Consider the following 144179-nt stretch of genomic DNA (forward strand, 5'->3'; position numbering starts at 1 on the left):
TCTCACTTCAAGGGGGTTTTATCGCATGAAAAATACTACGTGTAATACACCACTTTTGGAACATTCTTCAAAGTCAATTTCGCCCGTGGGTTTGAACCCAACAAAGCATTATTCAGTGTTGGCTGTTATTTTCCAACTACTCCTGCACATATAGGGTCATGGTACCAGTTATCGCACTAGTTAGAGCTGCATCGCCGTTGAATGATTATTTATGTATCAAATTTGACACAAAATGTATAACCGACGTGTTTTTCTGGTAAAACAAATAGTTTTTTTGAAGATTGAATACTAAAACTGTACAGTTTTCAAGTATTTGAACGCTTAAATTCAATTTCAAAATGTCATTGCCTTGCACCAGTTATGGCTATAGTGTTCCTTATTTCGCCATACATGTGTACCAGTTATGGATATAAAGATATTTTTCCCAAATTAATCAAAATTTTTAGTGGAAAATAATTTAGGCAATCAGTTTTAAAATATGACATATACCGTTGATAATCTTGGTGTAATTAAAATCGTATTATGATATTAAAATTTGAAGGTAAACTAAAAAAAAAGTTGTGTAAGTGTATTACTGATAGGCATCTGATATATTTCATAGACACCATTCATATATCGTCACGAAATTCTGAATCTTTCTGGATCTACGTTACAATTGGAACTGGACCTGTATTTCTTCAAGTTAGTGTTCTCTGAACAGTTCCATAGTTATTAATTAAGCTTACTTTGTCTGTCATTGAACGGTTTTGTATATTGTTTGACAAACACAGTGATAAACAATGTCCAACAAGAAGGCGAGAATATTTCAGACCCGATGGAATTTTAACCCATTGTCTCCGGATTGGCGATCCAACGCCTCATGCACTAGGATAACTGGAGACTGGTTGATTGGTGATTAAATAAGCAGTAAGCTATGATTGATAGCATATTTAATATATGCCATTATAACCCTTAGATCAAGTTTGAGTTATATGAAAAAATACTTACGTTCTAGTAATATATTTAGTTCGTTTCCGCACCAATATTGGAAAAGGGCGCAACTACATCTGAAAGCACTATGTACATTCTTACAAAACAGTGGATTATATTTTATCCCGCCCAGGTAATCCATCATTTTCACAAAACGTAGAACATCGCACACTAACAGTGCTACCATTGACCTTTTTCATTATGCAAGAAAATAAAATACTGAAGAGGTGTAGAGCTTTTTTATTTAAAATTCATAAAAACAATCGCTCAATCTTAGCAAAATTATCATTAAATCAAAAGTTTCGGTTGTTTTGCCCGTTTTCCTTTAGTCTTAGACTTAGTTAGTTCCTTTTTCTGTTCTTTTTTCTGTTCTCTTTCTATCTTCTTGCGTTCGCGTTCAGCTGCCTTAGCCTTTTTAAGATCTTCGCGTTGCTGTTTGATCATCTCACGATCCTTAGCTCTTTTTAGCTTGAGGTTTGCGATGGCCTGTTTTTCATCTTCCTTTTTCTGTATTTCGTCAAGTCGTTCCTTGGCTGTTAAAACCGGATAGAACTTCATTGAATATTTGCGATGCTTCGTACTGCGACGTGGAGTTGGTGGTAGCTTAAAAACTTCGGACAGTCTGCGCTTACACCCAGGTTTTGTTTTGTTGCTGGAATCCTTCAAAACAGTTTCTGGGAGTGGAGACAAATCTTGATCTTTTTCAAAGACATTCTCATTGCTTTTACGATGTTGTTCATCTTCGAAATCAACGAGACACATGGATTGATCTTCGCCCAAAGCGCTGTTTGCATCTGTGAATGAATATGAGTTTTATGTAGATAATATAAATTAAAAAAAAAATACCATACCTTTAGTATTCTCTGGACTGGAATCAGATGCATTGTTGAGTTGACAATAAATAACATTCTCTGTATCCCACGGTATGTCGAAAGACTGATTCGATGTATCACCTGGTACCTCAATGACAATAGGAGTATTTTCGTGGCGTAGATTCTCAATTGTGTCCAAAACCGGTTCTTTCCCATCATTGTTGCTTGTTTCCGCAATTGCGCACATGAGGATTTCATCATCCAACACTGCTAATTCTCCAACCGTAGACGGCGTCAGTGTGTTCGATGTTGTGTTGAGTGTGTTAACATCTTCACCACCCAACCTGTCGCAATTTGAGATGCTCACATATGGTTGTACAAATTCTTGATAAAAGAATCGGATGGTCCGTTCCTCTCGTGAGAGGAGGCCAACATCACCTTGTATCTTTGTCATCGTCTGAGGACCAATCATATCTACTGCTTGAATGATTTTATTGATGTGTATAGACACATGCTGCTCTTCTGTTTGAAGAGACACAGATGAAGAGTCAAGTGGACTAATCATTGAGGGATCTACAACAGTAGTCATGAGCAATTCCGGTTGTGATAGTTGCACAGGCTCGATTTCAGTCGGTGCCTGAGGAGCATCGTTTATCGATTGATCTCTGGAATCTCGGGAATTGTTGCACTTCCGCGCGATACACTTGCTGTAATCGACATTATCCGGATTGAATGGGAATAGTCCGCAAACTCGAAATCCATTTCGAATGCTGCTGGCTTTGATACCCTGCGCAACTGTTTTAGTCAGCACTTCACCGAAATGTGTTACTGTGAGAATTTCATCAGGATGTGCCAAACGCCAGTATTCGGCTTGTCGTCTATATTCGTCCTTAAGAGGCTTGAACACCGAAACGTCAGCGGGTTGAGTTATGTGAGTAGTGTTTGGATAAAGGGAAATAAGTATTATTCCCAAGGATTGACAAAGGTCTGCTACTTCCACGGATTTATGAGATGAGTGACCGTCGACGAAAAAAATGACTGGGAGCTCCACATTTTTTTCAACCAGATACGGATAGAAGATCTTCTCGACGTAATTACGGAAATTGTCCAAATCCATCCAACCCTTTTCACTCAGTCCTACTCCCCAGGCGCCCGGAAATCCTGCTACCACCTCTTTCCGAAGCCGTTTACCTGACAATATGACGTGGGGATGAACAACAGTCCCGGACGCACCGAAAGCAAACATAACCGTTACATTTTGCTTTGCCACTGCCTGCTCAACCTCGTAGACGTTCCTGGATCCGGTTCTTGCAATCACCTCTTTCGTCTTTGGGTGTAGATAGAAGGATGTCTCGTCTCCATTGAACACACGATCGGGGCAATCCAAAATGTGGAGCATATCGTTTTTCGCCAGCCATTCCTTGCTGAAACCAACCTCGGATGTCTTCTTCGCTAACTCGGGCACTTGCCGAAGATACAGTTTCTGGTGCCCGCAGCGAAAACCCTGGATTACGGCGCATAAATGCAGCAAACCACTTGCGTCCTAAAACGTTATTTTGTTACCTACAAGTTTTTACTTATGAGGCATGTTATACGAAACTTACCAGGGCGATTGTTTTTGAAAGGTGTCTCCCGAGGATCGGATGATAGGAACTCGGCAACCTTGAATCTCAGTGTGCTTCGCGTAACCGGAAATCCACGCTCCTGCATTCCAATTAGCCATATCACCATCTTCTGTTCCTCCTCCTGGGTAAGTACGGATCGAGGTCCAGAAACGTTCTTCTGTTTCCATCGGTCACTCATCCGATATCGCACGGTGGACATGGGAAGCTTCAGCATTTTGCAGGCTGCATACATGGATTTCTTTCCGGATCTCACGTACTAGATGCATTTTTGAATCGCCTCATCCGTATGCTTTTTTGCACTGATACTTGCCCGTCTCTTCGTGATTTTGCCCATCCTAGAGTGGGAATTGTTAGAATTTACTGAAAGAATATACTAAATTTGGCTTACCTTGAGCAGATTGTACGATCAAACCAGCAGAATTAATAAAAACAACACTCAGATTGTGACACGCAATGAAAATATCGACTGTTTACATTCGATGCGGCTTACTTCTGATGTTTTTTTTGTGCTCGCTTTGCACCACTTCGCATGTGGCGAAATAGGGAACACTGTGGCTTTATTTTATAGGTATGTAAAACGTTAACATAGCAGGGTTTTGGAAGATATTTGACTAAATTTACATTTTCCATGAATGATTATGCTTCTTAAGATGTCTTCGAGGAAAATTCATACAGTTCAAAAGTTTTCATCAGCTCAAATAGGTTAATGAAAAATGGTGTGTGCGTTAGCAAATCAGTATGGTATTATCCACCGCAATAGCCGAAGAAATAAAACAACTAATTAGGACTTGAAACAAACGTTATACCTGGAATATATCAATCATGAATGTAAAGTAAAGTCTGTTCCTTGATGTGTAATGTTCACATATCTATTAAATTGCTTGAAAGTTTTTATTTTCTGCAAATTCACATCTATATATCCATAACTGGTGCTATAGCGATAACTGGTACACCGTCCCTAGCGGAAATGCAACATCAAATTAGTCACCCGTGCATCAACCAGACCGGCCCCTCTAGGCAAAATCTTATTTTAATATTGCAGAGCAATACACGATTGAATAAGTCATTGCGAGACCAGAACATATGCTGCCTGCTCGTTCCATCATCGAATAATCAAACCTGCCGGACCGAATCGCGATCAACTACCTACTCAATGCATATGTGGAGATTCATGCTTGACGGGATCTGTAGCCGACGAAACTGCAGGAAATGTTATGGTCCGCTTGCAGACGCGTGGTTTGTCACGTTTTAACAACTTTCCGGGGAAAACCTGAATTGCTGAAGCAAGATGCTGCTCTCAACCGTCTACTTGTATCGGTCAAGGTCATGTGAAAACTGGAGATGCTGTATACAAATTTCCCCTGTATCAATCGATCCCATCGAAATACATAGTTTTCGATTATACATAGATACGAACTGTTTAATATTTTCATATGTATCAAATACCATTCACCTAAAAAGAGGAGTGCAACCAACCGAAAATGCAAACAAATCTTACATAATGCAAAAACAGTGACACACTACTGCGGTGGAGAAACACGCGTGCGTATGTTCAACTAGGCAGGGAGAAGAAATAATCGAACATGCTTAACTATATGAATCAGCAAAAACTCGTACTTTGTCTATTCAAGTTTGACATAATAACCATCACAAATAAGTACTGAAACATAGGCGGCTGTCCACTGTTGACAAAGTATTAACCTTATAATTAATCAAAATTTTCGATCATCCACACCGAATTGCATGTAATTAAACCGTATTTCACCATTCTCTATTTCAACCAGTACTCGAAGACCCTATCTAAAGAATATAAACACAGAGAAAAAGTTGTAAGTACCTTTCCGCACCTCTTGAGGTTGATTTGCCTGAAGCGATACTTTTTCTACCGGTGCGGTGTGTTGCGGTGTTTTGACAAATTCCATTGCAGTTAAGCGTGGTGCTGCTGCTGCAGCAGCAGTTCCTTGATCGAAGATATTCCACAAATAGCATCCAACACTTACCTACCGCAAACGAGGGCAATGTAGAAGTACAGAATTAGATAATTTGGGAACTTTCAACGCTCGCCTCCCTCCTCATCCTACCATTATTGCTGTTGTTGTTATGATGTTTTGGATACAGGTTCAGATATTTTGGGCGACTGTTGATAATTGGCAAAGAAATGTGCCGCATATTTATGACGTGATTCAATCGTGTAATAAGCAATTATAAGCATTGGCTGGTGCTGGCACGGTTGAGACTAATTGCCATTCCATTGACAAATGAATACAGGGCAGGGACATATCGGCAGTGGCCGCTACGGGTAAGGTGGGCCTGTTATAATATTATTACTAGACCAACATGTGAAAAGAGCGCAACAGCCATTGTGAATTTCTGCTTGTACTGTCTCTCCTAGGTGTATTCCCAATTAATAATGATTTTTTATAAGTAACAGGTCAATATGACTACCCTCTGGCTGTTAACGAGATATGTTTACATAAATAAATTGAAACACACCTAGGAGATATGGGAGAAGCTGTGTAATTCAAATCTAATGCACGGTTTTGAAAAGCCTCAAAGAAGGAGACCTATAAACTCGTAAGCACGAAAAAATAAATTATTTATAAATAAATAAATAAATAAATAAATAAATAAATATAGAGGTTCGACTGGGAAGTTGACTTATTTTTCGGGGATTTCGGCTTTCAGTCAAAGAAAAGCGTTGATTTTCTTATCTCATCGCCAACGTTTCGATCCAGATGTTGGGATCTTCTTCAGGGCTCGAAATTAATCAATTAGACAAAATTGATTAATTTCGAGCCCTGAAGAAGATCCCAATATCTGGATCGAAACGTTGGCGATGAGATAAGAAAATCAACGCTTTTCTTTGACTGAAAGCCGAAATCCCCGAAAAATAAATAAATAAATAAATATAAAAAAATAATAAATAAAGAATAAATAAATTAATTAATTAATTAATTAAAATTAAAACAAGAAGGAGGAAAATTATCTTCAAATGCAGCAAAAATTTCAGACGTAGATTCAACGGAGTGTGCCAAGTATCTGGGTAAATAAATTTTGGGAAAAATATAGGTCTGACCATGGGTCGACACACGGAAGGGATGTTAAAATCGGAACATCACTTTACTATAGGATAGTGTGGATGACCTTAATCGGATCTTTTCTTTTATAACAAGGGAGACACGAAAAAATCCGTGTTTTCGCTGAATCTAAAATTTTCTTTTTTCAACACTTTTTGTTCAAGTGATGGTTATAAATGAATATTCTCAGCGACGAGCGTGTGAGTATTCATCAAGAGGGTGACAGGTTCGATACCCGATTGGTCCAGGAAATTTTGTAAGTGGAAATTTCATTGACAACCTTGAGCATAGAATATCTTTGTGCCTGCTACACATACAAAATAAACATTGGCAGAGGTATCTCTCAGTTAATCGTAAAGTTCTCAAACTCAATCTTACTATCTAAGCTACTCATCGAAAAACATCAATGATAATAGAATACAATAAAGTAAACAGTGATCAAAGCAACGACAAGATGATGATTAACCTGGGCTTGTTAGTGGAATATCTGTAAGTAAAAAGAAAATCGCGTTAAGTACTGTTCCTTTGAATTCCTCTAAGAATTTGCATCCTTTGACAGATACGCATTTCGACCTCAACTGTAAGGTCGTCTTCAGTGTCTTGTACTTGACCCGACGTATCTGTCAAAGGATGCAAATTCTTAGTGGAATTCAACGACAAGAACCAACTCACTAATCAACTAACACCCTTACTAGCTCATCCACTTTCTGTGTGAAAAACAACATAGCATACACAGGTCCAAAAAAACTGTAAAATTATGACGGATCGAATGTAACAAAAGGACTTGAGCTCCGAGCGAGAATTGAACTCAGATCCTTGGGGTGTGAGTAGCACGCCCGAGCTCTCTCGGCTATCTCAGCCAATTGAATAACAGACAGTCAAAGTTAAACTGCTTCTACCATAATGCACGCATTCCCAACATGTTCCGGCTGTTGCAGAGAGCACTGAGAGAGACAACAGCGAAACCGCCACAGCTGCGAGCAGCCGTTCGTTTAGCTGATGACGGAGAGTGGCTGGCATGATTTATAGCAGATGCATGTAAATTTAAAGCGAATATGCTTTAAAATCTGTAAACAAGCCGTTTCACCAGCAGTGGGCTGCTCGGCTGACGTTAAATGCTGATGGTGATTTACATTTTTCTGCCGCAAATTTCAGTTGATCTTCAATTTACGTGCTGTTTAACTTTAATATTTTTTTTGCTGTGTGCCATCAGTATGCACTTTGTTTTTGACGCGTTCACCAACAGTCCGACCTTTGCTTCTTTGCGTTTCAGGCGGGTGTACAGCTCTGCCACCATTCCTAATGTTCTGGCGATAATGTCCAGGTCGTGCGCAAAACACACAAACTGACCGGATTTTGTGAAAATCGTTCCCCGGCCATTGAGCCCGGCTCGTCGCATCACACCTTCAAGAGCGATGTTGAAGAGTAGGCATGAGAGTCCGCCACCTTGTCGCAGTCCCCAGCGAGATTCGAATGAACTGGATAGTTCACCCGAAACCCTTACGCAGTTTTGCACACCGTCCATCATTCCTTCAATCAATCTAGTCAGCTTCCCAGGAAAGCCATTTTCGTCCCTGATTCTCCATAACTCTGCGCGGTCGATACTGTCGTATGTGTGCCACTTTGAAGTCGATGAACAGGTGATGCGTTGGGACCTGGTATTAACGGCATTTCTGAACGATTTTTCGTACGGTGAAGATCTGGTCCGGTGTCGACCGGCCGTCGATGAAGTCGGCTTGATAACTTCCCACGAACTTATTCATTTTAGGTGACAGACGACGGAAGATGATCTGGGATAGCACTTTGTAGACAGCATTCAAAATAGTAATCGCTCTGAAGTTTTCACATTCCAAATGGTCGCACTTCTTGTGAATGGGGCAGATTACCCCTTCCTTCCACTCCTCCGGTAGCTGTTCGGTTTCCCAGATCCTGACAATCAGCCGGTGCCCAACTTTTCTGGGCCCATCTTGATGAGTTCAGCTGCGATACCATACTTTCCAGCTGCTTTGTTGGTTTTGAACAGGTGAATAGTATCCTTAACTTCCCTCAGCGTGGGAGTTGGTTCATTTCTGTCCTCCGCTGCACTGGTGTCGTTATTTCCTCCATTACCGTGGTCTCCCATGCCTACGTTCTCCACGCCATTCAGGTGCTGATCAAAGTACTGCTTCCACCTTTCGATCACCTTACGTCCGTCCATCAAGAGGCCTCCGTCCTATCCCTGAATATTTCAGCTTGCGGCACGAAACCGTTGCGGGATGCGTTTAGCTTCTGATAGAACTTCCGTGTTTCTTGGGAACGGCACAGCAGTACCATTTCTTCGCACTCCGCTTCTTCCAGGCGGCGCTTTTTCTCCCGAAAGAGGCGGGTCTGCTGTTTCCGCCTCTGTTTGTAACGTTCCACGTTATGTCGGGTCCTTTGTTGCAGCATTACCGCCCTCGCTGCGTTCTTCTCGTCAAAAACCGTTCTGCACTCTTCGTCGAACCATACGTTCCATCGATTCCGTTCCACGTACCCGATGGTGCTCTCGGCTGCGTCGTTGATGGCTGCTTTCACTGTACTCCAGCAGTCCTCTAGAGGGGCCTCATCGAGCTCGCCCTCGTCTGGCAACGCGGCCTCGAGATTCTGCGCGTATGTTAAGGCGACAACCGGTTGTTTCAGTCGCTCTAGGTTGTACCGTGGCGGTCGCCGGTACCGTACATTGTTGATGACGGAGAGTTTTGGGCGCAGTTTGACCATCACCAGAGAGTGATCGGAGTCGATGTTAGCGCCACGATAGGTCCTGACGTCGATAATGTCGGAGAAGTGCCGTCCGTCAATCAGAACGTGGTCGATTTGAGATTCCATCTGCTGTTGTGATCTCCAGGTGGCTGTGTTTGCTAGAAAAAGGTGCTACGTAAGGCCATATTTTTGGAGGCAGTGAAATTAATGAGTCATAGGTCGTTTCCGTTCGTCTGCTGGTGGGCGCTGAACTTTCCAATCGTCGGTCTAAATTCCTCCTCCTGGCCTACCTGGGCGTTTAAATCTCCTATGATGATCTTGACGGCGTGGCTCCCAGGCCATTTTGGGGAAAAAACAACTATAAAATAAGTGAATCGTTCCCTAACAGAGACATCAAAATGTTAACGTCTCGAATTAAAACCCGAATGGTGGCATTTCGATTAGGATTTTTTTTCCTCCCCTGTTGGGGAAATTAAGCCACTGCGTCCAATAGGCTGAACTTTTGTGGCATGGTCCGTTAGGATTGGAAATTCCTAGACAAAACTCAAGCTATGAAAGCAACTAACGCTGTGAACAAATTGGCAACCTGGATTGACTGACGCACCAACAACATTTATGAAAACTTCGTCATCCTGTCATCGGTGATTGTTATCCAGTAGGCTGCCCATAACCGCATAACAATAACATTCGACAGAAGTAGGCATTGGAGAAGATGGGACCCAAAGTAGCAACTTTGAATAGTATGAAAATTAACCGAAATTGTAAACAATTTTCATTAATTCATAATCAACTATATAGCTATAAGATCTTCTACAGCACTTCTTGTATACTGGACCTATTGTCTGAAAATAAATCGGACCTAAGTATAATCGATGACACGCATTAAAACCAATCTATTTTCTCAGTGTGACTGTTATGCGGTCACATTGGTTAATGATGGTCAATGAGACAAAACGACTTGGTGTTTATTTCACACCTAGAACATAATTGAAAACTTTATTCAGGTAGTCGAAAGTACTTGTAATTTGATGATGATCCCCGATATTAACTCAATAACAGCAAAATATGCAAATGTTACAATTATGCGGTTATAGGCAGTAGGGTAACAGGGCAAAATATATGTTCTGTGTTGTGTATGTCCAATGTCCATTATTGTCCTTATTTATTACGCAATTGTAGTGTTCCATTACAATATGTTAAATCTATATATACAAAAATACAGTGGCATACGTGGGACCGCGCAGAACTTGCAAACGGATGGCCCGATTTCGGTCGTCTTAATTTTGTTCTGTTAGTTTTCACCCAAGGAAGGTTCATGAGGCCTAAAACATGGAAAAATTGAGAGTTTTTGAAAATCGATCTTCCATATATTTTGTGACCGGGGATTTGGTCCTGGCTAGAAACTTGAAACGTCAAAAAACGCAGTAGGCAAGACAAAGTTTGCCGGGTACAGCTAGTTTCGATATACATTTGTACTGCTTCATTATTTATTCATAATAATTCTGTCTTGGATTCCTCTCGATGCTCCTTCGAGAATTCCCTCAGGAGTTGTTTTACGAATACCTCCCTGAGTTTCTTCTGGCATTCCTAGAAAATTTTCCAAGATTGATCAGAAGTTGCTTCTGAGTTTTATCCAAGAGTTCCTTCAAAGATTCATCCTTCTGGGAATTTCAACCGTGGTTTCTTCCGGTATTTCTCTAGAAGTACCTTCCGGAATTCACTCCTTTCTTTTATGATTTATTAAAGAGCCTTCTGTCATTTTCAAGGAGTTTTCCAAGGTTCTGGGTAAATTCCAAAGTAGCTCTGGAAAATACCAACGTGATTTTATATGAGGTATTCAATTGATATTTTCCCAGATGTTTATCCAGGATTCCTTCAGAAGAATTTCCAATCGTGATAAAAGATTGAAAATCGGTCAATTGGTTCAAATGTTATAACGGTTAAAAAATATGAAAAAAAAAGAAATTTCGTTTTTTTTTTACCACTCTATTTTCAAAATGGTCACTTTAATGGCGGAAAACAAATTACGTGTCTAATTTTTTTCGGTAATGATCATTCCTACCGAATTTGAAGAATATCGGAGCACTTTTATTTCCCAGTCTATTCTTTTTTTCATGGAATGGCTGCATAAGTACAGCATAAGTAAATTTGAAACAATTTTGAAGTTCTTAAGATTACCGCATCCTTAAATTGTTCTTGAAGATCATTCAATATCTGGTACAATATCTGCCATACAAGCCAGCTTCGCAATTTTGCATGCAAGTTGAAAATAAAAACTAATAAAAAGTGCTCAACTAATGAGTATGATCAATAAAATCGCATTTTTCTCCATATAAAGGGTGATACGATTAAAATTTCGTCACACAATAATTGTTTTGATAACTTTAGACTGCGTACACCAAAACAGCTGAATTTTAGACCTGTAATGCTACATTATATGTACATATCTTGTACCATAAAATTTTCATCAAAATCGATTAAGTATTGGTTGATATATAGATAAAACCATCGACCTACCTTTTTAAAATTTTGTACAAAGTCACTCCATAGTAAATTTTCGGAAATTTAAGGTCAATAAAGCCGATTTTTATCAAAATTTTACAGTATAATACTATTATGAAAATATGTTCTTAGTAAAATTTTGAGCCATTTTGTATGGATACTTTCAAAGATGTAGCAGGTTGAATATGAAAACAACTGACCGGGTGCCACTTAAGCAAATATAACTTTGTAACGGCTGGATCAAATTGAATGTTTTTTACACAACATTTTGATATGCATACTTTACATACAGAAAAATTTTCATTGAAATCGGTTAAGTATCTCTGGCTCTATAAATAAAACAGTGAAAATGTGTTCTTATTTGTGCACAAAATTTTAAAATTGCAGATCTCAGGGATCAACAATATCTCCACAAATACTAGACCGATTTTGATGAAAATTTTATGGTACAAGCTAATATAATGTACCATTACTGATCCAAAAATCAGCTGTACGCAGTCTAAAGTTATGAAAAAAATTGTGTGACCAAAATATGACTTGACTTGACAAAATTTGACAAAATTTGACCACCTAAACCAAAAATTACATTGTAACGGCTGGATCAAATTGAATGAAATTTTTACACAACATTTTGATATGTATACTTTACATACAGAAATTTTTTTATTGAAATTGGTTCAGTATTTCTGGCTCTATAAATAAAAGAGTAAAAATGTGTTCTTATTTTTTTAATCCTCTTTGTACAAAATTTTAAAATTGCAGTTTTCAGGATTCACAATATCTCCGCAAATACTTAACCGATTTTGATGATTTTTTTATTTTGGTATAAGCTACATATAATGTACCATTACTGGTCCAAAAATCAGCTGTTTTGGTGTATGTAGTCTCAAGTTATGAAACAAATTGTGTGACCAAATTTTGACCGAATCACCCTTTAAATAGAAATATACAGTGTCGGACAAAACGATAAGACAACCCGTTCTATTTCAGGAATTTTGATTTGTAGCAAATTGATTGAGTTCTGGTCACTACTTCCAAAGTTACAGATATACGGTGTGACAAAACTCTAGCACCAGATTTTTATGATGGTTATTTGTGATCAATTCAATGAAAATGTCTCCAAGTTTAAATGACATCCTTAGTTTTAGTACTTGTTTATCAATCATCAAGTATCAGATACTCTCATATATCCTTTAATAATGGCAATCTGAAAGTGGTCCTATTATTTTGTCGTTTCGTATATGTATCTGTAATTTTTCAATATTTCTGCAAAATCGGTTCACTAGAAACTGAGCATCACATAGTCAAACTTGGCTGTTTTGTATGAAAAATGGCTGATGGTCTTATTGTTTTATCCGACAGTGTATCTCAAAACTGTAACATACAGGGGTGACCAAAATGTTGGGGATAGGCAACTTTTTTCTGTCTCACAAAAAAGTTCATCATGCTGTAACTTTTCATAGAGTGCATGAAAAAATCTCAAATTTTGACTGTTTGTCAACCTATTATATGTACATCATTGGTACGAATTTGAGCTCGATTGGTTAATCTTTCGTGAAGCTAGAAACGTTCTCGTAAAATACTATTTTTAACTAATTTTTTAAATATCATACCTCCGAAACCAGTGAACCGAATTGAATGAAATTTTGAACGTTTATCAACAATATAGTAATGCTATACAAATTAAATCGTAGGTACTTTTTGAACGTTGAAATAAGTTATGATGACACTTTCGGATCGTTCTCCACATTTAGTAATTTTTGTGTGTTATTATGAATTTCACTTTCCTCCATAGGGGTGAATATGTCAAACCGGTATAACTTTATTAGTCGTGAGAAAGTATAACATTTTATAACGTCGTATCAAGTATCAATATATTGTTGATAAACGTTAAAAATTTCATTTGATTCGGTTCACTAGTTTCCAAGATATGACAGTTGAAAAAATAGTTGTCTACAAAATAGTGTTTTATTAGAATGGTTCGAGCTTTGCGAAAGAGGAGCTGGAGGAATCGTAGAAGGAATTCCTGAAGGAACTTCCAGAGGGAGCTCCTGGAGGAATCTTGAAAACAAATTATAAAGAAATCTCTACAGAAATCCCGTAAGGAGTTGCTAGAGCAATTCAAGATGGAACTTTTAAACAAATTTAGAATAAGGAGCAATTTGTAGAGTCTTAAAAGGAACTTCTGATTCAATTTCTGAAGAAAACGCGGAAGAAATTTTTAAATTATCTGAGGAAATCCAGAAAATAACTTTTGGGGAATCCCGGAAGATATCCAGCTATCACTCCTGGTGAAATCTAAGAAAGGAAATCCTGGAGAAATTCCAGAACGAACCATAGGAGAGGAAGGATAGGGTTTCTGGAGGAGTCCTGGGAAAAAAGTCCTGGATAAATCCCAGAAGGAACTCCTCAGCAAATCCCAGTTGAAAATCCTAGAAGAATCCAGGGAGGAATTCCTGATGGAATCCCAGAAGCAACTCCAAGAGGGGTTTTGAAAGAATGTCGGAAAAAAATCTCGCAGAAATCTCAGAATGAATATCTGAGTGAATTCCGGAAGGAATTACTGAAGAAAGCCCTGAAGGAACTCCTGGAGGAATCCAGGAAGAAACTTCTATAGGAAACCCAGAATCAAGTACTGATGGAATCTCCAAAGAAAATCCGGTTAAAATCCCTGGAGAGAATTCCGAAGTAACTGCTGGGGGAAAAAAAACGTCGAAAGAACTCCTGAACTATGGATAAACTTATAGAAAAACTCCTGGAGAAAGCTCAGAAGGAAGTTTTGGAGGAATCTTAGAGGGAACTCCAGAAGGAATTCTTGGAGGGATCTTTGTAGGAACCCATTAAGGAATACAAGAAGGAGGAATTCTCAAACGGAATCAAGAGAATTCTTGGAGAAAGCTCAGAAGGAAGTGCTGGAAGAGTTCTCAAAAAATGGGAATCTCAAAAGGAGCTCCTTGAGGAATCCCAGAATTAATTTCAAAAGAAACTCCAGCATGCTCATCTAAATTTCATGATGAATTTAATTCAAATGAATCCAATTTGATAAAACATTGTCCAGTTAGAATCCGGACGCAAAGTAAAATTTATTGTAACGCTCTAAATGATCATAATTACCATTCTTTTGCAGCAGTCGTTCTTGCAACGAGTGAAAAGTTATTTCAGATTGAAGACAAGAGAAGGAAAAAAATCTTGCACAAACACGTTGAAAATTTAGCATGGCGAGGTCCGACAATCGCCAAAAATGTTAATATCTCCAAAACTATTATGTGTGATGTGCTCAGATGTTGTTAACCATGCCATGAGGAAGTGTCCCAGGAAGATTGAAGTTTGTGTTTGTGGATTAATATGCTTGGAATTGCAAGATTTGGCAGTAAACTCGAGCTCTGAGCATCGTTTTCTCACATCACGATAATGACACCAAGTGTGAGCAAGGATGATAGCCTCAATAATCGCGTGCGGCTTTTCAAAAATGCACACAAGACATCTGTAGAGAGTTGAGCTACTTTGGCGAGCTGTCACGACAGCCGGAGATGTTCAGTGGTAGCATCACGGATGGATAGTGGTTATTAACGAAAAAACACTCAAATTTCGCCTCATTGGAATTTACTGAATTGCCCTTAATTTCGCAAGAAGGGAAATGTATGGCAAAGTTTCTTTGGATTCCTAATCAGACTGGTGGAAGGTCTCAAGACACTACAGAGATGACCCGATTGTGAGTCAAATACGCAGAAGGGGTTGATACTAAAATTTACTACCATTGTGCAGATTTTTAAGGAAGTCAACATGGAAAAAATGAAAAAATGTATGAAAAATTAAATTAAATAATTTCAATGGTATTTTTCCATGAAACTAAAATAAATTATCTTTGTTTTGAGGGCTTCACCTTTTATGTTTGTTATTCCACCTCAGAGATACAAGTAATTATCTGCGTCCGGATTCTAAATGGACAATGCCTTATTCTCAACAGATTGAAAGGGCCCAGAATACCATCCACTCCCCAAGAAGCTCGGTACCCTATGCTTAGGTGCTATTGTTGGTTTTTCATAACATTCGTATAACATATCATGTGAAATTGAAATCAGAACTAAGTTTCGAGATTTTTTTGCTTCTTGACATGAAATTTTTGTTGAAGGAGGGGGTCATTTATAGGAGGGGGTAACCGAAATTGTGACGGAAAGCTACAAGAGGGAGGGGGTGTTAAAAATCGCTTGAAAAAGCTACGTCATTTATGGACGCTCCCTTGACAAACAGTCAAAATTTGAGAATATTTAATGCACTCTAGGAAAAGTTACAGCATGTTGAACTTTTTTGTGAGAGAAAAAAAAGTTGCCTATCCCTAACTTCCACCCCGCAAATCTTAACACAGATTCGGAATCAGCGGCCCCCGATTTGTCAGACACAAATAAGCTTGCTTTTGAGACAGACCGATTTTCAAATGTTTGTTTCGCTGTAATAACATGAAAATCAAATGTTCTGAGCAGAGTTTAATGTTCGTTATCTTAGATGAGTTGTTGAGTTGGAATGATGCAATATCAAATTCCCCGTTTAAAATTACACTCGCCGCTTAAACAAATTTATTAGGTCGATACAAATATTCAAAGCTTTTATTTTATACTTTATTTTTTTTTTATTTTGCTTTTTTTATTTGCAAAATTTTTCAACGGCTCTACCGTCTTCACTACAACCCTGCCGGCGCATAAAATGCAACAAGCATTCTGCACACGAAATCCAGAGCCCAAATTCATTCAGCTCGTGTTCTGCAAATACCAGGCGAGCATGATCTGCGGTTTTTCCATTCGCGATGTCATGCAGCTCCATAAAGGCAAAAAATCAATCCGAACAATATGCCTACATATAGAAATTACCCACTAGAGTAGTTCAGTTGGGCGCTGGGCCGCCGACGTCGACCGGAAACCGAAAGACCTGCTCAAGAGTGAAGCAAGAAACCTCCACGATCCGTCGTCATCGTCGTCGTTGCCTTCGTAGCATATTGCTGCAACTAGAGGTATTCGTCATAACAACAAGTGCGCTCTCGGCTGGGTCCAGCCAGCTCCAGCATGGTACCGCCGCCGCCGCCGTATGGGTCGAACGGACAGCGGGTAGATCAGTCTTGATCCAGCATTCGGTCAACAAACAGCGCGAAACTGTTTTCGGTTCCACTCCGAAAAAGACCCAACTGCCACACCGCCGTGGTGACAAAACGATATCATAGCATTACCTACCGACGGAGAAACAACGCGAGCGCGATCAAGTCGATCAGATCGCCGTCGTCGTAGTCGAATTATGTAAGGGAAGCGTCGTTTTTTTTTGCTTTTCAAGGAGACGACGTCGACGTGCGCGAAAATATTCAGCAATTGCTCAATACCCGAGCGGCGGGACATTGAAATCGAATTAAGCTGCGCGCGGCAACCATACCCTACCCCTTTGGAGGAGAGCAGCGAGGTTGCGTTGGCCCAATAGAGGGAGGCTCTCGGTGTCGATTGTTTTCTGAGGATAAACTAGTTTCGTTCCCGAGCGGTTCGTTCAGTGATAGCCAGTAGACCCAATCGAACGCGTGCTAGCTATCTATCCTAGCAACACCTATCTAGCGCTGTGAAGTGTTTCAATTGATTGGTAGTTCTGGTTATCTTGATAGAAAGTGAAAGTGATATCTAGAAACGAAAATGAAGGTTCTAAACGTCCTGCCTGCCGCGTATCTATTCTTAGTGGCACTTTTGTCCACAACGAGTTACAGTGGCACTTCAGTGAAAGCCCAGGAGCCCCTGTTTGAGCTGCCGGTACAGCTGATTGGATTCCCGGTCATCATCCTGTCCGTGAGATTGGCCAACTTTGCCAAGAAGCTCGCGTACTCGGTTAATCCAAGTGAGTAGATTCATTTTTTCTCAGTGTAATCATTGCAAATATTGTAGGTACTTGAACTGCTGCTGAAGAGTTCCATCCGTCCCGCACTAGGTCAAGGTGTGTTGACGAGCCCCTTCAGACATACAGTTGTCATCGTTCACGTGTCAAAATTTCACCTCTTAACCCAGTTTTTGCAACTGACTGACCGAGAGCGAATCCAACCGAAACTGAAAGCGCTCACCCGCACGCGTCAACCCCCAACGACCCAATGCCTGACTAAACCCAAAACTGACCTCGTGCCACTTCGGTGAGAAACGTGTAAACAAGTTTATGGCATCATCGACTGCGCTCACTGCTGGCGCAATCTGACTGCCTGCACCTTTATCCCGTGCGGTGACCGTGCCCACCGCGCGTCGCTCGCTTGTGGAGCTCTGCTCAATGTTAAACGCGATCTGCATTCAGCCATGCAGTTGGTATGCGATTGCCTTCTTTCTTCGCTCGGTGCACTTCTGATCTGTTATCTAACCATGCGCGCGGTCAAACTCTTTCGGTCAGGGCCGTAATAAGGGAAAGGGCTGAGGGAAAGTATTGACGCAATACTATGAATACCATTAAATGCGAGTACTTTTGATATAGCGAGTAACTTTTCTAGGACTGGAGGCTTTGCATATTTCACTACAACGTGCGAAAAGGGCGGATCAACCATTGCGAGTTTGAGCTCCTTCCGTTTTTGCAATTATTTCTTTTGATTTCTTAAAATTAGCAGGAAGGGTTGACTTCCCTGTATTTGTTACTGGAGCAAGTTTGCATGAAATGATGTACTCTGTGGTGCACAATTATTGATCGGACAAACGCCGATTTTCATACAGAATAGCCAACTTTGTCATGCTATAATCATGGTTTGGTTTGATAAATTGAGCTCAAACATTGACACATAAACTACAAATATGCTGAATTTTGCTGGTTTGAGCGTGGCAAGGCTTCAAAAATGTGCAAAATTGATGTGAGTCGGAACGTTGGGCAATAAACATCGTTTGATGTTAGTCGACAAAATTCAAGCACTTTGACCATTTGTTCCACTTCTAATGAATTTTGACTCGCCGAATCTGACTTCAAAATTCCTGTGCACATACAGTTTTTTTAGGAAAATAACGTTTATTCACAAAATTTCACATTTTTATAGAAAATAAACTATACATATATATATCCACTCATCATAACCAATGCTGATGCGAACCACAGAGAACAGACATCCAGGCTAGAACAAATTTCATCCGGAAAGTTGTGTAAGGATTTGAATCTTTACTTGAGTAAGGTTGCAAACCAATACACGATGACAACACTAACGCCACCAAACACCATATTGCCACAGTCAGTGGTGAATTGAAACATTTCAAGTGGTGAATTAAATTAGTATGGGAGATTAACCGATTGCAGCGCCACACTATTGCCACTTGTGTTGCCGATTTCAAATGGCCGTTAAATTCCTTACACAGTTTCGGAAATGGACTTGGATGTCTGTTCTCTGTGTGCGAACAGCAGCGAAGGGCACCGATCTTCCAGCAGAGCAATATTGATGAAAACGCGGCAGCCCAAGTAACCAGTAAGCATTTAAAATAGCATTCCTTCAGCATTATAGTAGCCTTTACGACAAGGCGTTTAATGCTAATTAGCCGTATATGCGCCTATAGTGCTACTTCACAGCAGGTTTTGGCAAAATAACGGGCTGTCTTAGTGCTATCCCTTCAGGAACGTCGTAACGAAATGTCAAAGAAGCGTAACGCCTCGTCGAGAAAAAAAAAACAAAAATAGATTGACGTCTGCCTCTCGTTCTCTGAGCGTGCTTCCCCGCTTCATCGTCCTTCCATATTCCAGCCGGTGCTAGGTGGTACTTTTTTTGCTGATTTTTGTAGTGATGTAGGTTTGAACCTACGATCCGGAGATTGATTGATCATATCTGCTTCGGATTCTGTTGCTCCTGATCCACGATGCTAAAGCTGTCCCGGTGGCGTGCGTTGATTTAATCGCCAATATAAAGAATGATTCGATAACAGCTTCAGATTCAACATCCAAAACTTGTTTTCATTGAGATATTTCATTGTGGTAGAGCATTACGATCCCTTCTTTTAAATATCTGTGGAATAAGATTGTTTCTTCTCTCTTTCAAACAATCCTATGATCCACCAAAGCATCCACCTATTCGGCACATATTTTCCGACGAAATGATAAATAATTAGTGATTTTTTGATGGACAAGTTCCCAATCCAATCCAGCTGCCGTAATGTTTTCTTTGGTGCTTTTGGATGAGTAGGGGAAAATGAAGAAACAAATAAGATACACAAATTTGTAAACAGAAGCATAGGCTCTGTAAGAGAGAGACAAAATGTGTTGCCAAATGCGTAACATATCTCCCAACCTTTTTGCTCCTAGCATTTAAAGAGCAGTTGAAAAGCATTCTGTATGCTCCCAAGTGAAAACACTTCAAGCAGTTGAAATGCTAATTACCAGCCGAAAGCTTTTGAGCAGCACAGCTTATGCTAACTCAAGGCAGCTATGCATTCGAACTGCTTATGTAGGGCAGCAAGCAGTTGAAATGCGTGATACGGGCTGATACACGGCTTATTCAAATGCTTAGTGGTTACCTGGGAGTTTATATTGCTTCATGCTATAAAACTGAAATTTATTGTTTTATCATATTAGAGTAATTATATACATACAATTAACTTATTATTAACTTAAATCTTCGGTGTTTTTGCAAGGAACGAGATTGGTTCTTGCACCCGTGCTGTTGCTTGTTCGCATTGTTTATTCTTATACAAGCATTTGACACAACCGAAGCAGAGCACAAAACACCGAAGATATATAGCATAACAAAACGAAGTCAGACAAAGTCCGACACATACTCCCGGGTTTAGCTCAGGGGTTCGCAATACCATTCTCACGTAACAAATGCATTTAAAAGATTTTGATGCACTGGTTCGGAATCTGACCTGAAAATTTCTGTAACACGTAGTTTTTTTTAGAAAAAAAAAAGGGTTAAGGGTTACTTCAGTATACATTTCGGTATATAATCCCTCAAACTTTAGCTTTTTAACATACAGGTTTAAAATAAAACTTTTAAACCTGTAGTCTAAAACCCAAATATGGAACGCAACTTTAGTAAAATAGGGAGAAAAGATTACACCCGATTCTATTTTTCCACGGCCGTTTAAAAAACAATCTATTAACCCTCGAGTGATCGCGCTGTTGTATTTTGTACAACACGTAGAAAAAATCTCGCTTTTTGTACTCAGCATTAGTGTGGTGCTGACACAGGTAGTCAACCGCGCGAGTTACGGAAGGTTAAAAAAAATCCACTTATGTCTTGTTTTTGCACGATTTCATGTGTTTCAATGGTGTTTCAATGAAGTTTTCTGGGACAGGAGAGTTCGGGGATCTAGGAGGTTTCAGGGAGTTTCAAATGCGTTTCGGGGCATTTCAAGGGAGTTTCAGGAGGATTTCAGTGCGGTTTCAGGAAGATTCAGGGGTTTCATAGGCATTTTCTGTATCTCCACTAAACCATCATTTTGAAGCGTTTTTGAGCTTCCCTCCCCCTTGAAGCTGAATATTCTGAAACCCCGGCCATGGCCTGACAGCTTATGGAAACTCCTTGAAACCCCCCGAAAACCTTCTGGAGCACCCCTGTAACCTTTCTGAATCATGTCCATGAAACCTCCTTGAAACCTCTTAAAACCTCTGAATCATCCGAAAACCCATTAAAACAGGGCTGCCCAACCTTTTTCGCTTGTTGCATACATCTTTGGTCCGTACGAGTGTAAAAATGGTCAGATATTAAACCTTTTAGCATCAAATGGAAGCCTGGTGTTAGGGCTAATGGATGCGTGTGTTGAAATTCAAATTTAACTTATCCACTTAGCTACCGTGGCAATTCAGTCAAAAAATCCATCCGGCCCGCGGGCCGGATTGTTTTTCGACTTCAAATGCACCGGTAGCTAAAAATTGACAACAAATTCTAACTTTTTCACTTGGATGAGTTAGGTGTAACACTAAGCTTTCATTTGATGCTAAAATATTCCATGTTTGACTTGTTTCGCGAAAGTACCGATTGAAAATGTCGGAAACATGTGAAAAAGGTTGGGCAGCCCTGCATTAAAATCACTCTGAAATGCCCCTGAAACGCATTGTAACCACGCCGAAATGCCCTTAAACCTCCTGAAACGCGCCTGAAGCCACTCTGGAACCCCTTGTTTGAACAAATGATTAAATAAAACAAAAAAATTGGCGTTAGCCAAGCTAACAAAGGTGAACCGTTAAAGTTATGCCAATGTTTAACATATGGGTCCTGAATACAAAATGAAAGTGTATAATAATTTAAATAATTATAAATTAAATAATTTAATAAAACATAAATGGAAAAGTAAGTTAGGGCCTGTCCATAAACTACGTAGGCTCTAAGGGGGGACGGGTAGGTCTGGCCAAAGTCTATGCTCCATACAAATTTCGAAAATTTTGTATGAACAAAAGTCTACGAGGGGGGAGGGGGGGGGTCTGAGATGACCGAAAAAAAGTCTACGTAGTTTATGGACAGCCCCTTAGAACAATGCAAAAGTGTAATAATGTCCTTCCAGATGTTGGAAATTCGTGATGACTTTGATATTTGTTTTCAGTTTTTCGGAAAAGCTTATTTCGTAACAGCAACATCTTAAAATGATTGGTACCGAGCAGAAAAGAATAGCAACTGAATAACATATCAAGGTATTAATCTTCAATACTATCATACCTCGATATGTCCTTCATTAGGTGGACATAAGAGTCAAAATATCAAAAACGAAAACCTTATTTTTGTATGAATAATGTCTAGAAAATAACAAGTAAAGTAATTTCAATAATAAATGCGTACCTAAAATTTTGAGTGCTGTATTTGATATCCAAAAGGTATTGAATAGCAAAGCAATAATATATTTTGCTATTAAACTGCGCATTTGTTCGTTGTCTCCATGATGTAATAGCAAAACATGTTCTTTAGTTTTTTCACTGCTTAATCGACAAATACCACAACAATACCAAACTCTGTTATTGTGTTGCTCTCATAACATTTTGCAGAACAATATTATGATAACAATTGTAGGTATTAGAGCACAGGTTGTTCTTTGTATGATATTTGTAAGGTATTCCCTTCCCAAGTAACAAAACTTGTTACAATATTGTACATATTACACGTTTAGAACAAACCTCCATATTTTGTTTCAAGTAGGGAAAACCTATTTTCGAATACTTATATCACCGAAAAAGCGCTAAAAAATGGAGGTTTATAAAACATCATTGATGTTATTAAAGATGTTTTTCAGTACATTCCTATAACATAAAATTATGTATTGAATATATTCTCGCCAACATCGTATATACTTAGTTATTGCTTTCAATTTAGCAAACGCACACTGTGCAAATAAATGTTACACCTATGTGTTCTTAGGTAATGGCTCAAAAAATGTCCAAGCCTTACATTTTATTAGTAACTAGCTGTCCCGGCAAACTTTGTCTTGCCAAGCTGTGGTGGTTTGACGTAACAGTGTTCATTGTAGCACGGCACTCTAGATCGGTTTTATTGCGATCGTGTTGATTTCCTTCCCAGCTCATGAACAATCAGGTTTTTATCAATTTTCTTACTTTTTTAGATGATTTTCACAATTTTTACTACTTATAAACACAGCCACCATGCACACGAATCGAACCATGCAAGAGTCATGCTGATCGGTTCATCCGTTCGTGAGTTATGTTGCCTCAAAGGAACTTAAAACTCATTTTTATATATATTTTTTTATATACACCTCGATGTTCGGTCCCTATGCCTTAATTTCATGTGCCATTTGAAATTTATGGTGAAATGAACTCTTTCACTTTGTATGAATTCATTCGCCTTACATCTGATGAAATATGAGAAGGGAGATTTTTGTTATCTCTTTGCATTTTGTGAAATTATCTAACAAAGTTTCAAATATTCAACATGGTAGCTTCTTGACACAGTACCGTCAGGAAGTTTTGGAATGCTAGTTTCAATTGTGTTGTATTTATGATCTTCTTTAAAACTGTTGAATTTGCATTCGTTATCAATAAGAAAACTATTGCTGATTTTTTAATTAAATATTTTGCCAAAGATTCAACTTGTTGTTTTTTTTCTACGCCAGCTCAGATTCATTGGTTGTGCTTTTTTGTTCCAATTGTTTTGAATATTGTTGCTCGATAAACAGGAGATAGACAGGCAAAACGTAAACAATTTAAAAAAAAACAAAGAGCTGTAACTTTTCATTAGGTGCATCAAAATTTGTCTAACTTTCACTGTGAGTTGATCATTCAAGAAATTTTTTTAGTCAATCACTTCGAACTTCTCCAGAACTTATTTTATATTTCCCCAAGAAGTTCCTTCTTGGATCCCTCTAGGTTATCATATACCATTCCACTTGATTATCTCTAGGTATTCGATGAGAATTTTTAGAAGAAAGGGTTTCTGATCCCTGAGATTTCTTCAGGAGTTTTTTTTCGGATTAATCCAAATGTTCCTTTTTAAATTCCTTTTGGAGTTTTTTCTTCCTGGAGCATTCTTTCAGGAATTCCACCAGGAATCGGAGTTCATCAAGAAAATCATTCTGGGTTTTAATCAAGACAACCTCTTGCAATTCCTCCAAGAGTTGCTTTTGAGATTCACCTAGATATTCCTTCCAAAAATCCTACAGAAGTTCCTCCGAATCTTCAAATTTTCCTATGGGAATTCATATTATCTATTATCTTATTATCTAGATTATTATTAGATCAATTAGCTTATATTATTTTCAGAAATTTCTCCAGAAATTCTTTCTGATATTTTTCCAAGAGTTCCTTCTGGGGTTTCTCAAGATTTTTTCCGTGGAATTCTTTTAACAAAGTATTTTTTAAGATTTTCTTTGAAAAGTTTCTTCTGGTATTTTTTCAGGAAAACCTTCTGGAACTCATCCAAAATTTCCTTCAAAAACTCTTTGTAGAATTTCTACCAAAGTTCTCCTTTCGTATTTGTGCAGCTTGTGTTCCTTCTGGAATTCTATCTTCATTCTTATTCGGAACTACTTTCGGAATTCTACAGGCGTTCTACTTGTTTTCTTTCTTACTTCTGGGAATCCTTCAAAAGTTTCTTCTGAAAATCCTAAAGAATTTCAATGATAGAATTCTTCAGAAATTCCTTCTAGGCATCCTGTAGGCTACTAGAATTCCTTGTGGGAAACTTTCAGGATTAATGGATTGTGAGAATCCTTCAGAATTCAGGAGAAATGCCAAGATCGAATTCCTGGATCCCAGTAAACTCCTGTTCGGATATCTGAAAATATTGAAAATATCCTCACCTTCTGAGATATCCGAGGATATATTAGAGAGTTCAAGCGGAAAGGGAGGAGTCAGCGTAACAAGGATAGGTTAGTGGGGGGTGGAGACAAGGGATGGTTGATGGGTTTTGGGGAGAAGAGTTCATAGTGGTTCCAAGTAAAGTTTCAGAGTATATTAAGGGTGTTGAGGACGGTTTAAACGGACGAAGACTGTCACGAAGTATTCAAGAAGATATTGGTCTGTGTTTGGGTGGGATCCACATACGTTAGAAATTGATTTTTGTTATCTTCCTTCTGATGCGCAACACTCAATAGGTCTATGAAACATGGTTCAGTAGATTAGTGCTGTCCAAAAATGTTGAAAGTCCTCCATAAATTCTCGCGAATACAGGCCTCAAGATCTACAAACGTAATCTATAGGCTGTTTTTACATACATGATGCTGTGCAGCATCCTACAGGTCCATAGAACTAGTAATAGAGAACTTTTTTTAGAAAATGTTGTAGGTCCTCTGCGATTGAAGGCCTTATACATACATTATCGATAGGATGTTACTACATTATTGGTGTGCTGCTCGGCAAGCCTCGTTGGATAAATGTACAACTCGTGATGAAAAAATCAACTTTTTGCAACTCGTTACATAAATAACTATTTTTCCATTCATTCAAAGTGATGTGAAACTCGTGATTACAGTACAGCTGCCAGTATGTTTATTGTGACTGATATTAATAAATTTAATTGTTAAATATTCATAAAACCAATTTTAAAGCATTACTCTGCTTGCTGCTCATGAGCTTGTTGATAAAAGATTTTGTGGGCATGTGTTGAATTATTAGGAATTATCTAGATAAGGCTATGTAAATATAAAAAGTCAATTCACATTAAAAAAGTCTCACCAAGCTACTTTCATATAATTCCATCTTGCACTGAAAACCACATTATAGTGCAACAATATAATACAGTGGGGACCCGATTTTGTCAGCCCCCGATTTTGTCTACCCCCGATTTTGTCTACCCCCGATTTTGTCAGCTTTTTGACCCGATTTTGTCAGCCTTTTTTGAAGTAAAAAAATAAATTTGTATTTCATTCAGAATTTCAATTTTATAATCATTATTAATGCAGCTGATGTCTTTAGGCGCCATAGAAAAATTACGCAATGAACAAAACTCGTGTAACTTTTGAAAACGACCAAACTTGTTTTGCAAACTACCACATTGAGGCAATTTCAGCACCAAACCCTCGCCAATGTTTTGAACCAATTATTGTTTTAAATTGCTAAAAGATTCCAGCTCTTTCTCTTCTTGGCGTAACGTTCCAACTGGGACACAGCCTGCTCTTCAGCTTATTTTACGAGAACTCTTAAAGCTTTTAACTGGGATCCCCCACAGCCAATGTTTATTTTACTTTTGTACATATATCGTGTGGTAGTCATGAAGATATTTTATACACAAGGTGGTTTAAGAAATGTCGATTATGAAATAGATTCTGAGCTAACCAGGAATCAAACTCCACACTCTCAACATGGTTTTGCACGTGCAATCAGCGCTTACCACATCGGCTATATTGGCTTAAAGACTAATCTTCTGAATTTACTTAGGAACAAAACAAACAATAAACGCTGCCTGTTCTGATTACAAGTCAATCCATTTACTTCTTTCCGGCATCTCTGGGATTCCTCTAGGTTTAATTGTTTAGATTGATCCAGATAGACTAACATTTGAAAAGGGCGCAACAACCATTTAGAATTTTCGCTTCTCCCTTCCTTCTGAGCACATGGCCCATTTTTCATGTAATCTCTGACCAGTAACAGATAGAGCAGACTACCCTCTATCTGATAACGGGATAAATTTGAACAAATAAATTGAAATACGCCTAGACGGGGTGGGAGAAGTTGAGAATGCAATGGTTGTTCTGCCCTTACATGTTGGTCTATATTTATGAGATTTGTATTTTAGATTTCCTGCTTGGATTGCTTCAAAAATTGCTGTCAGAATTGTATTCATTAGAAACCCTTAAGAAATTCGAGATGGGATTCCCCAAAAAATTCAAATTGCTGTGATTCATTCAAGAACTTTTGCGTGATTTCTTGTAAGAATTTTTGCTGGTATTTCTCTAAGAATTCCACCGGAAGTTTGTAAAGGAATTCTTCCGGAAATTTTTTAACGATTCATTAAGGTGTGTTTCTTTAAGATTTTTTCTGGCATTCCTCCTGTGATTTCTCCAGAAGCTTTTCTTATTTTTTTAAATAAGCTAGGATTCCTACAAAAGTTTTGCTGATATTCTTACAGATTTTTTTTTCAAAAAATTTCTACATGAACTCCTACAGCTATGTATCTAGGGGTTTCTCCAAGGATTTCTCCAATAATTCTTCCTACATTTGCTACGTGGATTTATCCAGGGATTTTCATAGCGATTCTTTCAAGACATCATGCTGACATTTCTCCATACATATCTGTTTGGATAGTCCATGAACTTCTGCTGGAATTCCTCCAAGAAATTTTCTGGAAATTTCTATAAGAACCTTTTCAGATATTTCCCTAAGAATTGTTCATGCATTCTTCCTATGATACCCCCAGGTTGACTGACTCCTGTTGAGATTCCTTCAGAAATTCTCCTCTAGTTATGTATTCAGAGTATTCTGTAGATATTTCTGAAATAATTTCTATATGAATTACTGCGTGCATTGGTCCATGAATAAATTTACGGAAGGCACAAATTTCCCAAATGGAAGAGAACGTGCCCCTGGAGCCAACCTACTGATGAATAAATCTTGCGATTTTACTAGGGATTTTTTCCAGAATTCCTTCAAGGGTTCCTTCAGGGATCCTCCTAGGAATTTCGAAAAATGTTCCTCTATTAATTCCTTCAGTTATTACTCATACAAGAATTCCTCTAGAGATTTCACTATGATCCTTCTGTTAGATTTCCCAATTGGTCATCCTCTATGGATTTCTCGGAGGTCCCGCTTGAGATTTTTCGTTGACAGCTAAAGTTAGATGTTATGATTTAAACTGCGCTAACCAGTGTCAACTGTCTTCTGTAGACCACAATTATTAGCTAGGAGAAGGCTGTGTTCCAGTAGGGATATTATGCCAAGAAGAAAAACAAAAAAGAAGATTTAATAGTTTTGCTGTAAAAAAGCACTGAATGTTAACTTTGCCAAATACCATTTTTTTCTGTGCCCTTAACACCCTTTTGATTTTTTTCATCACAAAAGGTTCGTTCAAGTATTACGTAACGCAAAATTTTGGCAATTTTAGACCCTATCCGCTATCCCTCCACCGCGTAACTATTTTTAAAAGAGAAATTTTCAAATTTTGTATGAAGCGTAACACTGCGCTGGGTTCCCCCCCCCCCTGATTGGCGTTACGTAATATTTGAACGAACCCAAAGCAGACCCTCCACACCTATCTCCGTCTCTGACGTGCTCAGAACAATTTTTCACGAATAAAAAAATGATTTCAAAAAATGTCCCGATTTTGTCAGGTACCCGATTTTGTCAGCCCAAAATACTAGCAGGGGCTGACAAAATCGGGTCCTTACTGTACTGCCATTACACGGTAAAAAATCTGCACTCTGATATGAACAGATTGGCACTTGAATTCGCACTACTGTCCAAACAGTTTGTTATCATCTAAATATCATTTGAAAAAGAACATCCAATGCCTCTTCAGTTTTACTGGAAGTGCACTTCAATTCATTGTTGACAATATTTTGATTTCAAAATAAAAAATAAAAAAGTGTACCCCCGCAACACCAAGATTCGATACCAGGACCTCGAGATTCATCGTCTTCTGCTTTACCACTACACTACTTCAAATCTGATGATGAGGTGCGAATCGAAGCGAAACACTTTCTACCACCTGTTATCTATATTTACTTTCATGACCAAAACAGCCAGTACCAAATCAACAGCTTTTCCCTTTGGATTGTATTGCTTTGTACATTAGTGAAAATCGAAGTGATTTTCAGTTTATTTCTTTGGTGGGTTTGTTTTGGTTTTCAAATCAAAACTGACAGCATTGCGATTTAAAAGGAAAAGAATTTCTAATCATGTTGATTGCAACGTTGAATAGTTAAGGGATTTTTCCCTTCCATCCAGCGTGCAGAATTTTTACCGTGTACGAATATTTACCTGCCTCCGGCCCTGGTCCCTGCATCAGCTCCCAGAGGTGAAACACCTTTCGATTCTTGCACGAACCATAACGTAAACAAATGTGCGCAATCATAGCTAATTCACCTCACGGTTAGCTACACTAAAAATCCCACAACAAATGTGATCGGCATCGCTAATCGCGGTCTTCAAATGCACTACTGGCTAGGTATGTACCCATAGGTATTTACGCACTCAACAAAATTACTAAACACCGCGCGCACCATCTTCTACTCAGAGAACAATAAACAATGCAACTGTCAAAATCCTTGACCGCACACACGTCAAATTACCTCATCGCACATGGCATGGCACGCTCCGCCTTCGCCTCTATGCCACAATACAACCAACTTCGTCTGCGCCGCGCGCCGATCCGGCCCGTGCCGATCGGAGCGTTTTTCTCACGTAGGCCAACCCTAACCATGCCTCCTAGTTTAGTGGGGAGTCGGCCAAGTTCTCTGCAGGCACCAACAACGGCGTCTCGCCAGCGCAGCGGGCTGCAAGGCAGCTCGAAAATACGCGATTGACCCACTTTTGAACCTTCTCTTTCACTTTCGATTTCGCGTGCCTCGCGGTTACACCCGCTGCTCCCGGCGCGCGGCGCGGCTTCTTGCAGCGTACCTTCGGTAATGCAGCACTACGTGTGGTGCATTCAAAGCTAACAGCTGATTGGATTGGAAGCACTTTTTGCATCGTGGTATAGGGTAATCAGATTGACCGCCGCCCGAAATTATCGGAGTGCGTTGCACTCTGATTCGCAATAAAAACCACAACCACGACGACACCAGACGAAGATGAGACAAGCGCCAAGTGATGATCGACGGCGAGCGAAGAAAGCAAAAGTTAGCAAACGGCGATCAAGTGTGATCGACGGACGATGGTTTTGCAAGTGCGATCAGAGGCGCAGTGCTGCTGCTGCTGTGAAGAAACCGCTCATCGTCAAGGTGATTGACCCGGTTTGGTACGGGTTGATGTTGATTTTGTACCTGAGATATAGTATAGGCTGTTTTTATGAGTTTCTAGCAGTGTAGTGTTAAGTCATTATTTTACGCATGCGTGTAGCCCAACTAACCTTTTTGTTGCATGTCTGACAAAGCATTTAGTTGAAAGCTTCAATATACAAGTGCATATTCACGATGACTAAAGTTAACTTGTACAAAGTTCAAGGATCTAGATCGTTTAGTGATTATCAGGTAACGAGTGTACAGCACACGTAGAAGAGCATACTTACATAGTACTTAGTACATTGTTCAAATACAGGTATTCTTCGATATAACGTACCCTCGATGTAGCGTACACACTCAAAACAGATTTGCGGGCTCGGCAAAAACGCGCACAGCCGTCTGCTCAGTAAAACTATCAGCTGATATCCCAGCAAAAAGTGACATTTGTTAGCTGACTCTCAGCAAAACGATTGCCGAAGCTCAGCGATGAACTGTCAAAATTGCTGAGATCTCAGCAAAATTGTTGTTTGCTGATTACTCGGCTGTGCAAATCTCGGCAAAAGAATGGAAAAATGCTGATATCCCGGCAATCTGAATTAAGTGTGTACCCTCGATATAGCGAATTCGATATAACGTACATTTTGCTTCGATATAACGTACAACATTGCAAATTTTTATTTTTCCCACGAATAACCCTTAGATAAACAACGAAATCACTCAAATCAATGTTTTGTTGCAGCATTAGCCTTGTTACCCAGAATTAGCGCAATTTGACGAAAAATTTAGTGTACGTTATATCGAAGCAAATTGTACGTTATATCGAAGCACAAAAAACGAAATGACTTTTTCGTCAAAACTGAAGTTTTTCATTATTGGTTTTGTGAATTTCACCGAAATTATTATTTGGGATTAATTTCACGTCGAATACATCGATACTAGCATAAAAAATATTAAATTTTTCTCTGCTTCGATATAACGTACAAAGAGAAAACTTTTTTGTGCGTTATATCGAAGAGTACCTGTATAACTTCACTTAAACCTTCAGAACGCGCGTCGTTGTAAAAAGTACAACACTACCAAAAAAAACTCGCTCGTCGTATACAGCGCGAGCGCGGTGCAGTTTTTAATCTAACAAGTGCGTGTCCTGAAAGGTTAACCCAGGTAGAATAACTTTAACCCTCCTAATGGATACCTAGGGTCCATTTGACCCCAGAGCCATTTTGAAGTGGTCGCTAAAAAGTTTGATTGACATATTGGCCCCGTTTTTACAGCACATTTAAACTACTCCGCGATAATTTATTTCTATTATATTCTATTTCTATTCTAGTGCTTGCACAGCCAGTATTGAAAAGCATCCTGGAAATATCAAAATTTCTTCTGATATTTTCTTGTCAACATTAATATTTGTAGCATATCAGAGATGTGACACAAATATTAAAATGGCCAGGCCCACTGTGCAGACTAATGGGTTGGGAGATTATTCAAAAATTCAAGGCAATCAGGTTATCCACTTATGAATAACATGATTGACAATCGTTTTTGAATTGAATGAAGGAAGAAACGGGGACAACCGTACCAACCGTTTCATTTAGGGGAATGGTGTTTGAACAAAATCGTTGGGAGTGGTGCTGCTAAGAAGGTTAATACACACTCCGTTATAGTTGGCGCTTCTCTTCCTGGGATGCGGCACAGGCATTTCTCCATGTGTCCTGACTTCAAAGCCTAGGCTTAAGCGCCATTACTCGCTCTCTGAAACGAGAAAAAAGTATAATGATCCCTTCCCCGAATGTAACAGAAACATATTCCAATGTAATATAACATGATATTTGAAATATGTGCATTTTTCGTTAGCATAATTCCCTCCAATCTAGTTCCAACCTAGGCCCAAAACTATAAAAACGGTATTAGTGCGGACGGCCTGAAACTTCAAAGATATTTTAGCATCACCATTTAGCTAACAAGATTTGTCAAGTTATGCTTCAAGTCGACACTCATGGTGACGAACTGTACAAATTTGAAAGAAGAATATTTAAAGATAAATATACTTGTAAATGCCGCAAATTATTACTTTTACCAGTTCTCAAGAATGAAACAAAATAAAATATGGGTTTCAAGGAGTGGAGGAAGTGTGACGTTATGGTAAATATGGTAAAGTATTATTCCGATTCTATCACGTCCCTTCTCAAAAATGCTTTTAAATATTCTTCAAAAACTATATATGCGCTTTCAATATTTTTAACATTGAAAAACAAACTTACAACATTCATCTTGGAGAAGAGGGGAAACACTTGTTCTGAAATGTAACAGCTAATAAATGAAAACTATAGAACTGACACGTGGAGGGCGTGATAAAATCGGAACATTACTGCAGAGCTGTTACAAAAGTGTCGATTTGGAAACCGCAAAATCCGCGCCAAGCCATTTAAAATCCGCGCCGAAGGCATCAAATCCGCGCCAATACAAAAAATATGATTTTGATGACTCAAACTCATAAAAAGCCTGAATTTTTCAATTTTTTAAGGTTTTTGTTGCACTCCAGATGAAGATCATTTCTAATGTTAAAACCGATTTTTACTATTAATCCATAACCTAAACTGCAACTTCCACATCAACCAGGAGTTTAAAAAGGTTTCAAACAGGTTAGTTTTTTTTTTTAATTAGAATAAAAAGTTTTCAATAAATAGTTATTTGATTGCTGGTTAATCAGGGTGACTACTTTTTTACGAGAATGGAATTTCCTGTTCCCTGAAACAGTTCCAAAAAGGAGCATTCTTGACGAATCTTTTGAAATTATTATAACCAACATTATGGTAGAAAACCTGCAATAAAATCTGTAGTAAGTCCCAAAAGATCGTTCGAGAGAACTGCAAGAAAATTTTCGGATTTTTTTGTGTAGATACAACTTAAGTAATTGATTTCAACATAATATATTGATTAAATAAATCACCAATACCAATAGGAATAATATTTTAGGGAAATATTTATTAAATAGGAAACATTTCATAAAAAAATTCAAGCAAATGTTCTTGCCTTTGAGCAAAAGGCATGTAGAAAAGTATTAATTTATTAGACACTTATGATAAGAGTTTCTGGCCACATCACACCCTTGGAAATTCAGTTAAGATTTCAGCAAGAATGTCCTGCATAGGATTCCATAGCTTCAAGTTTTCAAATTAAAAATATCCTCCAAAAATTCTACCCTTTATTAACTGTGCTCGCTACTCCCCTCTCAACGAATACTCCGATTTTAAATCAAAGATAAATTTTACCCTAACGGCTTTTAACAAAAATCGATTCGACAGAAGTTCAACAAGTAACACAGTATACAAAACCAATGATTTCCTTTACGAAATTCTACTAATTTAACTACAAAATTCAATTGAATATTTAAAAAAAAATATAGAAAAATTTAGCCAAAAAATGGTGGTGAAGACAGAAATGACTTCAAGAGGTTGACTACGAATTTCATAAGAGGAACTTCTCTGTTTTCAAAAATTGAGCATTTAGTGCAGTGCAACTTATCTACCACTCCAAGCTACCGTGGATCAATCATACAAAAATGATCAAATGTTAGTAAAGTATCGTAACAAAAGTGAATGTAACATGATGCCACATTAAAAAACTTTCATTTCACCAAGTTTTTATGTGGGTATACAACCTGAAATCACGTTCTCAAAAAATATTTCTCACACTGCGCTGCAGGACCACATGGTTACTGTTCAGGGCAAACAGCGAAAGAAATATCCAACAGGTAAAACCCGTTAAAGATTCCATTTTGACAAAATAGGATGAACTGAACGTTATGAATAATCAATACTTTGGTAAATAAAAGTTATTTTGTTTTTAGAAATGAATAGTTTTTGTGATTCCACGAAAAAATAATCCAGTGAGCGGTGAATGGATTATTTTTTCGGTTGTAAACATATTTTACAATCGTTTTATATTTTTTTTTCTATAATAACAACATAATTCTGGAGTTTTTTTAAGGTAAATTAAAGTTCAATATTCGCAAACGTCGATTTTTAATGTCAATGATTTTAAATCACGAAATTCATAAGGACTGTTCATTTTATAAAGAGGACACCTTATTTGTGTGATATCTTTTTTTATTTTTCAATAAAATCATTATCGTTTTTTTTGCATAAATTTCCATAGCTATTCTGCAGTGTAGGAAAAATATAACATTATACAAATTGTCCTTAGTTATGGAACTGAAGCGGTTTTTGTTAAAACTCAATAAAACCCCATTTCTCAAAATTCTACACAAGTTTCCACATACACTGTGGTGCATAATTGATCGGACAAACGCCGATTTTCATACAAAATGGCCAAGTTTAAGATGCTGTAACTATGGTTTGCTTTGTTGGATTGAGCTCAATTTTTGACACAGAACTACAAATATGCTGAATTTTGTGTATACAAAGTATAAAATGTTTTCGTTCACAGGTCTGGGCGTGGCAAGGCGTTGAAAAAGTTGCAAAAGTGATCGGACAGCGGCACGCGTGTAAATCAAAGGGGTACCGCTGTCCGATCACTTTTGCAATATTTTCAACGCCTTGCCACGCCCAGACCTGTGAACGAAAACATTTTATACTTTGTATACACAAAATTCAGCATATTTGTAGTTCCGTGTCAAAAATTGAGCTCAATCCAACAAAGCAAACCATAGTTACAGCATCTTAAACTTGGCCATTTTGTATGAAAATTGGCGTTTGTCCGATCAATTATGCACCACAGTGTACATAACTTTAAAATTTTCATGAACTTTTCAATGTGTTGGGTTCTAATACTATTCTTCTAAAGGTAGAGTGTAATAGTTGGTCAGTAATAATGCACCAAGAATTATACAGCTTGATATAGTGAGTTGCCTTGTTATCAATGAAATTGATAAAAAAAATACTTATTTAAGTCCAGTGATGCAATAACACTACGGAATCAGTTCAAAATTTGTCCAGTATAGAAGAGAATCGCATTCTAAATGATACCGAAGAAAAATATGCTTTAAAATACATTCTTCATCATAAATTTAATACTTAATGATGGCCATAATGAAAAATTGCATACTTTTTGCTCCATAAATGCAAGTTTTTGATTCTAGAGAAGCTTATTATTATTTATTTTCAGCAAGGTCTGACCCTATGTGATTATATACCTTATTTGAAAATAACTACATGTTAATTTTTATTTTCGACATCATTGTTAAGTTGTATTTGCAATAGAGTACATCGTTATTTAGAAGAACCTTCAAAGAACGAAGCGGTTTTATCTCCGGTAACTGCCATGAAGTACAGTAACCAAGCCAACAATGCTATCAAGAAGCGGTTTTTTGCATTTGAAATTGCATTATTAGTACTTTCGACTAGATCCATTGAAAACATTCAAAATTTAATATTTTTATACATTTTTGTTAAACAAATTTTGTTCTGAAAATCGAGTCAAACTTGTAACTTTATTATCTCAACAACCATTATTCCGATTAGGTTTATATTTTGCCAGAATATGTATCACTCAAACTGCTGCAGCATGGCCAACACTTTTATGCAATTAAAAACGATACACCGATGTTTTACAGAAATTTTGTGTTTAACTTTAGGAATTGAAAAATTGATCTCTCGAAATACTTTGCCACATTTCTATGAAGTTCAATAATTTTAACCCAATTTATTTATGGTTATTATCTGCTAATATAATGTACTGAACAACTAACCAAGGCTGCTCAAATTTTAACTACGCGTTTTCTTTTTATAGCCTTGCAAAGTTGTCCTCTTTATAAAATGAACAGTCCTTACCTAACTCCAATTTGAAAATGTTCTTTATTTTTTCTGATTGTGTTGAGCTCAATGTCTATATATTTCATGTAAGTGCATTTAAAAACCATTTCCGCAAAAACCGCGTCGAAATTACCAAAAACGCGCCAAATCCGCGCGAAACGCAAAACCCACAAAAAACGCAAAATCCGCGCCACCTGTAACAGCCCTGTTACTGTAATGGTTTATGAATGTCATAACAAGAGATAGGGAAGAAAAGAAAACGTAGCTTGAAAAGATCTCACCAATTAAATGTCTTTCTTGACGCAGCGCCATCTTCCTGAAAATTCTTCATATAAATTCACGAATTTTCATCCACCGAAACTTCAATAATCTATAAACTTGAATATTCCAGAACACGGACACAAACTCTGAAAACACTGTTCACGCGAAAGCAAAAATTAAACCTGCGTGATAGCCTCATTTTACAAGTTTCAGATGTTCTGCCAGCCGAATTGTTAGTCACGCGGAAATATGAAAAACTAACTTCTCGGCACGAAAACTTGAGAGATTTTTTTTCACGACATATTGATGTATTTATTTTGTATGTGATCTCCACTTCACAGTTTTTCAAAACATTCTATAGCGCTGTTTCACTGGCACATTCAAATTAAGGGATACTGCGACGATTGTACCGTTCAATCATATCATCAAAACCAAAATTCTTCAATTTTAGATGCCGACGACCATTGAACACTACCACCATAATTAGAATTGAGAAAAGGTTTTAGGAACTGACACATTTCGTAAGCGGATAGTATACTATAGCAGCAGCCAAACCACCTGTATTCGGCAAATAAATTCCGGGAAAATACTTCACAATAGGAAAAACTATCCCTATGAATGAGAAACTCGGAAGAACTTATCCTTTTATGGGTGAAAAACTCTCTGGGTGGCGAAGTACCGACGGATCCACCGGCGAAATCGCGGAAATTTCAAAAACTACTCCGCAATGAATTATTTGTTCAAAAATATCTATAGTTTCAAAGCGTATAGGGTATTGTACCATTTGGGCAGGTGTACATATTTTGGGCACTTGCCGCTATAACTAAGTCAATTTCAAACCGATTGATTTCAATCCGTTTATAATTGACTTTGTTATAGCAACAAATGCCCAAATGGTACAAGACCCTTTTATGGATTATTTTCGATATTAAAGTTGAAACGGGCGGTTTTGTACCCTTGGGGTCCATTGGATCCCACGGCACGAATGATTTGATCTTTTGATTCTGACATCCTAGAATAATGCTGTCTTGCACAAAATTGTTAAAAAGACCAAGGGCAATCTTACGATGAAAAAAAGGATAATCGAAATTAGTCCAGTAGATGACGCTAGTATGCATTTAAATTACGGAGTAAAAGTTATATTTAGCTTAAATACACTCCCGTTCAAAAGTTTGGGGTCACCCCCTCAAAAACATGTCATTTTTTTAGGCCCATATCTCCGCCAATTTGCGTCCGATTTCAAAACCCTTACAGCACTACTGTTAGTTTGGTGTGGGAAAGTAGGCCTTTTCCTGTCAGATTTGGGTGAGGTAAAACAGCCTATTACGATGAGAAATTGCAAAAAGAATTTTCCGTTTGACGAAAATTTTTCACCAACTGGAGCGGGAATTGAACCCACACACAAACATTAAGCTGAATTGAAAACAATGTTGAAAGCTTGTAGGTACCTATTTTGTGCTACTTGTTTGTCTTCTATGAAAAGCTATATCATATGTGTATTTAAAAAAAATCAATTATATTCAAGGCATTGTTCACGAAGAAAAAAAACAATCTTTAAAAAAACTTTTCAAAATCACCTTTTCCATTTATTTTAGAAATATGAAAAAAAAAACTTTTTTTCGGATGTCCACGTGGACATTGGGGGACGGGGGTAGGGGTAAACGAATAGTCCACGCTTGTCCACGGGGAGGGGGGAGGGGTCAAAAACCATGAATTTTCTGTCCACGTGGTATATGGACGGCCCCCATGGAAAAGTGATTTGGTGATATCTTCGTCAATTTCAATTCAATTTTAATTATTTTTGGCTCATTTCAAAGATAATTAACTAAATTTACGTATTTAACGATTTTTGTATATAAAAAATGTTATGTAAAGTTAGCACATTATACCACGCTTCAAAAAATGAGGCAACTTTACGTTAAGTTTTAGTATGTAAATTTCAACAAATATGTGTGGTTCAATGTCTATGCAGTAAGTATCATTCATTTTGTTTCAAATAAGCCAAGAAGAATTAAAATTGAATGAAAGATGACAAAGATATCAACAAATCACTTTTCCATGTTTTACGATAGTGACCCCAAACTTTTGGCCGATACAGCTTTTTGAGGGGTGACCCCAAACTTTTGGTCGATGACATCAAGGATTAATTTACTTAATAACTTTTTTTCTAGATTTTTTATCTAAGTTCTATAAAAAGCAGTTGAAAGCTAATAGAAAATGGGTCACATTACTGCTCTCATCTTAAAATTTGGTCGACCCAACTTCCAGCGACACTGCCGTAAGTTTATATTCATTTTTTAGAAAATTTGGCAACTTTGGGTTAAGTTTACATACAAAATTTATAAGTTTACATACAAAAATCCAACGTGTACACGGCCTCCCACGAAGCCGTCGGCCCCTTCCAGAGTCTTCGCTGAATATGGTTTTTGCTTGTTGTTTTTCCGGCATATGAACTACGTTCCAAGCCCCCCTCAACCTGTCGAGTTTTATTCGCTTCATTTTTTCCATTTTTTTATACCAAGTATCAATTCGTACTTCATGCGACGCCGCCAGATGCCGTCCTCCAGTTTACCGCCCAGTATTGTTCGCAGCACCAGTACTTTATGTTCGAAGACTCTAAACGTTTTCCGATCAACTTCTCTCCAATGTCCACAATTCACGGCCGTGTAAAGCGACCAGAAGAATCAGAGTCTTATACAACGCCTGTTTTGTCTTCATTTGCAGCTTATGGAACTTCAGCTGGTTTCGCAGACCGAAAAAGGTCCAATTCGCAGCCGCAGTTCGTCTTCTCACCTCGCGGGGGGTGCAATCATTAACGCATGTCACTAGAGTACCTTGTTTATCTTGTCTAAATTCGTCCTCCACAACATCAAACTGTTCAACATCTAGCACCACTTCGTCATCAATCATGTACTTCAACCTAACCGGCTTAGCGGGCCAAAATTGAATTTAAGAATTAAAACTAAGGGGGTTTGGGAAAATTTTCAAAAATTTTGCTGAAGAAAATGTTGTGAAATTTTTTTATCCAAATTTTTGTGGAATTTCTCCGTGAAGACTTGCCCTGGAAACCTGCAGACGACGTAATCTCTGAGAGTCCTGAAGGAAGGTCTGACAGAATTCCAAACAGAATGTTGAGGAAATTCTTTGCCAGACAGCTCCTGGGAAGAAAGAGAGAGAAATCCAGAGGAAATTCATCGGATACAAGAAGTTTCTTAAAGTATGTCAAAAGAGAGAAAATAACCATATCTGAAAAACTAAAAAACATACATCTGCGATTTTTTTACGAAAAAATTCCAGTATTTTCTGATAAAAATATAAAACCAAGGTACCCCTTTGGTCCCGAGACCATAATAACGTGAAAAAACTAAAACAACTTTTTTGCACTTGAACACAATATGGCCCCTTCAACGTATTTTTTTCTTAAAACTACAATTCAATAGCTTTCAAAAAAAATAGAAGTTCAAAATCGGTTAACTGGTTCAAAAATCAAAAGTTATGACTTTTTGAATTTTTTCAGTTTTTAAAAAACTTAATTTTAAGGACCACCCTATCTGAAAATTGGTCACCCTAATGACGAAATAAAAAACACGGGCTAGTTATTTCCGATGAACTTCAAAGTCACCAAGTTTCACGACAATCGGAGTTGCACTATATCGTTTTTCTAAGGAATGGCTGATAAACTAATTTGAAGTCCCTTTGAGGCAACAAATCTAACGAACGCAGTGTTTGGACGAAAAAGTGATAAGTGAACCACTCGGCAGTTTTTCTTCCCTTCTGTTGGTTTCGTTTCAATTACCGAGCGGTGTATGTTCTCTCGTCGAGTCGCATGGTTCACGAAGGAACATAAAGAAGATATTCCAAAAGCTAGACTTTACATATACTGGCGTGAGTGAGAAATGGACAAATTGAGGTGAAATTTGCGAAAAAGTTACTCGTCCTCTCGGTGAGACTCGAACTCACGACTCCTACTCACTAGACAGGCGCGTTGCCGCTACGCCACGAGAAGACTCGAAGACGTAGCTGCTAACCTGAATTCAAGTTCAACACAAAATTCCGAGGTTATCTTTTCCACAGATTGCACCCCTTTCGGATGGAATGAGATGTACATCCACACTACGCATATATTGTATATGTAAAGCCTAGGCGAGAGCGCATTGTTTTTGTGTGTTGGAAGTCCACACACCTCTCATCGACGACTGTGTCGAAGAGATCGCGCGGTGAGCGGAAAGCTTCCAATGGGTCGCGACGTTCTCAAACGACCTCAATTTGTCCATTTCTCACTCACGCCAGTATATGTAAAGTCTAGCTTTTGGAATAAAGTAAAACTTCCATTCGGCTGGTTAAGCCGCAAAAATCGATAATTAATTAATTTAATTATGTCATCGAGCAACGGACTCATGTTCCGTAACCGGTCGTTTGAGAACGTCGCGACCCATTGGAAGCTTTCCGCTCACCGCGCGATCTCTTCGACACAGTCGTCGATGAGAGGTGTGTGGACTTCCAACACACAAAAACAATGCGCTCTCGCCTAGGCTTTACATATACAATATATGCGTAGTGTGGATGTACATCTCATTCCATCCGAAAGGGGTGCAATCTGTGGAAAAGATAACCTCGGAATTTTGTGTTGAACTTGAATTCAGGTTAGCAGCTACGTCTTCGAGTCTTCTCGTGGCGTAGCGGCAACGCGCCTGTCTAGTGAGTAGGAGTCGTGAGTTCGAGTCTCACCGAGAGGACGAGTAACTTTTTCGCAAATTTCACCTCAATTTGTCCATTTCTCACTCACGCCAGTATATGTAAAGTCTAGCTTTTGGAATAAAGTAAAACTTCCATTCGGCTGGTTAAGCCGCAAAAATCGATAATTAATTAATTTAATTATAAAGAAGATACTCCGATATAGACAAGCTGCGGCGATGAGCGGGCATCGCTAAGTGTAACACTTACCGATGATCTCTCATCGTTGGCTTGGGACAACTGTGAATAATCGTTATTTTTATCAGTATTTAATGCGCTTTCGCTTTAAAAACGTGAACTACTATTTAATTTAACTGTATTCATGACGTTGCAGGTTGTGTAGTCACAAAAATAAAATAATTATGACTATAAAATATTCTTATCGAATGCATCGCTTTCATTAGCGTCATCGAGCATCTTCTCTCTTAATTGCGCTCTCGTATCGAACCGGACAAGAAAATGAACAGCATTTCGAGGAGCGTTCCCGAGCATGTCGGTTCACGAAATGTTACATTCGCGAATGTATCACTTGCTGAGCATGGACCATTCAGTGGTTCGCAATAAAAATCCACACACTGCACGAACGGATGAACCGATCGGCATGACTCATGCACGGTTCGATTCGTATTCATAATTGTGGGGTGTGAACAAAGATTAGTGACATTCCCTTTGGGTGTGCTTCCCCTAGCAAGCGTCGATGACAACAAGCATCATGACGAGGTGGAGAGTGTGATGCTACCTCATTGAGGAGTGGAGCTTTGGTGGAGCAAGTCGCCTGCATCACGACGTCCCGTAGCATGCCAAGTGATTCTATTGTAGTTTGCTAAATCATTCCCCCCATCATTCATATTTGAATGACCCTTAACATGGATAGCGCAGGCATCAACAATAGGCTGCGATTTATTTTTCAAAAGTTGTTGAAACCTAAAATTCGTAAGCTCTGTTGGATTCAAATGACGTAAAAAGAGAAAACTCTGAGTTTGAGCCAAAAGTATTGAGATTTAGAGGTGGCGCAAACGCTCCAAAGTTGAATTTTCGAGCAATTAAAGGTGTTTTCACTTCAAGTGTCATAACTTTTTCAATTTTCAACCGATTTTCAATCTTTTTTTATGAATCTCTCACAAATTAAATTTCGAATAAACTGTTAGAACATTTTTTTTTATAAAGTCATGCAAAATATGAGTTTTTAAATATTTATTTTATTTTTTTTTTCTTCTTTAAAAAAATTGACTTTGGGACCCGATAACTTTTTAATCACTCGACCGATTTCAACACTTTTGACACGAGCTTGGTGGTCTAGTGGCTACCGCTTTTGATTCATATGCAGGCAATTTGAGGCGATTGCGCCACCTCTAAATCTCAATACCTTTGGCTCAAACTCAGAGGTTTCTCTTTTTATGTCATTTGAATCCAGAAGAGCTTACGAATTCCAAGTTTCAACAACTTTTTAAAAATAAGCCGCAGCCTAATCAACAACCATGCGCCTCCATGTTTTTCTCAATCTCCTTGGAAACACTTGGCTGATGATAAAATCACCATAAAAACTTAATTACGAGCGAGAAAAATCTGAAGTTGTCAATTTTCATTGGGAAATCAAAAGATTTTTTGTAGGTTTGCCTGCTTGGCTTCTAGAAAGATGTTTCATGCATTTTGACACCATTCCCCTAAGTTGGGCCATTTTACCTCACTCTAGCATTTTGGACTTTGTTTCCCCTAAGTTGTGTGGCTTTGTGTCCGTACGGCTAGTGTCACCAAACATTGAGTCGCATCGTATTGTGGAGTGCGGATTCGATTCCCACCGCAGCTGCCAAGAAAAGTTTTCGGCTGTGCTAGTGAACGCGGTTGTCTAACTTCCTTCATGACCCGTTTACATATTTGCTAATTCAGGGCGACAATACATTTTCGAGCAGTATTGGCGTCAAATTAGCGTAATGTAAACATTTTTCAGCTGCTAATAAAATTGGCATGACAAATTTAGAAGCTTTTGAATTTCGTGCTAAAACTAGTAGACAATAACATGGTTATTAGATTGTCCTACAGAATAGGGTCCTAAAATTAAAGACGAAATCTCGCTTATATTGAATAATACGATCAAGCATGGTATTCTAATCGGAATTGTGCTTTACTCGAACTTGAAAAACAAAGGAATAATGAGAAAATTCGAAATAAGTAAAATGGTAAATAGTTCTACTTTGACATTTGAGGTCTACCTTGTGTGACTGAGCTCGACATTTTTCGCACTGGGATTTCAAAAATGTTCCTATCTGACATACACGGTGAAAAAAAATCACTCAAAGTATGTGTTATAAGCTAGGGACGAGACAAAAGGCTAAAAAAATAATAATTATATATTTTCAACTATGGTTAATAAAAACGTCAAAAAATGAGTAAATATGTACTCTTGAACCATATATTGTGGTTTAAAACAAGAATCCCGATAGGACTTTAGGAGCCTATTAGCGTCATGTAAACGGTGTACTAGTCGAACTGTCTATTAATTATTCTATCACGCCAATGTTATTGTCTTGCAGAGTAGTATTTACATCACGATAATTTGATACCAACAGAGTCGAAACAAATTATTGTCCCAGATTTAGCAGCTAAATAATTAGTGACAGTGTAAACGATACTAGCGCACAATAAATTAGACGACAAAATATTGTCATGCATTACTATCGGATATGTAAACGGGCCATCAAAGATCGATTAGCTCACTGGAAGCATTGAACGTATCCGTTAAATTTTGAAATTTGATATCACGCGGACCAAAGTTATCGTCGCTTAGTCAAAATAGTAAACTATCATCCAAAACGTTAAGACGCCCTAAAATCATCCTAATTCTAATTATATGACCACGTTCGCTTAGACAGCGCGTTTTGCTCCGTCTTCTTCTTGCACGTGTGGGACATTTACCCTCATTATAGTTTGTGCTTCTATTTACATGAAAGGTATTAGTCGGCTTCCTCATTTCCGAATAAGCATTTCCTACTCAAACCTGAACCAAAGTCAAAATTTTGTCTTTGCCTGAACTGTTTGCCGGCAATTTGAATAGCGGAACTAATCTGTACACTACCGGTGATTTTTTGTGATAATGCATAGAAAGAGTCTGTTATCGTATGTAATTCAAAACAATAAGAACAACCAATCGGTTCAAGTTTTGTGCTAGTGCGTCATGCATTAATTTCCAAATGTGCCTACCTGGGAGCCCTCCGGGGTCACCGGATAGACACAACTGATGTCAGATTTGTTATATCGTAATCTTCAAACACGCTTCGTGTACTTATCAGATTTTGGTTGCTCTCTCCCACACAGTATTGCCGTTGGGGCGGGTCTGGGCGTATTCTCAAATTAACTGAAGTGCATCTAACCGGTCGAGTAGAATGGTTGGTTTGGTTTCCTTTTCTCTTTCAATGTCACTCAAGTGTTATTTTTAAGAGGCGGAAAAATACAAATATAAGTTTTCAACGCAAAACGAACGAATGGTAACAAAAAGTGATGCCTTCGTCTAATATCTTCATAATTATAAATAATAATCTAATATCTTACGATTCATCTGGTGATGATGCGCCTCCGCATTTCACGGTCCACGTTGTTGTTCTAGCTATGATACCAATGTCACCCGCAAAGCAGACAAATTGACCGGATGAAGTGAAAATCGAATCCTAGTCAATGTAGAATAGCGACGAGAAAAATACATCACTTGATCGCAGTCCCGGTGAGATTCGAATCCACTGGACAGTTCGGGACTGTCCATTAATTACAAAAGGGAATTTTTGCGATTTTCCGACACCCCCTCCCCCCCTTGTAAGATTTTTTGTATGAGAACCCAAAAATTTTTGTATGGCGCGTAAGATTTCTCAAACCCCCCCTCCCCCCATAAACCCTTACGTAATTAATGGACGGCCCCTTCATTCGAAACCTTTACGAAGTTTTTCACACGGTCTACCTATCGTTGTTTGAATCAGTCTGGTAAACTTCCCGAGACTGGTCAACTTTGCAAATTTTTAATCATTATGGATTGAAATGTAATCAAATGCATGCTAAATATGAAAATATAATGTCACCTTCATCATGCCTCTTTCGCTAAGAAACCAGTTCCCGCCACTAGATCAATTAAGTCGCACACCTTGGCCTATCTTCTGCTCTACCTATACGTCTACTCAAACGCATTTTTCCTCTAACACACTCCCCAAGCTAGACCACCCCTTTTCAACGTCAATGTCGTGAGAAAGAGGAAACGTGATAAATTTCACTTTCATTCGCCGGTCTCCACTCGTATTCGTAGCTATACCATGTGTTGAACGCCCATGTTCAACAAGGCGGGATTGGAAGCGTGCAAGCAAGCAAACGAACCACCATCCAGTTGACCTTGAAGTTGCGCTGCCCGCCCGGCTATAAAACGCGAGTATTTCGTCAGTTCGCCGCCAACCACGATGGCTGTGCGATGACGAATTGATATCCAAAACAAACACCGGCCTGCTACGTGTAGCTAGCCAACTCATGCATCGAATAATCGATATCGAATCGATCCATCCAAGTTGGCAACCGGCCGCGCGGTGATCTTGAACTGATTTCATCGGGGTGAACGAAAGACATTCAAACCGAAAATTTGTGATCAAAAATAGAAGCGACAAGCCGCAACTAAAGGTCCCATTAGACGTGACAAATATTTGGCCAAACAAGCCCAACAAATGACCGACACAGCCTGAATCATAGCAACCTTGGATAAATGTCGGACTGCAATGGCAAATATTTGTCATAATGACAAACAGTGTAATGGCCCCTTAATACTGAATTTTAGTCATGGTTTTTTGAAAATGGCATGGTCCGCGTGAAGCGTTGTGGTAGTGAAGTGATACCAATGCAAATTTTGATCAACCCTGCAAAATAATCCAACGATCAGGAAGTAGCATTCTTGCATGTGCTAATGAAGTTCAAGTCTGGTATACGCAATAATTTGCTTTGGCAATACAAATAAAATACTAGACTCGGATTCGGAAAAAAAAATCCTTCAGTAAAATGAATCATTACTTACGTGTTTAAAAGAAAATGAAAAAATGCAATTCATGATTCAAGCGCATCAGTAATTATAATCTCTACGAAATTATCAAATTTTGAAGCAATATTTTATACACTGAAAAACTCCTGTCTCTGTGTATCGACAAAATGAAGCATGATCGATTAGATTTGAAATTCCGTGTATGTATAACATCTGAGCTGGCCAGATGTGTCATGACAGAAATGTTATCTCGCCGTTTGCATGGAAGCACCATACATCTGCGACTGCTGCACATATAACTGGATATAACTGCAATTTTGCATCGAATCGTGTCGGTGTCTTCTGCACACTTAGCATTACAAGGTGCTGAATAAGTGCGCTGAAGATACCGAAAGATTCGTGGTGCTTGTGAATTTTTATTTTTGTACGACGAAACTTCAATTCGGCTGATACTCTAAAGGAAAATATATCGGAAAATTAGAATCGAGTTTGGAAATCCTATTTTGTTGAGCTGGGGATACAATCCAAGAAGCTTACAGTTACAGTGCGCGAGTTGTAGGATTGATTGCAGATTTATTGTGGAAGATCAAGTGGATTCCGGAAACTCTGGCTCGTCATGATGTTGACGATGGATGGTTGGGGATCAGAATTGACGTGCAGCCGGTGCAGCATCTTTTTGACGATCATCAGACAAACCGGTGAGATCTTTCTGATTTGCTTTGATTTATATTACTTGTAAGTAAATTTTTTTGGTTAACATGTGTCAACACGACAATTTCTCGTACGCTTTTTCGCCAAGGAAAGCACCCCATTAAACCCTATCCAATTTCCAGATATCTATGAAGTGGGCCAAGTTTTTGGACATATTCTGAGTAGATATCTAATCAACATTTCCTCCCCATCCCCGCTGATCGTAAGGACCTGGCCAGGTGTCGAGAGTTCGTTAAATGAAAGGTTTGTCAAATCCCAGGCAACTTTTCTGGCGCATTAAACGTCTCTATCGACAGCCACCCCAGGATGTGTACGGTCGGCTATGCTATGCTATGCTATGCTATGAAGATACCGAAAGATTCGTGGAGGTGCATGCCTCAAAAACAAAGTACATGCTGGTAGGCGGAACCGAATACGGCCGGATCCGTCTGGGTAGTAAGACGGGGATACCTTCGAGATGGTGGAGGAATTGGTCTAACTCGGATCCTTACTGACAACTGACAACAACGTGGTGAGTCCTAAAATTCGAAGGCGCATCATCAGCGGAAGTCGTGCCTACTATGGGCTCCAAAGGAGCTGCGATCAAAAAGATTCACCCACGCACCAAATGCACCATGTGCAAAACGCTAATAAGACCGGTGGTACTCTACGTTCACGAGACATGGACCATGCTCGAGGAGGACCTGCAAGCACTCTGAGTTTTCGAGCGACGCGTGCTAAGGACGATTTTCGGCGGCGTGCAGGAGAACGGTGTGTGGCGGAGAAGGATGAAAACACATCCAGAAGGTGGCCAAAGCCGGAAGGATACGATGGGCAGGGCATGTTTCAAGAATGCCGGACAACAACCCTGCAAAGTTGGTGTTCGCGACAGATCCGGTTAGCACAAGAAGGCGTGAAGCGCAGAGAGATGGGCGGATCAGGTGGAACGTTACTTGGCGAGCATCGGGCGTGACAGAGGATGGAGAACGACAGCCACGAACCGTGTATTATGGAGAAATATTGTTGATTCAGTTTTATCTTGAATTTGATGTAATACTAAATAAATGAAAATGAATTTACTTGGTTCCAGTTGTGACGGTACACCAAGAAAAATATCAAAACAAAAATGCAGTCTGAAGAGTATTGTTACATTCATACAGAGTTTAAAAAAAGTTACAGAGTTGTTTTCTGAAAGTTGCAAAACTATAGTATACTGTAAAACAAAATATAATATATTAAAAAGGCTGAAGCAGGAAACAAAATTTGAAAATTGCTTAAAGATCCCATCACACATGACAAATGTTTTGCTAATCAAGTCCAAGACATGGCCAGCACAACGTGAATCATGGCAACCATGGATGAATGTCGGACTACATGTAATGCCAAATATTTAGCATTAAATATGGCAAGATGTGTAATGGCACCTTAACTCAAGATAAACTTATTTTAAAATTTAATAACAAATCATGTTTTGATTTACTTTCATTTCGATGTAGCACGTTCCTCAGATTATAAATGTTATTTTCAATAGCATCCTACATTGCTGTAGTACTTCACATTTTTAGAGGCTTCAATACTCTCTGGAATAGCAAAGATGAAGCAGCCTCGGGCTAAAAATCTCTCTAATAAAGAAAATAAACTGGAATATCAAAATGTCGGTGTTGTACAAAAATTAAAAAAAAACAACACAAATAGCGCTTAATGTCTTTGTTTTCGATTAAACGAAAATTGGAACACTTTGCTGAAGATGGGTTCCTTTCCCCTACTTTTTGGAAGATTGACGTAACTTTTTCTACATATCCCTTTCGGGACGGAGCTCAAAAACGTGAAATATCCATACAAATGGATCAACTTTGGCTATCCAGAACTCTTAGATTGATCTTAGCCAGTTAGCCTCCAGTTGGCTAAGGCTATGGATCGCAAATCCGGAGACGGCGGGTTCGATTCCCGTTCCGGTCGGGAAAATTTTCTCGACTCCCTGGACATAGTGTATCATTGTACTTGCCTCACAATTTAAAAATTCTTGCAATGGCAGGCAAAGAAAGCCCTTTGATTAATAACTGTGGAAATGTTTAAAAAACACTAAGTTGAAGTGAGGCAGGCCAAGTCTCAGTCGTAACGTAGAGCCATAAAGAAGAAGAAGACATGCCAACATGCTTTGACATCGGCATTTTATGCCAAATGATTTTTTTTGCAAGTAAGTCACAGAATAGCGAAGACCACATTATCAAGAAGACTTGCAGCACTGCTGAAAAACGGGAGTCAGTGCTAGCAGCGCCACCCCGGATGAAGGTGGTACTATTCATGATAGTGTGTGTAAATTTTCATACCCGCACCAATACACTCTTACACTTTTACACAAAGGTACCACCTTAGCTCACCAGGCAGCGCTGCCGTCAGTGACGCTTGCCGTTAGTATGGGAAAATAACAGAGTTGCATGTCTTCTTGATAAAGTAGTCTTCGAAAATAGCTAATTTTCACATGCGAGAACAACACTACAATGTCCTATTTTTTGCTACTATAATAATTATGCCGAAAAGTACTACTTTTCGACACTTTTGTTCGTATATATTTTGGTCAAGCTTCTGTGAAATGCTCGGGGTTTCAAGGGAACATTACACCGGTATCAGATTCTACTGCTATTTCTGCGTCTATTGAGCAGCAGAAAAAAACTGTTTTCCTTGACCTATTCCCGTGAAATCTGAATGAGCCATTTTACGAAGTGACAACAATGATGATGATGATATTGATTTTCACGGGTTAGGACGCTACCTCCTGTCAAAATTTCATTCATAAAATCGGCTCTTAAAACAGACTATTTTTTCACGAAGGTTTGTTACACTGATTCCCAATGGTCCACTGCACGAATTTATGCTGGCCTGCTTATTTCCACAGAAAATTTGAAGTTTGAGCGGTGTCGACGCCGCTCAAACGTCAAATTAACGGTGAGCGTAAGCAGGCCAACATAAACTCGTGCAGTGTGCCCGATAACCTCTGACAGCCAACATGATTGAAGAACGTGCACCTGCACGGCATGGATGCTCATTAGAGTGGGTCAACGTTGTATGGAGAAACTTTTAATTTGATCGTATCAACCCGGAACAAAGTATTTCAATCTATATTCGCGCCTAAAACAACTGTGCAAAATTTGGAAGCGATTGGTTGCTTCCCCGTATTCCGCATTGCGATTGAAATTTGTATGAAAGTTAGTATGGGAAAACGTTCTTATTTGCATTTTACTAATAAGTTGAATTATTTTGTCTAATACCATGTAACTAATGACGTTAAAGTATAGCCTAGAATATGCCGAAAAACTTTGCCGAAGACCACAAAGTGATCCGACGCTTGTGAAAAAAGTTATTCGCCTGGTAACTTAGACCAAAAATTGAGATTTTATTATTGATGTTATTCCTTTACATGTTAAACGTTAAGCACCACTGGGCAATCTGTACGTTGTAACTTTTTGCACAAATGTCGGATCACTTTGCAGTCTTCGGCAAAGTTTTTCGGCATATCCTAGGCTTCAACGTCATTAGTTAGATTATTTTAGACGAAAAATTTCAATTTATGAGAAAAATGCCAAAAAGCACGTTTTCCCATACTAAATTTCATACAAATTTCAATCGCAATGCGGAATACGGAGAAGCAACCAATCGCTCCCAAATTTTGCACAGTTGTTTTGGACGCTAAAAGGAATCGAAAAAGCTTTGTTCCAAAAATCGACTTTGTTGACCCAGTCTAATGCTCATACATGGTAGGGGGGTTTAGACGGACATGTTTAGGAAACACTCTATTTTGACAGTGTTTCTCAAACTATGGATCGCGACCCACTGGTGGGTCGCGAAGGCTTGGGCGATATTGTAATAAATCTCTCAATCAACTTATTATTGGCCAAAGCATATTATTAGTCATTTTCCGATTTACATATCCTCTCTTAGATAATCGGCCGAGTTACAATCGAGTCTCCTATTAGACGCTGCCACGCACTTTACCCCCACCGCAATTTCTAAGCTGTCTTGCATCCAATCCAGATCATTTTTTGAGTGTGGTTGGTGCGTACTATAGAGTCGTCACATACAAAAAATGAACTAAATTGGTTGGAAGACAGCCTGGAAAACGCGGTGGGCGTGATGTGGGTGGCAGTGTCTAATAGGAGACCCGACTGCATTTCTAGAAAATAGGTTTCTTTTTAACACTATTCAAACTTTTGTATTATAAGTCTCAGTCTGGAGTATATTGAATATTGAAACTACAGCTGCCGTTCTGGAATCGATACAGAAGCAATGATTTTTTTATCAGAAGGTTTAAGAGCGATCATGGAGTGGTTCAATATGATGATTAGGTATAGGGGGATTAGGGGCATAATGGACACCCGGGGCGAAATGGACATCCCTCATTCATTTATTTAGTTAACATCAAATTCATGATAATACTGAATCAACAATTTGCCGCCATAATACTCGATTTGCAGCTGCAGCTCTCCAACGTCGGTCACGCCCAACACTCGCCAGATCATGCTCCACCTGGTCCGCCCATCGAGCTCTCTGCGCTCCACGCCTTCTTGTACCAACCGGATGGTTAGCAAACAAAAGCTTTGCAGGGTTGTTGTCCGGCATTCTTGCAACATGCCCTGCCCATCGTATCCTTCCGGCTTTGGCCACTTTCTGGATGCTGGGTTCGCCGTAAAGTGCAGCGAGCTCGTGGTTCATCCTTCTCCGCCACACACCGTTCTCCTGTACGCCGCCGAAGATCGTCCTTAGCACCTGTTGGGGAAGTTTTCAGTTTGGACGTCGGAAGAACAATCCTGATAGCGGGTCCGTTCGACACAGCTTCAAAGATTTGGTGTTCTTTTCACTATTTTAGGTTATAAACTGTCCGATCTGTGTTCCCCGTACTAAGTTTTATCTGGCGAATTCACAAATGTTTTGACAATTCAATTAGGATATTTAAGTAGAAATAAGATTTTAGTTCGCAATATGCTTTAACTGTTATAGTCGACCTTCTCACTTCACTGTTTTTGTCGAAATCGTTTTATCCTCTATGGCATGTATTGTATCCCATGACAATGCCCCATCAGCCGTCATCGGGTGACGGACGATTAAAGCGAAGGGCGTACTCGGAGCTCACTTCATCGAGTTCGAAACTACCCAGTGGTTCGCCAACAGCACCCGTCGCTCGAAAACTCCGAGTGCTTGCAGGTTCTCCTCGAGTATCGTCCATGTCTCGTGTCCGTAGAGAACCACCGGTCTTATTAACGTCTTGTACATGGTACATTTGGTGCGGGGATGAATCTTTTTTGACCGCAGTTTCTTCTGGAGCCCATAGTAGGCACGACTTCCACTGATGATGCGCCTCCGTATTTCATGGCTCACGTTATTGTCAGCCGTTAGCAAGGAACCGAGGTAGACGAATTCTTCTACCACCTCGAAAGTATCCCCGTCTATCGTAACATTGCTGCCAAGGCTTGTCCTGTCTCGCTCAGTCCCACCTACCAGCATGTACTTTGTTTTAGCCGCATTCACCACCAGTCCGACCTTTGCTGCTTCACGTTTCAGGCGGGTGTACTGTTCTGCCACCGTTCCAAATGTTCTAGCAATAATATCCATGTCATCCGCAAAACAGACAAATTGGCTGGATTTCGTGAAGATCGTACCCCGGCTGTTGAGCCCGGCTCGTCGCATAACACCTTCCAGGGCGATGTTGAATAGTAAGCAGGAAAGTCCATCACCTTGTCGTAGTCCCCGTCGAGATTCAAATGAACTGGATAGTTCACCCGAAATCCTTACGCTGTTCTGCACACCGTCCATCGTTGCTCTTATCAGTCTAGTCAGCTTCCCGGGAAAGCTGTTCTTGTCCATAATTTTCCATATCTCTGTGCGGTCGATACTGTCGTATGCCGCTTTGAAGTCGATGAACAGGTGATGCGTTGGGACCTGGTATTCACGGCATTTCTGGAGGATTTGCCGTACGGTGAAGATCTGGTCCGTTGTCGACCGGCCGTCAATGAAACCGGCTTGGTAACTTCCCACGAACTCATTTACTTTAGGGGAAAGATGACGGAAGATGATCTGGGATAGCACTTTGTAGGCGGCATTCAAAATGGTGATCGCTCGAAAGTAATTGAAGTATGTTTTTCATATGGTGGATTTCTTATAATTTCGAAGCAGCAGTAAATAAGGTATTACGAGTGATTGAGTGTGTCCACCATACAAACAAGTAAATTGTTAGCTTATCTACATGTATACGTAGATTTAGCAATGGATAAAGTATTATATTTTTGATCAGAACACACTGAAAATAGCAATTTCAATGTTTTAGTCTATTCGGGGCGAAACGAACACTGGCAATTATGAATGGATGTACGCGCATTGCATACCGTTAGGCGTTTTTGAGAGTTTGAAAAAATTCAACCCAATTATTTCAGCCTAAAATTTATTTAATTAACTTTAAAGTTATGTAAACTCGTCTAAGATGGAGTATTATGTCTGTGGTATTGATCTCCGTTGGCAAATTATTTAACTGGTCGATATTCTCAAAGATACAGCATAAAATATGCAGGGGTGTCCATTATGCCCCGATGGGTGTCCGTTTCGCCCCGTACCTTTCCTGCCAGCCCCAAAAACACACGGTTTTCAATTCATTATTTCTTCACAATAATGACATTCTACCAGATGTAAATGATTGAAATACGTAAGAAACAAGTTAAAGTTGTAAGTCAACTGATAATATGTTACGTTTTTGTCTGTTATGCAGGCCTAACATACTCATTTGCTTAGGGTGTCCATTATGCCCCTAATCCCCCTAATCATCAACTGATAAAAAGATAGAGTTAATCGTAAAAGAAAGTCAAATTTTTGCTCTTAAGTGACAGAACTAGTCAGTGGTCCGCCCAGTTTTGCCTTAAGTGGCATCTTACCCCATGGAAGATAGCCTTTTTGCACCACTTCTGTCTTACGAACCAACTTTTAAAAACCCTAAAAAGTCGGTGAAAATTGTTTAGTTGCTGTTACCACTTTGGATGCCTAACAAATAAGACTATTTATATTTGAAAACGATGAAAGTTTGAAAATGGCATCTAACCCCACCTTACCCTAATTAAAGTATCTTCCCAATGCCCACATTTAGTAGGGGAAGGTGGGGTAGTAATATGCACCCCCTAAGAAAAAGAGGTCTAGTTACTAATAATAACATGATTTAATGGGTGTCTTGCGTTTTGAAAGATAGTTTACTCAGTGCCGGATTTAGGTTTCGGGGGGCCCGGGGCAAACTTTATAGAGTAAGCTTCCAAAAGCAAAATTTAAAAGATGTGAACCGTATATTATTTTTTTTGTCAATGTTGTGTAATTCGTATTTTTTAAATTTTTACTGTTTTTTTTTGCGATTGCAATATTTTACGAATACTTCAAGACTGAAAAAAGTTAGGTCTTTAGAGGGCAACTGTGGCAATAAATTCTCGAAAACGTCGGTGAAACCCAAAATATAGATATGTAAAACAACTGCTCCGAGATGTTTCTGGAAGCTAGGTTTCCAAAATTGATCCGAATTTCCTAAGCATCTCGTGGATAAATTATCACTTCTTTCCCATAAAAACATCTGTCCTCATAACGAACTGAGGCAGATCGGTATTGAACAGGTGTTTTCAGAAAATCGTATAATCAACAGAAGCATGCACAATCATTGTCAAATAAGTATTGAATTGTTAAACTATCAATGAAATGACATTTCTATTGATGCACAAATATCGTTTAATTTACTTCGAAAAATGTAATCTTTGGTTTGTTAAGAAACGTTTTCAAATGTTCTACAGAACTCAATAAAAACTTTCAAGAGGTTTTAGAGTAACTCGTGCACACCAAAATTAACAAGAAACATATTTTTATCCATTTGATCAATATTGTATACCTACCTCTCTGGAGAAACAATTGAATCATTTAGTTGTTTTTTTATTTCGATTGGATGGATATAATTGATTTGCATTTATGAATAAATTGACAAACTTGGCAGCTCATATCGAAAAAAAATATCCCACAAAAACTGTAAATCCATTTTAAAAATAGTTTATTCTCAAGTCAAATTCAGGATTATGAAATAATCTCGATACTTTTGGTAACCCAATTACAACTACTCTAGGACAAGTTCGTTGAACAAAATATATAGTGCTTCGGGATTCTTGGGGGGCCCCCTCAATCGGGGGGCCCGGGGCACTTGCCCCCATTGCCCCCCCTTAAATCCGGGCCTGCAGATTAAAATACGCCAACTTTAAGGTGAAACATCAAGAAATCCCATTGCAATTTTTCATACAAACTTTAGAGGCACAAATCTGACGAACAAAGCATCGAACAAAGCCGCGCTTGTTTTTCCTGCCTTTGCTCACTTCTAAAAAGAGGCAGCTTTTACAAATCGAGAGCATTTGTTTACAATTTTTCAAGATTGGTGCTCTTGAAAACGTGAGTAGGGGACCGAGTCGGCCATTGTGGCAGCCGTGTTTGTATTCTCTGAAATAAACAATTCAAAAAAGTGTTACGTTTTAAATGCTGAGAAACTGTTGGGGGCAAAACGACCTCTCCGCTTTGAAATCTAATGAAATACCAGGAGGCTCCATCTAACCATTTACGGCAGCTACGGAAGGTGTAGTAGGTGGCTGATAGTTCATGAGTTGATTCGATACAGCGATCAGCGCGCTATTGGTGATTTGATGGTGCATGAAGAAGAAGAAGAAGGAGAACGATGGTGTTTTGAAAAAAATCCCACACGCTAAAACCACACAGCACATAGAATGTGTAAGCCCTACTCATAAGTGCATAATTTCCAGACCACACAAAAATGTTTTTTTTTTAGATTTTTTTGTGTATTTTAACTTAGATGCTAATTCTACACTCCCACAAAAATGTGTTACAGTTACACATTCTCAAAAACAGCTCGTACACTCGTCTAAATGCTAAATGTCGATATTTTTTTTGTTTTCCAAGGTCACTAGTAAACCTAGCTAGATTGCTGTACAAAAATTTTTGCGAATTTGACGATTTTGCGGACACAGGAGCTGATTTTGTGAATGTGCATGGATTACACATTTTTGGTGTAGTCTGGAAATTATGCACTTTAGTGCTGAGCGGCGTTAGCGTGTATCCCTACAACACAGGGGAAGATTTGATAATGCCTCTATAAAATCTAAAACAAAATCTAATTAAAAACGGTTTGATGTAGTACGGTGTTAGACTTTGGACGGACTACATATCGAACGTATAAATTTAAATTTAACATTTATTTCTTGATAAGGTACTTAATTTGTGGTCCGTTCAAAGTCTAACACCGTACATCAAACTGCTTTTAATAAGATTTTGTTTTAGATTTTATAGAGGCATTTTAAAAACTCCCCCTGTGTTATAGGGATAGGATTTTTTCAAAACACCATCGTTCTTCTTCTTCTTCTTCATGCAACATCAAATCACCAACCGCTTAAGTTGCGGGTGTTACAAATTAGGGGTAGGCGGGGCAATATGGACACCCTAAGGTTTTTGCCAACTTTAACTGGCAAGATGTCAAAAAAGTTAAGTTTTTTGATACATGTATCCTTTTAAAGTCTATTTAGCATCTATTGCATAAGAATGCTCACGAAGAAAAATGATTTATCCACTTCAAAAAATGTTATGAAAAATGTTAGTTTTTCATGACCGTCTTCAAGCATACGGGGCAGAATGGACACCCCCATGGGGCAATATGGACACCATGAGACTTTTACGAATTTCGTACATTATTTACAACTATAAAGTCATTTCATTATAAAACAACTATTATGGATGAATAATACGCCGAAGTAGTTCATTTTTGTTCAGTTAATTTAAATTCAGGCAGTTTTGAATAAAGCTTCGTTTTTGTCGGCATGTACAGCTGTGCCTAGAACAACTATTTTCCACTGCTGTCGTTTTTTGACCAATTTGTTTCACCCTATGTCTACTATAGTGAACATTTAACCGAAAATATACTGAAATCGAAGAATTTGGTTGGTTTGTGATTTAGGTTATATTTTTCCCATGCCGCTTCTTTCAAAAAGGTGAGTGTCCATTTTGCCCCGGCAGCAGAAGATATTGCCAAACTTGATTTTTGATATAATAATGAAGAGAATATAAACATGTTAAGCATGTAGATACAGCAAAACTACTTGGATGTGTTCTAGAAATATCAGGTTTTAATCGACCTGCAATAAATTAATCACTAAATCTTATTTTAGATGGTGTGAAAATTATAATTTCTATGCACAAAAAACGGAGAACGCAACTTTTTCGTGTAAAATCAAGTATAATTTCAATTTCCAATGTTTCTTTCCTGAAACTACGTTTTAGATAAATGGACTATATTCTCCATTCATTAAAAGTTCAAAAAAGTTCGCATATTTCAAAATATTGAGGGTGTCCATTCTGCCCCGGGTGTCCATATTGCCCCGCCTACCCCTAAGCAATCTTTCCTAATGTAGAAAATCAACGTTTAGCACGCTGTTCTTTCGAATATTCTAATCATTCTTGGTCTTGGCCGGCTAAATTTTATGTCTAGTTGTCTTGCATCTTCATTTATATAATGGAATAAAATGTCGGGTCGTTTGCTCCGGGTGTGCGTATTACCCCAGGTTATCCTAATCCTTGAATTCGACACTGATTCAATAAAGTCGTCTTCATTCGCACTGACTTAGTTCGAAAAATTTATTGTCGGGTTCGTTTCTGCACTCACGTTGAAATCACTGAATCATGCTCCGCTGCGCATACTCTGGCTGGATGGCGACGGACGACGGCAAACTGCAACTCGGCCCAACGTATCTAAATACCAAGGTAAGAGATTCCCGCAAATGTCAAAAATGAGACTCACCAACACATCTGCGTTAGTTATGAAAAGTTGGTGTGTTTACACTAAAATGTCATTATTTCAGCAAAGTTTGCGAAGTTTTACTAGTTTGGAAGCTTCTAAATGCTGTTAAACTATGTTTAGAACCAAAAAAAAAAAAATTGTCACCGATTTTCAAATGGTGATATTTCCTGTTTTATTGCATGGAGGTCACAATTAATCCAGTGAGATGCAATTAAATAATTGCTTCTAAGATGGGAGTGCTTAATTTCTTAAGAAAGTTTACTAAATAGTGATGTGCCCATACAAATCAACGCAAACTTCATAACTATTTTTTGCTTTTTTCCTTTTCTCACTAATTCGTAAATATTAGCGGGAATCTCTTACCTTGGTATTTAGATACTTTGAACTCGGCCGACGATGTTGCGCAACATGACAATGAGATTTAGCGCGCCGGTAAAAGAGTGGCGGTTCGTGCAAGGGTTCGTGTTCCCCTTTTGTCGGTTGTGTGACATTGCAAATTGCGCGCGACAAACCAACGGAGCCTAGGCATCGCATGCTGTTCCGTTGTTGGTGCAGGCCAGGGAGGTCCACCGTTTATGCAATTTTCATTTCTGGTTGGGTTTTTTCTGTGTTTTTTCTTCTAAAAGGCATTCCTATGTACCTAGGTATATCGGACATGAATTACTGTCGAGCATGACAAATCAATCGCTTGCTTGATTGGCATTGTGGTGAGTGATGTTAGGAAACCGCGATGGCATATTAATGGGTATTTGATTTGGTTTGCAAACAACAACTCGGGGAAATTGAGTGATTTGTTGGGTGGTTTGTTTTGGGTAGATTGTTTGAATTTTAAATGTGGTGAGCAGATGACTCAAAGTCGAGATATTTGCGAATTCTGTAAATATTCGTAAGTACATATCTCTATGTTAAGGTGAAGAAAATTTACCTCACAAACAATAATGGTGAAACCAAATTTGATTCGCTGAATGATTTCCATTGCATGAAGCAGAAGCACATGCTAAGAAAACATGTGAATATGTTTGGCTAATTAGTTTAAATCTAAACCAGATATCTTACCTTTTAACTGATGTCCTTGGAATCTAAAATGTAATTTCTAATTACGGGCCGATTTCATCACTGATAAATGGTAACGATCTGTTAGGATAGACCAACGATTAAAGTTTTGAAATTTAGAAAGATTTCTGAAAAAAATCGAAGAATTTTCGAAATGTTCTTCCTGAACATTTGTAGCAAAATTGTGAAAAGGGCTACTAAAAGAAATTTAGATTAATGTAGGAGACTTTTTTGCAGATTTTTTCTGGGGTTTTCTTAATAATAATTGTTATAGGAAATTGCCAGAAATAATTACTGAGTAACTTTTCAAACTATCAGCCAAAATTATTGAAACTTTCTTGAACAAAATTTAAATTTGTTATATAATTCAGAGTTCAAAATGTTTAGCTTAATTCTCCTTCATTCTACCCAAATTTATAGAGATTTTTATTTCCTAAAGCATGAGCTTGGTCTTGATTGGCCGATCGTAGTTGATGCTCCAGTATTATCAAATCAGAAACACTCCCACAAACGAAACAGATAACTGCTTGAGAATAACAGGCATCCTCAGTTTTCAGTTGTGAGGGTCTGTGATCTTCCATTTTATACGCTTGCTCACGGCAGATCGTATATACCACTATGTCTGCACACGTTCATGCTGGCCATAGACTCGCGGATACATGGTTGAGCAATACGATTTTAGTGTGTTTTTCCGTGAATTTAGAGTGTACCGAGCGAATATGACGTCACGCAATCCATTGTCGCTATTGAAATCGTGACGTCATGCTCGTTTGGCTACACGAACTGACAGTTCGTTTGGCTACAGTTGTCTTCGCCTTCGCGAGTCTATGGAATCTATAGTGTCTATAATGCTGGCATGTCTTTGGGAAACGGCTGTGCGGCCTGTGTGGCAGAGAGTTCACGTTGGTGCATGGATGCCAAACGTAAGGTAATAGATTGCATATTTTAGTCTGAGGGTGATGTAGTAACGGGGTAGTCACTCTACACACTTCATTTGTGCCAACATTGTGCACTGGTGTGCCCTAGTGTGCCGAGGTGCCGAGGACCAGATTTTCACGCTTGTCATAATAACGGATGCACTGAACTGAAAACATAATAAAACAATCTCAGCAAACATTGAATCGAACGAAAAAATGTTCACTGTTATGAAAATCGTGAAAACCTCTTCCGCAAGTTTTTATGGTTATAAGTTGGATTTTTCAATTAAAATTATTATTTTATATTTTAGGTTCAAGAGCGGTGCACATATCTATAGCATGATGCCCCTAGATTCCTCTGTTGGCGTTAATTAAGAAGAATGATAGCAATGATGCATAAAGGGAGATATTGTTGCTGTCAATCTAACCCTAGATCTAACCCCAATATATGAAACCAACTCGTGAAAATGGTTTCGAAGATCCATTTGCACAAAATAGACTACATTTCCCTCCTGACTATGAATGAAATACGTTAAGAAACTGCTGAAACCGCAACAAAACCGTCACTTTCTCTTACATGGTCAGGTGTTCACTTCTGAAGATAAAATATACATATTTTCAAAACTAGACATCGTGGTTAATACAAACTTATTCGCGGAATTACATTACACCCACGACAGCCCGGTTAAATGCCTTTGTTCTAGGGCAAACTAATTGACAGCTGGAAAATTTTCCTGGTTTCAAAGTTTGCTGAGATGGTTTTCTCATAATTTCAGTTCAATGAGGTGCCAGCCGGTGCCACTGGTGTGCCCGATGTGCCCAAGGCACACTGTGTAGAGTGACTACCCCTTGTGTAGTAATGTTTACTGGTTTCATAGCTTGTAGGGGTGACGGAATAGGGATCGAACCCTAGACGAACCAGAAACGGTGAACTACCAAGCCCGTCTCTAAGTGAAAACTTTTTCTCATACTTTGTAATATTGTTTCGAGCACATCAGAAAAGAATGCATCCGCGACTTTTCAAGGAAAAAGAAAATTCTGGGAGAACTAGTGCAACAATTAGTGGCAAAAAAAATAAAGATTAATGACATAATTCTCTTTGAGATATCTTTGAAACAGTTATTGGTGGAGTTTGGATCGAATTTTATATCGACAAAAGCACATACGACCTATTCAAATCGAGCTCCAGATATGTAATATTCTTGTTGTAAATCTTCAATAATTTAGGAAATTTTTTTATAAACGTTAAACGTTTCACCTTTTCAAGGCCAAATTTTCTCAATCGTTAACCCCTGTTTTGCCCAAAAATATACCTCACGAACTGACCCAAATTTCTCATCTCCGCTTCCACAGAAACCTATCAATCGCGCAGCCGGCGGGAAACGTTGGCCGGTGCCGGTGAACTCACCGAGGAGGAAATCTCCCGTATGGCGGTCGACATTGCCCAGGCCGAGCGCCGGATCCTGCACGAGTTCGGCCCGAAGGCGTGCATCGAGGAAGAACCATGCCGACTGCACGCGGTCCGATCGACCCGCACGGCCGCTGCCCCCGGCGACTACCAACCGGACTGGAACGATATCTTGAAGTTTGACCAGAAATTTGTTCGCCCTCCTTAGAGGGCGCGGCCCCCTGCACGACGGAACTGAGTTTCCCCTTTTTTTCTTGGTATATTTGTAGGAACTACAAGGTGCGAGCATCCGGTATGAAGCAGTGGTACCTGCTGTCAGTGTTCATCGGAGACTACATCCGGGATGTGCAGTTCTGCAAGCAGCTGGCCAAGCGGCTGGCGTGCGATCGGAACCAGAAGGAGTTTGTGCGAGATTGAGGCGTTGCGTTAGGAGCTGCATGGATGGAGCGTTTAGATTAATTGTTAAGTAGTGCGAATGGATTAAATTATTTTCTGTAAATAGACGTCTATCTTTTTATTTGGTATGAGAAATGTCCGTCAATAAAAACGATTCATCAATCAGCCTCAGCCTGTTAAGCTGAATTCTGGACAAAATCTTGTACGCTGAGCTGAGAAGCGTCATTCTTCTGTAGTTCGACCACTCCAGTCGATGCTCTTTCTTGTGTAGCGGGCAAATGAGACCATCCAATCAATTAGCAGGTAGTTCTTCCTCTTCCAATATCCTCAATATAATTGTGCTCATTCTGCGAATGGAGTGACGTGAGAAAAGTCGGAGTCGTATATCGAGATGAAGAATCCACTCTCGAATGAAGTGACTCGCCGTGTAAATCAAATGGAGAGTCACCTCATTCGAGTCGAGATTTCTCACCTCGATATACGACTCCGACTTTTCTCACGTCACTCCATTCGCAGAATGAGCACAAATAGAGCTTGCTGACGTTTATTCACCTTTCTCTTCCAAACATGCAGGCGGAATAGGATTTGTTGTCATCAGGAAAGGTTTCCCGATGAAAACAAATCCTATCCCGCCTGCATGCTTGAAAGAGCGAGGTGAATAAACGTCAGCAAGCTCTATACGGTGTAAGAGTTGATACAGCTGCTGAGTAGGTTGCTTGATAAGCTCAGTTTGAAGTTCGTCCTTCCGAGCCGCCTTGTTGGTCTTCAGACTTCTAATGGCTGTCTTGACCTTGTCTAGCGTTGGAGGTTCTACAACCTGTCGTTGTCGTCCGTTCAACAATACCTCGAAGTGCTCTCTCCACCAGGCAGTCACCATTGTTTTGTCTGTCAGTTTCCATCACGGCCGTTGCACATGACGGGAGAAGGCGCTGTTTTTCTCCGCACGCCATTGACAGTTTCGTAAAACCTCCGCATATCATTCTGTTCCATACTCTCTTGCACTTGAGCAATCACATTTTTCTCATGGAAAAAGATTCTTTTTTGCGATGGATTAGTTTTTCAGCTACTCTTTCTTCCCTATATGGCTCCCTGCTCTGTCTGGTCCCCGACAGCAGGATCCGGCTTCTGGCAACATTCTACTCGTCCGTTACGCATCAATACTAGACATAACACTGACACTTGTTGCAGATGTTAACTTTTTGAAATTTTCGGCTCGCAGTCTAATAAATTGCGGCAATTAATCTTCTATCAGCGCCAACGTTTCGGTCCCGGCTATTGGACCATCTTCAGGGTTCGATACACAAATCAACAGGTCACACAAGTTTTGCAAATGTTTGGATCAGTTGCAAAATAACATCCAATGCCTCTTCAATTCGTTTTTGAGAATGTTTTGATTTCAAAACAAGAATTAAAAAAAAAAAAAAGTGTGCCCCCGTACCCAGACTTGATACCAGGACCTTAAGTCTGTCTTTTTTTAACGCTTATGCCCGAACATAGGTACCTATTTTACACTAATTCAACAAGAACTCGGCTTCATTGGCTGTCATCTGACAAAGAAATAATGTTCAATGCCTACAATGTTTCGAGTCATTACTATGCATTGTTTGAATGCAGATACCTACAATTTCCTTTTCATTTCGATGCCATTTTCATTCAATGCTATGCGATCCATGGTACCGCTCGATGTGAGCCTTCAGAAGCACTTTATAGTTGAACGCTTGCTCGCACAGATGGCAGCCGAAGGGTCTCTCCTGCGTGTGGATGCGTTTGTGCGTCTTGAGTGCGTACGAGCTCTTGAATCCTTTGTTGCACACCGTGCAGATGTACTTTCGCTCATCTGAGTGCACTCGCTGGTGGTGATACCGAACTGCCCTGTATGGAATTAAGTCATTAGTTATCTGTAAACTTTCAAAGTACATATCGTGAAAACGTACACACTCTTGAACGTCTTTCCACAAATACCACAGGGATAAATGGCTTCACCATGTCGACCTTGCATGTGTAATTTGAGGGAATCGTCATTCTTGAGCGATACGCCGCAAACCGGGCAGATGCGACCATCCTGTTGGGAGCACCTTCGCTCGTGTTTCATCCGGGAGAAGTTACTAGCGAAGGCCAGTTCGCAAAACTTCCGGCACGTAAACGGTCTTACGCCTTTATGTTTGTTCAGGTGAAACTCCAGTGCATAATTGTCCTGAAACGAAGCTGTACAAATCGGGCAGCAGACGTATTTTCGGATTGAGGGATTTTCCGATGTGCAATGTGCTTGATGCATCTTTAGCGCAATCTTGCCATCGAAATTTCTGCTACATATGCTGCACGGGGTGACCTTTACCTGATTGAAAGAAGAATAGAACGTTTCGAAAGATGTCGTAACGTATATCACAGATAGGATCACCATGGTTGGCGTATTAGCTCACCTGGTGATGATCTACCTCCAGCTCAATTTTATCTAAAGATTTCCTTCTCTTGCGTGGTCGCTTTTTGGTTGTGTCATCTTGGACTTTGGCCGAATCACCATCAACATCGACGGTAGCTTGAAGCTTTTTTTGTGGAGCTGGCTTCTTCCTTCTGGCACGTTTAACCTTTGTGCCCGTCGACTCTTCAGTAGACAGCGCATGAGTAATATCTTCCTCAGTCTCGTTTGGGATAACGTCAATCGCCTCGAAAATAGCATCCTCGCATTTCTGACCACCAACTAATTCCAGTTCTGCATCCATCACCCCGGTACGTTCCCAGATGACCTTATGAATCTGATCCAGCTCATTCAGGGTAGCTTCCGTGGTCCATTCGTCGTCGTCGTCACAGGACAACCCCATGGGAAACTTTCCTAGCTTTCTAGTGGCCTTCGCACAACATTCCCGAAAGTCCGTAATCATCTGAACCAACTTCCAGCAGGTGTGACAAACGTTGTGATCTTCTAGCGTCAGATACACACCGAGTGCCTGGTACAGCTTCTGTTCCGTCACCCGGATGTCGGCGGAATCGAGATTCATTTGGGTGCTGAATTCGAGTAGGTAATTCGGCGGGCACTGTCGAAGACACAATGCACAGAAGCTGTTTTTCACATTTCCCGACTGGGAGGAACTTGCTCCCAATAAATCGGGAAAGTGCCCCATCAGTTGGGGTTCTATCACAGTTTCGACCTTTACGCACGAATAATCTAAATAAAAAAAATGGTGAATTTTTTTCACAGGAAACCAAACAACTTTTGATTGATAAATACACACCTGTGCCATCATTATTCAGAATATTATTCGTTGGATCGTCAATGACTTGAAAGGACATTGTAGTTCAATTTATTCACTCAAGAGGAGAAAATATTAAAAACTAGCCGACGACGAAAAGTGCAGCAAAAATGGAACGCTTGTCGGTTATGTTGGTAAACACTGTTTGCAATACACGGTCAACTCATCTAACACATCTGTTGTGTGTGGCACACAGAAATCTCTCACAAATTTCAAATAACGGCCGATAGGCCTAATCAGAAGACGTAGGTATGGGACAAAGTATTTAAATACCAAGGTAAGAGATTCCCGCTAATATTCACGGATTAGTGAAAAAACGAAAAAAGCAAAAAATAGTTATGAAGTTTGCGCTGATTTGTATGGGCACATCACTATTTAGCAAACTTTCTTAAGAAATTAAGCACTCCCATCTTAGAAGCTATTATTTAATTGCATCTGACTGGATTAAATGTGACCTCCATGCAATAAAACAGAAAATATCGCCATTTGGAAATCGGTAACAAATTTTTTTTAATTGATTCTAAACATATTTTTTCAGCATTTAGAAACATCCAAACTAACAAAACTTCACAAACTTTGCTGAAATAATGACATTTTAGTGTAAAAACACCAACTTTTCAAAACTAACGCAGATGTGTTGGTGAGTCTCATTTTTGACATTTACGGGAATCTCTTACCTTGGTACATATTTATATACTTTGGGTATGGGATACTGCAAGATGACGTCACGAAGCCGTTTACTGACAGTTCAGCGAGCTTGTTTACATTGACTTAGTCTCTGGCGAAGATCCGGCAAAACTGTTTTTTCGATACAATAGGGTCCTAAAATTAAAGACGAAATCTCACTTATATTGAATAATACGATCAAGCATGGTATTCTAATCGAAATTGTACTTCACTCGAACTTGAAAAACAAAGGAATAATGAGAAAATTTGAAATAAGTAAAATGGTAAATAGTTCTACTTTGACATTGGATCACAAAAATAACTAAAACGGCCGCTATGGAATGAACAGATAGCGCCACCGTAGCCTTGTGTGTTTGACGTAACTCGACTGCTGTCACTGTCTTATCGTCCATATACGGTGGCGCTTTTGTTTTGATGCGGTGAGTAGCGGAAAAGTCGGCTTCAATGATCCTTTGAGGTCAACCTTGTGTGACTGAGCTCGACATTTTTCGCACTGGGATTCCAAAAATGTTTGGTCAAAAAATGCACTGAAAAAAATTGACACGATTGATTCGCGTGTTTTAACTTATGAACTGACTTAAAATCGAAAACGTTAGACTGATGTGTTTTTCCAGTTTATTATAAGTTTCCTACACTGAAAAAAAATGACACGATTGATTCACGTGTTTTAACTTATGAACTGACTTAAAATCGAAAACGTTAGACTGATGTGTTTTTCCAGTTTATTATAAGTTTCCTACACATTACAATAATCTGATGCATCACATATATTCCACGGCAAGGCCCACATCGTCAAATCACATGTAATTCACTTCGATATCGTGTTGGTTACATTTGGAATTTAAAAACCTTCATCTTCAACTGTATCCAACAGTCAAAACATTACGATTTCATATGTGATACGATTGAAATCGAAGTAATTTTTCAAATGAATTTGCGCTACTGGTTATTACATATGTATTCCATAACTGGTCACACATGAACCACGAAAAAAACCGTCAAACGTTTTCCATCATGGCGACCAACTGGTGGAGGATTCTCGGAAGCAGCAAAATCTCGTGTAAGTACAAAGTTTAAGGGTTCATTCACAAATTTCATAACGCCAAAATTGGACTTTCCTGACACCCACCCACCCCTTCGTAACACTATTTATATGGGGAAAATTTTATTTGTTCGGGCTGTAACACCATGAAGGACACCCACCCACCCCCTCCAGCGTTATGACATTTGTGAACAAGCCTTAACATTATCCGGAACCAATTTAATCAATTTGTTTCTACATTTTCTGTTTTTGCAGGCATACCGTGCTATTGAGTGAAGTGGTGTTAGACTCGGTGTTATGTGGTGGAAGAATTTGTGTAGCTGGAGCGCTAGTGGCATGCGATAATGGCGTTACCCGCGAGGCGGAAGAGCATAATGCAGCTGCGAATAGGATTTTCCTCCATTTTCAGCTTAGCCATTTTCAGCTTAGCTTAGTGGGAGACCGCGCTAAAAATGTTTGTTACGGATGAAGAGGATCTGAGAGCATTCGTGCAAGGGGACCGGATGCAATTGATCCGGGTCCTGGAAGAAGGATATTTCATTTGATGTAGGCTCACTTCAAGTGTCCAAGTAAGTAAGGTGTGAAATTTTTACAAAAGCCTCAATAAATTGTTATTAAAATTACAAACTTTGTGTTTTAAGAATCAAAGAGCATCGAATTTCCTTACACAGTGCAGTGCTCATATTTCGCGCGAGCTCTTTTTTTACTTTCACGAATTAATTTGAATATCAAAAGAAGTGTTTTGAAGTTACATTATACTAGTTTACAATCAACGCTTCATTTGAAATTCAAAATATTCGTGAAAGTAAAACTATGAGCTGGCGTGAAATAAGGGCACTCACATTGTATTTTATGCCCGGAGGATTGAATGGGTAGCTTAATATTAACTCCATGTGTATCAAAACACGAAATTCATGTTAAAAATAATGTGACATTTATGTATTCAAAAGTTGAATTCAACTAGATTGAAAAGGGATATTTATTGGCACTTCAATCTGAATGCATACGTAATAAATTCGAATTCCATGTGGGATCCACATTAAAATTGAGTGGATTATTTATAGGTCGGGGCAAAAATAATATTGGTGATTCTACACGAAAAAAAATTTCCATATGGAATATATAAGAAAATGTTATACATTTTTGCCATTTCGTTTTCCTAATGAAGCTCATCTGAGTGCGTAATATGAAACATAACATACGATGAATAAAAAGTATAAGTTTCAACTTATGAATGCCATTCACTCTTTGTAATAATTTGTATTAGAATTTCCTCATAGAATGTATGCATTAAACCTAATATATTCTATTGCCGTATATTTTGTTTGAAATTCCTAATATTTTACTTTTTTTCCTTTATTTTACTAAAACAACCATGTTTTGTTTACGATTTGTACATAGTTTATTTAATAAAATCAACATAGTATGTGCTGTATACTGAAGACGTTAGAGTCCAATTATCAAAATCTTCCTCAAAGCAGACACAAAATCACGCATGCCAGCCGAATCGCTGTTCCGGCAACGGGTTTCACCGCCTTTAGCCGGCCAATATGACGAGAAGCAGCGGAGCTGACCAGAACTTCCGCTCCTGCAGGAAACAAACGGGTGGCAGTGCCTTAGTTATCCAGAGTGGCAAAGGAGTAGGAGGGATCCTCTTTCCGGCAAAGGATGATGCAGCCTTCCGTAAGCCGGATCATCGAGGAGTAGCGCCAGCCGGAATCTCTATTTCGGCAGCAAAGAAGCGGGTGGTAGTGCTTCCGGAGTATCGAGGAGAAGCGGAACAAGCTGGGATCTTCATTCCGAGAGCGGATGGCGCTGCCCTTTGCCCGTTGAAATGCTGAGGAGTTGCGAAACCAGCTGGAATCTCCGCTCCCGCTGCGACTAAGCGAGTAGATCCGCCGTCCGCTTTGGATTCCCAGAAGCTACGTTCAAAATTTGAGCAAAATCGGTTGAGCCTAAGGGGGCGCTCAAAACGCTTGAAGTTTGTATGGGAAAACTTGTCCAAATGTATGCAGAAATTTAAAGTTTTCGAATTTTGCCACTAGGTGGCGCTGTAAGCGTTCAATACTCAAACCTTTTGGTATTATTATAGTTGACTATATGCCAAACAACTTTGTCGAAGACCGCAAATTGATCCAACGTTTGTGTAAAAAGTTATACCCTAGGAAAAGTGAGGATAAACTTTATTGTTATTTTTCCAATACATGTAAAGGAATAATATCAATAATGAAATCTCAATACTTTGCCTCACTTTTCCTAGGGTATAACTTTTTTCACAGCCGTCGGATCACTTCGCGGTCTTCGACAAAGTTCTCTGGCATATAGTCACCTACAGTAATACCAAAGGGTTTGATTATTGAACGCTTACAGCGGCACCTAGCGGCAAAATTCAAAAACTTAAAATTTCTGCATACATTTGGCCAAGTTTTCCCATACAAACTTCAAGCGTTTTGAGCGCCCCCTTAGGCTCAACCGATTTCGCTCAAATTTTGAACGTAGCTTCTGGGAGTCCAAAATAACTGATTTAGGAGGTAAGACTTGGTATTTTTCGAAATTATTGTTTTTCATATAAGTGTGGGCCACCCTAGTGTCCACCTGAGACGAGACTCGCGAAGAGGAAAAAAAGCAACGTCAAGTGCAGCCCAACTGAGCTGTCAGTTGTAGCCCGTTTGATTACGTTACCTAAAACGAGGAAAGTATTGATATCCGAGATAAATTCTGAAGCCAAAATTCACTCCGAGCAGCATTTTCTTCTCCTGTACTGTCGAAAATAAATTGAAAACAAAATATTCCAATGATTACTTTGCTTGGCGATTGTTGGTGATGCAAAATTTCACTTCAACATGATTTTGTGCGTGAATGGGATTCAGTCACACTGCATGTGAGGTGATGCGGTCACGTACGTGTTTGAACCACCAACCCAAAACATAATGTCAACACAGATAGGAAGAAGAAAAAAATAACAAAGTGGAGAAAAAGAAGACCGTCTTCGCGAGTCTCGTCTCAGGTGTCCACATTACCCATATTTTGTTGTAGTTTTGTTAACCTATGTTTGAGTATCATTTACGCATATTTGCGGTTTTGTACTTTTTGGAAAAAAGGTAAACTAATCTAAGCGTGTATATCCAGCAATTCACGAGCGATAATGGCCGCCAAAATCATGCTCACTTTCTGGTAGGGATGAAACGATCTGACGTTTGGCTTGTGACGTTTAGCAGTTGATCGATAAGTTTTATGATCGATCTTATCGATCAGCTGCCAAACGACACAAGCCAAACGTCAGATCGGCTTATCCCTACCAGAGAGCGAGCATGATTATGGCGGCCATTAGCGCTCGAAAATTGCTGGATTGTGGTTTAAAACAAGAATCCCGATAGGACTTTAGGAGCCTATTCTTCTATGCGGGGCAGGATGCGGGGACTTTTTCTGGCTTACGCCAGTCTGTAAAATCTGAATGAGAAAAAGGAAAAACCTGGAGCTCGATTTGAATAGGTCGTATGTGCTTTTGTCGATATAAAATTCGATCAGTTCTAGATTGAGTTTAAATAAGGGCGAAAGTAACATAAGAGAGTTCTCTTCATCGACTCTCTCTTCTGCAAATTAAAGTGACAAGATGCAAGTATTGTTGATTTTTTTGGTCATAAATCGCTAGGTTGCGATGCAATCTAGCGTCTAAGTGTAAAAAAGTTCGATTGAATTTGCATCTTGTCACTTTAATTTGCAGAAGAGAGAGTCGATGAAGAGAACTCTCTCATGTTACTTTCGCCCTTATTTAAACTCAATCTAGAGTTTATTTTAGTTATTGTAGCAATATGGCAGATATTTTGCAAACTTTTAATGATGGAACAGAAAGCCTGTTTTGTGAGGATTCTGCTGTATGTATAAACTTTGCTCAATTTCAACGGTTTTCGCTATAATAAGCGAATCCAACTGATCGAATTTTTAATCGACAAAAGCACATACGACCTATTCAAATCGAGCTCCAGAAACGGTTGTGAGACTTGCGCACCCCTACACTGAACGAAAACCCCATCCCGAAATCGACTGATTTGTCCGACCATCCAGTCCAAATTATCAAAATCGTGTTTTCGAATGACAAATCAGTCATACGGCAATCATCCCAAAAAGCGGATGACGATCATCTTATTCGCGTATGAGTCGACGCACGCTATGTGAATGAATATTAGTTGCAGAGCGAAGGCCACACAGATGCACCGAATTTATTCATCGATAGCGTAACAAGTTCCTTGATCGTGACACCCGGGACATTGACGATTTTGCTTCGCATGTCCTATCCTGGACATGTCATATTTTTTTTGAAAAGGGTGCCCGCAAGGGTACCCTGGCCACTAAGCTCATAACTTTTTGAAAAAGATAGCGGTGACATTGTTGTTATCAACCGCTAAAAAACAAAGTTGCTCGACCATATGGTCGACATTCTATTTTCATATCGCTGTCATCCGGTTTTAAGATGTCATCATTCGGTCGGTGGACCATACGGTTTCCGACCGAATGTCGTTAAGGGGCGTGATCGTATCGCCTCTCAGTCGATCTTGGGCGGGGGGTTTCGTTCAGTGTAGTGGGCTCAAATGTCATTTGACGTGTTAATTCATCATCCCAAAGGCGAAAGGTGTTTGAATTGAGTTGAGTGTGCAATGTAAACAGTGTTATTTATTTACCGACACAACATTTTTAGCTGCAGCTTTTTCATTCGATTGTGTCTTCTCACTGCGGACGGAGCGTTTTTGGCACGTGGCGAATTTTTGTTTTGCGTTTTTGAGAGATTTTTTACGGAAAAGCGCGTTTGATCGTGTTTACGATCGGATCAATATTCAGTAGTGACCCATATCAGTGATTTGTTCTGAAATTCAAGTGATTAGAAAGAAAGAAGGACCTTTTTCATCGGAGTTCAGCGAAGGAGCCAAGATGGCGCCGGACCCACCGGGCATCGCCTCGGGAGGGAAACCCGACTCGAAAGCAACCAATACCAACAAAGTGTACCAGACATACGAATACAACCAAAATGACGCCTCGCCTTTCCGTGTGATCGTGCAGTTGCTTGATGACGATGAGGGCCGTCTCCGCATCAACAAGTTATCTCTCGGGAAAGTGCTATCGAAAATCGACGAGTACAAGCAGAACATCACGAACATGCGAGCATTGGGAAGAAACAAGGTGCTTGTCTTCCTGGGGAGCTGTCTGACTGCCAACAAAATGCAAGCTGACAAGATGCTGCGCAATAACAATTACAAGGCCTACATCCCACGTAGTTTCGTGTCAGTGTCTGGAGTCGTCGCCGGCGTTCCGACGGACATGACCATTGAAGAAATCCAGGAAAACATTTCGAGTTGCTATCCAATCTTGGCAATCAATCGGCTGCATCGCTATGAATCGGGTAAGAAGATCGAGGCACACAGGATCAGCGTCACATTCCGTGCGAGTACCCTTCCGCCAGAGGTGCGGCTCTTTTGCTGCATCAATACGGTTCGGCCGTTCATCACGAAGCCGGTGTTGTGCCTGAACTGCCTCAGGTACAACCACGCAACCGACAACTGCAGATCGCGCAAAAGATGCCCGAACTGCACGCAACAACATGAAGGACTGGAATTCGGAGACTGTCCCAACAAGGCGAAATGTCTTTACTGCAAGGACAACTCAAATCACCGAACGTCGGACGAGGAGTGTGCAGAGAAAAAACGGCAAAGGAACATCAGGACGATCATGGCCAAGTCCACGCTAACGTTCATGGAAGCAAAGGAGCAATTCCCAATTCTCACCGAGAACCGATATGAACTGCTGGAAAACGCCGAGTGTTTCCCACCGCTACCCAACACATTCGCAGAGATGTCGGCTGGTCAGTACAAGACGAAAAATGTTCAGCAGTATCGCCCCCAGAAGCCGAAGCGTACGAATACGGAGGTAAACATCGCGGATCAGGTGCAAGTGTACGCGGAGAAGAAGAAGAAGAAAGTGGATGGAGACAAAGAGAAGGAGCAGAATGGTGTAGCACTGTTCAACACGTTTAAAGTGACGGATTTCGAGCGTTGGGCTCAACGTATGGAAGAGCAACGTAAGGTGCAACTGCAGCAGCAACTTGGTGGCGACCAAGCTCCCACCTTGGGTTCGACGGAGCCGGTGGACGAAGATATGTTCATGTCGAGCAGCGGAAGGAAACATGCTTCGCAGCATCGAAGGGATCGCAGTCGTAGTCCGGATCTAATTCGCAAATGAAATAACAATCGTAAGTAAATGCCAACAGAAGAGATAAAGATTTTCCAGCTTAACATTCAAAGTTTTGAGAAAAATAAAGAAGAATTAACCAGAGCATTGATCATTGAGAATTATAATGTAGTCCTTTTATCAGAAACTTGGAGTAAGATAGAATTAGAGAGTAGCAAATATAGTGTGCCAGGGTTTTTCACTTTCCTCGACTCGAGAGACGACGGTTATGGAGGCGCTGGCATCCTAATCAACAAAAAATTAAAATCTAGAGGGATAACGTTACCGAACTTACCAAAAATTCAAGCCGTCGCACGATTGATAGTAGCCCACGATATTGTTGTGATGTCGGTCTATGCAGCACCCAATATTTCCCATTTTGCCCTGAAACAAGGAGTGGAATCCCTACTGCAAGCTGTACGAGGTTACCGAAAGGTTCTTGTGGGAGGTGACTTCAATGCGCACCATTCCGCATGGGACCCTCGGCACCAAGATAACAAAGGAGCAGCTCTATTCGACCTTATAAACGACGAAGCCTACATTCTTTTGAACGAGGGACAGATGACGTTCGTACCGGTTGAACTGAACAAGTCGCCTTCTGCAATCGACCTTGTTCTGGTATCTCCAGGGCTGTTTGACGATGCTAGAATGAAGGTTCTAAATTATGGAATAGGTAGTCGACATCTTGCTATTGAAACCGTTGTACAGCTGGCCCAGCGACGACCGAACGGATATTTCATCAATAAAACCAAGATTGCAGAGGAATTCAGCAAAATCAGTGTGTATGAAGTTGTTAACTATTCCGATCTACAGGGGCAATCGAAAATCATCAGCAAAAAAGCCAAACAGCCGGACAAGCACGTGCCTAAATTTTGGTGGAGCGACGAGGTGGAACTAGCATGGAACGAGAAGAATGAAGCAAGAACTCGATTCAACCGCAATGGAGATTTGGAATCACTACTGGATCTGAGGAAAAAGGAAACGATTTTCAAAAGGAAAAAACAGGAATCTTCACGGAAACGGTTTGAGGAATTCGTTGCCAGCTTCGATCCTCGGACTCCAGCAAAGACCATCTGGAATCAATTAGGCAAACTCACCGGAAAGAAGAAGAAAAGGGAGAATGTACTAGTACACGATGATTTGCAAATGGCGCAGCAGTTTTTGAACAAATACTTCCCGTTTGAAACTAACATTGCTCCCATACCTTCTTATCTTCCTAACTATGACATTTTAACAAGCAGTTTTTGGATCCGATTTTTGTCGAAAAAGTCTTCTCATTCAGCCCCAGGTCCAGACGGGATCGCATATAGTTCCTTGAAACTATTAAACGCTGAAGTGAGAGACTCCATTATCATGGACATGAACCATATCTGGAGATCAGGCGTTGTCCCGGAAAATCTCAAATCCATCAAGGTTGTCGCAATTCCCAAACCGGGGAAGGACCCCGAATCAATAGAAGGAGTTAGGCCTCTGTCTATGCTAAACTGTGGGATGAAGATTTTGAATGCCGCCGTGCTAGAAAAACTGCAACAACACATCGAAATAAGAAACATTCTTCCGAGGTTATCTTTTGGGTTCAGGAAGGGAATGTCAACAGTTGGCTGCTTGGAATACGTCACGAACAAATTATTCCTAGCTAAACGGGAGAAGAACCTTGCAGCGATAATCTTCATCGATCTCTCCAATGCGTTCAACGCAATCAAACTGGATAAGTTAGAGCAATGCATGTTATCGTTTGGACTTCCACCAGAATTTCCTAGTTGGGTGCTAGCTTTTCTGGCAGACAGGAAAATACAGTTGCAGGTCGGAGCTGATACGCTAACACGACATGTTAGCCAAGGCCTTCCACAAGGAGACATACTGTCACCGACGCTCTTTAATATTTATACCGCCAATCTCCATAGTATCCGGGTAGAAGGTGTCGAACTCGTTCAGTATGCGGACGACTTCGCCGTGATGATTGAGGGACGAGACCTAGAAGAAATCAACGAACGAGGTAACCAGTTCATGGAACGTTTTGTGGAGGCAGCAGATGAGCTGAATTTCACCATCAACGCGCAGAAGACTAAGGCTATATTGTTCTTGAACTCTCCGAAGGTTCTGAATATCCATATTGGCACGGATGTGATAGAAACAGTCAACTTCCATAAATACTTGGGTCTATTGATAGATAGATCGCTAAGGTTCGGCGCCCACTTAAGGGACCTCTCCAAGCAGGCGGCCGATCGCCTAAATATGCTCAAGGTCATTAGCGGTACCAAGTATGGCAGTCACCCAGCGACACTTGGTATGGCCTACAATGCTTTCTTTCGGGGCTTCATCGAATATGGTTCTAGTATATACAGCTCTGCGTGCAAAACTAATTTGGAGCGAATTGATGTTATCAATAACGCCTGCCTACGAAGAATCACAGGTTGCACCAAAACAACACCTAGAAACACTTTACAGGCCATAGCTGCACAGCCTCCGCTTCAATTCAGGCGGCTGAAGGTAGTTGGGAAGCAGGTGGTCAAGCACTATTACCGGAAAACTCCTGTATGGGAGCAGATCAACAACTGCGACGTGTTGGACGAATCGAAGAGGTACACCTACATCGAGCAAATAGCAGCACAACATGCAGAAATATTCCAGGACATGACATGTGCAGTTTCAGCGACTCCGTTATCAGGATCAGTGGACATCTCAACAACACTGAATGAGGAACTGTGGCCCAAAAAACAGACCAACATCAGGGTGCTGAGGCAGCTTACACTGTCTCTGATCCACGGAAAATATCGAAATCGTCCTATTATTTATACAGATGCGTCAAGCAATGGTATGGAATGCGGAATTGGGGTTTTCCATGAGCCAAGCAACACCAGACTCAGCTTGAAACTGTCTAACTTCGTCTGTATCATGTCGGCGGAGATCCAAGCAATCTTCATAGCGCTACAGTACATCAATCGTAATGGTATATCCAACGGAGTCATAATGACGGATTCCAGGGTTGGCTGCGAGTTCATTCTGGATCAAATGGACAAAAAAGTGCGAGATTACCTGATCAACCAAATCTTGGTCCTGGCGGCCGCAACGATGACGTCTATCCAATGGATACCAGGACACACGGGAGTGCGAGGTAATGAAATGGCGGATCAACTGGCCAAACAGGCCCTGGAAGGAGACATCATCTGCATCAACAAAATACTGCTTCATGACGCGGTTTGGTACTTCCAACGTCGCAGCGAGGAGGATGCTCAGCAATGGTATCTGGACTACTCGTCAGAGCTTGGAAAGGGCCGCAAGTACTTTCAGATACAGAACACTATCCCTCATAGACCCTGGCACTTGAAGTTAGATCTAAATAACAAGGAAGTACGCACTCTCAATAGGCTACTCTCTGGTCACGATTTTTCACGCTACTGGTTATTTAAAATGAAACTGGCAGACGATTGTATTTGCGAAAGCTGCGATGTAACTGAAGACGCCGAACACATAATCTTCTACTGCGTAAAATATGCTGCGACAAGGAACAAATATGGACTGGACAACTTTTGCAACATTTACAATGTTTGGGACCGGAAAAACATCGACCTTCTCCGTGATGTAGTCAGCTTTTTAAAAGAAATCAACAGCAAAATCTAGAGATACCAAAAGGGAATGGATAATCGATGAAACTGCAATGCCCTGACAGCGAAAGTCAATTGACTATAAACAAACATCGTTGGCGTTATAGCTGTTACAGCTGTGCCATCCCTGCTTGCCCTAGTTTGACAGCTGGGCAGGCGTAGAAAGAAGAAGAAGAAGAAGAAGCTGCAGCTTATCACACCCTAGCACATATATCACACCCAATCTAAATTTATTGTAATTTTATTGTTAATTTAATTTATTTTAAGTTTTTTTTTTATTTTAGTGAATAAATATATAGGCCTTTAAGCCAGCAATAATGGCCTTTCAAGCCACTGAAGTTCCAGCGGAAAGTAATACAACCGACGATATGGGTTCGTACCAATCAAAGTCAAGAACGAAATTTTCGTTTCTTGTGAAAATTTATCATTAAAGCTTTCCTTCCTATTTCATCTAGATTATATGTACGTGAAAGTCGAAACGCCTCAGCTGGGGGAAAACTTTCCCGAATCTTCCGAAGCAAGTTTCTCCCGGTCGGACGAAGGAAGACATACCTTCTTTTGTGCATTGTGTCTTCGCCAATGCACTCCGGAATGCCTGCTCGAGTTCACCACTCAAACGAATCTCAGTTCCGCCGACATACGGGTAGCTGAGCAGAAGGCGTACCAGACGCTCGGCGTGTTTGTACCGCTGTACGGTCGCGACGTGTGCCACACATGCTGGAAGTTGGTTCAGCTGATTACGGATTTCCGAGAATTTTGTGCGAAGGCCGCTAGAAATCTAGAAAAGTTTCCCATGGGTGTGGCCTGTGGCGACGATGAATGGACGTCGGAAGCAACCCTCAATGGACTGGATCAGATTCACAGGATCATCTGGGAACATTCCGGGATGATCGATGCAAAACGGCAATCGGTGGGTCAGAAATACAAGGATGTAGGTTGTGAGCAGATTGATGTTGCTCCACATGTCTCCAGAAAGATGAATAAGCAAGAGAATACGCATGCAGCGTTTATTGAAGATTCGGGGGGTCCAAGGGTGAAAAGTACTAAAAGAAAAAGGGCAGCTGCAAACAATGAACTTGATAGTACCATTGATAGCCATTTGCCTAATGTACAAGACGACAAAACTGAAATGCAATCATCTGAAAGGAAAATAACTTCAGAACCAATTGAACTGGAGGTTGATCATTATCCGGTGAGTAAATACGTCAAAAATAAGTACCTATTCCTAAGAGGTAGTATTTTGACCGGTAATGTCTGCATACGGTTGGAGAAGGCCGCATCCAGAGTACGTTCTTCAAAACTAATCAAGACGTTCTATACTTTTCCCATTCAGATAAAAGTGTCCTCGTGCAACATATGCAGCAGAAATTTCGACGGCAAGATCGCCCTACGTATGCACCAAGCGCATTGCACGTCGGAAAATCCATCGAGCCGGAACTACTTCTGCTGCACGATCTGCACGGCCTCGTTCCTGGACAATTCGGGACTGACGTTTCACCTGAACAAACACAAAGGCGTCCGACCGTTCAAGTGTCGGAAGTTTTGCGATCGGACCTACGCCAGCAACTTCACCCGGATCAAACACGAACGGCGGTACTGCGAACAGGATGGCCGCATATGTTCGATTTGTGGTGCATCGCTCAAGAATGAGGCTTCCCTCGAGGGACATCTGCAAAGCGTACATGGCGAAGCCAAGTATTCCTGCGACATTTGCGGGAGAAAGTTCAGGAGTGTGTAAGTTTCTATACCTATTGTTTTAAAAGTTTACAGATAACTAATGACTCGATTCGATGCAGGAAAATTTGCCAAGACCACAAACGGGTGCACTCGGACGAGCGAAAGTACCTCTGCACGGTGTGCAACAAAGGGTTCAAAAGTCCGTTTGCACTGAAGACGCACAAGCGCATCCACACGCAGGAGAGACCCTATGGCTGCCATCTGTGCGAGCAGGCGTTCAATTACAAGGTGCTGCTGAAGACTCACATCGAGCGGTACCATGGATCGAATAGCATCGTATGAGAACCAGAACTGTAATGGATGCAATAAGATAGAATGTGGATACAACATTCTAGCAATACATATAAATCACACGAAAACATCTTGAAGATTATTTCATGGTCATATGACATCCAACGGGGACCACTATAGTCACAGTTGTAGGCTTAGGTATTCAGCGTGATCTTGCTAAGAGTAACGGCTTCCTGGACGGCCCAGGAGAATTTCGTAAAGGGAATTCCCTTGACTTTCTTGGCCATAGAATAACTTCATGCCTGCTGCCACACGATATACACATGTAAAATCCGTAAAATGTTCAATGTTCAAAATGTGCTGATCAAACGAAATTGGGCCCCTAATGTCACTACTGTCACTCCATGCTATAGGTATAGGCGTGTCAATGGCGTGGTGGAAGTGCACCCATAGTACCATCAGGGTACCAGATTCCGCTCATCTAAGGCCAGTTTCGCAGAAAAACATCATCTGTTGAATGACTGTTAAGCCAATTCGTAATGTTTTTCCATTTTATGTTAGTTCAATCTAAGTACAATCAGATACAAATCAAGACTTATGTAAAACTTTTCATAAAAGTATGATTTTATTACATTTGGTGTGAGACCAAAGTGGTCCTAATTCCGCTCACGAACAAATTTATGCCATCTTTTGAATAGACTTTTGCGGAGAAGTGCATTATTTTTGCAACTCTATGTTTTTACAATTATTTTTTCCTGTTCCGTAGGAGTGTATAATAGGGGTTAAACACACTGTGTACTAAAATCGGCAGATTTTACGATTTTGACGTATTTTTTGCGTGAGCGGTTATTGGAACACATGAAATTAGCTACAGCTTTTTTGGGCCCATTACTGCCCCCACTCGCATAACTGTCCCATTTGACTTTTCATCACTTTTGAGTTAACGTTATGAATAGTCATCATTTTCGATGTACTTCCAAAAACAATAATAAAAATTATGAATTTTTATGTCAATATGTGAAAAAAATACCAAGTCATGAGCGTCCCATATCAAAAGTACCCGCATAACAGTCCCATCATGGATTTTTGTGTCACGTAACACAAAACTGAACAACTTTGTAGTGATTGTGATATTTTTTACAGATATATATTCATGTGCAAAGCAATCTGTGAAAGTTTCGAGATGATCGAAATATTCTTCAAATTTTGGCGATTTTTCAAAGTTTTATATGGAAACAAGATTTCAAACTTCAAATGCTGTTTTCTCAATTCCTACTTTTTGCAAATGGGACTGTTATGCGAGTGGGGGCAGATTAGCCGCTCAAAAAATTTTATTGTTTTGTTTTTAAAATTTATGTTATCTGGTAAATATTACATAAAATGGCTTTGCTCTCATCTAATTTATGTTGTCCAAGAATATCAGTACCGAAAAGTGTGTATTTATGCGTGTAAACGTGATTTTTGCAACAGTGAGCGGCTATTGGGTCATGAGCGGCTACTGGTACACTGACGGTACACTAAGTTGAATGCATCGCGAGCAATTATATTCAACGATTTGTTGGCATTTATAAAGCATTCTAATGATCTGCAATTGGAAAGATTAATTTATCACGTCCATTGTTTTTCAGATCTTCTTAAATTAGAGAGGAATTTGACAAGGCGAACTTCAACAGATTCAAGTGTACCCACTCTTGCATCACGACAATAATATGATCACTTCTCCGCTAGAAAAAGGTCAATTTCTGGCAAAAAGCTTCGCTCTAGCCTAAACGAATCAGTTGCCAGATGATTCGACCATTGCTACAGACAACGGTGAATGAGTTAATTGTTCACAACTTTTAGGGGTCCCAGTCTCAGATTTAGATAAGACTCAGTTCAATATCTCATAGTTTCGAGCTCGGTTATCCATTGTGTCGAACTCTAGGAACCGTCGATCGATGGGTTTCAACATCTAGCGTTTTTCAACAGACGGTACGGTAGCTGACTATCACCAGAAGCTGGACGAGCGGATAAGTGAGATCAACGGGTGCGATAATCCCAACACTCTGTGGGAGTCTATCCACGGAGCGGCCATTGAGTACAAAAAGACGACCTAAGAACCTAGGAGTGCACAACGACGACCATGGATCGGATGGTTCGACGAGAAGTACCAGAAGATATCGGACGATAAGGATGTTGCCGGATGCTGGTGTCGACGACCCAGCAAAGTAGAAATCGATCTAGGAAAGCAAAAGCAAACGAAAAACGAACCCACCGCGTAAAAATGTGATTGCTCATACGCAACAGGGTATGGAATAGAATGACATGCGTAAGTTTTACAAAACTGTCAATGGCTTGCGGAGAAAAACAGCGCCTTCTTCTGTCATGTGCAACGACCGCGATGGAAACTTGCTGACAGACAAAACAATGGTGGTTTCCAGATGGAGAGAGCACTTCGAGGATTTGTTGAACGATGGAAATGGAAAAGCGTCAGTCAGAATTCGAATCGAGGACGACGGACAGGTTTTTTTGTTCGGAATTCTGTTGAAAAGGTTGAGCTTGATTGAAGAGTCTTTCGTCGTCGGCGTAAATCAGCCGGGTTTTCGTGAGGGCCGATGAACGACGGATCAGAACTAATTCATTGAATTTCCTGAGATGTGTACAAGGATTCAACTGGAGATTTATTCTGAAATTTTCTCAAGGACTCTATCAGAAATTCCTTCTGAAATTCCTATACGGGTAGGTTAAAATATGTCTCAAGAGACTTTTGCAGGGCTCTACGGATTTCTTCATGAATTTCAGTATGGGATTACTTCAAATGTTCTTCCATGGAGTTTTTCAGAAATTTTTCTTATTGTTTTATAAATTTTACAAAGAATATAATTTTTTCATGGATTTATTCACAAATTCTTTGAGAAATTCCTTCCAGATTCAGATATTTCTCCAGAGATTTTTCAAAGTTGATGCTAGAAAAAAAAACTGAAAGTACTCCCTTTTTTTCTTTTTTTTTTAAGGTTCCTAGCGGCACGCCGACGGACGTAGAAACCTCTCCCATCGCTGTGCGCACAATCGTCTCGCGTTTGGGCGGACAACGACAGTTCACTAGGCCTTTGGATAGGATAGAGAACGTAATCCTTCAGAAGCAGTTCACCAGCCGTGCACGGAACATGTCGTCCAGTAAGACACTGTTGCGTACTGACTCTGAAGGTTACGATAGAAGGTGTGAAAGTTTCGGTTTTGTGATATGGTAGATTTTGTATTTGTTTTTTTTTGTCATGTGATTGTTAAAATTAACCGAATAGTGGAAAGCCCAGACAACAATTCAAAGTCTGTTGACTCCAAAAAGATTTTAAGATTCGTCACAAAACACAAATGTTTCCATTATGATTCACAACGATTCTCAAAACCCTCCCAGACTCAACCGACAGAAACTGTTTTCTGGGTTTGGAACTACTAAGCCCTAGCAGGTTCCTCCTGTTTATCGAGCATTTCTGATAAATCAGCTATACTCCATTTGTAGCAGCCGGTTCGCAATGAACCGTTGGAGGCGCATTAAAGTGTTAAAGGTGATATTTTCAGTACAGGAATTACAATTAACTTCCTTCTTTAATACCGTCAAACCCTGTGATCTTGGCTAGGGAAAAAAAACTTAAAGTACTCCCTGAAGCAATTTCCAAAGACATACCTGGAAGATTGTCTGAAGGAATCCCTTAAAAAAACTTCTAGGATATTCCTAGAAGAATGTAAAAAGAATTTTCTAAGCTTTCTCTGCAGGAATTCTTGGCTGAAGTACTCTGAGTGAATACTTGAAGAAACTCCTTCCTAAATTCCTAAAAAATCATGAAAAACTTCTGTGAGAACTCTAAGAGTAATTCCAAGAAAAAAAGGCTTGCGAAATTTTTGAAAAAAAAATGTTTTAAAAATGTCCGCAGACATTCCTGCAGAAATTGCAGACAACCCAAGTAGCAATCCTAATTCTATTTGGTTTTATTTGTTTTTATGATAGTTTTATCGGAACATTGCATATTCTAGTTGATCTTATCGGAGTTTCAGCTGAGCACAACTATTCTTCGTCAATATGTGGTTTTATAAACACCTCCAAGAATACTTGGGGTTCAGTTCATAAAAGCATAAACACAACAAGAACTGTTGAACTGATGTTCAGTTTTATAAGGTTTTTGTAGTTATCTTCAATCATCCGTTCTTGATCAAGAGCAACTGTTCTCGCATGAGAACAGTTTGGTACATGAAAAATACAAGAAAAAACTCAAGCATCAGATTTTGATTCTCATCGTTCCATTATTGCTGCCAATCAAGAACACCTACCCGGAAACCCAACCGCGACGCGGTGCAGTGCCAAGTTCCTCCGGTTGCAGCATCCGAAATGAGGTGGGTATGGTCATCCAGGACGTCGATTCCCGTGCAATCGGGGTTCCAATCATCGATCTTCAAAATCAACAACTACTTACCTGTTGGAAGTGCTGACCGGAGGAATGAGGCACTGCACCGCATTAAGGCCGGTTATCGAAAAAGGTCTGCCTGGTTGGTAACGGTACCGGGCTGATAATTAAATTCATCGGACGAGATTCAGAAAATCCACCGTGGTGCGATAATTTATTGTTTGTTTACAATTTGGCGTACATGATTTATGACGTTCTCGGCGGAGTTTGCATAAACCTACATCAAGAACGTTATAAACCTGAGTACTCTTGAGTAACACTTCTTACCCTTGCATAAGATGAAATAAATTTAAGACGTTCTTGATGGAGGCCAACCAGGCTGCATTGAGAACGTTATAAATCCTAGTATTCTTGAGTTATGCTTTTATCTCTGGCATGAGTTGAAAGAAATTTAAGACGATCTTATGGTGATGTTGATTAAAACCATCGATGATGAACCGACCACCGGCCTAGATTTCAATGGAAGCCATGTTGAGAAAACTCATGAGCAATGTTCGCATGACCAGGAATAATATTTTTAAATATTTTATTAGTGCGTTATAATGGAAGCACGTTGCAATTTTTGGAAGTATCTTGCAACATATATACGACGAATTTTGCTTGGCATTTGGCATCCTTGTTACACCACGGAAATATTTCCAATTTGTGTAATAAATTAATCCCGATTACAATAATGTGTCATTTTCATTGTGTTTTTAATTTCAATTTAATTCACCAAACTTTTCTGTCGACATAAAAGCTGCATCAGCAAGAACACTGACAAATTTATTATCGTTTTATCGTGCACTTGAAGAATTCTACAAGGAGAGAGCAATTCGCCTTGAGGACAACTTGGGAAGTACAACAAGTTTTAAGAGAAATTTAAAAACAACTCTCCAAGTGCATCTTAGGATGGGCCTCTTTGATCTTATGGCGGGTTTATGGTTGAGTTGATGTCGTGTTGCAGAGCAATTTTGTTTATGCATGGTTTTAAAGAACAGGTGTTGAAGAATACTTCAAAAGCATTATAAAATTAATTTTGTTAGTTGGGAAAGGGACTGGTGGAAATCTTGAAAAAAAAATCCTCAGTAAATTCATTCGCCATCCCAGGAGGGTTTTCTGAAGGAATCCCTGGAAGAACTCCTTGAGATACCTCAGGAGGAATTCTTAGCAGAATGATTTAAAAATTCTGAAAAAAAAAACTAGTACACAAAAATCCCTCATGTACTGTCTGGAGAAATTTTTAAAGTGAATGCTAAAAAAACAAAAAAAAAGAAGAAATAATTTTTAATGGAAGGAATTTCGAGAAGAATCTCTTGAGAATTTTCCAGACGAATTTCTATGTGAATGTCTGAGAGATTACCTGAGTATATGAAGCAAAACCTGAAGAAACGTGGAGAAATTGTAACAATTATTTTTACATCAGGCTACCGTTTTCAATAAAATACTATTACTATTACATGAATAACTGAAAATTTTGAACTTAAAAAGGAAAATACTAGAAGAATTTCCAAAAAAAAACAGAATCTTTGCAAAACAAAAGAAAACCACCTAGAATTGCAACTTTTGAAGCAATTTCTGCAGAAAATTTCAAAGAAAAACTCCTGAAGAAATTGTTTATAATATGTTTGAAGAAATGCGTGAACGAACACATGCACGAACTTCTGTAGCACACATGCACGAACATGGAGCGGAACTTTTGAAGAATTTCTTGAGAAACTCAAAAAGATCAAAGGAAAATTTCTATAGGAATGCCTGAAAGAATCTCTGTGAAAATTCTTGGACAAATTTTCAAAGAAATGCATGGACAGCAATGGGTTTTAAAGGCATACCTGGAAGAGTTTTTTGGAAAAATGACGATATTCTTCTTCGTATAAACATTCAGAAAAGTTTCGTGAAGAAATAATTCATGATGGGGTTTCCCCAGAGTAATTCCTAATTAGGCGCTATATAAAGGTCATTTTAATGGAGGAGTACCAGTATAGGGAGCGCCTGAAATTCTGAAACATTGAGTAACCATTTCTGATTTTACCAACTCTGGAAACTACAGACGAGGATATTGGACGAGTTTTTGAATAAATCTTTAAACACATTTCTGAAGGGATTATTGGAGGAGGTTTTGAAGCAGGAAGAACTGCTGGAGATACTTCTGGAGGAATTCTTAAAGAACTGGTTACAAAATATTTGAAGGTATAAGTTTACAAAAATCCCTGAAATCTTTCTTAAATAATCTCTAAAGGAATCTCGGAGGAAATACAGCAGAAATTTGAAAACAAATCTAGAAGCATTCTTAAAGGAATCGCCAAATTATGCTTTTGAAGATTTTTTTTTTTCAAAGGAATCTCCAAAGGAATGCCTGGAAATGTGGAGAACGCCCTGCAAGTAATTCTACGAAGAGTTTCTTGAGACATTCCTGGATAAACGACAAGGGATAAATTCGAAAGTGATTCCTTAAAGAATCTTTGAAGATATTCCTGAGAAAAAAAATCCTGGAAAAAATCCCTTAGTAATATTTCAATAAGTCCCAAGTGAAGTTTGTAGTGCAATCCCTGTAGGAATGTGTGAATATTGCGTTACTCATCGGAACAATCCGTTCCCAGCCATCTTAGCAAACTACAGTAGAAAAACTTGGCATTGTATGGGGCTCACCATCCAGGTTACTTACTCCACCAAAGCTCCACTCCTAGCTCATTGAGGCAGCATCACACTGACCGACGACATGACGCTTGCTAGGGAAAGGGCAGGCAAGGGGAATGACACTATCGTTGTTCACACCCCACAGAATGTTTGAGGACCTTCTGAGACGAATCTCGTGAGAACTTTCTAGAGGAATTTCTGAAGCAATATTTGAGAGAATACTTCAGCGGAATTCCATAAAGTAACCTCCCGAAGTTCCAACAAAAATTTCAGAATGCATTCCTGCAAAGAAAAAATCCGAATTTCTGAAGGAATCGCTGGGATTCCTTTCGGGATGAATACTCGGAGGAATCTCTTGAGAATTTCCTGCAAGAATCTCTTGAGGAATTACTGAGAAAATAATTGGAGTAATCATTAATGAAACTTTTGAAGAATTCGTTAAAGTAACTTTCCTACAATATGATAAGAAATAGTTAGATGACACTGGAGTAACGTCGGGAAGAATATCTTGAAGAATTTCTTCCTTGAGGAATCTCTGAAAAAAAAACTAAAAAAAAATCCCGAACGAAATTTAAAAAAAAGGTCTTGTAGGTATTTTTGGAATGGGTTCCTGTAATAATACCCGAATTCTATGAGAAATTTATTGGTGAAATTTGGGAAGGAATCTCTAGGCAACTCCAATATGAATAAAACAACCACTAAACCAACATGACTTGATGTGATGTGTACTGTACTGTGTGTACTATGCTTTCACAACTTACTTGAAGCAATAAAGAGTTTCACGAAATAAATCAACAAATTTATTACAAGTTGATTGCCATGACTTACCTTTCCATTACGGCCCGTGCTGCCGCTCGATGTGGCTGTGCAGACTTACCTTATAGTTGAACGTTTGCTCGCACAGATGGCACCCATAGGGCAACTGATTCGTGTGGATACGCTTGTGCACTTTGAGCGACCTTTTCCGTTTGAACGTTTTATCGCACTGCGGACAAGCGTACTTCCGCTCGTCCGTGTGCACCATTTTGTGATCGTTGAAATTTCTCCTGAAAAAGTACACGAAATTTTATGTAAGACTTCTCATTACCTGAGAAGGGAATACTCACTTGCATCGGAACTTCATGCCGCATACTGAGCATTCGAACTTCGCTTCACCGTGCACGGTTTTCAGATGCGCCGTAAGCCTGCCCTCGTTCTTAAGCTGCATTCCACAGATGGAGCAGATGCGACCTTCCCGTTCGCAGAAGTTTCGCTCGTGCTTCATGCGAGTGAAGTTACTGAAGAAGGTACTGTCGCAAAACTTGCGGCACTTGTACGGCCGGATGCCTTTGTGCCGGTTGATGTGGAAGGTCAGACCGGAGTTGTCCAGGAAGGTGGCCGTGCAGATCGGACAGCTGACGTACTTCTCGTTGGCCGGACATTCCGGCTTGCAGCGCATTTTGTGCACGTTCACAGCGTGCTGGCCGTCGAAATTCCTTCCACAGATGTCGCACGTGCAGATGGTGACTTTGTAGTGGTCCACTTCCAGGAGCAAGGCCTCTTCAGCCGCCGTGGACTTTTTCCTGCTCGTGTTGACAATTTTTTCATCCACACTGGCCATGTACTCATCGAGAGCGGCATCCGACAGTTCATTTACCACCGCTGGTCTTATTTTCGGTGGTTCCTTTTTCCTGGGATTCGCTATTTTGGCCTTTGTAGCCAAAAGATCCAGCGCAACCACTTGATCCTCGGAACTGATTTTAGTGGTGCTTAGAACATCCAGCACTTCGTACAGATTTTTGACCTGCACTTGATGCTCTTTGTTCAGTACGCCTCTTTTGGTGAAGTTTTTGGATGTTTCCGGCTTTGTTGTCAGGAAATGCAGCATTTCTTTTCCACTTTTGACGCAAGTAACAACTTCGCCTGATTTACCTTTTGCTGCTATGGCAGGCTTTTTCATTTTCTCCGCCTTTCCACGAACAGTTTTAACTACTTTCGCTTTCTGTTTAGATCGGCTAGATTTGTTTCTTACTGGAATATCTGTTTTCAAAACTGCTGTAGTTGATCCTGTTTTCGTTGCCAAAAAATCCAGCACTGCTGCTTCATCGTCCGCAATGAATTTGGAAGTGTTCATAATATTCAGGATGTCTTCGAGGCTTCCGTGCATTTGATCTCGGCTCTTTCGTTTGGTGGTTTTGCTGCTCATTATCACTTTTTCCTCCGATATGTCTGTAGAAGGCAAAAAAGCGTAAAATAGTAAACTATAAATAGTAAATGGACGTGACTGTTAAATATCTGTTAACCTATTCTTATCTACCTACCTTCGTCCACGAAATTGTTCCCTTCGTCGTCCATCATTTCATCTTGACCGTACTCTTGCTCCGACTCCAGAACTTCATTTTTTATGTCTACTATCGACGAGACGAGGTCAATCTTTTCAGAAGGATGAGATGTGGTCCTTTTTATTACCAGATCCTTGGGGAGCCTTTTCAACAGATCAGGTACTTTTGAAATCTGTCTACCGTCACCTTCTCTCATCACGACGTCATCCGTTTGGTACTCCTTCGCCATTACGTCAGGAACGATAAAAATCTGTTCCATTGGCACGGCTAATCTCTCAGGAACGCATTCCACCGTTTCCCCGTACGAAGCACCCGCCTGCGCATCTATGAGCTCAATCTGCTTCCAGATGACCTTACAGTTGTGCACGATCCAGTCCAGCGTGGCCTCGGACATCCATGCATCATCCTCTCGCCGACTGTCCAGTCCAGTTGGGACCGCTTCCAGTTTGCCGATAGCCTTCCGGCAGCACAGCTTAAAGTCTCCTATCAGCTTAACCAGCCTCCAGCACGTCAGACAGGTGGTGTGCTTTTCCACCTCCAATTCCAGCCCAAGCGCATGGCGCAGTTTTTGCTTTGCCTCCGTTGGATCAACGGCTTTGGAGTTTGTACATGAGGCAAATTTTACTACCGATTTCGGAGGGCAACGGCGCAGGCAGAGTGCGCAAACAAAACCAGCTTTGATCGGCTTCGGTTTGCTTGGTTTGGACTTGTAAGCTAACAAATCATCTAGCAGATTTTGGTCAATCTCGACCGGTTGCAGCGGTTCCGTTTTGATACCTGAAATATCTGGAACAAGAGAAGAGTGCTCTTTATGGCGTACAAGTAACTACAGATGTTTACATACCCATGTGTGCTAGGTTCCACTGATTACAATTAAACTTCCTGTTTTGATATTTAATTTGAGTTCCTTTTCCTTATTTCCTTATTTTGTTGTATACCTATCAATAAAATTCACAGCAAAGGCGATTTTTAGTTAATGAAATTGGGCAAAAAGTAAACAGGGCTCAGCTGTTTTTATTTACGTTAAACAAAACAAAATCATGCATTTATTTGTGTCAATTGACATTTCACTTTTTACACTGAAAACTGTTTCGCTTGCCCCTGTTAGGGTGATACGGGACGCCGTGTATTTTTGTTATTTCCGGAGTAATTCGCGAATAGGGCTAACTGACGAAGCAATGACATTGCGAAAGCAACAACCGAATTTTGCTCAAGGGGAATGACATATCAAGCCGAACATTTCTGTTGGTCCTAAGTGCAGATGAGAGGCTCTCTTTACGTATGTTCTCTTTCTAATATAACGTGGTTGTATTTATAAATTTTGATTTACTTCTTGCGTCGGAAGGTAGAATAAATAATCCTTTTCCGATCTACACATCACAAATTGTCAAAATGTCCACTGTGACATCGTTATAATTGAAAGAGAATCGGAACAAAGAGAGCCTCTCTTTTGCAGATTAGACCTTTAGATATATTTGTCGCCATATCCATTTCTAACCGGAATATCTGCACTTATCCGTTTCTAACCGTCGCTAACCGCGTACAACTTCTGCTCACTTACACTGAACGAAAACTTCCGCCATGAATTGAATGATTTTTGCCTCATCCGAGCCCCATGCCTATTCAGGCCAAACATGTCTAAAGGTCCTATCTGCAGAAGAGAGGCTCTCTTTGGTTTCCCTCTCTTTCGTTAATATCTCATTTGTTTATTTGTATTATGATTGTCTCCTTGGATTGAACGATGGTCAAAACAATCGTCTTTTGATTTGTACTGCAAATATAGTTGAAAAGTGCATCATTACATTGCAATAATTGAAAGAGAAAGTGAACAAAGAGAGCCTCTCAAATGCAGATAGGACCTATTGAAATGTTTGGCCTGTATTTTCAGACAAGACTCGAATGATTTTTCATTCGATCAGCTTCCTTCAAAATCAAAACAATTTGAATGTTTACCCTGCTAAAAAAGAAAGATCACCATTACTTCTAAGGAAGCCAATATATGAATGATGATCATTCCTTTTCCGGTTCAATTTAGTATGGGGTCTGTTTTAATATAGTACAAAATTTTAGCTATTGCTGACTGCACGACTGCACCCCAAATTGGACTGACACAATAGTGTGCACACACCTTCAAAGCAAATATACTATATTAACAATATAGGTCACTCTTACGATTTTTTGGCGACACCTTTTTAGTGAATGTGGCGCCACCAAGCGTCAGAAGAGGTACTACTACACACTAAATGCATGCGCTAACCGAATGACGTTTATTCTGTCGAACTGTCATTGCATGATGGGGATGCCCATTTCTTCTGAAATAATCGATTAAGATTAATCGATTTTTTCAACTATACTCAAATTAGAACAAATTTAATTCTCTCTTCTTAAACAATTTTTGGCGTATATTATCGTTGCAGCACCAAATCGAAGTCGCGACTCGCGACATGCGAAATAACTTTAACCCTTTTTAAGGCAGTGGCAACTATATTGCCACCTTATACACATATTTTTTTCTGTTCGTTTAGAAAAATTTTACAACTTCTGTTTTAACTGATGGACACATTAGGCCTTTGTGAACACTCATGATTTTTTTTTTGAGCCATAACAAGTATGAATGGGCTTTTTTAGAACAAAATGTCTGCCCAAAAACTTCCATTTTTGGGTACATAAAGGTTTTTAAGCTCGAACTTCTGTTGTGGTCAGCAAATTGAAAATCAAATGATGGGGAATAAAAGGCCCATGTTCCTTATACTTGTGGACAACATTTCAACTTGATTGCTTCATTACTTTTAGGAACTCAGCCATTTGAAAAAATGTACTATTATAAATTGGCATGTACAAAAATTTCCTTATCGTCCAAAATGATTGACCAATCGACTTCAAATCCACACATGTAACTCATGAATATTGGGGCAATAACTTATCAAAAAATCAGCATGATTGATAAACGCATCACAAAATAACAACATTTTAAACTTTGTTGACAAAAAGTTGAAATTTAGACCATTTTTTTTCATACAAAATCGACCATCGATTTTTTTGAAAATAAAATCGTATTTGATCATTATACCACATGTGCTTTATATTCCAATGTAGAACGAGTTGATTCCGTGCCTGGTTTTCTCGGCCTTATAAAGGGTTAAACTGATAAACGTACATAACAGACTAAAACACAGAAGACCCTAAACGAGCTTTCCGTTAGCGAGTTATGAACGGTATTTTCTCCGGAAATTACACAAGAATTTTCTTGTGGGATTCCTTTAAGAATTACACCCTGGATTGTTTTTCTCCAAGATTCCTACAAAAGCTCTTGGGGGATTCCTCCTAGAAATAATTCTGGAATTATTTTAGGAGCTCCTTTCGGGATTGCTTAGGGAGAGCGTTCCAGCGTTCCTCCTCCATCCTCCAACATTTTTTCTTATCAAATTTCTCCAGCAGTTTTGAAAAAAATCCTCCAGATATTCGTTCTGGTTTTTTTTTCAAAAGTTCCTTCTGGGATTACATATCTCCATGAATAAAACACAATCAGTGAAGTACTAGATTTGTAGTAATAAGCTGAATTTTTGTATAATGAGAAAGTAAATTCTCCGTTACTGCAATAAAATGGTAACTGCAATAATGGTAATAAAAAAGCAAGGGTTTTATGACTGCTAGACTGATTTGATGTTGTTTGAGCAAAACTTTGGGTAACTGTGTTGTTGTATTCTCATTTATTGCAACTTCAATAACATAGTTCCCCAAAGTTTTGCTGAGGCAGCATCACCGTTTCAATGCAGTAACGGAGAGTTTAGCATCTCACCATACAAAAAACCAACTCATTACTACAAATCTAGTATTCACTTATTCCTTCTGGGAATCCCCGATAAAGTACTTCTGAAAACATTCCAAATTTATAGAAATCTCGGAAGGAATCACAAAAATAATTCTTGGAGGATTTTTGATACTTCAAAGAGAAGACTTCTGAAGGAATCCTGGAAAGATCCCTCGAAAAATATTAATTAAATTGTTCATATAAAATCGCGTTGGAGATTTACAGAGTCACTCCATCCCAGAAGACCTTGTGGAAATCCTTAAAGGACGGAGTGAATTCCAGAAGGAACTTTTGGAGGAATACTGGTATAAATCCCGGTTGAAATTCCCAGAAGGAGGAATTTTTGAAGGAACTCTTGGATAAATCACTGAAACAACTTTGGAGGAATTCAAGAAGGAACTCCGGGAGGTATTCGTAAAAAAAATTCCTGAGGGAATCGTTGAAGGAGCTTCTGCAGGAATCCAAGAAAGACTCCAAGAAACTCCTATAAGGAAATCCTATAAGGAACTTCTTGACGAATCCTAGAAGAGAATTCTCGAAGGAACATCAGAAGAAATTGCTGGAGTAATTTCAGTAGGAACTCCTGGGGGTCCCTCGAAGAACCTCTGGAGAAATTTCAGAAAAAAAAACTTTAAATCAATCTCTGAAGGCACTCTTGGATGAATTTCAAAAAGAACTCCTGAATGAATCTCTGAAAAAAAAAACTCTAGGAGAGATCAAGGGGAATGACATATCCTTTTTCTAATTGGAAAATCCGCATTTATCCGTTCCTAACCGTCGCTAACCGCTGCTAACTGAGCCGCAGGCGCAAGGAAACCGATTAGTCCGGAATAAAACTATCAGTATTCGAATAAACTCACAGTTCACTTCGGAAGAACAACGAAATTAATCGAATTTAAATATTTTCATTCTCAGGTCCGGTCCCGGAGCTTATTTTTTGTAAGCACGGAATGGATGCAATGTCTTGCACTCTGCCACAAGAAATTTGACGTGCCCTTCTCGCGCTTTGTATCATACGGGCGTATCTACAATGATCGATTTCTTTTCACCGACTTTCTCTTTGGTTAATAAATTGACCAGCAAATCATTTTCGGCTGTTTTTGTTGTTTTAGATGCTAGTTCTAGTAGTCCTTTACTGAAACACGCCCAGAGATCATCCGAATATTGGTCGTATTTCCCGGAATAATCCGAAGGGAAAATCGATGAAGAGAAATCGATCATTGTAGATACACCTGTATGATACTAAACGCGAGAGTTGGTTGGTGATCTTCCGGATTTTTTGTAAACTATCCAATCCGATGTATGTATGTCAGCGTGGACATTAAGAAAGATGACATTAAAAGCCATTGTCAAAGGAAAATAGCAACCACCAGGGCAAAATATAAGCTAATTTTGTTGGAGTAAAGTAGTAACAGCCCCCTTGTACTAGAATTATAATAACGATGAATGATGATGACTGATGAGATCTGTCTGAGTGTGTATGTGTACAAGTATCGACGAAGCATATTGCTGAATAATTGTGTTGATTGTTTTGTTTTTATCATTAGTCCGTACTAGCCCGTTGGCAAATAAACAAATGTAAAAACGCACTCTGAGAGTTAATCCATTTCTTCTTGCACACTCAATCCTGAACGAACACGATTCGCTAATCGGGGCGCAGTCGTGACTATAGATAGTAGAGTAAACATAGATCCGTGATGATGAATCCGTTGTATCCAAACGAACTGTCAAAATCTGTATCCAAACGAGCATGACGTCATGATTCCAACAACACCAATGGGGCGCATGACGTCATATTCAACCGTCGCACTCTTGAAAAATACTATTCACACGCTTGAAACATTTCACTCAGCGATGTCCGCGGATCTATGTTTACTCTACTATCTATAGTCGTGACCTAACCAGCGAATCCGGACTGTATAACCGTGTCCACTACGAGGCCAAGTTCAACAAATTTTGAGGGTGAAAATTTAAAATTTCGAAGTTAAACGATTTCGGTGACATTACAATGAGGGAGCATTCAAATTCTTCTACAGATATTGAGTATTTTACAGATAAGTAGACTATTTATATTCGTAGATGTCATCTAATGAAATATTATTTTGTTTGTGTACCTATATTGTAAATCGATTATTTATTAATCGATTATTTGGGAACAAAAAACTTCGACACCCCTAACATCTTTTTTTCGAGAAATGTCACCTTGCACGGTAAACTAAAATTGATCAAAATTCAATTATTGACTTTTTCTGACAACAGGTGGTGCTGTAATCATTCGTAAACGGCGTCTCCATGTCGTTGTATGTGAAAACACGAAGTAACCTATATTGTTAATATAGTATATTTGTTCAAAGTGTGATTACAGCGCAGGGATACGTCGGATCGAATTGAGGTCTTTCGGTGCACTTATTCCTTGTAAATGGAGGAATAAGTGCACCGAAGATGTCGAGATGATCCGAGGCAAATGTGCACTTTTATCACACTTTTTAGGCGTACCAAAAAAAAGTGTGATAGTCCAATTTGAGATGTAGTCTGCAATATTGAAAATAAATATTGAAAACACCAATTTCAAATAGATTTTATCACTTTATTCATATATTAAACATTAACGAGCGTGGATCCCTCGGTGGATTCGGCCATATCGCTGGATGTCATTGTGGGCGCATACATCCTGTAAATAAATATCAATTGTTCGCTCTGTCATATTTGGAAATGATTAGATGAACCTAAACTAATTAATTCTCACCTTGCTTGACGTGGGGCTACAACTTGGGCTACAATTTGCTTATTTCCTCCTCCATCGGATCTCTCCGGAAACAACACACAAAACTTTTGACAAACTCCGCCATACTGTTTTTTTTTTTAATAAAAGACAGATGTTGATCTAAAATTGAATGATTCTAAGTATAGGACATAGATGGAAATGCTTTCAGATGTTTTTGTGATGATAATCAGTCACAACAAACCCCAAGCAATAAATCCTTCATTATCTGTGTCAATTGTAATATTATAACGGGATGATTTTTATTCGGTAAGCCGCAGTAAAATCATTCTGAACTGAAATCATTCAAAATTCAGATTCTGCAGATTTGAAGCGTGCCGAATGAAGAATCATTCTATAAACGGCGGGGATTTTCGTTCAGTGTAGCAGCTCGCTTATACCACGGACAGACATGTGATACGAGCGTGATTCCTGTACAACGGTACGCAGTGTCAAGAAAATTCTAACAGGACTGACTTGAACTGAGAGAATTCGCAGTATGGCACTCATTTCAAGCGCAATTGTACAGTGATTCTTGTATCACATGTGTGTCATAAGTATTAGCAACGGTTAGCGACGGTTAGAAACGGATAAGTGCGGATATTCCGCCCGCATAGAGAAATACAATTTGTATTACAGTCCACACTGTATGTCTCCTTTATCTGTTACTATTACCACAAACTCATTTACAGACCACTTACTGCGAAGGAATCCGATAAAAAATCATGGTTCTCGGGAATAGAATTTTTCATGAAGTACTAGCACATTTCCCTTTATTTTGATCACGATTTCTTCAGCGTGTTCATCAGGGGCCCCCCTCGTCATGTAAATATTATTTCCGTCTCTTTCTTTCACATGTGAAAATAAGACGTCAAAATCAGAAACACTGATATAAATAACGAAATCACTTTCAATATATTTGTTAGCCAAAACACTAACATTGACCTTAATTGACTTAAAACGATAAATATTTAACCGTATTTTATAGAAATTTATGTTGTATAGTTGAATTATTATGAAGTAGTTGTTTTATTTTAGAATTATCGTAATCAAATCATCATATTTTCGATGGCTTGAAATTGCATTTTAAATCAAGCTGCTTTTTCTGCACGGTGCATATCCACGTCTTGGATTGCGCGGCAAAGCGCATCGCGTACAAAAACAAAACAAAACACTTTTCTTTCGTCCGACAAATTCTCGGTTTTACGAAATTTTTTAAACATCTCCAACCCGGTTAAATCTAATTTCAAGGTAACTATCATTTAAATATTAATAGATTAATACATATTGATATCCACCTCATTTATAATATTTCTACCAGGTCGTTCAGGAAAGCGCTCCAGTTGCTGAAACAGTGCAAAGTGCCCTAGTTCCATCCCACTGTGGCCGCCGGGTTTTATGAAGTTCAGTTGAACTGGTCCGAGCAATGGGGCACGTTCGGTGTAGTACTAGATTTGTAGTAATGACCTGAATTTTAGTATGGTGAGAAGGTTAATTCTCCGTTTCTGCAATGAAATGATGCAAAAAGCGTAGGTATTATGATTCCTTACCTAATTTGATGCTGTTTGAGCAAAACTTTGGATATCTATGTTGTTTATGTTGCAAGATATGGAGAAAACAACAACACTGATGCCCAAAGTTTTGCTCAAACAGCATCAAATAAGGCAAGGAATCATAATACCTACGCGTTTTGCGACATTTCTTTGCAGAAGCGGAGAATTGACCTTCTCACCATACTAAAATTCAGCTGATTACTACAAATCTAGTACTTCACCAATCTGTCCTATTGGTTCATCCCCTACCGCGGATGTTGGACATTGGGATCGGCAAACAATATTCCGCGAGGAGCTAAACCTGGGTGATCTGGGAGATTCGGATGTAATTTGCGTTGGTTTACTTTGGACACAGGAAGCTCGCACCGGGAAGCGCACTTCCAACAGAAAGATGAGGACGTATCCGACGTGGAAGAGCTGCTGGACGAATTGGAACCGGAGGTCTTCCGGATCCTGACTGGGGTGAATACGGTGATGCAGAACTAGTTGTCCATTACAATGCTACGTGTGCTGCTAGACCGAAGGCTCAAATTGATGAGGTGCAAACACTCAGCATATCCAGTCGAAAGTGCGAGATGATATAATTAAGTGAACATATACTGATCCGACTCCACACCAAAATCAATGTAAAGCATCATTAAATTTCCACCCGGTAGAGTCTCCAGATTGGGCAACTGTAACAGAACCTTCTGAAAAAAAGTATTTGAAGGCTCTTCCCGGTGAATCTGAACTAGCAGTTGAAATGGCTGAACGTACTGCTGCTAACACTAACAAACACCGATCAAACAATCCGGGTGCCACTTGCAAGCTCACCTTCAACTAAACTGCTGCACGCTGAATCAAATTCTTACACCGTTCGAGAAGCTGCTTAAAATCCGGATGTGGTGTTCAGTGCTGGAGGAAGAGGCTCTGCGCGAAGAGCGGCGCACCGAAGGCACAACCTACATTTTCCTGCAACTGGGTAAGAAATGAAATAGATTTTATGTCTTTCATTTGCACACATTTGCACTGCGGCTCCGTCAAGGTCTATTTTTCGTTAAGGTGAAGATATGACGAAGCTATAGCTCAAATTTTCAAGAGCACAAATCTTGGATTGCGGAAATGTCGGATTGCGTTGAAAAGTTGATCGATTTGTTACCCGCTGCTGGTGACTAATCATCAGTAGCGGAGCCAGCATTTTCTTTTTTCTTACTCACTCTCTTAAACATACACGAGAGAGAGAAGGATAAAAGAGGAGGCAGCTTGCCCCCTCTTTCATCCCGCTCTTTCTCGTGTATGTTTAGTAGAGTGAGTAAGAAAAGAGAAAAAGCTGGTTCCGCTAATGCTAATCATTCAACTTTTCAGCGTAATACAACATTCGGTTATTCAGATTTGTGCTCTTGAAAATTTGAGTTGTAGCTTCGTCATATCTTTACCTTGAGAGAATACTAATTATTAGTTGCGCTTGCATATGTGAATCCAAATACACCTAATTACGACCAGATTCCCCATGTTATTTCAATGTATTTGAATGGAAGCCGCAGCAGTATTTAACGGGAGCGTGTTGAAAGTAATGGGTTTGTTTCCCGATCGGTCCAGGAACTTTTCGTGGTATAACTTTCATTGACTTCCTTGGGCATGAAGTATTTTTGTGCCTGTCACACGATACCTATACATATGCAAAATTATAGTTGTCAGAAGGAAGCTCTCAATTAATACACGGTGTGTCTGGTAGAAGAAATTTATTACAAAAAAATATGCATCGCTTATTTTTACGTTACGTGAAAGTTGACGCTTCTAGCTTTCATTCAAGCCCAACATCGAAATATTCCATCGGGGGAACTTTTTCATACAAAAATTGGGAATGTTTGTTAAGTAGAAATAGGGATTAATTTGGAACCGTTCATTTTGTATGGGGAAAAACAGTACTCTGAAAAAGTTGTTCGAGATCCCTCGGTGGATTTTTTTGAGGGACCGTGCAAATGAAAGCTGAAAGCCTCTATTTTTGAATAACGAAAAATTTGACGATGCCTATTTTTTTGTTATAAACCTTTCCCATACACACGCCGTGTGCTATAATAAGCGAATCCAACTGATCGAATATTTAATCGACAAAAGCACATACGACCTTTTCAAATCGAGCTCCAGATATGTTAAGAAATAATCAAATTATAGGTTCAAATGAGCTGAACTACGTAGGTTAAACCTTAATTCAATTTATATTCTCTTTTCGGGCTGTTTATCTCAGTCAAGATAAGAAAAGTACCCCAAACGGGCAGCGGCTGGAATATTGCCGCCAACGCTGGTAGCCTAAACGTGCAGTGTAACTATAATGCCCCCTAAAAAGTTTGAAGAATGTCAAACGGATAGTGGCAACTATATTGCCACCAGTGTTTTAAGGCTAAACGGGCAGTGATAACTTATGATCACACCTAGGAATTTCATTTCAAAAGTATCATTCCAATGGCGCAAGGGCTTAGAAGAAATTTATACATACAACTGTATGAAAATATGGCAAATGAAGGAGAGGGATGACCACGTAGTCGACGCTCTTGTCTCTGGCTAGAAAAAAATCCACTTATCTAATTTTAATTCTGTTGCAGGCACACCTGGAGCAGCTACTTCGTCATCAATCATTCAATGGCAGAAATACTGTGGTCCGAGTGGGGTGGAAACATACTATGAATATGTGTATTGCTGAGATTGTATTCATAATTTAAAATAAATAATACTGTGGTGGGTGGGCTGGGGTGTTTCGCTGGACACGATAACTTACCATATCCTTACTGGTAGCAAATAGATGCAACCACGTCTATTGATAGCATAGGTCACGTCTCCATAAATTAGTATTCTATAAAATAATTCCCAAGTTATCATAATTTATGGTTATAAAACTTGATCTTGTCCTCTCATGTTGCCAGGTGACGCACAATACATTGAGTACACTTTAGTAGAGCATGGTATATTGTTCAAAGTAAATCAGAATTTGTAGGTTCACTAAGTCCACCCAAGTTGCTTGGTGAAGCACATTACGTCCTCTTCAAGCCATTTCTCCTAGCATTCCACAAGATAATATTCAGAATTTGCAGTAAGGAAGGTTCACTAAGTCCACCCAAGTTGCTTGGTGAAGCACAATACGTCCTTTTTTTGTAGTTAGTAAGGTTCACTAAGTCGACCCAAGTTGCTTGGTGAAGCACAATACGTTCTCTTTCAAATAAGCCATTTCTCCTAGTATTTCATATGATATTATTCAGAATTTGTAGTTAGGAAGGTTCACTAAGACCACCCAAGTTGCTTGGTGAAGCACAATACGTCCTTTCTTGTAGTTAGTAAGGTTCACTAAGTCCACACAAGTTGCTTGGTGAAGCACAATACTGCCCATAACTGCATATTTGTAACATTTGCATATTTTGCTGGTATTGAGTTAATATCGGGGATCGTCATCAAATCACAAGTGCTTTCGGCCACCTGAATAAAAAAATTAAGTTTGTTCTAGGATTTATGAAAAAAATACCAAGTCATTTTGTCTCATTGAGGAATGTGACCGCATAACAGTCACACTAAGAAAATAGATTGGCTTTAAAGCGTGACGTCAATCATAATGAGGTCCGATTTATTTTTTGACAATTCCCCCAGCATGCAGGAACTGCTGTAGAAAATTTGATTGCTATACGACTGATAACAAATTCATGAGAAATTTTGAAAATTTCGATTCATTCCTATACTATTCAAAGTTGCAACTTTGGGTTCCATTTTCTCCAATGCCTACTTTTGTCGAATGTTACTGTTATGCGGTTATGGGCAGAATACGTTCTCTTTAAAATAAGACATTTCTTCTAGTATTCCATAAGATATTCAGGATTCGTAGTTAGGAAGGTTCACTAAGTCCGCACAAGTTGCTTGGTGAAGCACAATACGTCCTCTTTAAAATAAGCCATTTCTCCTAGTATTTCATATGATATTATTCAGAATTTGTAGTTAGGAAGGTTCACTAAGTCCGCACAAGTTGCTTGGTGAAGCACAATACGTCCTCTTTAAAAAAAGCCATTTCTCCTAGTATTTCATATGATATTATTCAGAATTTGTAGTTAGGAAGGTTCACTAAGTCCGCACAAGTTGCTTGGTGAAGCACAATACGTCCTCTTTAAAAAAAGCCATTTCTCCTAGTATTTCATATGATATTATTCAGAATTTGCAGTAAGGAAGGTTCACTAAGTCCACCCAAGTTGCTTGGTGAAGCACAATACGTCCTTTCTTGTAGTTAGTAAGGTTCACTAAGTCCACACAAGTTGCTTGGCGAAGCACAATACGTCCTCTTTAAAATAAGCCATTTCTCCTAGTATTTCATATGATATTATTCAGAATTTGTAGTTAGGAAGGTTCACTAAGTCCACACAAGTTGCTTGGTGAAGCACAATACGTCCTTTTTTTGTATTTAGAAGGTTCACTAAGTCCACACAAGTTGCTTGGTGAAGCACAATACGTTCTCTTTAAAATAAGCCATTTCTCCTAGTATTCCACAAGATAATATTCAGAATTTGCAGTAAGGAAGGTTCACTAAGTCCACCCAAGTTGCTTGGTGAAGCACAATACGTCCTTTTTTGTAGTTAGTAAGGTTCACTAAGTCCACACAAGTTGCTTGGCGAAGCACAATACGTTCTCTTCAAAATAAGACATTTCTTCTAGTATTCCATAAGATATTCAGGATTTGTAGTTAGGAAGGTTCACTAAGTCCACACAAGTTGCTTGGTGAAGCACAATACGTTCTCTTTAAAATAAGACATTTCTTCTAGTATTCCATAAGATATTCAGGATTCGTAGTTAGGAAGGTTCACTAAGTCCGCACAAGTTGCTTGGTGAAGCACAATACGTCCTCTTTAAAATAAGCCATTTCTCCTACCCAAGTTGCTTGGTGAAGCACAATACGTCCTTTCTAGACCAACATTTGAAAAGGGCGGAAGAGCCAAAATGTAAACAAATCACTTTTCAGCACAATTTGATGAAACAACTCATAAACATATGATTTTTCCTAACGTTAGCTCAAAAATGAGTTCCCACTTCTGGAAAACAATAATTTAAATAAAGGCGGATTTCCACATCTGATTTTGATCACTTCATTTGGTTGTTCCGCCAATCAGGCTTATTCTGCGCGGCGTGTGAGGTGAGACGAGTCGAATGAGGTGACAAAAGTCGACTCGCCCCATTTGATTTACATTAGTCGTCTCACGTCACGTGAAACGAAACCGTCCGTCTCACCTCACACGCCGCGCAGAATAAGCCTGAATGATCTCGCGCCTTTGAAAAAATGCACAAAATTGATAACACTGTTGAATAAACAGTCGAGAACAGCATCTCGCCATTCAAATTTATCAAATTTACACAAAACTTTTACTCCCACTTTTGATTAAAGTCGCCCCAAACTACTTACACCGTTATTGAAGAGCCTTCGTCATTACGTCGTGCTTCGGCGCCCATCAAAATGTCTGAGTGGAAATCCGCCGCGCACTTATTGCTCTTGTTGCGCACGGATGGTTCTTACGCCCAAGATCAAATCGTGCGTTTTTCATCGTAAAATTCAATAAAGTCGCTGACTGACTGCAATAACTGGCGATAATATGGCTTCAATGTCTATTCAGGATATATTTTCTCCAAAGGACCCAGATTTGGATGATATGCAGCTGGTAAAGCTTCAGTGATAAAAATGTTAGCGAATGGTCTCAAATCTATTGACCGTCATAGAGGTCACAGCAGGTAGATTCAGCAAAATGTGATATTGGGAACCAGGCCCGTGCACAGAAAAGGCGACAAGGGAGGGGTTTTACCCAATTTTAGCAAAGGGTGAAGGAGGCCTTATGTATAGAGTATCGGCAATGGGAGGAGTTTAACCCCCAAAACCCATCCATTGTACACGGGCTTGTTGGGAACATAATATGCTGCCTGCGCTTCCCCATCGGTACTGTAGCTATATTTTTTTCAACGCGCATTATGGACAATGCTGCCGTGTGCAGCATAGTTGTCCCATGTTCTATGGGAATCCCTATTAACATGGGACAACTATGCTGCACACGGCAGAATGGCAGGGACAACTCCCTCCTTTGCTGTACGATACTAGATAAACTGTAAATAGTTGTTGTTCATAGATAAGAGCTAGAATATATGTGCTCATTCTGCGAATGGAGTGACGTGAGAAAAGTCGGAGTCGTATATCGAGATGAGGAATCCACTCTCGAATGAAGTGACTCGCCGTGTAAATCAAATGGAGAGTCACCTCATTCGAGTCGAGATTTCTCACCTCGATATACGACTCCGACTTTTCTCACGTCACTCCATTCGCAGAATGAGCACAATAGATTTCAATCGAAATCTGATTTCCATTGCATTTTACTCATTGTTTTTTGCCACTCATCGTAGGCAACGTCGAGAGAAAATTTCCTTCCTCCTCCATTGTCCAATGTCAGATAAACTTCAATCAGTTCAATATCAATTGTGCTCATTCTGCGAATGGAGTGACGTGAGAAAAGTCGGAGTCGTATATCGAGATGAGGAATCCACTCTCGAATGAAGTGACTCGCCGTGTAAATCAAATGGAGAGTCACCTCATTCGAGTCGAGATTTCTCACCTCGATATACGACTCCGACTTTTCTCACGTCACTCCATTCGCAGAATGAGCACAAATTTATTGCAGTGGATTAGGTTCAAAATCTATTGCATTCCACTAATTTCGATACAAAATTTCTTCGGGCGTAACAACAAAAGCGATTGATTCTAGGTAATATTGACCAGGCGTAATTCCAGTGCTGACGACCAAGCGGCGTAGCATGTCGGGCGTAATGACCAATGAGTTTTTATTTGGGCGTAATTTTCATTTCATTCATTTTATTCAAGGAAAAACGCTTGTTTGTACTTTTTGACATAAAATCACCAAGAGGATAGTGTTTTCTTCTAAAACAACGAAAAAGATTGAGTGCACACGCACAAAGTGTTAAATAGGTGTGCTCATTCTGCGAATGGAGTGACGTGAGAAAAGTCGGAGTCGTATATCGAGATGAAGAATCCACTCTCGAATGAAGTGACTCGCCGTGTAAATCAAATGGAGAGTCACCTCATTCGAGTCGAGATTTCTCACCTCGATATACGACTCCGACTTTTCTCACGTCACTCCATTCGCAGAATGAGCACAAGGAATTAGTTGTGCTCATTCTGCGAATGGAGTGACGTGAGAAAAGTCGGAGTCGTATATCGAGGTGAGAAATCTCGACTCGAATGAGGTGACTCTCCATTTGATTTACACGGCGAGTCACTTCATTCGAGAGTGGATTCCTCATCTCGATATACGACTCCGACTTCCCTCACGTCACTCCATTCGCAGAATGAGCACAAGTTTTAGATTGTGAAACTTTGCAAGCGTTTTTCTCGATTCAAACATTTTGGATATCCGCCCTTTTCACATGTTGGTCTAGCTTTCTTGTAGTTAGTAAGGTTCACTAAGTCCACACAAGTTGCTTGGTGAAGCACAATACGTCCTTTTTTGTAGTTAGTAAGGTTCACTAAGTCCACACAAGTTGCTTGGCGAAGCACAATACGTTCTCTTCAAAATAAGACATTTCTTCTAGTATTCCATAAGATATTCAGGATTTGTAGTTAGGAAGGTTCACTAAGTCCACACAAGTTGCTTGGTGAAGCACAATACGTCCTCTTTAAAAAAAAAAGCCATTTCTCCTAGTATTTCATAAGATATTATTCAGAATTGGTAGTTAGGAAGGTTCACTAAGTCCACACAAGTTGCTTGGTGAAGCACAATACGTTCTCTTTAAAATAAGACATTTGTGCTCATTCTACGAATGGAGTGACGTGAGAAAAGTCGGAGTCGTATATCGAGATGAGGAATACCGTCTCGAATGAAGTGACTCGCCGTGTAAATTGTGCTCATTCTGCGAATGGAGTGACGTGAGAAAAGTCGGAGTCGTATATCGAGATGAGGAATCCACTCTCGAATGAAGTGACTCGCCGTGTAAATCAAATGGAGAGTCACCTCATTCGAGTCGAGATTTCTCACCTCGATATACGACTCCGACTTTTCTCACGTCACTCCATTCGCAGAATGAGCACAAATCAAATGGAGAGTCACCTCATTCGAGTCGAGATTTCTCACCTCGATATACGACTCCGACTTTTCTCACGTCACTCCATTCGCAGAATGAGCACAATTTCTTCTAGTATTTCATAAGATATTCAGGATTCGTACACAGCGAATCGCGTTCGGTAATTTTTACCGAAATCTCAACCGCTGAGCGTTCGGTAATGGATTTTTAACGAAATTCTGTAGAAAAATAACAAATTTCGGTAAAATGTTATCGTTTATCTGTCAAACTCTAACGAACTTCGGTAAAAGTTACTATCTATACCGAATTTTTCCTGTAAAATAAACTTAACGGTTGAGATTTCGGTAAAACATTACCGAAGTCGGTGATTTTTTCTAACTGTGTAGTTAGGAAGGTTCACTAAGTCCGCACAAGTTGCTTGGTGAAGCACAATACGTCCTTTCTTGTAGTTAGTAAGGTTCACTAAGTCCACACAAGTTGCTTGGTGAAGCACAATACGTCCTTTTTTGTAGTTAGTAAGGTTCACTAAGTCCACACAAGTTGCTTGGCGAAGCACAATACGTTCTCTTCAAAATAAGACATTTCTTCTAGTATTCCATAAGATATTCAGGATTTGTAGTTAGGAAGGTTCACTAAGTCCACACAAGTTGCTTGGTGAAGCACAATACGTCCTCTTTAAAAAAAAAAAGCCATTTCTCCTAGTATTTCATAAGATATTATTCAGAATTGGTAGTTAGGAAGGTTCACTAAGACCACCCAAGTTGCTTGGTGAAGCACAATACGTCCTTTCTTGTAGTTAGTAAGGTTCACTAAGTCCACACAAGTTGCTTGGTGAAGCACAATACGTTCTCTTCAAAATAAGACATTTCTTCTAGTATTCCATAAGATATTCAGGATTTGTATTTAGGAAGGTTCACTAAGTCCACACAAGTTGCTTGGTGAAGCACAATACGTTCTCTTTAAAATAAGCCATTTCTCCTAGTATTCCACAAGATATTATTCAGAATTTGCTGTAAGGAAGGTTCACTAAGTCCACCCAAGTTGCTTGGTGAAGCACAATACGTCCTTTTTTGTAGTTAGTAAGGTTCACTAAGTCCACACAAGTTGCTTGGTGAAGCACAATACGTTCTCTTTAAAATAAGACATTTCTTCTAGTATTCCATAAGATATTCAGTATTTCATGAAGCTGACAGATTAATGATATACTCTATATTTCCGTCAAGTGACAAGAAAAACGTAAGTATGAAACGGATAAAGTAGGTAGATATGAAAATTGAACCATTCCGCCTAAGCATCAGAACTTGTCATTGAGAAGGTTCACCAAGTCCTCTGGAGTTGTTTGGAGATTTACTTAGACGCTTAGGTTCACCACGAGTTTCTTACTTGGCTTGTTAGGTTTACCATGTCCTATGTTTAAACTAATAAAGTGACGCAAAATATGGTTAAACTAATAAATTTGTAATGGAATTAGTTAAGAAGTCCGAGTGCTTTCTCATTATAAGCGAAGTTTCTTAGGCTCCCAACTTCTCTGAGAAAAGAAGGAAAAAAGAAAAATTTACTAATTTGGTATATTTATTGTCCAGATTTTGGTTGCCCTTCGGAAAAGTGACGTCACTCCGTCCATCGAAACAGAGACAGCGTGGAAGAAGCGTTAAGCTGGACGCCTCACCGTTCCTCGCTTTTCGTGTGCATCAGGGTTAGCATCGTTTTGGATAAATGGTGATGTTTTGTCCGGTGGCATCCGTAGACGTGATGTGGACTTTCCAAGTGCAATACAAGATTAACCGGGAAAGGCGGATCTCCTGGGCATGATGATTGGAGGCGATGGGACCATTGTTGGAAGCAGTGCTCGCTCCACTGTTAAGTTATGATAACTAATTTAACGGCATTCCAGTTAATAGGTTAATTGGAACCGGCAACACAAAATGACGACTGTGCGAGCTCCAGGTGACCGTGGAGATCGATCCCGCACTTCAATCAGCTGGAAACCGGCAAGATCGAAGATCCAATCGCTATTATCTTCGCCTGGAAAGACAGGAGAAAAGCAGATTGCAATTACAATCCTAATGATTTCGGAGTGAGATGTTACCAGCTGCCGAGAGTCTTATGCTGGTTCAGCTGTCGACAGTCCAATACCCGGAGCTTTTCTGGTACCGCACAATCGAGCGGTTAAATTCATCGAGCCCGTGAACATGTAGTTCTGCTTGGAATGGAACGTCACCTTTTTTAAAATCCTGGGTGTAGATCTGCAGTGCAAATATCTGGTTTATGGATCAGATTTGTACCGTCGTATCTTAAAATTCGGTGGGGCACCCTACAGATGGAATTTTGTGACCAGATCTGGAATTTTGTGATCAGATCGCTCGGCAGGTGCTCGATAATCATGTATAGCTACATGCATCGTAAGCACCTCCCGCATTCCGACGTACAATTTCTGTTCGATTGTCCACCTCGGTTCACAGAAGCATCCTGAAATCCGCTGACCAGGTGGCACCCTTCTTCGTTGATGATCAGTCTGCAATCTCGGGTCTGTAAGCTGGTCAGCTTTTCCGTGAAGAACCGCAGCTTTATTAGTCGCAAATTCGTGAACAATGAAAACGAGACTAACTGCATTTTTTTTTCGTTTTTTCTTGTTTGGTCGTTGGGAAAACAAAACAAAACGTTTAAACACGGACAAATGTCATATCTGACATAAAACTAGTACCCCGCATTCCACTCTGATACCGCAAATTTTCAGTATCACCCCTCGACGATACACTGTGAATATTCGTTAAGAAGTGAGCCATGGAAAAATCGCCAGTGTCCCGTCTGTAAATAAGTTTGTGCTATTACTGTACCACGAACTGTTGCTTTTCTGTTGAAACTATGAAACTCAAAGTGTTCGATTATAAAGAACGGTTTAAGTAATGCATTCCAATCTGTCACAACATATCATATTGTGCAGAAATTGTCAAACAATATAAGGATGAAAACTCGGGAGGCATGGTGGCAATATAGAATGACCTTTTCTCAAACGGTTTGTGATTATATTTGCACAACACACCTACACATGTGTATTTCACTGTATGCCACATAAATTCGGCAGTTTGCCAAATAGTTGCATACATTGGTATTTGTAACGTCTGGACTTTGCAGTTTGAAGATCTGTTGAAAAAAAAAAATACAAATTCTTTCGTGAGGTCGCTTGCCAGCTGAGTGAAAAACAATCTGGAATTTGCTGCGGTTAACGGTACGAAGCGCCTGCGGAGCGGTCTACATTAAACAGAGGTAGGTTTTGCGTGATTATTTTATTTTGTTCTTGTTGGTATGTATAACTCATCGAATCAATTATTTTACAGAGTTCACGAACTTCGCGGGGATCCGCAAAAGAGAGATGAAAAACAGTCATCCTGTTGTATGCTTAAATTGTATGGGAAATCGGCTTTCATCGGAGGAAGATCCCCAGTGGGCTTTAATCGCCATAGGCGCTACTGGGTCCAGGTATGGACGCTTCGCAAGTCGGATAGTTCCAGCTCCAGCAGATATCACCATGGACATCATCATTGGCCATCCGATCGAAATCACCCGAGGTGCTCGAGGAGGATTTCATGCACACAGGAACTACCGCTCGGATTTATGCGTTGAGGACATTCGACAAAAGTAATGCGTTTTGGACGAGGTGTTGAGGATGAGATTGATAATAAATATGAAAAATTTGATGGAATAAAAAAATCTTCGGAAATAATTAGCTTTTTATTTCAACGGTTTCAATAAAATTTAACCATATACCATACATTTCAAACACCATAGACGACAATAAATCAACAATGCTACGGTTTCAATAAAATTTAACCATATACCATACATTTCAAACACCATAGACGACAATAAATCAACAATGCTACATACAGTGTTCATTCTTTTTTATGATTTATTGTTTAACTGCTCTTTAACCATTTACTATGCAGTGAATTGTCTGAAAAAGTGGATTATAAATTGACCGTATGCTTTACTGTTTTGCGAAAAATTTGTTCGGAAAAATGAGCGATTTTTTATGGTAACCTATCTTAACCGCCTATTCCACATACTGTAAATTGGCGGATTACCGTTTGTCAAATAGGCAAATCTGTACATAGAATGGTTAGCTTACTGTTATCTCCGACAGTCTGAAAAATGGTTAAATGACAATTGCTAATGGTCACATACAGTATGAGAAACAGTGCATTTACTGTTCGTGATTATGCGGGCGGTTAAAAAAGGATATGTCATTCCCCTTGGTGGTTATGCGGATAAAAAGAAATATGTCATTCCCCCCGATAATGGCTGAAGTTGATGTGAATGTTTCACTAAGACTCATTTTCAATTTTTGTTCAATATTGCATCTTGCTTTGCTTTTTAGATTACCGTGCAAAATTTCAATAATGTTCAATCGTCTTATATACAGTCCGGATTCGCTGGTTGGGTCACGACTGCGCCCCGATTAACGAATCGTGTTCGTTCGTTGGGGCAACTGACAACTGATCAAAATGTTCTAGACACACGCAAGTGACGAGAAATACGTCACGAAACACTCACATACTTGCGCAATCGTTCTGTATACAGGAGCTGTGATGCGACGGCGGTCAGACGTCAAACTCGTTTTGACATTTATTTTGACATTGACAGTGCTTTTTAGTTGAGTTTTGCCCCAACAAGTGAACATTCAACCATCGATACAGTCCATCTAATGAGCTCTCAACGAACGAATCGTCACTGTATGTTGTAGCCAGGCCCCTGACACGGCCTATATGCATTGGAATCATGGTAGACAGGATGTCCTGGGCGCTGATAAATAACGCCCACTGTCAAATGCGAAAACATCAACAATTTTTTGTTTAACGTTTATTTTGGTTTGTTGATCAGTTTTTGGAATCATTTTTTCCACCGCTTATGATCACAAAATACTTCAAACTCACTTTAATATTAATGTACGGTAAGAGGAGCATGCGATTAGTTGAATAAAGCAACCCAACAAACACGCATTGTGAATGTGATTTCGTGTGTGGCTCACAACATCAAACAAAAGCTGCGTTTGTTGATTACACGCTCGTTTCAATTTGTACGAATATAAGTATGAGGCAGTTGGATGTTGGCTACGATAAATTTCATTCATGCCAGGGGCCTGGTTGTAGCTAGAACCTTAGAGCAACATTAACGGCGGCTACTATTCGAGCAACCCGCGCAGCGCTACCATTTTGACTTAACCACCCTTTTCCACACCGGTAGCAATCAAATTAGTCACCCTGATTCGTATCGGGAGGGCTGTCATATTTCCATAGAATTTTTAGCAGCGCAACTGTCCCGCTACTATATTTGGTCACCCACCCATAGCGCTACTATTTTGCGAGCGCATCTAGCAGCGACCGGTAAAGTTTGCTGCAATGATGGAGGGCTGCCAAACGGGGTATAGAAGCGCACCGTTAAAGGTGCTCTTAGATAATTAATACATAGATTTCCCACTTATGCGATGCGCTGGCAACAAAACAGCAGCGCCTACAGGAGGAGGACGGTCGGCGGGTGAACTACACTCAAACTAATTTACTGATATAATCTAAGTGCAGAAAGCACATAGATTAGGAACAGGAGAGAAAAAAATCATTTTAAGTGCAACAAATGAAAATTAAAAGTTGCCTAATTACAATTATTTTTTCCTGTATTACTTTTAGAGTGTAGCAACATAAATAGCAAGCCTGTCAACATAAAATCCAAACACAACCATAACAAACGTGAAACTGACATGGCGCGTGCAAGAGACACAGTTTCTCGGGGAAAATTGTGGAATTTCTTTTTTGAACATGGTGCCCAAAGAGCTGAATTTGCCGATAAAGTTGCTGAAGGTAAGTAGTTAACTTATTATCCAAACTTTTTCAAACTGCGTACATATTTTTTTTTGCATTTTCTAGATTTGCATTACAACGTCGACCGCTTCTCCACAAACACCAAAGACAAACGATTTTGTTGGGAGCTGCCGAATAAAGCTGCAACCGGGATGTGCTATTTGGCCAGAAGCTCAACGTGAGTAAAATTAAATAAATAACCTATTTGTTTTCATTCTTCAACTTTGATGAAACTTACAGGGTTTTGATTTGGCCACTTTCACCAAAGTGGAAGTTTCGGAAGAGCGTATTTGCAGTGATGACACGGAGGCATCGGAAGAGAGCTCGAGGATACCAATAGATTCGACCCTGACGCCCTTGATGTGTGCGTTTCATCAAAACCGGATTCGAGCGATTCAACAATCTTTCTGACCCGTCTTCTGTCCTCGTCTACTGTCCTCATCTTCGTCGGCCGTGGCATCGGCGGATCACCTGGACCATCATTTGCGTTAGCTGGTGGCGCTTGCGGTGCGAAATGTCCAGATGTGAACACTGGACGTAGCTCGAATTCCCCGAAAACAACAAGCACGTCGATGCAATCGGTGGATCCACCGACCTGAATGCAGTCACGACCTGGACACGCCCTGCTCATCTTCATTATTTGTCCCACGCAACCTGGAACTATCTGTGGACAATGCATATGAATAAAACTTATTTTTGACAATCATTTTATGCAACATTTTAATTTATTGTTATTCCAAAGCCAATTCATAATAAAAAAAAATCATTATTCTTATAAATAGGAACTATGTGCCTCTCCATTGAAATCCCATCAAATGAATTTTAAAAGGCAAAAGGTTCGCACATAAAATTCATCTTGTTTGAGTTGGCAAAGTTTCGATAATGCTGCACTTACTTTTTAAGGGCAAAAGCAATTGGTCACAATCTAAGTGCAGGGTACTTAAATTTAAAATGTTGATTTATCTGAGTGTACACGTTTGAACTACCCTGCGCATTTCAAGGCGACGCTTTAGAAGTCCATCATGGGGTCCAAGTAAGCAGACGATGAAAATTTCTGACATTTCGAGTCGCGTGAGCCATCCAATTGTAATTTTCCTCGAAGGGGTGACACTCTGATCTTTTGAGTTTAATCTTTTTTTAATCTTTTTGAATCATTCGGAATCTCTCTGAATCTTGCCAAATCATGCACAAAAAAATTAAAGAACCTTTTGGTTCAGTGTGTCAACAGCGTCTGTCAAAGCAACTTCGCTCGCGCGCGGAATAAACAAAATCAAACGAAAATGCTTTCAACGGCTCTGCTTGCGATCCGCGGATCCGAAAACTTCTTCGGAATAAGTTTTGGAGAACTGCTGAAATCTCCCAGAAGGTAACTCGTTGATCCAAACTGTAACTGCTGCTGAATTAATTATTAGTTTTGCTTTTCTAGGGCAAAGGTCTGTGCGCCAATGACGGAACCGTTCTGTGGAATCGCCGCCGACGTCAGACGCTGAATTTTTGGTGGAACTACCCAGCCTGGGTATGATGTTCGAGTAATGCCGGAAATAGCTGGAAACGGCTGAAACCAATATCGCCAGCTGACGAATGTGTGCAGCATCAGGTCTTCGGCTTACGCAGGAGCTGATGGGGAGCTCCCGGGAGCTGAGGATGTTTTGGAAAAGGGCAATGCGAAACACGATGGATACTCCAGTAGTATTTCGAAAGTAAGTAGACAATTCGTAGACTAGTGGTAGTTGCGCATACATGTATTTCGAATGCTACTAGGCTAGGTCTGAGCGAGCGACACTAATTTTTCCAAACCGGAATATAAAAAAAGACGGTTTTTTCGGGATATTTCGTCTTGGAAAAACTAGTGTCGGCCTCCCTGGATTGGGGTACATCTTATTTGTGCTGGTAGGTATTCTGTCCAGAGTTACATGATAAAAGCACAGACAAACAGACGTCTTACTCTACTCACTTCTCATCGTTACCCTTTTTAACGGTTAGTTCATATATTTTGTAGTTCGCAAATCGCTCGGTCACGGCGCTCGCATCGTTTTTGCTCCTGTTTGACGTTTGCTCACTACTGTCACCTACTGAGTGGTTTGCGTAACACAGCCGGGTTAGCATTGGGCGATTATGTTTTCATGACGATGATTTTTATCGCAATTTGTTCCAAGTGATACGTCTGTTTGTCTGTGATAAAAGGTTTTCGCTACTACACCTGTTACATAATGCCAAGTACCTACCTACTTAGGCAATCTAGCCGAATATTTTTAACCCTTTATTGAGTTGTCCAAAAAATGTCTCACGAAACCTAATGCAAGCCTATCCATATACGTGAGAACAAAAGATGTTTACAAAGTTCTTACAGATAGATTAACACGGGAAATCTGAACACAAACCACTACCACACAGGAATTTGGATTAGTCAATAAGGCCGAGACAACTAAGAGTTGTCAACGCATACTATTATGGAAATGATTATATACATGATTACATGTACAAAACGATTTTTGTTTGGAAGAAACTCTCAAAAATCTAGGTAGCAATATAGTTGCCACTGCCCGTTTACCCCAAAAACTAGGGGCAGGACAGATCTAACGAGAGCAAATCTGTGTTCGATGTGTTGCTCAGAATTCCTCACAGTTCCTCAGATTTTCTCCCATTTATACCAAAGTGTGATCTGGCACCAATGTCAAACTGCAAAGTGTTGCGTGTGCTGAATGAAAATTGCAGTTTTGGGGATGTCTTCCAACAAATTTCGTCGATCATTGACAGAAAGAGTTACTCAGAAATTCTCAGAGTTGCTCTCGTTTACACAGTGTCTTACCCCTAGCCCAAAAACGAGCTTTTGAGGTGGCAATATAGTTGCCACTGCCCGTTTAGGCCACCAGCGCTGGTGGCAATATTCTTGTCACTACCCGTTTAGGGTACTTTTCTTCTTTTGACTTCAACAGAAAGCCGAAAAAGAGATTTTAGAGTGGATTAGGGCTTAACCCATAATATAAACTGTGTAGTTCAGCTCATGTCAACCCATAATATGATTGTTTCTTAAAATATTTACCAAATCTATAAATTTACAATAAATTTGAGCTAATTTTCTTCACGTGGTCTAATTTACCTATTTTTGAGACTACAAATGGCTCCCAAATTGTTGTTAAAGCTTTGTTTAGTACCAAATAAATACCAGGCGTTGTTAGTAATCCCAATTTTGCGTAAACCAAAAAAAAAAGTTCAAAATAAATTGTTGTAAAACAGAAAAAATACAAACAGTAGGTGGCAATATAGTTGCCACTGCCTTATAAAGGGTTAAACCAACATGTCCGTGTCGGAATAAACACAAGTTCACCTTCTGCCATTCTAGACCTGCTTTCATATGAGCGCTTGCACGCTGACGTCATCACTGTCTCCTTCTCTTTCTTTCCTTCGGCGTCGGTCCATAAAGCCGTCCTTGCCCTCAAAAAAAATTTGAGGGCAATGTTTACAAATCGTATGAGAATTCGATGAGGTTATGTTTTTGATGCAAGCCTCTATTCATTCAGACTTTTTCAAATAGAGAAAGGTTCACATTCAAAAGGTTCGCATTCAAACTTCTTCAAATAGAGAAAGGTTAGCTCTTCCTGACAAGTACGCTAACCGGGAATTCAGCTTGCTCATTGGGGGTGATACACAAATTATGTCACGTACAAATCAACCTATTTGTATGGGTCGTCAAGTTCTGTTAACATCCCATCCCTCATAAAAGCGTGACGTATTTTTGCACAGACCCTTTGGGGGTGATGCCGAGGGCAGTCGGAAAATTTTTCCATTCTGGGCGTTTTTGCCTGGTAATTAAGCCACGTCAAATGAACTACCACCTCTTTTTTTCGTCTCCAATTGGTCCGAAGAGAAGAATTTTTTTTCTACTGCTCACCAGCTGGAAAATTTTCCTCTCTTCAAAGAAAAAGTGCGCCGGAATTCGCCTACAGATTGTTCCTTACCGGGGTTGCGACGCAATAAGTCTTTGCTTATGTCCTACAGATTTTATTTCCACCGCAGTGTGGGCCAGGGGGTTGAAAATTACAGCTTTTCATCAACAAATGTGCATGTTTGAGAACTTCAAGTTTTATGTAGTCAATAATGGCGCTGGCTACAACCTTACGCACTTCAACATCTACAGTATTTTAGTAGATTTTTGTTGGTGTTCGTGGCGACTCGCTGCGAGAACTCAATGTCTTCCATATTGCATGAATTCGAATCTAGTACTATGGGGCTATATCAACATTTATCTTTGATAGAACGACAGAACGCCTTGTTTTTAATCATCGTCTGCTCGAAGTAGGTTAACGACGACTACGCAAGCCTACCGTACTTTTTCAAGCTGTCTAGTATGTCAAGTAAATACTAAAAAATAGTTTGATGATTTTGCCTCATTGTTTGGGTATTTCATCAATTTATTATTAATCATCTCCTCTTCACAAGCGAACAAAAAACTGTGACAAACATGTATTTTAACTATTAATAATTATACACTTAATTACGATTTTGTTGATTTTCACCGCGACCTTCAACTGGTACATTCGAGAATGACCAAAATGCACAATCACACAAATAAATATGTTTAATACGAATAATACAGCAATAGTTTTGATAAGTGTGGGAAGAGTTCTGTTCATCATAGGTGGATTAAATTAACTTTTTTTTTTGTAAAATAATCACTACAGTTTTTCTCATTAAAATCTCTGTGCATATTGGTAATAAATATCCGTTTTAGGCACTACTGTCAACCTCGCTGTTAACCATGTCTAGGAAGTTAAATGGAGCTACTTCACCGGTCTCATCTATTAAATACTTTGAAATGTATTTTTATGCTTTTGTATATTATTAAAAGAAATGCGGTGGGTGGGGTGTTTCGTTGGGATTTCTAAGCCATCCGAAATTACATTGGGATTCTGACCAGGGCAATTTCTTGTATGAAAAACTAAGTACTATGTAGTTATGAAGGTTATTAACCTTTTCCTTCCCAAGACTTATAACAACCATTTCTATGCCAAAGAATCGTTTCCGAAGAAAGAAAAGCTATTCAAATTACAGTAAGGACCCGATTTTGTCAGCCCCATTTAGCGACGAACTTTTTGCTCTAATTATCTTACGGTCAAACTTGAACCAATTTATTCATAATCATCATCAAACTACTGCTGAAAGGCAGAGCATAGGGAGATTGAAACTGAACTGTTTAGATTTTTCAGGACAGCAAAAAATGTGTTCCGAAAATCGGGTCCCTTGTGTATCTTAATTTTTCGGAATCAATGTTAAAAAAATAGTTGTAAATCATTTTTTTTATTGGTTATTCAAAGTTCCCTCTTCAGAAACAAGTAATTAGCATGATTTACCTGTACAATTACAATGAGAGTACAAAGTTAGTCCACAGAGTCTGTGGTTAGTCTATGGTACAATCACATTCTACTACTATTACATTATAAATATTCATCTAAATCCGTTCATCTCAAGTTCGTTAAAAATCGATTGTGCACTACCAGCAATCATGGGAAGTAAAGGGTTCAAGGAAAATCAAATCTTATCAAAGCAAAAGTCCGACTGATTAGAAATCACATGGAAGACATCATACATCAGTACATATTTGTATTATACAGTTCGTGCATGCGGGTAAGTACATATAGTTATGTCGAATTCGTTTTTGAACCTGGGTTGGAACTGGATTGGCGGAAAATGTGTAAACAAACAAACGTCAAACAAACTCAAACAAACTTTAGTACAAGCGAAACCGAAGTCGGGTTGGGGTTGAAACTGTGATCTCATCCAGTTCCAACCCAGGTTGGAACTGAATCAAAAACGAATTCGACATTAAGTAAAATGCTCAGTACAATAGATAAGTTAGTTATGTTCTACCAAAAGGGTAGTCAACATAACATTATTCTCTTCCTACTTGGAAAATGACATTGTTTTTCTTGAAGTCGGGTCTTGCTGTTCGGAAAGTTCACCAAGTCCTCTGAAGCTGTTTGATGACGCGCAACAAATCTACTTTTGAAATAAGGCCATTCCTCTTAATGATCAGATCTTGCTGTAGAGATGGTTCACCAAGTCCTCAGAAGCTGCTTGGTGACGCACAATACATTCTTTGAGAATAGAATCGTTCCTCTAAATCATCAGAACATGTTGTTAAGAAGGTTCACCAAGTCCTCTGAAGCTGGTTGGTGACGCGCAATAAATCTTCTTTTGAAATAAGGCCATTCCTCCTGATGATCAGTTTTTGCTGTCAAGAAGGTTCACCAAGTCCTTAAAAGCTGCTTGGTGCACAATATACCTTCTTTGAAAAAAGGATCGTTCCTCTAAATTATCAGAACTTGTAGAGATGGTTCACCAAGTCCTCAAAAGCTGCTTGGTGACGCACAATACATTCTTTGAGAAGAGGATCGTTCCTCTAAATCATCAGAACTTGTTGTTAAGAAGGTTCACCAAGTCCTCTGAAGCTGTTTGGTGACGCGCAATAAATCTTCTTTTGAAATAAGGCCATCCCTCCTAATCATCAGTTTTTGCTGTCGAGAAGGTTCATCAAGTCCTCTGAAGTTGCTTGGTGACGCGCAATAACTCTTCTTTTGAAATAAGGCCATCCCTCCTAATCATCAGTTTTTGCTGTCGAGAAGGTTCATCAAGTCCTCTAAAAATGCTTGGTGACGCACACATCTTTGAGAATAGGATCGTTCCTCCCAATCATCAGAACATGTTGTTCAGAAGGTTCATCAAGTCCTCTGAAGTTGCTTGGTGACGCGCAATAAATCTACTTTTGAAATAAGGTCATCCCTCCTAATCATCAGTTTTTGCTGTCGAGAAGGTTCACCAAGTCCTCTGAAGTTGCTTGGTGACGCGCAATAACTCTTCTTTTGAAATAAGGCCATTCCTCCTTATGCCATTCCATCTTGCTGTAGAGATGATTCACCAAGTCCTCTGAAGCTGGTTGGTAACGCACAATACACCTTCTTTGAAAAAAGGATCGTTCCTCTCAATCATCAGCACTTGTTGTAAAGAAGGTTCACCAAGTCCTCTGAAGCTGTTTGGTGACGCGCAATAAATCTTCTTTTGAAATAAAACTATTCTTCCTAATGATCAGATCTTGTTGTTAAGAGGGTTCACCAAGTCCTCTGAAGTTGCTTGGTGACGCGCAATAAATCTACTTTTGAAATATGGCCATTCCTCCTAATGATCAGTTTTTGCTGTCGAGAAAGTTCATCAAGTTCTCTGAAAATGCTTGGCGACGCACACATTTTTGAAAATAGGATCGTTGCTCTCAATCATCAGAACTTGTTGTTAAGAAGGTTCACCAAGTCCTCTGAAGCTGGTTGGTGACGCGCAATAAATCTTCTTTTGAAATAAGGCCATTCCTCCTGATGATCAGTTTTTGCTGTCAAGAAGGTTCACCAAGTCCTCAGAAGCTGCTTGGTGACGCACAATACATTCTTTGAGAATAGGATCGTTCCTCTCAATCATCAGAACTTGTTGTTAAGAAGGTTCACCAAGTCCTCCGAAGTTGCTTGGTGACGCACAATAAATCTACTTTTGAAATAAGGCAATTCCTCCTAATGATCAGTTTTTGCTGTCAAGAAGGTTCATCAAGTCCTCTGAAAATGCTTGGCGACGCACACATTTTTGAAAATAGGATCGTTCCTCTCAATCATCAGAACATGTTGTTAAGAAGGTTCACCAAGCCCTCCGAAGCTGCTTGGTGACGCGCGATAACTCTTCTTTTGAAATAAGGCCATTCCTCCTAAAGATCAGATCTTGCTGTAGAGATGGTTCACCAAGTCCTCTGAAGCTGGTTGGTGACGCACAATACACCTTCTTTGAAAAAAGGATCGTTCCTCTCAAACATCAGCACTTGTTAAGTAGGTTCACCAAGTCCTCTGAAGCTGTTTGGTGACGCGCAATAAATCTACTTTTGAAATAAGGCCATTCCTCCTAATGATCAGTTTTTTGCTGTCGAGAAGGTTCATCCTGTCCGCACACTTCAGGGTTCATCAAGTCCTCTGAAAATGCTTGGTGACGCACACATCTTTGAAAATAGGATCGTTGCTCTCAATCATCAGAAATTGTTGTTAGGAAGGTTCACCAAGTCCTCTGAAGCTGTTTGGTGACGCGCAATAATTCTGCTTCTGAAATAAGGCCATTCCTCCTTATGATCAGATCTTGCTGTAGAGATGGTTCACCAAGTCCTCAGAAGCTGTTTGGTGACGCGCAATAAATCTTCTTTTTACATAAGGCCATTCCCTTTAATTATCAGATCTTGTTGTTAAGAGGGTTCACCAAATCCCCTGAAGCTGCTTGGTGGCGCGCACCATTTCTCCTAATGATCAGGTTTTGCTGTCGAGAAAGTTCACCGTCCTCTGAAGCTGTTTGGTTACGCTCAATACATCTACTCAGAAAATAGGACCATTCCACCTTGTCAGTTTATACATCGGAAGACGACATTTGTGCTCATTCTGCGAATGGAGTGACGTGAGAAAAGTCGGAGTCGTATATCGAGATGAGGAATCCACTCTCGAATGAAGTGACTCGCCGTGTAAATCAAATGGAGAGTCACCTCATTCGAGTCGAGATTTCTCACCTCGATATACGACTCCGACTTTTCTCACGTCACTCCATTCGCAGAATGAGCACAATTGTGCTCATTCTGCGAATGGAGTGACGTGAGAAAAGTCGGAGTCGTATATCGAGATGAGGAATCCACTCTCGAATGAAGTGACTCGCCGTGTAAATCAAATGGAGACTCACCTCATTCGAGTCGAAATTTCTCACCTCGATATACGACTCCGACTTTTCTCACGTCACTCCATTCGCAGAATGAGCACAAATTATTCCATGAGGGGTTACGAAGACACTTGCTTGTTCTTCAGAACACTTCGTCCTTGGAGACCAGACGCAATTAACCCAGAACCTAGTCCAGCAAAAATAACATTTCATTCATTCTTACCAATGGTCATGTACTTCTATTTTCAGGCTTATTCTGCGCGGCGTGTGAGGTGAGACGAGTCGAATGAGGTGACAATAGTCGACTCGCCCCATTTGATTTACATTAGTCGTCTCACGTCACGTGAGACGAAACCGTCCGTTTGACCTCACACGCCGCGCAGAACAAGCCTATTTGTTAGCAAACTTAATAATTAAGAGATTCATCATACATGTACGACGTGAAAGACCGTTTACTCTCGTTATTCTTTTTTTGTTCACCCTCCCAGTAACTAATTTTACTTTAGTATTTTTTTCTAATTTTATTCTCGTTTGTTTTATTCATGCTGTTTTGATGCTAAGATATCTAATAAAACTCTTATCTTCGTAATGTTACATAAGGCTTTCCTTTTTTGCGCTATCACGGAAGGGAAACCTCCCAGCTGCTTCAGTTCAGATTTATGAAAGCGCTCTATGACATTTTTCATAATGCACGTAGTAACATTTACATTTTGTTTATTTCGCTTTCAAAATATAGAAATTCTCTGCCTCGGAGATCCAGATTTTCCTTGATGACTGTGGGAAGGCTTTCACTTGCAGTCCAGAGTATCGTGATCCCTCAGATAGCCGCATATACGTATATGGTACACTTTGTGCCTGACCTAGTGATACTCGTACATCATCCCACGAACACGACGCACAGGGATTAGTCGTCAAACTTTTGGGGGAAGTGACCAGCCACCGCAATGGTATATGCATCATTCCAGTGGAGGGGCTTCCATGTCTTCCTCAATTAGGTCACTTTCTGCTCTCCGTGCGAGTGAAGCTGCACCTTTTTGGCATTCCTCTCGTAGGTTCTATTTGGTGCATGATGAAAAGACGACGATATTCCGTAATGCTTTTGTATTTCTCCACTTGTGAGTTTGGCGACGGAGCTTTCTCCGTTTAGGTAGGTAGGTCACGGATGTTGGATCTGCTCGGCTGGTTCTGGCAAAGAAATTGATCGCGACGGACAATCATGCGAATCCTTGCGACGCGATGTTTCTTGCATTTGTTCCTACGGCGCGGATACATCGGCGGCAAACTAATCGGACGCATTGCGCGACCATCGCGTCGATTATTCGTACTATGGACCGTGGAAGGTGTCGACAATCCCGTATGGGTATTCTGATTCCACTGTTTAGAAACTAAAATGGAAATATATTTAGTTTAAAAATGTTATTTTAGTAAGTTAAATAAAATACCTACAATTTTATCATTTTCAGATCCCACGACCAGCGCTCCCGCATAGAAAAATACCAATTGACATAAAGTCCAAACAATAAGTTTCTTCTTGCTGATATGGTTAGTTTTTCTCAGGAAGTTGCTTTATTGTTGAACAATGTAAATCGCGATGATGATAACATTAAATGACAGTTTTGTTAAACTATATTAGGTAGTAACAATATGCTATAGTATCCAAGCATTGTTGAGCCATATGGAGATGCAAACTAGTTTGCAATGGTGGTAATATGAGGTCACCTTATATCTAATTGTCATTCGCACAACACACTTACACAAGTGCGTTTCACTATAAATGACAGTTCTTTAACACTATGTCAAACAGTTGCATGCATTTGTCTTTGTGAGCGACAGTGTTGAAGAACCGTTCTTTTGCAAGCTGTTTATTTTCTGTTGGCCAGCTTGAATTCTCGCGAAACATTTCAAATAGTATCATTTCAAAAATGTGAAAAAGAAAGAAAACGCAATGCAAGGATCTTTTTTTATTAGAAGAGTTCTAACAAAGAAATTTGTTTAGGTTAACAATGAGAACACTTCTAGATTAAGTTTAAATAAGGGCGAAAGTAACATGAGAGAGTTCTCTTCATTGACTCTCTCTTCTGCAAATTAAAGTGACAAGATGCAAATTCAATCAAACTTTTTACACTTAGACGCTAGATTGCATCGCAACCTAGCGATTTATGACCAAAAAGTGCAACCGTACTTGTATCTTGTCACTTCAATTTAAAGAAGAAAGAGTCGATGAAGAGAACTCTCTCATGTTACTTTCACCCTTATTTAAACTCAATCTAGACTTTGATAACTTTACTTGTGCCGCCACCAACTATCATTAATAATTTTGTCGTGGAAATTTAATGAGTGTCGCATTTTAAGAATATGCCCTTTTCTAATGTTACACGAGCACCGCTCAGACGAGAAGCTGGAGCTTTGTCAACGTTGAAAAAAAAACCGCAACACCGTAGCAAGTTGGCCAAATTCGTCTCCGTTCGGTGATATTTGTTCCACCGTTGCTCGACAAACAATATCCGTGCCGTGGATCGCGAGAAGCGAAAACTTTGAGATAGTTTTGGAGGTAAGTTTATGTTTCCGGATCCCGATTTTTCAGTTTAGAACCTGATTTAGAACTAAATTCGCCGTCTGGCATTACATTGCAGGTTAGGTTGCAGGCCGCTGAAAACGTTTTGTTTGAGTTCCAAGCTCGATTCCGAGCAAATAGCTGCCTGGATATTGTTTCGCAGAGTTTGCTGGAGAATGCTTTGCTTACGTCAGGCCGCCAAGCAAAAGCTGGAGCGAGGACTGGAGCAGGAGATTGATCGTTGGGATGAGTGCCATACATGCGGGACCGGTACGAAAGCACATAAACGAAAAGGATTTTTCGAGTACAGAGATGCCTACAAACCCATTGCATTATCGGCTGGATCCTGAAATAACCTCTCTCCTTCTGGAGCTTCAGGAACCTCCTCTTCGCCAGCTCGGAAAGCGGATATGAAAAAACGCCGGATGGCCATATATCGATGGGGTAGAATCCGTAGTGAAAATCAGTTAGCACCTAGTCCGGAGATAGGAAATCAGCTGAGTTTTGATGTGTTTCTTCTCGCAGTTTAATTACCGTGCATTTAAAACAATATTTAAAAACCACTATTTTTTAAACATTTTAAAGTGTGGATTCTTTTGTATCTCGTCAGACTTTATTGTGTTTGTAAATTTCTTCAATATATAATTATCAACATAATCTTTTCATACCTTGCTTGTTTTTTAATCCTAATTTTTCAAGCAATTTGCTATTTTTAGGTAGCTGATTTGGCAAGCAAACAGTTTATGCGACAATAAAAAAGGGAGATTTTTCATTACAAATTTGCATGTTAGAAAATCGTTTGCTTGTGAAATCAGTCACTACCGGAAATAGCAAATTGTTTGGAAATATTTATTCTTATTATATAAACAATTTCAAACAATACAGTATGCTGTTCATGGTACCATAGTGTACAATAAATTAACAGCTTCATTTGAGGTTCAAATTTTATGCAAAACTTATGGTTCAACTACTCTGCAACAATCTGGTTTACAATAAAATTTGCGGAAAATGAATTATATACCAACAATTTGGCTCATTGTTTTGCGAAAATTTTGTTCGAGAAAAATGCTGATTTTTTATTGTAACCTAACTTAACAGCCTATTCACCATATTGTCAAAAGGCCCATTACAATATGCCAAATGGGTTACAACAATATCCTCACACTACCACTTTATGTTGTGACGAATAACATGTGATACTGTTTCGGCATAGTTGCAAATTGTATTGCACAATATGCTGGATAGTGCACTTACAGTTTACAACTATGCGGGCTCTTCCAAACCAAAACAAACACTGAACGAAATGGTTCAGTTATTTCAATTTAACTGACGGGTGCCCGTTTTTTTTTAATCCCGCCGAATCACCTTGAATCTTTTTGAATCTTTTCGGATCTTTTGAAATGATTCGAGAAAGATTACAGTGTCGCACCCCCTGATTTTCCTCCATGTTGGAGCTGCAGCACCAGAAAATTTATCACAATTTTATTTGGAGAGCATTCGTTTCAAATTCGGTGTAACAAAGGCCAAAGGGATCCCTTTTCGGAAGAATGCGACAGTATGGTCACAAAGTTTCGCGCGACTCCGCACTGTCCCGTAACCATGACCTATCAGTTCACTATGTCCGTGGACATGGCCAATGGTTGGTTACCTGGAATTAGTTTAGTTACGTTCCCTAGTATGACAAGACGGACTTGGACGACAAAGTCGGGCCAGTCACATGTACATCATCTGATCTAAGCATATGAAAGCCAATCGATTAAACTTAGGCGGCTCTACTCCATCCAAAACATCACTTTCCGTGTGATTCAAATTTACTTGAAATGATCTACTTTAGTACAAAACCCTTACTTCACCTGCAGAGTCCTGGACTGGAAAGAGAAGAAGCCCCTATTGTGCAATCCACGAGCTATCGTCGACTGTAGACTAATACCCCAGACAGACATGTGATACGAGTGTGATTCCTGTACAACGGTACGCAGTGTCAAGAAAATTCTAACAAGACTGACTTGAACTGAGAGAATTTTCAGTATGGCACTCATTTCAAGCGCAATTGTACAGTGATTCTTGTATCACATGTGTGTCATAAGTATAACACCTCAAAGTTATGACTAGTTCCCGTTTACGACCACAAGTACAACCGGAGTTAGAAGACGTTTCAATGTACCAACCGATATATGAAATTCATTGATGGAAAAACAAAAAAAAACAGATTCGTTTGTGACAGTTGTCAGTTGACAATGCTCCATGCAGAAAATCAATCAAGTGTGCAGGGTAGACTAATGAAAATGCGCACCCCATTTAGGAGGATACTTCACCCGTCGACTAATAGTCTATTTTACGAAACGACAACAGTGTTGATATTGATATTAACACTCACGGGCTTGGGCGCAACCTCCTGTCAAATTTTCATTCATGAAATGAGCGATCAGCTGATCCGAAACGTCTCGTAAAATGGCTCATAGATGGCGTAATGCGCAGTGAAGCTACTCACATGCATACTTCGATGCATTAGTTGGACATCTATGTATTAATTATCTGGAACCACGCTTTTTGAGTGAAATTTCTCGAGCGTGACTGCCGTCAAGTGACATTTTTTCTGACTTTTCTTTCGTCTGTCAAGTGTCGGCATGTTTCTTTCTTTCGTGGTGTTCCGAAATTTCTCGCGCAGATCACACTTCACACATTTTCCTTTCGCTGGCAATCATCATCAGAAGAAATCCGCGAACAGCGAAAAAGTAGCCGCCGGGTCGTACGATATTCCTCTTCTCTGGTCGGAGAAGCGCGTGTGTTTTGCTGCTTTCTGTCGCTTCTGGTTTGGTTCGGTCCGTGAAAAAGTGAACTGCAAGTGCCGCGCCTGCCGTCTGCCACCGAAACGAAATGAACACCCGTGGATTGCTCCAGAGAGGTTTGCGGATTATCAATGGAAAGAAGATTCTGGTAGCTACGAGCACCGCCCGGCAGTTCAGTTCCGCTGCCACTGGGGGCGTTGTGGGGTATGGTTGCTGCACGCATTGCCGGCCACTTGATGGCGGTTCGCCATCTGCGGCCCTGTTTGCCAACGAGAAGCAGCGGAATAAAGGTGGGCATTTTGACTGGGTGCGATTGCCTCCAGGTTACATCATCATCTCAGCTTGTGAGAGAGGGGTTGGACGGATTGTTATTTTTTATTGTTTTAGGAACCACTATCGTCCAGACGAGGTCGATCAGCACCAGTAACGTGCTGTTGAAGAAGGATTACTACAGTGTATTGGGAGTGGCCAAGAACTCATCGGCTAAGGAAATCAAGAAGGCCTACTACCAGCTGGCCAAGAAGTACCACCCGGACACAAACAAGGGCGATCCGGATTCGAGCCGAAAGTTTCAGGAAGTTTCCGAAGCGTACGAGGTAAGGCGCATTACATAACGGGAGAAAGCTTGTCATAACACAAACTAGTTAGAGACAGTGGATTGAGGCTATCGCTGTTTATTTACAATCACCGTTAGTCGATGTTAGTCTTTAAAGAAACAAATCGGATTAATGTTGATGAAGCTCTCGCTCACTTACGATTTTTTTCTTCGTTTTTCCGATGTGCTAGGTGCTGAGTGATGACACCAAAAGGCGGGAGTACGACACGTACGGACAGACTTCGGAACAGATGGGCAGAGCTGGCAATGGTCCGGCAGGTCACGGGCCACAAGGTTTCTCGCAGAACTGGCAGTTCCGCAGTACGATCGATCCAGAGGAGCTGTTCCGGAAGATTTTCGGCGACGGTGGATTCAAGGCCGGTTTTGAAGATTTCTCCGATTCGCGGTACGGATTCGGCGGTGCCCAGGAGGTGATGATGAATCTGACGTTTGCCCAGGCGGCTCGCGGCGTGAATAAGGACATCGACGTCAACGTGGTGGACACTTGCCCGAAATGTACGGGATCGCGTTGTGAACCGGGTACCAAGCCGGGCAAGTGCCAGTACTGTAACGGAACTGGCATGGAGACGATTTCGACTGGGCCGTTCGTGATGAGATCCACCTGTCGGTACTGTCAGGGAACGCGAATGTACATCAAATATCCGTGTTTGGAATGCGGCGGCAAAGGACAAACCGTGCAGCGGAAGCGGGTAACCGTTCCGGTGCCGGCCGGCGTCGAGGATGGACAAACGGTGCGGATGAGCGTTGGCAACAAGGAACTGTTCATCACATTCAAGTAAGTTTGAATAAACAAATCATATTCCCAACTTTCTCTTTCCATATCGACGACCTTAATCATAAACTTCTTCACAGCGTGGAGAAAAGTCGTTACTTCCGCCGGGATGGTGCCGATGTACACACCGAAGCTAACATTTCCCTCTCGCAAGCGGTTCTCGGCGGCACGATACGGGTGCAGGGCGTGTATGAAGATCAAACCATCCAGGTGACACCCGGTACATCGTCACATACTCGGGTCTGTCTCCGCGGAAAGGGTCTCAAACGGGTCAACAGCTATGGAACGGGTGATCACTATGTTCACCTGAAGATTCAGATTCCTGCCAAGCTGAACAACAAGCAGAAAGCGCTGATACAGGTTTGAGAATTGAGATTATGGTCAGTTTTCCGTCGTACCTAACTTTTGAATTCGCTTTTAGGCCTACGCGGAGCTGGAAGAAGACACCCCCGGGCAAATAATGGGCGTTACATTCAAAACAGACGGTAAGTCCTCTTCTGGGTCTGGTTCGTCCAGCTCGTCGTCATCCTCTTCGGCCTCGTCCGCGTCCGCATCCGCGTCTGGGACCTCCGCGTCCTCATCGTGGTCCTCGAACTCGTCATCCCGTTCCAAGGCATCGGCGTCCCAGGAGGAGGAATCCATCTCGGACAGGTTCACGCAGCGTCCGAAGGAGGATGACTTCAAGGACTACCAGTCGCACGACAAAACCGGTTCTCGGGATCACAAAAAGGACCAGCTGGGAGGATCAAGGTTCTATTTTGGACTGGGCGTGGCTCTGGTTTTCGTGTGGTACGTGTACTACAGCTACCAGCAAATTCCACACCAGCTGGAACTGGAACGGGATGCAGCGTTGGAGAGACAACGACGAACGGTTCAGACTCAGCCACAGCCGCAGAAAAGTCCTTTCGACGAAGCTTGAACCGTGGAGGATGCTTTTATCTTAGAGCTATGAATGGATTGTGCTTGTTGTGTTAGATTAGTAACTGATCTAACGACGATTGTTAAGTGGTATTTTGAATGCAATGAGAAGCAGTCGATAGATTCCAAGTTCTTCCGGCTGATTGGCTTGTACATTTAGTAACTATTTCTAGGACCTATTAAACAATTGACAAATAAAAATTGCATCGATTGCATTGGGAACACACACTTAACAATCGTTGTTTCATTCATTGGTCCACAGTTTGAGAAAGTGCCCTAATGCGGTATCTCCCCCTCCACTTCCAGGTGGCAAGGTGTGCTATGCTGAACCGCAGGATCTGACGGACATCGTGCGGGAGGCCATCAAGGAACGCAAAAATCTTCCCCCCAAAAGTGAAGAAGAAGAGAAAAAGGAGCGGAGTAGCAATTAAGTCCCTCTGATGGATACTTTCTTTTAGTTAACAAATTTAGACTCGCTAAATTTCAAATTTCGTTGGTTGCAGAATAGGAACCAAAATATAAATGACTGCTTATATTGAGCCCGGACGTTTCGGAATACCAAGGTGGGAACTGATTTGCAATGCTTCAGAGAGGCAAATGTTATGTGTTTAATCAGAAAATCTAAATGAATTATCTGTTTTAATGATAATCTTAAAAACTACTGTTGTTTACTGCTACCAACTTACCAAACAAAGAGAATATACGGAATATCATAACAGAACCGGATACCAGCGCTCTACGCAGTTACGTCCACCATGCGGATCACATCTTCTCGTATGTTTCCTTATGACCGCACGTTTCACAAGTTCTCGTATAGGTGTCCTCTTCCTCGTTGTACACTTCTCCATCTCCCCAGCTATGCTGATGGGCCTGCGACGTCTTATCGTATAAACTGCTCCGAACGTCCATCCGCAGCTCTTTGAGTCGTTTGTTGTACTTCTTGACCTTGGTGATCTCTCGCTTCTCCTCCCTCAGCTCCTTTTCTTTGATGAGATTCTCCTCCGATCCCCACACCTCCAACGCTCTCTCCTCCACCTGGATATGCAAATACAGCTTCATCTCTCCCCAGCGCACGTTATGCGGATTCTTCCTACTGATGAACTTCAGCATCGGTTCCCGCTTATCCAGGTCGCAATCCTTCAGCAAATATTCCTGCTTTGCCTCTGTCCTCGTGATCAACGAATGCTTCCCATCAGAATCTCGACATGCATCGCAAACCTTATAGTCGAACGTGGCCATCAAGTACGAGTCCGCAAAGCGATCCCCACAGTCCAAGCACTCATCGTACTCGATCGGAATCGGAACCGAATCCTTTTCCACTTCCTTCTCGTCGACCGCGGGTTCCTGCTCCTGCGGATCCACACAAGTCCGCTGTTCAATCAGGAAACCTCCACCACTGTCGATGTACTTGGTTCCGGATACTTTTATCACATTTCCCACGGCTACGGCCGTTTCCTGGGGGCGTTGTGGCTTATCAGTACCAGCACCACCGCCGCCGCCGCCATAGGGATGCGCTGTTAGGCGCGCTTGGCGAAGGCTAAGGGCGCGCTTACGATTGGCTTCTATTCGACGGCGATCCGCTTCGGACAGGTCACTTCCACCGGCGTCGCTCATGGCTATGATTGTTGCATAGACGAATACAGGAAAATCTTCACAAAAATTTCCAACACAAGTTTTTTCCTGATCACAAAGTGAACAAAATTTTATATATGTACTGAACACGCTAAGCTTATTGCACAAAGATTGCGTTCGCCTAACATGGGTTTTACCGCTACCACCGGCAGCACTGGTCCTATCTGTCACACTGATTCAGTTTCGCTCTCTCCGAAGACGTTTCTCTCTCGAGACTGTTTTGAGCTGAGCGGAAAAAATGACAGCAGTATTGGGAATAACTCTGGAGCTCGATTTGAATAGGTCGTATGTGCTTTTGTCGATTAAAAATTCGATCAGTTGGATTCGCTTATTATAGCGGAAACCGTTGAAATTGAGCAAAGTTGATACATACAGCAGAATCCTCACAAAACAGGATTTCTGTTCCATCATTAAAAGTTTGCAAAACATCTGCAATATTGCTACAATGACTAAAATAAACTGATCGAATTTTATATCGACAAAAGCACATACGACCTATTCAAATCGAGCTCCAGAACTGCAAAATTAATCGAATAATATTTCAATATTGACTTTTTGTTTTTAGTTCTGGAGCTCGATTTGAATAGGTCGTATGTGCTTTTGTCGATATAAAATTCGATCAGTTTATTTTAGTCATTGTAGCAATATTGCAGATGTTTTGCAAACTTTTAATGATGGAACAGAAATCCTGTTTTGTGAGGATTCTGCTGTATGTATCAACTTTGCTCAATTTCAACGGTTTCCGCTATAATAAGCGAATCCAACTGATCGAATTTTTAATCGACAAAAGCACATACGACCTATTCAAATCGAGCTCCAGAGTTTTTTCCAGAGAAAATAGGTAGAGAAGCGAAGAGTGTGAAGCCAAAAATACCTTATCGAACCGTCAAACTGGTATCCTATCGAACAAAATCAACAAACCTTAACGATTGCCGAATAATTCAAGATAAGTATTGCGATCATTTGAAACATTTTTTTAACAATATTTTCAAATATCAAGGATTTTACTGTAAATAACAATGATTCCTTAAATTGATGAACATTGATCCTTTTTGGAATACAATTTAGATGACTTCTTGTTAATAAATCAACTGCATAAATAATTTTCTATTGCAGTACACGAGAAAGACGCTACCCTCGTAAGGTGGATTAATCTGTTTTTTGGCAGTTGCCAACATCCTAGTAATGAAATCAAAACAGAAAAAGTGTTGCCATTCAGACGGCTGTTCACTCTTCGCTTCTCTACCTATTTTCTCTGGTTTTTTCATGTATTTTTTTAACGTTTGCTAATTCAAGACCAACAATTGAAAAGGCCGCATCAACATTGCGTAAAAAAACACCACAGAGAAACAGACGTCACACTCTAATCGCTTCCCATCGATTATCTTTTTAACGGTTGATTCAAATATTCAATAGTTGCACAAACAGACGTATCACGTGCAACAAAATGCGATTGAAATCATCGTCACAAAAGCATAATCAGTTGTTCTCCAGTATCTGAGAGAGTCGGACGTATATTTTTCGCTGTCAATCGACTACAGTGGTTTGCCGCTAATGGCGGTTATCGGGCATCGGGAAAACACTTTTAAAGTGGATTTCTCGAACTTCAAATCTCGCCCTTCGTTTAAGAAAATACACCATTTTCTTCATGAAGAGATCGGTTTACGTCGTGAACAAATCAAACGGCTGCAGATGAATCATGCAAAGAACTGTGCCTACGTTAAGTGCTCCAACCAGAAAATCGCTGAAGATGTCGTCAAGCATCACAATGAGCAGCGCCACATCAAAATCAACGGTGTCGAATACAAAGTACATCTGGCGTTAGACGACGGATACATCGAGGTCAAAGTCCACGACCTTTCCGAGAATATCAGCAACGACGATATTGCCTCTTATTTAAAGCAATATGGGATTGTGCACCAAGTAAAAGAACTTGTCTGGGGATCTACCTTTACTTATAAAGGTATCCCATCAGGAGTGCGTGTTGCAAAAATGACGCTTCATCGTCACATAAAATCGTATATCGCCATTCTCGGCGAAAATACTTTAATATCTTATAAAACTCAACCGAAAAGCTGTAAGTTTTGCCATCAATCCCTTCATCCAGGCAAAACTTGTTCGGAGAACAAAAAGGCAACCAAAAACAATACTGGAGCAACTGAGCAGTCCCCGCCGGCCGAAAGCGTATCTGTACTACCATCGCAAGCAAACGAATACGACGAACAGCAACAAACCATGCCGCCGCAGCAGTTGAAACGCACCGTTCGCCAATTGAGCTCATCGGAAACCACATCACCACCGCGTAAGAAGACGGATCAAAGAACAATCACGACAGAAGCAGTGGTACAATAGAGGTAATAAACTATAGAGGAAGAATGTCGCTGGCGTCGCTGCCGAAACATCTTTTGCTGGCGGGGATAGGCAGGGACATAAGTGTCAAAGCCAAAAAGTATGCTGTTTGACAGATAGGTACCCGACATGTTCACGAGCGAGAACAAAGGGAACAGCAGCGACATTCGTCCTCTATAGTTTCTTAACTCTATTAGTGGTACCGACGACTGATGAATCAGATGAAAGCGAGATTGATAATAGATCGGAAAGCACAGTAGATATGGATTCGGATCTTGGACCAGAACCAGATAAAAAAGACGTCGATGCATGGATCATTCGTTTTTCTAAAACATCAAAACGGCAAGAAAAGCGCTTGGCGAAAATTAGAAAAAACATGTAATGTAACTATGGTTATGGAAATAAATCTATGGACCTGAATGACCTATGAGGTTAAAAGGTCGTTACTTAAAAAAAAGGCATAATCGCCCAATGCTAATTACGGTGTGTTTCGCATATCCACTGAGTAGATGGCGGTACTGAGCAAACGTCAAACAGGAGCAAAAAAGATGCGAGCGCAATGAGCGAGAGATTTGCGAACTACAGAATATTAAATATTCAAATTCAAATTTTGAATAGTCCGTTAAAATGTGAAACGATGGGAAGTGGGTAGAGTGAGACGTCTGTTTGTGCTTAGATGATTTTGTTTTATTACCCGCATAGTTGAAAACTGCAAGCGTACTATGTCGCTTATTGTTAACAACCACTTACAACTATGCCTGCACAACTTCACATGTTATCCGGCAGCACATCAAGTAATAATGTTTGTATATTGTAGTATACCATTTGGCAAGTTGTAATGGGCCAATTCACAATATGGCGAATAGGCGGTTAAGTTAGGTTACAATAAAAAATCGGCATTTTTCTCGAACAAAATTTTCGCAAAACAACAAGCTGTGTTGTAGACATACAGTTCATTTTCAGCAACAAAAACAATAAATCAAGTTGTTGCAAAGACGTCGAACCATAAATTTAAAAGAAAATTGTAACTATCAATGAAAATGTTCATTTATTGTCCTTTACGTTATAATTAACAGCATACTGTATTGTTTGATTATATTTTCGGGAATATGGTGTTATCGTATTATAAAGCAACTTACTGTTCTCGAGTAAATGTTTTCACAAGCCAACAATTTCCATAATAATTTACAAAAAATGTATTAGATAGCATGACGCTATTATAATGTTTGCATATAAAATTGATTGTTTAGTTTATATTAGGAAAATTGTTTGTTTGTGAAAGCAATTACTCAAATACAGCAAGATGATTTAGTTTCTTAAGAAAAAAAAAACTAGGAGTGGGTAATGTCTGAGACATAACCGCAATGTTGACGTAGGACAAAGGCTGGAACGAGGTTCCAACTTTTATATTTCCATAATACAATGTTTGTTGTTATAATAATACAAATGGTGGACTGATATGTTAGTCAAGTTGTTGTGTGATCGCTTTCGCTGAACGCATTCATAACCCAAAACATATTTTTGCTGTATAAGAGTAAAACAAATCACTCTTAAGCTAACTTTAGCTCAAGAAGCTGTTATTCAGCTGGTTCGGTTACTTGGAAAGATGTTGACTAGTTCAAGAGTTATTTTGTTTTGAAGAGAAATGGTTAAATTACTGTTCTACGAGAGAATTTTCATCGAGTGGATAAAATTATTAGAAAATTGAACAGCGTTAGATAGATCTTTTCAACGAAAGTTTAACGTGAAACTCTTTCGACAATACGTTGTTTTCATCTAGAAAGAACATATTAGTAGCCACTTCACTATTGCTGAACTACCAAGCTTTCAGTCTGTCGCTTTTAATTATCCGAATAATAACTCTTGAGGAATCATTTTCGCTGATCCTGGAAAAGACCGTTTATAAAACGGAAGATTTTGGCAAAACAATTGCATGAATTCATCACGCAATGCGATTTTACCCATATTGAATGCGGCCGTTTGCTGTCGTGGATGAGATTCCTGGTGCTTCCACCACGATAGCCGAGAGTCATCGCTGAGTTTGTGTGCTGCTGCCTAGCTGGGAGGTGACATCTCCCTTCTCCTTGACTGATCCAAGGAAAATGACGAAAAATAACGGAGGAAACTGCTTTTATGCCCCTAGATTAGCATATGAAGCTCCTCCCATTCGGCGGGCTTTCCAGTTTATTCCGTTTGCATGACCCGCCCACATTGTGTCAGACGCTTCAAACGACTAGTCAAGCGTTCTTTGAGACAATTTCTAATCGAACGGATAAACTAATCGAAGATTCAGTTAAGATCATTTTAGTTCGATAAATATTAGAATGAAACAATGTTTCAGGTACAATTGTCCGAATAAGATAACGCGTTGCTAAATTTCGGGTAGAAAGATTAGTGATCGATTTTGCTGTTACTGAGCCACCAAGCATTCAACCATTCACTTTTCGAATGCACTACACTTTTACCGATCGTTGGAATGTATCCGAAAATTATCTGATTCATAACTCTTAAGGAATAATTTTCTCTGGTCCTGAAAAGATCCGTTCAAATAACGGTTGATTTTAGAAAGACAATTGAAAATTATCCGCACTGAATGCAGGAAGCCATCGAAAACTGCCGCCGCCTGCTGCCCTGAATGAGATTCCTGGTTCTATCAGATAGATAGCCGAGAACCGTCGCTGGGTTGGTGCGCAGCTACCCAGCTGTGGGTGGAGGTAACTTCCATTGCCGGGCCCACCGTAGCCGTGATCAGTGGATGAGATTCCTGGTGCTATCACTCGTCGCAGTTGACGTGCTGCTGCGCAGCCGTGGACGTGATCCACCTCCACCCTCCCTGACTGATCCAATGAAAATGACGAAAGAAATCAGAGGGAACAGCTTTTATGCCCCTAGATTGGCAGATGAAGCTCCTCCCATTCGGCTGGCTTGCCAGTTTATTTCGATTGCATGTCCCGCCCCGTATGCTCCGTACACTTCAAACGATCAATCAAACGAGAAATGAGAAAACTTTCATTTAACGAATAAAGTAACCAAAATATTGGAAGATTTAGATCATTTCAATTCGAAAAATGGTTAAATTAAACAATGTTTCACGGAGAATGGTCTGGATAGGATAAAGCGTTGCTAAATTCCTGGTGGAATCATTAGTGGCCGGCATCATTATTGTTGCGGGGCCATCAAGCATACAATTTTTCACTTTTCGGTTGCACCACACTTCTACCGAGCGATGGAATGAAATAATTATCTGATTCACAACTCTTCAGGAATAATTTTCTATGGTCCTGAAAAGAACCGTTTGAATATTGGACGATTTCATACAGAAAATTGACATGAATTTATCATGCCACGCAATGCGTGTTAGATTTCCCCGTGTTGAATGCTGAACGCCGTCGAAAATTCGCCCGCCGCTTGCTGCCGTGGATGAGATTAGTGATCGCCTTCACTGTTGCTGAGCCACCACCAAGAATTCAATCTTTCACTATTTGGTTTCACTACACTTTCTCGGTCGATGCGGGAAATTTATCCAATTTACTCTCTAGGAAGCGTTTTCGATGGTTCAGAAAAGAATCGTTTGAATTTTGGGCGGTTTTAGGAAGAAATTGAAATCGATTCGTCATGCCACCCAATGCGCATTGATTTTGTTCGCGCTGAATGCTGGACGCCACTGAGAATTGGCCCGCCGCTTGCTGACCTGGATGTTCATCGTGATGCTATCAGCAATGCGCCGCCGTCAATCAATCCGCGAAAGGTCCGACCGATCCCCGAGAAAAAGCGACGCAGCTCGCACATTCGTTGTGGCGGATCTTTCTTTGGTGGATTTTGCTGCTGCCTATGCCACCACCGCCGAGCAATCGATGAAAAGTATTCCTTCCTTGGTCTGCCGCGTTAGACGGTTATAAGGCGAATGCGCAGCAGCTCCTTTATCGACAACCACTAACGCCGAGCCGACACGGCCGTAAAAGAAGAATCAGCGAAAACGCAATCGAAGAAATGGGCAGCTCTCGTTCGATGCGTTCACCTCGAGACCACAAAGGCAAATGAGGGAAGATGCGAAGAAGCAGTAGCTTTTATATTCGACGGGAGCATCGAAAATGTGCTCGATCGTGATTGGCTGGAATAAACATGGGTTCACTTTTCCCAATTTTTCAATAGTTTGTTATTGAAAATCAGTAAATGTTATTATTGGACATAATTGGTGTAAAGATTTGCAATCGATTGGTGCCAAAATTTTGAAATTTCATCAAGAAATGGCTGAGTTATTCAGGCTCAAAATCTCCACTTTTAACGTAACGCGGCCGATTTCTGAAAATTTAGAATGACACCCGGTATAGAAAAGAGAGACGTAGTCCTACGTCAAAAAAACGAATAGCAATATTAATGACACTTTGAATTGAAATATTATTTGTTTAAATTGTTAGTTTGGAAAAGATCGAATCAATTGATAAATAGCACTATGATCTTTCAGTACGAATTGGTCGCCTTTCTCCTAAACACCGGACGTCTGCATGCGAATTCGAATTCCTGGAAAACTTGCTTTGTCGTCCGGCAAGGAACACTGTAGGACCGGTATAACCTTTTCAAACTTGAAATTTTTTCTCTTGATGTATTCCTTCCGGCTGTGCTTCTTGGGCTTCTTGTCGGTGAATACTCCCGGATTTCCTCGTCGTCGTTCGCACACTTCAACTGCACATGATTCGCCACCCCTTTCACGAAAACCGGTTTCCTCAAGATCTCCTCCAGCTATCCCAGCACCGTCTCAAAAGCAGCTTTATCGACACATCCGGCGGGGTATTCTACCGCGATAACTGGACACAGGTGAAACAACATCGGTATACCGGAATCCTAGGACGTTGGACTACCCCCAGCACGGTAAACGAGGGAGATTTTTGTCTGCGACACAGTGCCCTCATCGGTGGTCGATTACTGGCTGCCGATGCAGTCGAAGCCGATGATGATGTTCCGGGGGAAACGTTTCCGACTGCAGGAAGAAAATATCTGTTTTTGTATGATTGAACCTGCGTAAACAATTTTTATCTAAAATACTTACCGCTAGTGGCACGATAAGGATCGCTTTGGAGTAATGTCCTGATCTTGGACCGGTTTTTAAAACGGACACAAATCAAATTCAGAATTGAGTCCGTTGCTGTTCGGTACTACTGCAAAATGTGAAAAATTTCACAACAACAATCAGTTCATCGGTACCCCTTCGCTCACAAATACCGATGCGTGCAACAATTTGTCAAATTGTTCATTATCAGTTGAATATATTGAAATGTGCGTGTGTAAGTATGTTTGTCTGAAACAAGCGTTAACAATTTGACAAGATGTGACTTAATTTTTAGACAATTGCTCGTAAGTCTCCATCTTTCTACCGTTCAACAAAGTCTGCACCTTATAGTACATAGTTCCCACTTGGTATGAATTACCTAAACTGTGATATATAGTTGAGTGCTTTAAGTTTCATGTCATTCAACACCAAAGTAACCATTTGACATAGACTAACCCTATCAGAGAGAAGAAATTTATTGTTTGGAGTTTAAGACAAATTGTATTTCTCTATGCGGGTAAATTTTTAATTTTATAAGTCAAAATCAAGTAACTTCGATTTGAAATCAGCCAAGCTCGCCCAATACTATTACCGCTCTCTGCTTTCACGCTCGCTGTCGCTGCACTGCACCACCCACTTCTCCCCATCTGAAGCCTTGACTTGGTGGATCAGTCATTTTCCTCTCTCGCTCGATCCGAAACAGTTCGAGTGTGAAATCCGAACGGTAGGTTCGTTCTCAACGGGGACGGTGTGGTGTGTGGTGAATCATCCGCGTCGCGCGACCAATTCGCGTCCGAAAACGGTCCAATGCGCTTCCTCCGGTGCTAAAAGCGCCCGCAGTTTTGTCGGTTTTCCATTCAGCAGGTTGGTCTTTGTGCGGTTGTGGGGCACTTCCGTCCGTAGTCCCCAGAATTTTGCGTTCGTGCGTGCGTGAAAGTATAGTGTTGCCTTGTGCTGGATTCTGATGTTCCCCCCCTTCTGGGTGGTGTCGTCTCGTCGTCCGGGTGTGGGAGGAGAGTGATGAAATTTTGGGGCAAAAATGGGAAACACCCCTCACAGCAAAATAAGAAAAACATCACAACGACGACGACGATGATGATGATGATCATGATTACCTATTCCTCTTTCCTTTCAATCTCTCGGCCCAGGCCAGACTAGTCCGTCACCGCGTTGTTGGGGGTCAGTGTTGTTGTTGCTTTTGTTTGTGTTCTGTGCGTCTTCATGGATGGTGTTTCGCTCGATGATGGTTTTCGTTTGCTTCCAATCTGCTCTGCTCTGCTGCTGCAGCTAGTGATGATGGCGAAGGTTTTTGGTTTCGATGTCAAAATTTGAAGAAAAAGCGGTCTGATTTTCTTGAGAAAGTCAAAATTCGTGCGAAGCCATCGAGCTAGATTACGTAAAAAATAATCGGCTGGCCGAGTGCTTGAGAGGTTTAAAGGGAGGGGAAGAACAAAAACAAAACTGCATGATCTACGTACTAGGTCTTTGTTATCCTGGTTCTGTGTTGTGAATTTGTTAAGTCGTTTGTGTTCTTCGCCGTAGGAAAATTCCGAGGTTTATTGAGGTGTGTCGTTGTTTATTCCTTCTAGAGCGTGAAAAATCAAAAGAAAAAATTCGCCAGTGAAATAGTTGGAGGCAGCTGACTGTCAGCTTGCACAGTGGCGGTGCAGTTTTAGGATTGTTTGGCGGTGGACCGAAAGACAAACGAACAGAAGAGTGGACACCGGAGGCGGAAGCTCCATCCGTCAGGAGCAGGGCATTACTAGCCTGATCTTCCAAGGGAGCACAACAACAGCCAAATCATGCAGCAAATAGCTAACATCATTGGCTCCAATGTCTACTACGATGGCAGCCGGGTGTTTGCCTGGCTCGCAGATCTCTGCGGACTCTCGGTCGATTTGGTAAGTAGCCGGACATAAATGTTTCAGTTACTGATCTACATATGTATCGCAGCAATATACTTCATATTGCGAAATTAGTTTTTACAGCATATTTTTGTATGTATTCTAATTCCTTAAGTAGTAACCATAATCACACTCTAACATCCCTTTTTCGTCCTAACTGACGGTAAGGACTTGGCCGGCGGCGTTATTTAGGAATCCTTGAAAAGAAAGATCCTTAAAGGATCTTCTACAGGATTCCTTGACTAAACTCCAGGTATGTCTGAATGAGTCTCCCAATAAATTTCTCTAGAAATTCCTCGCGGAATCATTGAAAAACTTCCTAGATGAATCCCAGATTAAATTTCTGAAGGAATCCCTATTCTCTTTTCCTCCCCTGTTGGGGAAATTAAGCCACTGCGTCCAATAGGCTGAACTTTTGTGGCATAAGGAATCCCTATAGAATCATCTGGAAGCATCTCAGGAAAAATCCCGGATGGAGTTTTCAAAGGAATCCCTCAAGAAACTGGTGAATGAACCCCTAAAGAAACCTCGGAAGAACTTTCTGGATGAATCCATGGAGAAATTACTTTAATAATTATAGAAATTCTGGAGGAATATATGAAGAAATTTCTGGATAAATCCCCGAGGAATCTTTGAAGGAATTCCTAGAGTAATATTTCAAGCGACTACAGGAGAAATCTCTGAAGAAATTCCTAAAGGAATTTCTGAATGACTTCCTGTAAAAATCCCCAAAGGAGCTCCTGGAGAAATCTCTAAAAAAGTTCATGCAAAAGATTTCCAGCAATTTCAGGAGATATTTTTTAAGCAATTTCAGAAGAATTAGTTCAAATAATTCCAGGAAAAATCCCCGAGGATTTCAAGCCGGAAATTCTGTAGCAGTACTAGGGTGAATCCTTGAAGGAACTTCTGGAGGAATCTCTGAAGCCTAAAGATGCTTCTGGAAGGTGGAAGGGTCCTCCAAGAAATTCCAGAATAAATCCCTCGTGGAACTCCAGGCGAAATACATATGAGTATTCCAAGAGAAATTCCTCAAGGATATCCGGTAAAATCCCTCAAGACCCAGGAACGTCTTGAAGGATTTACCAGAAAGAGTTCTAGGAGGAGTCCCTCAAGGAGTTGCTGGAGGAATCCTTGAAAGAGAAATCCCTCAAAGAACTCCACTAAAAATCCTTGAAGAAATTTATAGAGGAATTCAAAAAGAAATTCCTAGAGAAATCTAGATGCAATTTGAGAACAAATTATGAAGGTGTAGCTGGAGAAATCCCAGCAATTCCAAAAAGAAATTCTTCAAATATTTCTAGGATAATCCCTAAAGCAATTCTGGAGGGATTCAAAAAGATGCTCCCTGAGAAATCTCACAAGAAATTTCAGAAGAAATCTATCATGGAATTCAAGGAGACCTCTTTGAAGAGATTCCTTGAAGAATCCCAGGAGTCCCTGAAGGAATTCCTGAAGAAATCCCTCCAGAAATTCCGATAGATATCCCTCAAAGAATTCCAGGAGAAGTCTCTTCGGAAGTTCCTCGGAAAATTCGGAGAATCCCTGTAGAAATTCCTGGTGGAAACCATGAAAGAATTCCAGGATGAATCCCTTTGGGATTGCTGGAGGAATTTAAGAAAAAAATCCTGATGGAATCCCTGAAGGAATCTGTGAATAAAGTTCTGAAGCAATCCCTGCAAAATTCTAGAAAAATCCCTAAAAAAAACTTCCTGAATTAATTCCTGATGGACTTTCTGGAGGAATCATTGAAGAACTTTCTGGAGGAAAAACCATGAAGATATTCCTTTATATATTCCGGAAAAGTTCTGGAAGAATATCTGAAGAAACTCCTGAATAAATCCCTGAAGGAATTCTAGGAGAAATCTCCAAAAGAATTCCTGGAGGAATCTCTAAAGAAATTCCTATAGGAATCCCTAAAGAATCTCTGAAAGAGTCCCTACGGAAATTCCCGAAAGAGTTCCTGGAGAAATCTCTGAAGGAGTTACTAAAAAATTCTTTTAAAAATCCCTCAATGAATTCTAGGAAAAAATCCTAAAGAAATTTCTAGTGGAATCCAAAAAGCACTTCCTACCTAAAGGAATCTCTGTAAAATAATTTCTGGATAAATCACTGAAAGAGTTCCTGGAGGAATTTGAGAAGATATTGCTGAGGGATTTCCTGTATAAATCTTTCTTCCAGTTGCAAGAGAAATTCCTCAAACATTTCTAGGATAATCCCTGAACCAATTTCCGGAGGAATTCAAAAAGAAATTCTTAAAGGAACCCCCTCAAAAGCCCATGAGAAATCATTGACGGGGTTTCTGGGGGAATCCATGAAGGAACTCATGATAAAACTCCGGGAAAAATGCCACAAAAAGTTTATCATTATTATTATTAGCTTTATTTACGAGGCTTTCAGCCCTAGGCTGGTTCGCCTCGGCACCACAAAAAGTTCCTGGAGAAATCCCTGGAAGAGTCCCTGGAGAAATTTCTGAAGGAGTTTCTGCAGAAATCCCTGAAGAAGCTCCCTGAGAAATCTCACAAGGAATTTCAGAAGAAATCTATGAAGGGCCTTGCAGAATCCCAGGAGGATTTCTCCAGAAATTCCGGGAGATATCCCTCAAAGAATTCCAGGAGAAGTCTTTGTGGAGTTCTTCGGAAAATTCGAAGAATCCCTGAAGAAATTCCTGGAGGAAACTATGACAGAATTCCATGATGAATCCCTTTGTGATTATTATAGGAATTCAATTCCTGGTGGAATCCCTGAAGGAATCTCTGAAAAAAGTTCTGGAGAGATCCCTGCACAAATTTTACAGAAATTCCTAACACAATTCCTGAATTAATCCCTGCTGGACTTTCAGGAGGAATCATTAAAGAACTTTCCGGATGAAAAACCATAAATAAATTTTTTTATATATTCCGGAAAAGTTCTGGAGGAATATCTGAAGAAACTCCTGGATAAATCCCTGAAGGAATTCTAGGAGAAATCCCCAAAAGAATGCCTGAAGGAATTTTTGAAGAAATTCCTGGAGAAATCTTCCAAGCGATTTCAGCAGGAATCTCTTAAGAAATTCCTATAGGAATCCCTGAAGAATCTCTGAAAGAGTCCCTACGGAAATCCTTGAAAGAGTTCCTGGAGAAATCTCTGAAGGAGTCCATAAAAAAAGGAGAAATCCCTAAAAGAGTTCCTGAAAGAGTCCCCTAGGAAATTCCAGAAAAAAATATCGCGGAACTCCAGGTGAAATACATTTAAGAATTGTAGGAGAAATTCCTGAAATATTTCCTGGTAAAATCCTTCAAGAAGTTCTTGGAAGAATTCCAGAAAGATTTCTAGGAAGAGGAGTCCCTCAAAGAGCTCCTGTAGAAATTCATGACAAAAGTTTGAGATCAAATCTCTGAAGGAGTTCCTGGAGGAATCCTTGAAGGAGAAATCCCTGAAATAATTCTAGGAAAAATCCCTAAAGAAATTTTAGAGGAATTCAAAAAGAACTTCCTAAGAGGAATCTCTGAAGAATCCCTGAAATAATTTTTGGATAAATTACTCAAAGAGTTCCTGGAGGAATTCGAGAAGAAATTGCTGAGGGAGTTCCTGGATTAATCTCTCCTCCAATTCCAAAAGACATTCCTCAAAAATTTCTAGGATGATCCCTGAACCAATTTCCGGAGGAATTCAAAGCAGAAATTCTTAAAGGAACCCCCAGAAAAAAAAAACCACGAGAAACCCCTGACGAAGTTTCTGAGGAAATCCATGAAGGAGTTTATGAAGAAATTTCGTGTAAAATCCCACAAAGAATTCTAGGAGAACTTCCTGAACGAGTTCCTGCAGGAATCTCGGAAGAGCTCCTGAAGAAATCCTTAGAAGAGTCCCTGGAGAAATTTCTGAAGGAGTTCCTGAAGGAATTCCTGTAGAAGTTTCTGGTGAAATCTCACAAGAAATTTCAGAAATCTATCTCCTGGAGGAATCCCAGAAGGTTCCTTTAGGAATTCCAAGAGAATTCCTCTAAAGAACTTTAAGAAAAAAAAACCTCAAAGAATTCCAGGAGAAATCTCTCAGGAATTCATAGAAAAATCCCTGGACGAATCTCTGAAGGAAACCCTGAAGAAAATCATGGAAAGGAAACCATGAAGAAATTCCATGGTTCTTTTTAAGACTTTGCAACCTCGAATCACGCAACCGAAAAAAAAGACGAAATACATACATACAGACAGACAGACACGCAAATCCGAAGGTTAGAAAACGAAATAAGCCAATGAGGTGCAAAGAGCGTGCTGCGACTTTCAACCATTTCAGCTCGGTTCCTCGTCGAGCTGGTCGAGCCGCCATGAACTAGCACTAGAGCCAATTCGAAATGACCAAACCTCACCGGCGGCCGTGCATGTTACTTCTCACCAGCCGGTCTGCCATCCAAGGCAAAAGATCATATTAGCAAAATAAATAAAAAGTGCGCAATAACTGGACAAATTCTGCGGTTGGAAACCGGCTTTATTGAGAAGACCAGCTGAGATCACAATGAGTCAGATCCAGTGGTATATACTTAGTCGCACCTTAAGCCGAGTCGAGCGATGATGACTGCATTGCTGATGACCGACCACCAGACCCAACTTACTAGTAGGTATAAAGCCGTTGAGAATGGCAATAACCTCCTCCTTCGCGCCTTCGCCGGTTTTATAAAAGCGAGCGTCGATGTTGTTTTTTGTTCGATCTCAAAACACAGCTGCCAGTCCCAGTGCTGATGAACAACGCACTGCGCGCGCGGTAGGAAATGCAACAGAAACAGTGTAGTGTGAAGGCATATCTGCAAGACACAGCGGATTTCAAGGAGAACAAGTTCCATTTTGCCGTTTCTTTTTTCTGAGATCGATGGCGACTTGATAATGGGGGTGCAACGCGTAGAAGTTTGGGATTCTTAACTTCAGATGCTTGGCGAGTTCAAGCGCCAAACCTTAGATGAAACGCGTTGTTAAAAACCTAACAACAAACTTGTTGCTCAAAAGATTTATAGAAATAGATACAAAAATCACAAACCCAAAAGAGGCCGTTCATAAACCAAGTGTATAAGTGGATGGTCATAGGTTCGAACCCAGCCCCGGCACTTTCGTCAGTTGCTCTTTCCCCTGAGACCTGACCCTCGTCTAAGCCTATGGCTCAAACGGACCTGGATACTTGCCCCCTGGCCTGTGCCCCCTCTTTCATCTTTCTTTTTCTCCGAGAGATTTGGGAACTATGTACAGTATAGTTCGTTAAGAAGGGAAACGAGTTTACTACGCTACAACTTTCGAACATAATGTAAACGAAGTGTTCGGTATGATTAACTCTATAAAACTAAATTTGGTCTCTAAATCTTGAAACCCCCTTAAATCTTCCTGGAATGCCACTGAAGCGCAAGTAGAAATCGTTAAAAATTTTAGTGAGGCCCCTTTTCCTTGGAGCCCCTTAAAACACTCTTGAAACTTCTTTCTTTTAGGCTCCCCTGAAGCCTAAATTAAACCACATACTGACTTAATTTGTGCACGAAATTTCCTCTCTTTTGCCTTGTTTTAATTTATGCATATTTTCAATTTATGTACCCACAGTTCATGGTATAAAAAGAAAATTCCAAGATAATCCCTCTTGGGATTCTGAGAGAATCCCTCGAGATTCTGAGAGAATCCCTCGGGATTCTGAGAGAATCCCTCTCGGGGTTCTGAGAGAATCCCTCTCGGGGCTCTGAGAGAATCCCTCTCGGGGTTCTGAGAGAATCCCTCTCGGGGTTCTGAGAGAATCCCTCTCGGGATTCTGAGAGAATCCCTCTCGGGGTTCTGAGAGAATCCCTCTCGGGGTTCTGAGAGAATCCCTCTCGGGGTTCTGAGAGAATCCCTCTCGGGGTTCTGAGAGAATCCCTCTCGGGGTTCTGAGAGAATCCCTCTCGGGGTTCTGAGAGAATTCCTCTCGGGGTTCTGAGAAAATCCCTCTCGGGGTTCTGAGAGAATCCCTTTCGGGGTTCTGAGAGAATCCCTCTCGGGATTCTCAGAGAATCCTTCCCAGGATTCTGCGAGAGAATCCCTCTCGAGATTCTGACACAATATCTCTCTCGAAATTTTGAGAGAAACCCTCTCGAGATTCTGAGAGAATCCTTCCCAGGATTCTGGGAGAGTCCCTCTCAGAATTCTGGGAGTATCCCTCTCAGATTTCTAAGAGAATCCCTCTCGGGATTCTGAGAGAAACTTACGAAATTCAGAGAGAATCTCTCCCGGGATTCCGAGAGAATCCGTCTCGGGAAACTGAAAGAATCCGCCTTGGGATTCTGAGAAAATCCCTCTAGGGATTCCTCTTGAGGTTCTAAGTGTTACCCTCACTCCCATGAGCTCTAACTTAGCTTCTCCCCTCTAGATACTCTTACAGGGTCGGCTCGGATTCTGATCAGGAATGCAAAAGTCGTGGGGTACTCTTTAACGGTATATTTAGTGTATAGGTGTACTTACAAATCTATGAGCGTGTGTGAGTGTGTAAAAGCCGGCCGGCGTGGGGATTGTAGCTTACCGCGGGAATCTGCGGCGGGGTTAGCGGCGAGCTGCGGAAATCCCGGAGAGCTGCTCGAGACCGCTATCGGTAGCTGGGACTACGGAGGGCTGTAACTCTTACGGTGTTCGGTGGAGTCACGTGGTTCCTCGGGTTCTTTCGGCCTCGGGATCCTTCGGGAACGGCGAGCGCGTGGTGAGATCTGAACCACAGAGCGCTTCACAGACTTCGGTGAGGAGCGAGGGAGGGGCCGAGAGAGAGTCGGCTACTATTGACTCCTGGGAACTGCTCCGAAGGGGATCGGATTGATCGCAGTGGCCCACGACTGACGATGTGCCTTAAAGGTTCACCTAAACCCTTTTGGAGAAACCCGACCGCTTGGCGGTGGTTCGACAGGGACTCCAAACCTGGATACAATGGGTCCTGGTGAACGATAGAAAAGGGGGAACTAAGGGTTATGCTAAGAAGTCCCTTAACTTTTATCCACTTCATACCTGATTCTTCGGTATGAAAAGTCTCAAATTAGACTTTTCCACTTCTAAAACTGCACTTTTTAACTATGCACGATATGATAGTAACTATCTTCAAACTTATACTTGGGATAACTTTCTTTGGCTGAGCTCGTCCTAATGGCTTGCTGGTCAACGTGGAAAAGACCTGGTTTCGCTTATTAGACCCGTAGCTGACCCCCTTTTCTCTTTTCCTGATACCAAATTTCCCATTTTATTCCTCATCCGTTCATTCCTTATCCAAATTTCCCTTATACTTCTTAATCCCATTGGTAAGTGTTTGTGTGTATGTAAAGTGTAGGTACATTTTTGATTTTACCGTTTCCCCTGGAGTGTAGTATAACTAGCTAAGCTACTTTATATGGTAAAAATGATACTATTACATAGGGTTTTGATAGATTTTGCAGTAAATAATTAATTTAGCATTTATTTGACTATATAGAACTCATCGTTTAGGTTTAATCCTTATTTATTAACAGCTATTAACGTGGCTCTCATAAATGCATACCGAATCGCAGTATGCTGGTGAGTAAGCATCTCTATCGGCTGAGTTCTATCTCTTACCGCCACTGTTCTCACTCTATTAGGGCTTCTTTCTTAAGGTGAA

General features: G+C 40.2%; 9 protein-coding genes and 5 long non-coding RNA genes across 17 annotated transcripts in view; 8 read left to right on the plus strand and 6 right to left on the minus strand.

Moving 5' to 3' along the window:
* Window positions 1-154: 154 nt before the first annotated feature.
* LOC115254791 (uncharacterized) lies at window positions 155-4366 on the minus strand. Of its 2 annotated transcripts, XM_062853852.1 has the most exons (3): window positions 3386-4366; window positions 1821-3324; window positions 155-1763 (listed from the first exon to the last, which is right to left on the minus strand). In XM_062853852.1, exons 2-3 carry the CDS (start codon window positions 3178-3180, stop codon window positions 1258-1260), a joined length of 1866 nt encoding a protein of 621 aa, XP_062709836.1. In that variant the 5' UTR covers window positions 3181-3324; window positions 3386-4366; the 3' UTR covers window positions 155-1257. The 2 variants fall into 2 exon arrangements, with proteins under 2 accessions (XP_062709836.1, XP_062709835.1); XM_062853851.1 differs by having other exon boundaries at window positions 1821-4366.
* A 12434-nt stretch (window positions 4367-16800) lies between these two features.
* LOC109419680 (uncharacterized) lies at window positions 16801-61184 on the plus strand. The gene is made up of 3 exons (XM_062853853.1): window positions 16801-17565; window positions 60627-60858; window positions 60951-61184. Exons 1-3 carry the CDS (start codon window positions 17367-17369, stop codon window positions 61096-61098), a joined length of 579 nt encoding a protein of 192 aa, XP_062709837.1. The 5' UTR covers window positions 16801-17366; the 3' UTR covers window positions 61099-61184.
* A 1473-nt stretch (window positions 61185-62657) lies between these two features.
* Window positions 62658-65763, minus strand: LOC109622103 (zinc finger protein 626-like). Its single transcript, XM_062853854.1, has 4 exons — window positions 64308-65763; window positions 63498-64240; window positions 63012-63412; window positions 62658-62949 (listed from the first exon to the last, which is right to left on the minus strand). Exons 1-4 carry the CDS (start codon window positions 64363-64365, stop codon window positions 62727-62729), a joined length of 1425 nt encoding a protein of 474 aa, XP_062709838.1. The 5' UTR covers window positions 64366-65763; the 3' UTR covers window positions 62658-62726.
* Window positions 65764-76066: 10303 nt separating this feature from the next.
* LOC109419683 (zinc finger protein 91-like) lies at window positions 76067-77974 on the plus strand. Its single transcript, XM_062853855.1, has 4 exons — window positions 76067-76250; window positions 76334-77070; window positions 77212-77612; window positions 77675-77974. The coding sequence occupies exons 1-4, from the start codon at window positions 76196-76198 to the stop codon at window positions 77895-77897; spliced, it is 1416 nt and encodes a 471-aa protein (XP_062709839.1). The 5' UTR covers window positions 76067-76195; the 3' UTR covers window positions 77898-77974.
* A 7704-nt stretch (window positions 77975-85678) lies between these two features.
* LOC134288588 (zinc finger and SCAN domain-containing protein 22-like) lies at window positions 85679-88227 on the minus strand. Its single transcript, XM_062853856.1, has 4 exons — window positions 88067-88227; window positions 87202-88008; window positions 86008-87109; window positions 85679-85947 (listed from the first exon to the last, which is right to left on the minus strand). The coding sequence occupies exons 1-4, from the start codon at window positions 88068-88070 to the stop codon at window positions 85737-85739; spliced, it is 2124 nt and encodes a 707-aa protein (XP_062709840.1). The 5' UTR covers window positions 88071-88227; the 3' UTR covers window positions 85679-85736.
* Window positions 88228-95585: 7358 nt separating this feature from the next.
* On the plus strand, window positions 95586-100198 carry LOC109409705 (uncharacterized). The gene is made up of 3 exons (XR_003893162.2): window positions 95586-96308; window positions 97930-98318; window positions 99879-100198. It is a non-coding gene; the product is annotated as an uncharacterized LOC109409705 (long non-coding RNA).
* An 8909-nt stretch (window positions 100199-109107) lies between these two features.
* On the plus strand, window positions 109108-109949 carry LOC134288592 (uncharacterized). The gene is made up of 3 exons (XR_009998043.1): window positions 109108-109284; window positions 109351-109462; window positions 109525-109949. It is a non-coding gene; the product is annotated as an uncharacterized LOC134288592 (long non-coding RNA).
* A 414-nt stretch (window positions 109950-110363) lies between these two features.
* Window positions 110364-114764, plus strand: LOC134288593 (uncharacterized). The gene is made up of 3 exons (XR_009998044.1): window positions 110364-110650; window positions 110711-110984; window positions 114017-114764. It is a non-coding gene; the product is annotated as an uncharacterized LOC134288593 (long non-coding RNA).
* Window positions 114765-118661: 3897 nt separating this feature from the next.
* Window positions 118662-119706, minus strand: LOC109422804 (uncharacterized). Its single transcript, XR_002133094.3, has 2 exons — window positions 119452-119706; window positions 118662-119390 (listed from the first exon to the last, which is right to left on the minus strand). It is a non-coding gene; the product is annotated as an uncharacterized LOC109422804 (long non-coding RNA).
* Window positions 119707-120382: 676 nt separating this feature from the next.
* LOC115265792 (uncharacterized) lies at window positions 120383-121216 on the plus strand. The gene is made up of 2 exons (XR_003896915.2): window positions 120383-120556; window positions 120639-121216. It is a non-coding gene; the product is annotated as an uncharacterized LOC115265792 (long non-coding RNA).
* A 1987-nt stretch (window positions 121217-123203) lies between these two features.
* On the plus strand, window positions 123204-126380 carry LOC134288594 (protein tumorous imaginal discs, mitochondrial-like). 2 transcript variants are annotated; one of them, XM_062853881.1, is made up of 6 exons: window positions 123206-123638; window positions 123736-123944; window positions 124135-124739; window positions 124817-125096; window positions 125158-125221; window positions 125961-126380. In XM_062853881.1, the coding sequence occupies exons 1-6, from the start codon at window positions 123437-123439 to the stop codon at window positions 126083-126085; spliced, it is 1485 nt and encodes a 494-aa protein (XP_062709865.1). In that variant the 5' UTR covers window positions 123206-123436; the 3' UTR covers window positions 126086-126380. The 2 variants fall into 2 exon arrangements, with proteins under 2 accessions (XP_062709864.1, XP_062709865.1); XM_062853880.1 differs by lacking the exon at window positions 125961-126380 and having other exon boundaries at window positions 123204-123638; window positions 125158-125882.
* Window positions 126239-127414, minus strand: LOC134288595 (DNA repair protein complementing XP-A cells homolog). The gene has a single exon (XM_062853882.1). It carries the CDS (start codon window positions 127266-127268, stop codon window positions 126417-126419), a length of 852 nt encoding a protein of 283 aa, XP_062709866.1. The 5' UTR covers window positions 127269-127414; the 3' UTR covers window positions 126239-126416.
* Window positions 127415-135386: 7972 nt separating this feature from the next.
* The window catches only part of LOC109419687 (lysophospholipid acyltransferase 6), a 128408-nt gene continuing 119615 nt past the window's right edge, over window positions 135387-144179 (plus strand). Inside the window, exons 1-2 of one of the 2 annotated variants that reach the window (XM_062853890.1) lie at window positions 135387-135546; window positions 136272-136583. In XM_062853890.1, coding sequence (XP_062709874.1) covers window positions 136485-136583 — 99 coding nt within the window. In that variant the 5' untranslated portion in view covers window positions 135387-135546; window positions 136272-136484. Of the gene's footprint in view, window positions 135547-136251; window positions 136584-144179 lie in introns of those variants that run through there. The other variant, XM_062853891.1, reaches the window with a different exon arrangement.
* Window positions 140845-144179, minus strand: part of LOC109398403 (uncharacterized) — a 698553-nt gene continuing 695218 nt past the window's right edge. Inside the window, exon 21 of the mRNA XM_062853887.1 lies at window positions 140845-141324. Within this exon, the coding sequence (XP_062709871.1) occupies window positions 141231-141324 (94 nt within the window). The 3' untranslated portion in view covers window positions 140845-141230. The remainder of the gene's footprint in view (window positions 141325-144179) is intronic.

This window comes from Aedes albopictus, chromosome 2 (assembly GCF_035046485.1).
Source record: "Aedes albopictus strain Foshan chromosome 2, AalbF5, whole genome shotgun sequence".
Classification (NCBI taxonomy): domain Eukaryota; kingdom Metazoa; phylum Arthropoda; class Insecta; order Diptera; family Culicidae; genus Aedes; species Aedes albopictus.

Coding starts and splice junctions, on each gene's coding strand:
- LOC109419680 (XM_062853853.1), top strand. CDS start 17,367: ATGAAGGTTCTAAACGTCCTGCCTGCCGCGTATCTATTCTTAGTGGCA. Junction 17,566..60,626: donor CGCGTACTCGGTTAATCCAA/GTGAGTAGATTC, acceptor CCGCTTCCACAG/AAACCTATCAATCGCGCAGC. Junction 60,859..60,950: donor GACTGGAACGATATCTTGAA/GTTTGACCAGAA, acceptor GTATATTTGTAG/GAACTACAAGGTGCGAGCAT.
- LOC109419683 (XM_062853855.1), top strand. CDS start 76,196: ATGGCCTTTCAAGCCACTGAAGTTCCAGCGGAAAGTAATACAACCGAC. Junction 77,071..77,211: donor TGGAGGTTGATCATTATCCG/GTGAGTAAATAC, acceptor TTTCCCATTCAG/ATAAAAGTGTCCTCGTGCAA. Junction 77,613..77,674: donor GGGAGAAAGTTCAGGAGTGT/GTAAGTTTCTAT, acceptor GATTCGATGCAG/GAAAATTTGCCAAGACCACA.
- LOC115254791 (XM_062853852.1), bottom strand. CDS start 3,180: ATGCTCCACATTTTGGATTGCCCCGATCGTGTGTTCAATGGAGACGAG. Junction 1,764..1,820: donor CAGTCCAGAGAATACTAAAG/GTATGGTATTTT, acceptor ATTCATTCACAG/ATGCAAACAGCGCTTTGGGC.
- LOC134288595 (XM_062853882.1), bottom strand. CDS start 127,268: ATGAGCGACGCCGGTGGAAGTGACCTGTCCGAAGCGGATCGCCGTCGA.
- LOC134288594 (XM_062853880.1), top strand. CDS start 123,437: ATGAACACCCGTGGATTGCTCCAGAGAGGTTTGCGGATTATCAATGGA. Junction 123,639..123,735: donor CGAGAAGCAGCGGAATAAAG/GTGGGCATTTTG, acceptor TTATTGTTTTAG/GAACCACTATCGTCCAGACG. Junction 123,945..124,134: donor AAGTTTCCGAAGCGTACGAG/GTAAGGCGCATT, acceptor CCGATGTGCTAG/GTGCTGAGTGATGACACCAA.
- LOC109622103 (XM_062853854.1), bottom strand. CDS start 64,365: ATGTCCTTTCAAGTCATTGACGATCCAACGAATAATATTCTGAATAAT. Junction 63,413..63,497: donor TGGAGGTAGATCATCACCAG/GTGAGCTAATAC, acceptor TCTTTCAATCAG/GTAAAGGTCACCCCGTGCAG. Junction 62,950..63,011: donor GGAAAGACGTTCAAGAGTGT/GTACGTTTTCAC, acceptor AATTCCATACAG/GGCAGTTCGGTATCACCACC.
- LOC134288588 (XM_062853856.1), bottom strand. Junction 87,110..87,201: donor GAACAATTTCGTGGACGAAG/GTAGGTAGATAA, acceptor TGCCTTCTACAG/ACATATCGGAGGAAAAAGTG. Junction 85,948..86,007: donor GGCATGAAGTTCCGATGCAA/GTGAGTATTCCC, acceptor GTACTTTTTCAG/GAGAAATTTCAACGATCACA.